We start from the raw sequence: 125,710 nt of genomic DNA, 5'->3' as shown, positions 1-125,710 counted from the left end.
TGTCTTGCCCTTACAGAGCTGGTCCTCATGAAGGAAATAATCTATTTACACTTTTTATTCAGTGTCATAGACAGAACCCCAGCAGCCTTCTGCTGCATGCCCAGCTTGCTGGCCGAGGATTGTTTTTGCACTGGGCTGGGCACAGTGCAGCAGAGATGTTAATAAAGAAGATTCCCTTTTGCCTGTACTGGACAAGAGTGAAGGCTGCATCTGCATTTGCCACAGCAGTTCTCTCCAGAGCTATGAGCTGAAACTTTCTTAGTCCTTTATGTTCTTGCAGTCCTTATTTTCACTCTGGGGTTTCATGTTCCAGGTTGGTTCAGATCAGGCAAGTGTATACTGTGTTTTGGCAGGTGTGCAGAGCCCCCTGCACAATTCTCCGGGATGGAGAAGGGATCACAGAGGATGTCATATGGTGAAGGCTTCTCCAGGGCTGCAGGGCTTATGGAATGGCCTATCCTCTGGTGGGGCTGCCAAGAGAAGGTTAACAGCCCACCCACATGAGACGATGCCCTGTGCTGGTGTTTTGGGAGGGTGAAAACCCCCATTGCTTTCTTCTCCTGCTTGCTTTTGGGTACAGTGGGGAACAGACTCACCCACTGTGTTGTTTTTGTGCTTCAGACTTTTACTATGGCTATACAGGAGTGTTTAAAACTCTTCTACACAGCAAAATTAAGTTGGAAAATTAAAGCCATTGGAAGAAAGCTGAGCTGTGATGCTTAGAAGGCAGTCATGCTTGGGAATCAAGTGAAAAGCTGACTGCATGCCTTAAACACTTTATAAAAATTATACTGCATTTGTGCCAAGTACTGAGCTGCTGTAACTTGGAAAATGACACAGTGCTAGCTTAGTTACCTTGACTGGGGCTCTGTAGCATCTAAATCAATTTTTTTTCTGTGCCCTTGTGACAGAGGGCACTTGATGATCTACTGCGTAAGATGAACTGTTAGGATCAGAAAAAAAAGGTGAAAAAATGGACTCCAAGGATCAGACCAGGAGAAGAGGCCAGCCAGACACTCTGTGGGTGCCACCAAGGCCATGACTCCATTGGCTAACTCAGTGCAAAACTATGTGGTGATGGAGGCAGGTTGCCCCCATGCCTCCTGAAGCATTTTTTTGCATTATCCAGTGCAGAGTTTTGGGCCAGTCCCTTTTCTCACTCCTCTGCTGTATCTTCAAGTTCAGGTCAGTGCCTAAAGCCACTGTGTGGAAGGGCTGTGATCAAGTGGGATAGATCCCATGAGTTATGTCTTGTGTCCCTTTATCTGAGATCTGAGACAAACAATAGCATCCTGAATAAAGTCTTCTAGGATTCAGGACAGGAATATCTCTGTTTTGGGACTATGCGAGTTACTCTGAGACAATTAGCCCATTGACTGAATCAGCTGGCTATGCTTCTCAAGTCTCAGAAGATAAGTGCAGCTCATTCAACCTTGTGCCTTGTCTTCATGACCCAGAAACAGATACTGCATTCTGTGCTATGGAATACTTCTTCAGCCTTGGGATATAATAATTTATACTTACCTGGTACTTTCAGCCCACAGATCTGAAACAGGGTAAGTTCTGCTATCTCCACACTGCTGCAGAGTGCTGAAGTGGACTGGTGTGCCTCTGTGTACCTGTGAGAGAGAGTGAGCTGTAACAGAGAACAGAAGCCTACAGCAAGCACTTGATCTGTGTGCCTGCCAGTATGGCTACAGCCCTCCCAATCCAAATGCTGAATTCCCATCTAAATGTGCTTCTCTAGAGGGTGACTGGTCACTGCTGTGTGAAACAGCATCACCATGTCCTTTCTGCATCACTCTGTGCTGAAATTACTGTGCTGTAGTTGATGCTGCCTTATATCATCTGTAATTTCTACCTGTTTTGTTCATGAAGACTAATCTTCCTGGCTATCATACTTAAAAAATGTAGTTTTCTTCTCCATGCTTTGAATTCACTTAGTTGTTTAAAACAGAGGAAACAGGTAAATTACCATCTTATCTCCCCCTTATTGTTGAAGTCACTATTTAAGCACTGAGCAGTCATTTAACTTGAATTTTGGTATGAAGTGAAATTTTGGGCCAGGTGATATTTATTGGTCCACAGTAAAAACTCAGCAAGATGAGTTTTCACTGGGAAGTATATCTTGCTATAAGTGGATTAGAGACAAACACTTACGCTTTGCAGATGACCTAAGCAGCTACCCCATTTCTTGCTATCTAACCTCCCATGACTGCTGCAGAGCTATAAAGTGACTCTTTTGGCTTTATTTTTTCCTATATTCTTCTTAATTGGCATCATTGATTAAAACAGTTAATTGATTTTCAATAATATTTTCTCTGGGAAAATACACTGTCCTCTGCTAGCTGAATTCTAAGCCAGGGCCTTCCTTGTCTGTGTAAAAGCAAGATAATTCTTGGAGTCTCCACCATACTCCTGCATCCTGATCCTTCATCTCTCCCAGCTAAAAGCTTTATCACCTGATAAAGAACTGTGGGATGCTCAAAACTGATTCATTTCACAGGAGTGGGAGCACTCCACAGTATCCAAATTACCTGCAACATCTGGCAGGGTCACGAGACAAAACAATTAGGAACGTGTTTAAGTAAAAACATTAAAAAACCCCAACCATAAAACCACAACAGTTACAATATTTGACTATGTGAATGCACAAAAGAACCACAGAGAGAAAACAGTGATAGATTTTGTCTGTTTTTGGTCTGCATTTAAATTTTACTTCTATCTGACTGGTCAGTTTGCTTGCTGAACAAATAAGGTAAACAAACTCATGAATGACAAGCAGTAAATATTTCATATGCATAATTTATTTTTAAAGTTTATTACATCACATTATACAAGCATTAAACATGGCTTTATGTTGATGATTTTTTAACCTGTGAAAACTTGACATTCTTCTCCATAGAATTTTTCTATTTACAAATAAACAATCTCTCTATATACTTTATATATATATATATATAATATATATGGTCAATAATGTAACTCCCTTCAGAAAGATTTAAAATAAAAAAGAACTGATTTGTAAACATGTTTTCTGTTGTAGTATTTGGTGGCTTGAATGTAGATGATGTTCTATTCCTAGATTTTTCTTTTGTCAGAGTATCCAGGTTGTTAATTTACATTTTTTATTCTAAGATCTGTAAAACCAGCATGGGACAGAATGCAAAAAACTTAGCAAACGGGCTGAAAAACAGTCCCAATATACATTTTTTCCTTGGTTTTAAAAACTGGCGTGTAACTGCTCATGAAGTACATGCTGCTGTCAAGAATGGCCTATGGAGAACAATCCTATGCTGACTGCAAAATGATTTCACAGTAAATCCTCTGATGTGTGCTGTCCTGCTTGCTATGTAAAATGTCTGTGCCATGCATTGAGGTTGCAGTTTTTTCTCATTCCCTTGAAGGTAGTGCTCTTGTGGAGCTGGAATAAGTAAACAACATACAGGACTGTCACACGGAGATTTAAACAAAACCCATCATCAGATCAAGAAGAGAATGGCATAAATTAGTTCTCTAGAGACTATGAAAATTCCATTTATTATTATACTATTATTTGTATTTTATTTTTCTAGTAAATAAAAAGGGGACATCTTTCCTGAGTGTTCTGCTATGTAGCTCTGAAGGACTCCAGGGAAATCTGTTCATCAGACCAGCAGCAGAGAAACCTCGATGGGTTGGCTGGTCAAACTGAAGTGACAGAGATGTACTCAGGGTCTACCAAGGAGGTCAGAGCCCCTTGCAGCATCATACTCAGCACAAGCTTGGCAAACAGCCAACCTATGGTCTCATTTAGAGCAGAGCGAGACACATCTTCTAGCAAAGTGTTGTCAGGAAAATTCATCATAATGCAGCTATCTTGAAAACTACTCTCAAAAGCAATTATTATCTATTGCATTTCTGCTGCACATTATTTGTTTTGGCACATTTTATTGCAGTGGTTTCTCTGGAGTGGAAGTCAGTTTATATTCTACTGTGTTTCAGTTCAGTTCTCAAAGTTACTGAGATCTAAATTGACAAAGCTGCATCTTATTGCAGGGATTTGCAAAGGTCCATTCTGCTCATCTGGGTGACACTGATTTTATGCATGGCTCATGTCTCACTTTACTACTTAGTAAAGAGTTTCTAAGCTCTGGTCATCTGTTGGTTTAGACATTAAACAGAGGGTATCCGAAATAATCCAATGATTAATGAGAATTTGGTCTGAATATGATTTTGCACAGCGATCCTGCCCCAAAGTTCCCAGGCTGCAACTGTAGGTGGTGGATGGTAAATACTAACCCATCTGGCATGTGTGTATTGGAGGTCAACACTGCCTGATCCCCACCCCCTATTTACAGAGACAGAAATACTCCTATTTCCTCACTGTCCTGTGGGCTGTGTCCACAGCTGCTGTGAGCAGAAGCAAAGATGAATAAATTCACTTCCCCATTAGTCAGGAATTTACCCCACAATCACTAGTTGTGCTCCCCACTCAGTTTGGCACAGAGCCAACACAGAACAGACTAATCCTGAAATTCCTTCAGTGTTTATGTTGTCTCATGGGACTTTCAGGCTTGGGCCAGGAGCAGCTGATAAAAAGGAGCTGCTATGTCATTTATCCTCTTCAGGTTGGATGGTGAATTGCTACTGGGGGAGGTTCCTTGCTTTTTTGTGTAGGCAGGCAGTGGCTATAGAGAGGAGGGTGCTCACATTTTCTTTCATCCCTCTTCTTCCTCAAGTCATATTGCCTTTCATCAAAGCTCCCCCATCTCATGCAAATAGCACAGTTCTCCTTTGTAGTGGAAAAAAAGTTAATAGATCTAATTTGGTGATATTTGTCTTGGTGGAAATGGTTCTGTTGTCATGTGGAGCTTGAGGTATCCATCCATAGGATCTTGCATTGTGTGGTCTGTCCAGAAGGGCAAACTCTACTCCTTCTATCAAATTACTTCTAGAATAACTTTTAGAAACCGATTGAAGAGCTTTCAAAACACTCAGTACTTTGATTCATGTTGCTCCATCCAACACTTAGGATGTCTTCAAAGCTATAAGTCCACTCTTTTTGGGTTAATAGTCTGGAAATTTTTTATTTCTTAATTAAATCAGAAATTTTAAATTTCTCAATACTAAGGAATTTTCTAAAGGATATTGACAGTGGCTTATTTTGCCCAAGTCTAATTTGCAGCCTGTGTAGATTTGCTCTGCATTAAGGATTTCAAGCTGCTTCATACTATAGTCTGCTATTTTGTTTTTTCCCTCCACCCCTTCATAGATAACGGAATGATGAATACAGAAAGTGCTACATGTGTAGATATTCTGGATGACTGTGTTTTATTCTGCTGACCTTCTTCATCTGTCTTTTTTTGTTTGTTTGTTTTACTTAAGCAGATAGGTCTTTAAGACACTGACATCTGTTACATGTGTAAGTACACCCTAATTCCTGCCTAGGCAACACAAATACATGGGCAGTTCTGGGCAAGATGCCCTAACCTGATTTGATTCCTTCAGACACCAGACAGTCCTATAGCTGAAAAGGCACTGTTCAAAACTTTAACATGTATTACCAACTTTTCACAGTGTAATTTCCAAATAAATGACCCTACAGCTAGATACCTCTGGCCACATTTAGATGCTTGGCTATCTGTCTGCACTTCTGATGCCTACATTTTTCAGCATTGTTTGACCAGCCAATCAGACTCATGATCATGCATCTCCTTCTAGATAATACTTCAGTATTGTTGAGCAATGGAAATGATCCACCTACGTGACCTTAACTGGTGGCAAATGCAAACTGACGCAGTTGGGTCCACTGTGGAAGAGAGCAACGCTGCCATGCACGTGCTGCAGGTGGTGCACACACACACAGACAAACACTGCCATGTTGCCAAGGTGCAGTCGCTGTTTATGAAGTAGCAACTTCATGAGAATGAGCCATAAGATCACCAAGTTCTGTAAAGCACTGGAAATTTTGCAACTGCTTTGAAGTTCAGGGCCTAAAATTTTAGTCAGGGCCTGGGAGCTTCCTGGCAAGAGTGCAGAGACTTAGTATTGATCTGATGTGCTCATGTTGACATCAGCTCTAGAGAAGACTAAGCCTTGGAAACACCTCTCATTTCAAAAGGCTTACGACAAAATCCACCCTGTTGAAGAGGGGCACACGTGCTAAATGCACACAACATCACTGACTATTCTTTTCAATGCACTCTCTGCTGTCGAAAACCAGGAATTTTATTATAAACAAGAGTTCTTATCTTCTTTTAAGCAAATGGTCTTCTTTTAAGCAGTTTCTTCCTCATCCTGTCATGGCCACTCATTGTGATAAGATTTTCCATTCTTTTTCCTTTCCTTCCGCTCTTTTTGCAGACGTTCTAGCTCAGCTTCATACATCATTTCCTGAATCAGGTACTTTTCTCTCCTCATTCGATCTCTCAGATCTTTTGGAAGATCTGGAATTAAGTAGGAGATCAGATGCTTTATGCAAAAGACAAGGTGCTGTGAACACAAAAAAAAAAAGGAAAGAAAAATGTAAAACCTCAGGAAGAAAACAAGTACTTTTTGTATCTTCTGAAAACCATCTCTTTCCGATATGCAGAGAGATGCTGTGTTTAAACTAAATCCATTACTAAATTTTAAGAAAAAAAAAAAGAAGTTTTTTTCCCCCCAAGAACTCCAGCCAAAGACAGTGGAGTGTGGGTCACAGCAGAAATTATGAGCAGGTGGGTTGAAATAAAGCCTCAAAACTGTTCTATGACCTGTGTGTTCAATGACTCAGAGGTCATGATTTGTTGTAAGGTTGTTTGGACAGAGCCTGGTATTAGTACTGTTATTAGTTTCTGCTCTGCAGGAAGAGGAGGTTTAAATGATGTAACACTTTCCTGTTGCCATAAACACATCAAAATTTGAAGTAGTGTATCTATACAAAAGCAGTAATGTATCTATACAAAACAAAACCTAAACATTTTTTCTTACACTGTGTCTCTTATCAAAAGACATATTCCCATTTAGCAAACAGCACAATTAAATACAAGTTGACTGATCCTTTGTCCCTCCTATTTTAGGCATGACCCAGCAAAACTTGAGTTTGATGCCCGAGGATTGCAGGAGCATCCTTTTCTGTTTGATCAAAAATGCTGCTTGTAGATTTATTCACTTCACTTAAGAGGAGGAACAGATAAACAGCAGAATCCTCCATCTCAGAAAGGACACATATTCTAGATTGGAGAAATAAAGGTATTTCTTCTTCTTCTCTAAGCAGAACCCTTCTTTTGAAAGCTACTGAAAAGAGGATGTAAAATGTTTTCTCATGTATTCTTCCCTCACGATAAATAAATTCACAATACTCTAATTGCTGGGGTTCTTTTTGCCAAACCTAAAAAGAGGAAAAAAAAAAGCTTCTTCTGTCAGTTTAGCCTGGACAAAGAATTCCTTTTGAAGTGATAGGAAATACTTTTTTGTTTTCAAAGGAGGTTAAGTTATCCAAAGAAAACCACACTCAGAGTGCCAAAAAGGGGCCTGAGCCTAGGCAGTTACTTAATTTATGAAAAAACCTACCTTGAATCCCCCATCTCTTTGTGCAATCTTTATTGTAAGCACTGCAGCAATCACAATACAACCATTTTATTTTCAAATAAAAAGGTTGTGGTTTCTGCTGCAATTACCTTTTTGATTTCATATATATAGTTAAGTTATAGTTATAATTTTACAGTTATAGTTTGCAGGGTCCATAAGCAGAGTGGCTCATGTTGAGGGAGGCAGATATGAGCCAGTCTATGGCTTTGGTTGAGACAAAGAAAAATCAACTCAGATGTGCCTGGTGATAGGCAGACACTAAATGTTATTCCACAGTTGGTCACAAATTTGGTTAGACACTGAGACTTGAACAGGGCTTGTTGCGCTATGACACAAAATAACTCATGCATTCACTCAAGATGTAAAAGAAGGAAAAGAGAAAGTTTTATTTCTGACTTTGCAATATATAGAATTCTAAAAGTGACAGTGGATTGGAGAGTGAAATTGCCACCCCTCCAACCACACTGGTTAAACCAACAGTCCATTAATTCTCTCTTCTTACAAAGAAGAATGCAAAATAATCACTATTTACATCAACAACGTGTGAGAACTCTAGTAGAAATATGTAAACATCAGAAGGCATAGAAAACTTTTAAAAGAACTTTAAAACTTTTAAAAGAACAGGGCGACAAGGGCTCATTTTTCTTGCCTCACTTCTCTTTGTGCCTACGCTGGGCTGTCTTTATGTCAAGTGTGTATCAAGAGGCCAGACTCTCTTCAGTCTTCAAAATTCTTAGCCTGACCTGACAAGATCATTCTTGTAGTCTTTTTTGGACTTGCATACCCTGACTTTCAGTACTGACTGCTCATGAAACTAGAAGAGACTAAGCCCAGCCAGCCTCTATCAAATCTTTCTCTCTTTCTTTCCCTTAATATTTCCCTGTGTGTGGAACAGATGATGGAAGAAATTATCTCCTTGGAAACCAACTGCTAATAAGTTACCCAGTATAAAGGAAGAAGTGAGCCCAACCTGCAGTGCCATACTCCTTCACCGGGGAAGGTCTGAAAATTGCAGTCATGGGGAATTTGCTGAAGTCCTTGGGCTTCTGCTGAGCCACAAAGAATAGAAATAATAATCTAGAAAATGCTTCTTCTCCACCGTTGCTCTAACGTAAATGCTTCTGTTGCGTTACCCAAAGAGGTGTGTTGAAAGCTCAGTTCAGAATGAATTTACACTCTTCTGTGAGCCAGAATGCAATATGTGCTCATGAACATTACACCATATGCCAGTATGGTGACTACAGTTTCCATATCTGTGTTGAATGCCCTGTTGCTATGATTTCAGAGCAGAGGATTAAGTAAAGAGTTTTTTAAAATCATATGCTCCTTCTTTGGCTTCTTCACAGTGTAAAAGGAATTTCAAACTTCTTGTGCTGGAGAGATGTTGGATTCTGGTGGGGATATTCAGGCACTTGAAATTATGCCTTAAGAGCTGTATTTTTTTTTGGTAAATCATCTCATCCTATTTTTCTACCCTTCTGGCTCTCTTTTTCAAAATCAGCATGGGAATACCAGTCATGTGAAGTTGGTATTATCTCCTTTGGTTTGCCTTAAAGACATCTGAGATACTGACAGTAAATACTAATATTATGAACATAGACAAAGATATTGAATCCTTTTCATTGTATTCTTTTTGGTTTTGTTCTGCCACCTGAATGGTCACTGACCTCAAACACAATAATGAAGGCCAAGCGTGCTGCTAAGACGTGCCAGAACTGCAGCGTGTAACCGTAGGGCACTGGGGAGTGCGGAGGGTCTCGGTAGTCCCTGTACCTGAAAGACAAGCACAGTATGGGAGATGGCAAGCTCTGCACTGCTGCCTGGGCAAAGGCAAAACCAAAACTTATCTTCTCTTGATCATTACATTCTCTGCACCAAAAATGAGCTCAGTCCGAACTGCACAGGTTACCCTAATGCTGCTTGCTTCTAAAGCTGGGCCTGTGCCAGTGTTTGATTTCAGGTCAGGTGTCTGCTTTTGAAGCAAGCGTGCTGATCACCTCCACTCACCACGCTTTTCTTCATGAAAATGGACTTACTTTCAGCTGAAACCTACCAGTAAGATGCATTCCAGAAGTTCTAATGGAAATTGGGTACAAAGCACCCAAACCAGTGTCTGTCTGAAGAAAACAAATACACAGGATGGGAGGTGCTTTGACCCTACAGCATCTCCCTTGGCAGCATGACATGTACCTTTCAGGCAACTCCTCAGAACTTGGAGAAGGGTGGCATGCTCTGCTCTTTTAAGGGACACTTTATTCCCTTTATTCAAGGACATTTTAAACCCATAAATGTCCCCAGGTTTGTCAGTCTGATAGTTCTCCCAAAATCCATATAAAAATGCCCCATGGACTCCACCTGGCCCTTGATCAATTAGTTGGCCACCCCTGGTGTAAAACATGACTCATCCTGACTTCAGAAGAGCCAGCACTGCACCTCTTGGTATATCAAGAGGTGAGGACCATGTGAGAAAGTGATGTAGTGTCATTTCTCACAGTGTTAATTGGAAGACTTTAAGTTTCTAAAATTTAATTGTAGCTATCTATTGGGAAAGTTGGATCCAAGATTGTATTTACAAACCATGAATCTGTTTAAGTCACACATTCTGGAGTCCATTTTTACTAGCAGTTTGTTAATTCTAAAGTAGAACTGTGAAAACCTTATTTAAAAGCAGTGTAAAAATTGTTCACTTCTTCATCTGTTTCCTAGATGGGACAGAAAACCCACTGCAAAAAAAATATTGAAAATACCATAGTAAATAATACAGGTTGATCACTAAGTTAGTTTTAAGAAACTAATGAAAATGCAGATGAATAAAAGAAATAAACATTATTTAATCTCTATGATAATCTGTATTTCTCCATGAAGCTTCACCTTCTTAGGTTGCAGAGGATACTATACAAACTGAAATAAACTGTCTTACATTTTAGTCAGCATCAAATCTCTCAGAAACTGCGGTATTTCTAAAATAAGTTCTAAAAACTGAGAATATCTTTCCTTGTGCAAGTAGCATTCTGACTTCATAGTTTAGGATGTTTTATCCTAAGCATCCCAAAAAGAGAAATCCTTGGACCAAGTCCCACTAGAGTATATATTTTCTTTTTTTTTGCTCGCTAGGAATCCATTGTTATACATGAAAAAATGGGGAAACCTTTTATAAACAACCAGAATAGCACAACACTATCTGTGTTCCAGGCCACCAGAAGTTAACTGGGACTTTTTTTTCAAACAAACTGCCTTCCTGGAAAAATGCCTACACTATTACACAGTAGAACGTAATATTTCCTTACCTGCCTATCAATATTTGCCTTGAAGTGCAATTAAAATGACTGATGCTTTAGCAGAATGCAGTTTGGTAAGAAGCTGATAAACTCAGATAAAGAATGTTAATTTTCTTTCAAGGGTAGATATACATAACAACATAACAATTCAGTGTCTCCCAAAAGGACAGCTATATCTTTTGGAGATTTATTACACCAAATTTAATAGTGTTCTGTTTAGGCGATATTGAGCAGACAATTTTTTTTTCTATTGTGGGATTTCCGTCATCAAATTTAAGGGGCAGCAACTTCATGCTAGAAGCTGGGGAAGAAAAGAATTGAAGGGGGGGAAGAGAATGGTCAGAATGACAAAAAATTATTAAATAATGCTATAGAAAATAATGTGGAATGGAATATTCTCACTGTGGTTCTGCTCCACAAGTGAATTCAGCACTGGAATACTCTTTCTGCCAAAGAAGTTGCAATAGTCTTAAATATCAGCTAATTAAATGGAAGAATAGATGCCACTCCCTCCCCCCATTTATTATGCTATACCACTCAAAATTCTTCCTATTCATAAAAACATCCCAATATTGCAAGTATCACTGACTTTTGCTCTACCACAGACCTTTGTGGTATCACAGAGTATCTTTTGATCTTTAGGCACTCATAAAAGGATATTTTAATTCTTCACAGTGAAAAATATTTGGACTAAATATCTGCTAAAAGGCTACCAGGTCTCATGCTTGTAATGTAACATTGCAATTAAAAAATGGTAGCTGTATTTGTTTGGTATTTTTGGTTGGGACACTATTTAAGACCTTTTATATAGACCCTTGAGGTTTTTGGCCATTAAATTCGCTCAGGTGCAAATCTGCCATTACAGGCTTTTCTCAGACTGCAATTTCTCCAATCTTTTGTTGAGGACAAAGACGTGCAGATAATTAACTGCTCATCTTCCTTTGATTCAAACCACAAATATATGGTTATTACTAATAATTACACCAGTAAGCAATGACATAAACATATTAACAATTCAACAATTCGGAAATGCTGGATTTGAAGTTTCGTAAAGACAGCTTACGACAGAGCCTTTTTATGTCTGTCAGACCTATGAAATCTCTCAGTGTGGCCTCTCCCGTGCAATCTTGACTTCCTGAGCATGTCCTGTGATATCATCTTATCACAATTGGGTCTCACTGGTACCTAAGTAGTCAGGCACCTATTACTGGCCCTTTGATACCATATTTATCCATGATGATTGTGTCTGAGTCAAGCGATGACACCATAAAAATCCTGCAATAGGACACCCTCCAGATACCAGCTTTTTGGCTAATCTTTTATCTGAGGAAGGAATCATGCAGGTAACAACCAAACAGTACCAGGAAGAGCATGATCCTGAACAGCACAGTTAAAACTTTCCATTTTTAACTTCTAAAAATTAGTTTTAACTCCAGGTTTATTATGATGCTTCTCCATTTCAATGTCCTAAAGCAGAGAAGTATGTTGACCAGAAACTTACCTGCAATATTTTAATGGTGACCCAGAGAATTCACTTCCATTTGATGTTGGCTCTGAACGGTTTTCAAAGTCAGACACCAGAAATACTGATAAACTGGCATTAACGTAGCCAACCATACACCTAGAGGGGACAAAATGCTGTCAGCAGGACACAGCAAGGTTTTTCCATTAACTGTTGCACCCAGGAGGATGTCCTTTGGGTTTCATAAAATCCAAAAGTACCATTTTGATGCTTATTAATATTTGAAAGGGATGTTGAGGCAATATAAAAGAAGTGCTAAAGTAGGTCAGATGAACAATAAAAGTGAAGCAATGGTAGATTTATATGGGAGAAGGAATGGTGAAGATTGGGACTGGTTACTTTTGAAAAGTCACGTAAATGGTGAACAATAGGGGCAGAGAAAATAATGAGGAGTGTTAGGAAGATAATCAAAATATGCCCACTGTTACACTCATGGTACTTGCACAAAGGGAGACTAAATCAGATGGAAAGATAATACACTTAAAACAGCTTTTTCGAAAATGTCCAGTTAATCAGAGGAACTCCATTCTAGAAGATCCCAGGGTGACTGAATACTGTGAGGCAAAATTTAGAGAACACTGAGTAGGAGAAGTTATGTCCCCTGTTGAAGGGCTGTGGATGTCAATAGAAGGCTCAAGTTTGGTGTTAGTAGAGCTGAAGAGATCTGGCCAAAATGTGTTGTGCTGTTCATGCTGCACTAACTGCATGCAAACACAGGTAAGTATTGGCACACAACTCATCTTGGTGCAGAGTATAATGCACCGTAAGGGTTCGGGGGTTTTGGTTTTGGGTTGGGTTTTTCTAAATATGGACTTTACAGTCTTTGAGAAATTATATTCAAACACCATCTGGCTTTGTCTCCATACGGATTACATTTGGAACTTAATTTAATTACAGTGTTTTTCTAGTATCATTGTGTGTCATGTGGATCTAATACGTACAGACATTTTTTGAAAGAAAAGAGTACCTCTCTCTTTTAACTATTCAATAACAGATGGTCTTCACACCTTAATTTGAGAAAACTCACTATTCCTGTGGATTTTTGAATACTTTCCTGCTTTTGTAACAGTACTTACTAATAACATTATTTAGAATGCTGACATAAACAGTTTAAATATAGGTTAGCTCCTTCAAAATATTACTATCTGATGGCTTCATCTAGAAATTCACTCAAAAAAGCAGCAGAAGTGTGAAAACATTGTACTAGAGGTTTGTGAAAAGAAGATAAGAGCCAAACAGTGAGCCAAACTACTTCCCCTGTGCAGACCTAGTTTCAAAGCCACTGAGTCATATTTGAGTCTTAAGAGAAATATTTCTAAAGGTGTTGTTTTTTCATCCACAGTGGTCCTGAGGAAAATCCTTCCTCATGCTTTCCTTAGCAATGAGTTGCTTAAAGTGCCACAATATCCTGTAGATCTTTATAATGGCACAGAGCAGAGGCACATGCTCAGGAACAACAGGCACCAGACCACTTTGCCCCTGAAGGCATTTTAACTCTTCATGAAAGTAAACAGAACATCCTCCCTAGCCCCAGCTAAAACACCCAAATCCTTGCAGGACAGAAGTTACCAGATCTGCTAATTGGGAGCTGCTGCACCAGATGCCCTTCTTCCCTCAGTATGATTAAATGTATCGACAGGCAAAAGATGTCAAAAAGGCAGCAACAGATGAACTCACTTTCTGCATCAGGGAATAAAAAAATCAATCTGCCATATGTCCAATAGCAGAATGCAAGCTCTCTGTCACTGTCTACTGTTTAGCCTGGGTTTCTTTGAACAGCAGGGCTCCTTGCTAATGGCACTGCTAGAGTATTTGCAAACTGTGTCTGTGTTTGGCTGGATTCAGTGACCTTCCCGGAGACCAGCAGCTGAGATTTCACAAGCGACCGGGCCGTAACTATCTCATGCTTGCTGGTAGTGTGCACATACTAATATAATCTCAGTGTTTAGCAACACTGAAAGCAAATCCACTTAGGCAGCAGGGATTCAGATCACCAATGTCTCCTGGAAGATTTAATCTAAGAACTCTTGTTTTAGAAGAAAAAGGAATTGCTTTTCTCTGTAAGTATATATTGATGTATTAGTTGGAAATTTCTTCCTCTTGCTAGACACTACTTTTTAAAGTAATACATGCTTAATATTACATCAGGAAAAAAACCCAGTGTACAAGTTTAAGATGCTCAACAAATTCTTTACTGATTCATATCAGCATTGCTTCAGAAAAAAAACAGGATTATATCCATGTACTACCAGCTGGGAAGTACAGCTTGGGCAGCATCCTGTCACACACACAAAATCTCTGAAATAGCTCTGCCATGTTTGCCTTGAAGTAACCTCACAGTCACTCAGCAACCCGTTCTGTGAATATGCAGAGCATCAGTACCTATGGCTGGTATCTGTTGCCTAAACACAAACAATACATTTGGTTTAGTGGAATCAGAACATACACAGACAATAATATTGTATCTATTCAAGTAGTAAGTGATTTTCATGCATATCTGTTCCCCCCATCCCCTCCCCCCCCAAAAAAAAGAGCCTTACTTTTGTCCTGCTTCTCCTTGGCCAGCACAAGGTCCATATTTGTAAGCATAAACGAGGCGAGGGATGAAATCTGATGTCACTGCTATAACAAATGCATTTGTGATAACTGAAAGAATTCCAATGCCTTCCAGGATCCCATACCAGATGCCTGTTCAACAAAGACAGTATGTTTGCTCCAGGAAAAACAAGAACCAAAGTGCCTGAAATACTGCATGATCTGAAGTAGTTTTCCCCACTGCATAAGGGGTTTTAATGTAGTTTTTATCCAAGAGTCACCAGTAAAAATTTTTACTGATGACTCTTGGATAAATAAAATAAGTAAAAATAAAGTAAAAGTAAAAATAAATTTTCTTATTGAACAGCTCATCACTGTTCCCATCACTGTGAATCACACCAAAGGAAGGTTAGACATACCCACTGATTTAATGAGGCATTGAATTGACCCTGAAACTTTGCTAGAATGCAATTTATTTTGAGAAATCACATCTGAATCAACATGAAAAAAAAGTTTTCTTCTGTGCTTCTATTTATTACATTATAGAACTGCTTTTTTTACAAATTTTGTCTGTAGTGTATACCATGTACGGCTGTTGTCCAGGCTTATGCCAGAACCCACAGATTCACACTGTTCTTATTCAAAGCTTTAATCAGACACGGACTTTAGGCACATGGTAGAACGTTCTAAGAGCACAAAGCCTGATCTTCTGCTATTTCTTGGTGTGGGCTAGGGATTTTTGCAATGCAGTTGGTTAGTGTGATTTCCTATTTACCCCTCTGAAAACACCAGAGATTCAGCATTGGCCAGATGAATTTGTTTTCGAGTTCTTCCTAAAGGTGTTGTGCTTTTGCATACTGCAAGGACTGAAGAGATTCGTAGTCAAAATAAGTTCAGATATCCTTTGCAATAGTGTGTGGCTGGATGACCTCGGAGTTATGTGGACCTTGTGTTTAGCAATGCAGATGTGACTCACTGAGAGAGAGCAAGTTGTCTGCTGGGATCCAGACCCACCCTGTCTGACCCACCAGGGACCCGGTGGGCACGGCCCCTGAGTCACAGGGCAGCTGGGTTTTGGCCAGGTAAATATGAAACATACAGGTTCCTTACAGGATGGTGGCCACTTTAACTTGACTTTCATGTTTCATCTGATCTGTCTGGTTATTATATTCAAGTTGAGCAACAGCATGTGTTTGCACAGTGTATCTGCCACAACAAAGCACCTGCAGAGAACACTGATCATTTTACACCTTGGCTGTTAAGTCCCCCAGAAAATCATTAAAAGATTATAGACTATTAATTGCATAAGTAGATTGGCATCAGATACTTGAAGTTTTTTGAAAAGTCAAGGGGTGAAAATGATTGAAAATACCTTAATCTGCTCTTGCTTGAAGTGGTCAAAGCTTTGACAACTAACACATATATATAACAAACACCACACAAAGAGCTCACCTATATCTTTGGCTCTTGAAGCTAAAGGTCTTCTCCACTGAGTAACAAATTTGTAAGCATCAAGCCGAATTTCAATAATATTGTTTAGTAAGGCCAGAAGTGGTGCCAGTGGAAAAGCTGCCACAAAAATGGTTGTGAACCCAAACTGAAGAACTGGGAAAAAAAAGGAAATATCACAGAATAACTGTTAGGATCCAACCCCAGTGTCTAAGATACCAAACAGTGTATGCAAATAAGCAGAATGTACAAAGTATACAGACACTCATTATTATGTCATACTGTATAATAGTCTAGTGGCAGTTGTACAGCAAATCCTTTTCAAAAGTTAGAAGAAAGAATGAAAAGACCCTGGAATGGTGGACAGCACCATCTAAATTTTTAAATTTGGAATGAAGTTCTGAAGTGAACAAACTGTGCTTTTAGAAATGGACATTTGTATTCCAGCATCAACTAGGATCTCTCAATACTTGCAAAGATTAAGGATGAATACATTCCTTTTAATAATTCAGATGGGAAGCAGTTTGAAATTCTTTTTAAGTTTCTAGAGGTAGGTTTTCAGAGTATCAGATTTCCCATTAATTTGAAAAGAATTGTGTGAGGGAGAAAAGGAAAAAAGCCAATCATGACATATGCAGTTCAGTCACATAGGGCAAAAGTTCATGTTTTTTTAATATATTTTTTTGAGCAGTTATTCTCCTCTCTCCTCTGGATAGAGCAGTGCCTTTTGGCAGTAAGTAACTTCGTAAATGTGAGGTAGTAAATGAGGGAGGATTTTAAACATAAACAAGCATGCTGGTCTGTACCATGCACTTCAAAGTAAAAACACAAGACAACTTTCTTTAGAAAATAACAGCAAAGTTCTTCAGAAATGTATGCAGATAAAGAACTAGGCTCTGGTTTGGAAAACAAATCCAGAATGGGAAGTGTTTCATAGATGGGAGGTTAGCAAACCATCAGCAGTGTGCTTAACTACATTGGTTTGGTTCTTAAAAACTTACTCCCATTCCTCACCTGATCTGTGAGAATGAAAACCTTTTTGCAGTCTCCTTAGCTTCATATAGTGACAATTAAAAGAATTCACCAGCCCACATCAACAAAAAACCAACAACATTAAAATATAGTGAAAGAGAGGGAACGAAGGTTAGAGCCATACTCATTTCTAGGTATTCATCAAAGAGTCCATAAGCATTCATGGGCTGCAGATTGTAGTCCTTTTCCCACTGTGGGAAGCTTGTTTTTCCCTGTGTGCCGTATTCTTGCCGTAGTTTTCTCCTGGTCCACCAGTTTTGAATTAGCCTACATTTTAAATTAAATAAAAGAAACAAAGTAAAGAATATGAATGGCTATTTATCACAAAATTGGAAGAGGTTAAGTGGGCACAACATATCCTGCAAAATTCATTTCCCAATGTACAGGAAAATAGAGCATTAGTAATACATGTGGCTGATGACACAGCATAATAGGTATGAAAACAGATACAGCTGATGAGCTGTAATCCCAGCCTATATGTTGTTAAAATGGTGAAAGGATTTTAAACTATTTTTATTATTTATTTACTTCTTTTTCTCTGCACAGAATGCCAAATCACTTCAGGGTTTGTTTATGTGGCAGAATGCAATGCTGCGTGGAGATACTGAGCTCAGTAAATAAGAGTGCTAATGCCGCTTGATTCTTTCCTCGTGTATCACCTGGCATCTCTGCATGGCTCTACAGTGTGCAGGATAACAGTCTCTGGGCAAGTCTGGAAGGAAAAGGCAGCCCTGAATGGAGTTTGCAGCCAAACATTCAGAGGAGAAAGAAGCAGAAAGAAATGTCTGAACTACAGACAACACATGGTGGCTGAGAGATGGATGGCTGACATAGGAGCTACCTCCACCTCAGCAAATGGGGGACCTGTACTGGACATCAGGGGGAAGATACTGTTCCCAAAGAAATGCATGTGTAAGACCACTGTGAAAGGCAATGAGCCAAAAGTGAAATGAATTCTCACACCTTTTCAGGGAGTTGCACTGGTTTGGCCAACAAAGGACACTAGTTAAGAGTTAGTACAGAGAGCAAAAAAAACCCCAAACCGCAATGACAGAGATTTTCTCTGAAGATGTAATTGGCCACTTTGTCTCAGTGAGAAAAAACATGATAGATCACCCAAATAATTCAGTCCTTTTCCTGACAATGCTTCACTTCTTGCCCTCACAGTGGCCTGGTCTGGTCTGTGAGTGGTGCAAAGTGACTGCAAATAGTCATTGGATTTGGAAAAAGGTTTGGACAACTTCTTGTTTTCTTGAATCTCAGAGATTATTTTTCCATTTACGTAATTTATCAGAAAGATTACAGCTTTTCCTATCTTCCTTAAAGAAGTGTAGGTGAGATTGAGTGCAGTTCAACTGAATTCAGGTACAGATGGCAGGGTTGCCTCCAAGCCCTCTGGCCATCCACATTGTGTTGGCTGCCATCAAGCTCTTAGCAGAAAGGTGTTTTTCACACAAAAAGAAAGCACTTGCTTGCAGCATTTCAAGGCTAGAAGGTGAACTGAAGGGTCTGGAGAGCAAACACATCTCTCATCAGAATAAGTTGAAGCATTTCACAGTGTTGTGACTGTGTCTTTTATGTTGTGGTTTTCCTTGTGACTCTGAAGTGAAGATCCATTTCTCCTGAAGCAGTTTATTCCTATTAAATCACTTGTTCCTAAACAATCTCCTCCTATCTCTATCAATCACCTTCTTTTATTTCTCTTTGTGCTCTTTGTTAAGTTTCAAAATCTGTATTAATAGAAAACAGAGAGTTCTAATGAAAACTGGCAAAAGTGGTAGGGAATGGAAATCACAGGATCAGTACTGCTGCTACTGTTCCCTCCTGCTTATCCCAGCTAATCCCTGCAGCCCTAACAGCTGCAAAATACTGGCAAGCAGTGCTAGGCCCAGGAAAGATGGAGAAATAGCAAATCCCTCTGAACTTTGCAAGGACAAACTTTCTGACAATGTCAGCTCTCTCTTAGATTTTCACACTTGCTAATTTCCCTTGATGACCATCCACACTCTCTTGCACCAACTACACTGATCATATTAAATCTATATTAATCATATAAAATATGCTCATTAAATGCTAATCAATACGGAATAAACCAATAGGAAATGAGTAATTGCCAACCTCTTAGCTAGGGCACAGCTTCATGTTACCTTGAAGATCACAAGGGGACTTGTCTACCTACCAGTCAGTACATTTCTCGATCTTTCAGAGTGCATGTGCCAGCAGTGCATTTTTTCCAGCTCGTACCTGCTCTTTCAGGCATCTTTTATCACCCAACAAAAATAGAATTTAGAACTTACTAGTATAGCTAAGAAATGATACATATATTTTTCATGTAAGAAACATAGTGGTCACACAGTTATTTTTAAGGAGTTTTAGAACACAGAATACAATTTAATAAAATCAAGTACTTCCCATGTAGGACTTATTTGTTAATATTTATATTACACTTTCACTTTTGCAAACTGTGTCCAATGTGGATAAAAGCCCCAAACATCATCTATATATCTGGAGTTCTGTACCCTTGGGGGGATTTTCTGCTGTAATGACTACTGCATCTTGCTTTTATTAACTGGTGATAAGGAAAACATAAACTTAGTATTCTGTGACCTACAGAGGTATAGGATTTATATTTACTTACGGGTATCCCAATTCCATGAAATTATTCCATGTCTGCTTTAACACCATTATAATACCCATTTGCATACAGAGATCAATAAGGCATCCACTAGGGTGGCACTACAGAAAAAAAAAAAAAAAAGAAACAAAATGTTAAATGGGAATTATACTGAGTTTTAAAGCATTTCTTAAAGGCTATAAATGATAGTTGATCATTTACTAAAATGAAATTAAATGCATTCTCCTTATTTTTTAAAGAATTGTAAACTCATGGGAACAGATGACACTGTATCATACTGTCAGCATTTAAAGCTTATCACCTAATTCTCTGCAGAGGTCAGAGTCAACTGAAACCAATGCAGTTTTTGAAGCAGTGCTTCTAACGTGCTGAGCAACTGTAGGCAGGGCAGAGGCAAAGGCCACCAAGTTTCTCCACTGATTTAAATTGTTTCTGGGGAGGGTGACTGTGCATCAAGTCAAAGAATGGAGAGAAAATTCCTCCTGGCTGCACATAAACCAAACAGCTGATGCCTAGAGGATAGACCTAGAATTATTAATTGAGTACTATTTAACATCTGCGACTGAGTAGACCATGTAAAGCTGTTCTCTTCTCGAAGAACTAAAAAGTTCTCTCTGCTCAGCAACAATTCTTACTGTTTCTTGCTGAGTGCTTGCTTGCTTTAGCAGTGGCTCCAGACACTGAAGCTGTGGTGCTGCTTTTGGGAGAGATCTTCAGATAGTACAAATGTAGGTAGTTTTTTTATCTGGTATTGGAACAAACAGAAAGGGATCAAAAGTTTTCTACCCTCAAACAGCATTTTGTGCAATTGGCTTTGCAGATCCAAACAGTGTAGTTCAAACTGTATTTTAAAATCTTGGGTATTACAGATAAGTCAAACAAATCACTGTCACAGAACTGGAATTATTTCTCTCTAACTCTTAGGGAGAAAAATTGGTTATGACCTGGAATAAAATTAGATATTAATTTCTTATACATACTTCATTTTCCAGCTCTCAGAACTTGGATCACTGCTGAGGTTTCTGCTGACCTAATTTAGCATCTCTTTAGATTAACAGGTTGACAGGATTGGTTTTTTTTTTGTTGTTGTTTCTGGTTTTTTTTTTTGTTTTTTTTTTTTTTTGTTGTTTTTTTTTTTTTTAATTTTTTTACTTCTCTGTCATTATTATTAAATCATCTTCCTTTTGTTTTTTAGGATTTGGTCACGAGTGAATATACCCTGAGAGAGGTGGGTGCAGTGTTAATGAAGTAGCAGCAATGTTACAACCATAACATCAGTAATATGTAAACTAAGCATGTCCATGGACACTGGACTAGTGTTACTAAATGTCTTAGACTTGGCAAAATTCAGGTGAAGAGAGGGGTATTGGAGGGATATCTGGACATGGTATTCTGAAGCAGGTTAGTTCTAATAAGACCTAGCAGAGGTCAACAAATTAAGACTTTTTTATTATTAGACTCCTTTTTTATTATTATTAGACTGTTTTTTTCTCTGAGAAAAGCTAAACAGGAACTACTAAGAGTAGCTTTCACCAGCAACTGACCCAACCTGTAACACCTTATTGTTGCACTTTCCTCACAAACCTGGTTCTCTTTTCCTTCTATCTCTTCTCCTACAGGAAGATGAATTTTTTTTCTGTGTTCTCTGATCCCTCTGTGAAATTAATCAGCCCACTGAATCAGCAGAAGACTAATTCAGCCAGAAAAAGGAAGCTTACTGCTGATACAAGGCTCCTCACAGGGCTGGACAAGTGAGAGCCAGTGCAGAGGAGGATGAAGGAGCAAGCATCAGGGGCAGGACTCAAAGGAAGACCAGAACTCTTTTCCTTTGACAGCAGCAAGTTTTTAGGTCAGCTCAGCCCCAGCCAAATTTTGGAGGGATGTTAAGCAAAATTCTGTCTGCCCATTTATCAAGTCTTCTTTCCTGGAAGGAACAGAATTCTCTACAAAATTAAGATGGTTTTATTCAAATTCAAATAATTTTGTTTGTTTTGCGAATATTTGAATGGCCTTTATTAACCAAAATATTTATGTATCCAGATGTGTTTGAAAATTCAAGCTGGCAGGCATTTTCCACTTACCATTTGTCATTTATCTGCAAATTTGTTTCAATTATTCATCTGTGAAGCAGGAAAGAAACCACGGGATTTCAGTGTGCACATAGCAGCACTGGAAAGTAAATGACTGGTCCAGAAACTGCTGCTGTTCATCTCCTATAACTGTCAAATGGGCTTTGAATTCTGAATATATTTATTTAAAAAAATAAACAAAATTGAATTGGTCCTTGAGTAACTTGCAAAGCCAAGCTCTCATCGCTTTTCATATTAATTTGATTTTATAGACATGAGACATTATGCCAGTAGCTTATTTGGGAAGTTAGTTTAGTTGTTTTGGTCAAATTTCACATACATTTTATGTGTCTGGATTTTTAATTCATTACTTTATTATTTTCGCTCTCTGGTCTGCAAGGCTAGAAAAGCTGAGAAGAAAGGATTTTTTTATAGAAGCAAAAAGTTATCAGATTCATATTTGATTTTGATTCATTCCAAGGATAAAATATTTCCAATGTGAGCAATCTTTAAACCATCTGATACCACTGTTCGTGATGCAAACACTAGAACTGCTAGCACTGAAAAGGGAATACTTATATATATATATATATATATATATATATATATAAAAATGTGTATAGATGCTTTTGTAGCAGATGATAGTGTCAATGGTGTGGACTTAGACACACCATTGACACTACCAATAAAACCCAATACCACACTCAAAAATGCCTAGGCAGATTTACATGTCTGCCTCTGCTTGCATTCATGGCAACAGTGGGCAGCAGATAAATCAGCGTGCAGTTATCGAGCACTCACCTCTTCCAGCCTCCATCGGTTTATCAGCCTTAAGTAGGCACCAGGGTGTCCTGTAAATCTTTAAAACAGGAATATATATCAACTATGTGTTGTAAGCAGTCTGTTCACAGTAGTACAAGAACGCTCACACTCTTATTTTAATCTGGTGTTATCTTAATGTGACTGGTATAAGTATAAAAGATATGCTGTAAAAAGTTTTATGGGTATTCTTGGAATAATCCTCATGAAGGACTACAGATATTTTTATTTCAGTTTTATTTCAATACCAACACTCTGCTGTTGGATATTCAACATAGGCAGAGCAGAGGGAAAATCTGACTGCAACTGCTCATGTCAGTTTGGAAAATAGCTTTCAACTGCCAGTCCATTTCCTTACAATATAAAATGCTCTGTGATGTCTGCCTTCCTGTGAAATCAGTGAAAATTTTAGTTTTCAGTAAAAACCATAATTTTCTAACTATTCTCCTGTGTTTTCCCCAAAAGTTTTTCCTATATGTAAATAATCCATACTCAAACCTTCTCTACTGAAAAGGTCTTTTTTTAGGAGACTGACAGAAAGAGATATACAAATAATATATATTTAGATAGATACAGAAATACACAAAAATACATGGATATAAAATATAAAATAAAAATATAATAGATATAATAAATATATATGTGGGAAAAGTCCCCAAATGATAGCTCATAACTCACTCTTAACAGTTCAGATCATGTAATCGGAGCACTTCCCTTCCAAGTGAAGTATCCTATCCTATCCTATCCTATCCTATCCTATCCTATCCTGTCCTGTCCTTTCCTTTATTTATCTGTACAAATAACACACATAAAAACAGAGTGAAATGACCTGCATGTATAATATTGTGAGATGCATCTGTTTCCAATAGTGAAATTGTTAAGTTAATATTGAGACCATGTGGTGATAGGAAATGAAAACTGCATCTGTTTCTGGGCTTTTGAAAGGAGTATAAAACTGCAATCTGTTCTGCTTTGCTAGTATGGAATTTGCATTTTGATATGTATGATAATATGGTCCATTTTGTTTCATTACAAACAATTTTATTTATTCTCTCTACTTCATTTTGCACATATGAGTGTGCAGACATCAATCCTACCTTCCAAGGAAGAATGCTATATAAAAGGTAGAGCTGTTCAGATTGACAAACTGAAAAAGAAACATTTTCAGAGTGAAGCTGTTCTCCCACTCCGATTCCGTACGAGGCTGCTCTGTGAAGAAAATTATCAGAGTTTCAGAGGCGTATTCAGAATATCAATTTCCCTTGGCACAAAGGCTGCACACACCTGTAAGAGCTGGCAATATATTTTAAAATTAGCCTGCTGTTTTCAAAATATAACCTAACAGAGGAAATTGTATCCAGAAGCAGCACTCAGCAAGTGAGCTTGTTGAGACTTAGAAATCTATTCTGGTGTCTGCATATATGTATGAGACTGCAAAAAAGTGGTTGAGGTAATGTGTATATTAAACATCCCACCTGTATTTAAGTGGTCTTCACAGGCTCAGGCTCTTTTCTTGTTTCCTTTTCTGTATCCTACCACAATGACATTGCCACTCCACCAAAGCTATTTATATGCCTTTTTGTTAGAGATGCCCCACTGAACTGAAGAAAATCCTCCTGTTTCATGGATTTGCTCACATATATCAGTGGAGTGCCACTGCATGACTCCCCTTCCTTGTCCCAGGGAGCTCATCACAAAAACCCAAGAAAAAATATTTTTCAGTGGATGGGCTAAGGCAAACAGGAAAGGGGAAGACTTTGGGTATTGTTCCCTTATTCTCCATCTCAAGAAATATCAAGACAGAAGTTAACAAAACAATGTCCATGCCAACACACCAGTTCCATATTCTGGAACTACTTTCCAGCTGGCAGGAGCTTGTTGTTAGCTGACCATTGCTGTGAACAGGAGTAATCAGAGAAGTGGAGTTACTAATGGTGATTCTGAGTATCATAATGATAGTAATCATATACTGCTTCCAAAGCAGCCTCCAGTAAAGTACTAGAAGTACAGAAAAAGCAATAAACTTGATTCTCTTTACATAGAGCTGCTCTTTCATTAGATACCAGTCTGCAGGAAGGCCAAGTTTGACTATAACAAGGCTGCTGCAGCTGAAGCTTTGCCCACATGCCCATCAGAGACAATGGTGATGCTCTGAAGGAGGACATATGTGAGTTCTGAAAAAGGTCATGTAAAAGCTGAAGAAGGACATCCTCAATGTCCTCAATGTACTTTTGCTGACAGTTCTTCTTTGAGTTTATTACACTGATAAAGGTAATTCAGATCAAATCAGTTCCTTAGGCCACCAGAGTAAAAATCACAAAACTGTCTGAACAGGATCTAAAAAAAAACTTGACCTGCTGAATTTTCATACAAGTGCTTTCTGCAAAAAGCAGACCTACCTTGATGACAGCCTAACAGAAAGTAATCAAGCTTCAAGGTCTCTAGAATATATCTTACTGTCTGTCCCCAGGCTGTCAGGCCATAGTTTGTACAATTCTCAAACTTGAAAGTTGTCATATTTCTCAACTGTCATTAGCAGATATCTTCTCCACGGATACAGGATAGCAAAAATATTTTAAAACTACTGCATACAAATGAGGACTCTCAGTTTACTAAGAAACAAAAGAATAAAATTCTATTGTACACAGATATGTTTTGAACACATTACCAATGACTTCTGGGATGTAGAAAAGCCCTGCAACTAGCTAAAATCAGTTGTTTCCTTTGAGCATCAAAGCATCAAAATCTGTCCATCTGGTCCAAAATAATTTACTGAGCATCATCAATGTACACAGGTTTCCAGGAGCTCAAAATAACCTCCTCAAACCTCAAAATGGTATACGTGCAATAATATGGTTTGCTTAATAGGCCTTCAGCCAGAGTCTCATTTCAGGCTTCTTGACGCTAAGGAGCCCTTGCCAATTGCCACCAGCTACTGCAATCTTCCAAATGTATCAGGATCTCCACAGATCCTGTCTGAGCCATGGATATATGAATGACAGCTTGTTGTTACCCCATTGACAGTGGATCTCTCCTTAGAAAACAGGTTTCCTTGCTCTAGCATAAAGACTGCCTTTGCAAGTGAGCTGAAAGGACCCCTGAAGTTTAGAACATCATGTAGTTTAGGTGTAGGTAGAGCTGATGATTCACCTAGTCATTTTCCCTCCTTACTGTCCTTCTTAAAGACAAATGTTTGATAGCCAGTCAGCACCTTAGTTTCAAGCTAAGAATTTGTTTTCCAGAAGTGACTCCCCTTTTCCATGTTTACAAACCCTGGAGGTTGTGAATGCTAAGTCTGTCTGAAAACTCATGCCTTCTTCTCCAAGGTAAAAATTTTACATGTACTTATAGTAAACAATTTGTTTACATTCTTAGATGGTAGAGGGTTGAAACAAGAACAAAGGTGGATGATTGTTGTCACCACTTGTTGAATGGCACAGTACTTTAGTTTATATACTTTCTTATTAGAAACTTAAGAAAAACATTAATTCCTATAGATTTCAAATTAGTTATGATTTTTCATATTTATGCAGACATTTTGAATTTTATCATGGTGTATGGACCAATAAATCAGTATATCACAATATCACAATATTATTCAATTTTATATTTAACATTACTTACCTAAATTTGTCAGGAAAAGAGCAACTTTTTCATACAGCTGTAACAGAGAAGAAACAGCTTCTTAGTTACATGGCTGGCTCAAAAATGTAGAAATGCTTTCTAGGGAGAGAACATATTAAATCTGACATGCAGATGATTTCTGTGATGTTCTGATAATGAAAAGAAAACTACATAATAATACAGCAATGATATAATCAAACAAGGAAAAGTAAAGTTTTTATATCTAATGCTCATCCATAATATATGGAGAAGAAATGCTGTCACTGTCCCTATTTTATATACATAGTGAAAAAGGGTGAGAGAACTTTTCCAAAAAGAAAAGTGAGGTTTTTGTTTTAGTTACTTATGCAACATTCAACTCACAAGAAAAAAAAATTACCCTAGAAGAGCATGCTATGGAGTGTTGGATATGTTGGTTATTTGGGGCTTTTTGGTTTTGTTTGGCACTTTGATGCTGAGAGGAAAGACACAGGGGGAACAGGGTTACTTAAGAGAAAATCTTTAGTAATCCCCACCACCAGACACATTTCTTACTCTGAGCCAGTGTCATTTTTTAAAATATTAAGTGGTACTTTCTGCACTTACAGGTACCATGCTCTCAAACTCTCTGGGAGATTCCAAACTTCATTAAGATTTCAAAACTAACTTGGAGGGTTTTCACAATCAGTATTTGCAAAGGAGTTTTGAACCTATTAACTACATCACCAACACCATCAGTATTAGAGTAAATTAATACAATGATTTTCATTTGCTTTAAATGAGTCTGGAGCCTGTTCTTACAAATTGCTAAATGTCCTTAACTCTCACTGATGCCTGCAGGAATACAAAGCTTCTCATATTTCAGGCTGAAGTATTTACTTACTCCTACAGTGCATATCAGCAATGTTTCTTTTTATTTGCAGTTATCCTTAGAATCTCTTGCTTAAATTGAGTTATGTATTGTTTACAGATCAAACTGCCTGCTTAAGACCTGAAGTCATCCTGAAATCTCTCATCCATGTTAACAACCACTTCATGCTTAGAATAATTTTCCACTGCCTTTGGAGTAAATGGTTTTGTTTCAAGTAATGAAAAAGGTAGTTTCTTCTGGGTTTAAAAGCATCTCTTAAGGGCAACTGTAAATGTGCTAAATGTCTGGGTCATTTATATCCTGATCCCAGCAGGGAGTGTGTTTTTTTAACAAACGTTCACTGCTCTACAGAAGGGTTTATTAAAACTTCAGTTTGTTGCTATTCCATCTGGAACAGTAAGACTGTGTTAGAGATTCTGTTAACAACGTTTGGATCTAATTATCTGCTACTGTCCTTTATCACTACTACCCTCAAGGGGCCCTGTTTGGGATCATATTCTGTTCTCTGTTCATATTTTCCACGGGCAATATTACTGGAATTAACAGTTTTACATAGCCTAGGTAAAGTTAGTGATTGTTTTCAGGTCAGGCTGCAAGATTATCTGGGAGACATTATGCTTGAGGGTCATTTTGTTTTGTTGTGATGGATGTGTCAGAATAGGTACCTAGTGCTCAAAACGTCTGGTCTGGAATTTACTTGTGGTCTAGACCTTTCCCCTGATGCTTTGAGAGGCTGTCAACTTGTATCAAAATCACTGCTGGTTTTCAAGGCTTCTAGCAGTGAATTCTCTACTGCTATGCACATCTTGGTCTGTTCTGGGTTTATTACTGTATCTTCTCTTGCTCTTCTGACACTTTTCTTGAGTCAAGGTTCCTGCAGGATTCTGCTACCTGAATTGCTCCTGGGGATTTTTCTTCTCTCAAAAGAAATCCCACAATTGCCCTTCAATAAACTAATCCATCATGGGAAGCAAGGGATTATGCTCCTAAAACCTTCCTTTGAAAAACATCTGCAGTTTCATATTTTGTGGATCTTTTTCTTCCATGAGCTATATCCAGATCTAAGGTTGTGGTTTTTATTGAATGGTGATGAGTACGAGGCTAGAAAAATCCATCTTTGCAGTGCTCCACTTAGTTGATTATTTTAGGAAATAAAACAAAGTTTCTCAAAAGGTACTTTCAAGCAATCTTCCCTTATTTAAAAGAAAAATCTCAGAGCTGTAAAACTCTTTGGAAATGAAAAAATTTTGTTTGTGCAATGTTTCTTTGTTGCTGCTTCACTGCATATACAATGACTTACACTGAGAACTTGAAAATGGATGTTGCACTGGCATAGATATATATATATATAGTATTCATTTTTTTTCTTTCATGCTTATTGTGTGCTCTAGATGGAGTAAAGAAAATCCCCCAAAGCTGGAGACAAAACTCAAAAATAACATAAAAGAAGAGAGCCCTCAGTACAATCTCAGACAGAAAACCAGTTTTCTCCTTTCTGCCCTTTCTCACCCTATAGTCCCACCTAAGGGAAAACACAGGAAAAACAACAGTTCTAGATAGACTGTCTTAATCACTAATCCAGTCTTGCCTATGCCAAAAGAAGAAGCAAAGTCCTGCAGCAAAGAATCTTGGAATTTCCTGCCATATGAAAAAGGACCCGACAAAAATAATTTTTAGATTATGGAAATGCTTGGATATTGCATAGGAAGGAAAGAAGTTTTCAAGCCAGCCTTGGAAATGAGCAGACTTGAAATAACATCTCATCTTTTCCCTAGGAAGTAAATCAGCATATCTCCTGGAGTGAAGCCTAACAAGCTGTTTGCAGAAGATGCTTGCTATTGAGTAGGCAGAGACACTCCACCCTGGCTCTAGTACCCATCTGGTTTGTGGAGGCTGAACCCTCCTTCCCCTAAAAGGCATTCTTATAATGTCAGTTGACAAAACCTGATAGTGAAAGGCCATACATGTCATGCCAAGAGCAACAAAGAGCAGACACATTGCTATCAGAGCAATAAAACGGGGTATCAGCATCTCAGTGGAAGGAGGGAACTCATTCCCCATCTAATCTATGCACTACTCACTTACTGGAACTATTGCCACATAGAAATTCCATTTTTGTCTTTGTCCCAAGTCTGGTTCCAAACCAGCCCACAACGACTTGCCATCAGCCAGTCCCACTGCAGTGCACCCAGGCCATGTCTCTGGTGCACGCTGGCAAAGGCTATGGGCAGCTCTGGAACAAATCACATCTGCTCAAGCCTTGTGAAGCTTTCAGCTCAAGAGAGTTCTGCTTATTGACATTGTGTCTCTATATGCATATCCTCACTGGAAAACTACAATGACAGCTGAAATTGGAATTACTGAAAATAGTGTAAATAAGAACTTAGCTTTGTCACTATATTGAAAAAAAAAACCATCAAAACAGAATTAAAAAGAATATTAATGAAGTGGACAGAAAACTACGTACATATAAAAGGGAAAGAAGTGACAGGGGATAAAGTGGGGGTATGATCATGTCTTCCTAAAATATTTTCAGAATTTCAAACATACTTTACGTAATATTTTGGGTTTAGAATGCACTTTATACAAATAGTGAATGATGTCCATAAACAATAATTCCATGTCTGGCTTAGCAAGACACTCCACTCCTGCTGAAAAAGGAAGTGAAAGCATTTGGTTGTCTGCTGACTGAGATATCTACTGCTCTGGTGGCTTATGTATACCTTTGGATATGTTAATTTTACTCACCACATTCAGTAGCATGATGATGCAAAAGTTGATGCACACTGCAGTCCCTGTAGTTGCAACCTGAGAGTTATTCCTGATTAAAGCCCACTTAAAGGCAGCAAAAGTGCTGACAGTCACAACACGGTAAATAACAATGCCAAAAACAGCAGCAATCACCACACAGATCTAAAGGAAGAAAAAATCAGAAAGAAGAACCTGAAAACTTCCAGTGGAACAGGAGTTACTTTCTCCCTGAAACTTTCAAAATAAAATGAAATGGAAGACTTTAAAAGTGCATTCCTTTTGATTCCAGGGGAAGATTTCAACATGATGATTTTTCTTCTTGTTATGTTCTTTTTATTTCTCATAATGAAAAATATAGTTGAAATAATATCAAAATAATTTTTAATTTTAAAAATTTTCTGGAAAATGTTCCTCTTCCTTAGCATTAATGTGGGAAACAGTATTGCCAGCTCTGGGCATTAGAAATTTTCCTTATCTTCACATGATGTGCAAAGGCTAGTTTCAAGCTACTGTTGCAGCTTGATGGTATCATACTTGGGATGGATTTTGTGATTTGATGGACTTCACACTTCACACAAATGTCTCCATTTGTAATCACTGCCTCAAAAAAAAACCCTGCCAAGCCAGCCTAGCTAGCTGTTTCTTCCTACAGTTCTGGAAAGTTTCTATCTAGAGAAGGTAACCAGTTCAATTGCCCTTGTGATTTCTTCTCTGATAAAACTTTCAGGAAATGTGACAGTTAGAATGAGAAAGCCACAGCTGAGCCAGGCTGCTTAGTCACTTAATGTTCCTTTTGCAACAGTTGAGTTGTATTATTTACTACACTGTGAGAGTCTATGCTGAGAAATTTTGAGAACTGCTCTAACTTGAAGTTTGGTAAGTGTATATCTCCTGTTATAGGTGTAATTAAAAAAAAATTCTTATCTAAATGGTTAAAAAAAGTGTCATTTTCTAACTTGCTGGAAGCCCATGCTATGCCAACAATAAAAATAACTTGAGTGAAAATAATTTTTGTCCTGTTTTAAGGGCTGCTATGGGGACAATAATTTGTGGTGCATGCAGTTTAGAGCAAGGCTACGCTCTCTGACACTTTGACAAAGATCCATCACTAGTCTAAGATTAATGACTGAGATTGCACAAGGTAAAATACTGCCATCCTTCAAGAAAAAAAAAACATGGGCAAAATACACAAAATATCAGAGTTTTAGTATCAATTCTTAGCAGAGACTGCAGTCCTGAGTACGTGTCCTCAAGGGCTGAGTCAGCGTGTCCATCCACCTGACGTACCAGAGCACAGTTCATCTCAAGAATGCTTTTGCCTTTCTTGACCTAGATTATTTTGGACAACTTTGGAGCCATCAGTTTCTTACTGTCCTCTGCCCTGTTGCTGGGTTAGCTCACCTACCTGGCTCTCCACAGCTCCTGAGGCTGTACACATCTACCATTTTCTTGTCTTCTGGAAAAGCCCCAGTAAATTCCGTGGCAGTCTATTGATTCCAGACCAGCACTGTGTTTTCAAGACCAGCACTACCACGCCTGTTGTCATGTGAATAACAGCCCACATCTGCTTCACTGAAATTAGAGGATGGGGGCGTTTCTATAGAAGTGCATGCAGCTCTCTGTTAGGAGATTTTACTGCTCCTTTTAGTTTTGCATAACTAAAGGGATAAATGCATCATTTTAGTTAAGGAACATTGGTTTCTCCATTTTGACTGCACTTGGAATATGAAGTCTCTTTCCTCATCTCCTCAATACACTGAGAAGCTAGGTTGTATTAACATCATTAAGCACTCTAGGCATCTTATTTAGGTTCTCTGGGAAGTTTACAAAGAACAACTGCTTCTCCTATGGCAACTTTCCCTGTCACTGTGCACTGTCTACACAGGGAAGGCTACCGGTGAGCTAATTCAGCCAACTGAAGCTGGTGCCCGAATGTGATAGTGTCACTATTCTGGCATATGTCACTACATACAGTGTCACAGGTGTAGCCTGGAAGAAGGGATTAGCTATCTGTGAGACTCAGTGAAGAATGAACCAGTGTAGGACTTGACAGAAACTCAAGTGATTTGCTATGTAGATTTTCAACATGCATAGAGTTTATTCCACTTTCAAGCAGTCATATCCAATATTTACCTACTCTACTAGCATTATCTCTGCTCTACTAGCAGAGATAATGATATTTTGTTCAACTGGTAAATAAATAAAAGTTCTCAAACCATAAAAAATATTCCAGATGCAGAAACGATGAGTCTGCTGCATTTATCTGCAAATGCTTGATAAGGCTCTGGCTTCCCAGATATGGGGTTCATTCGTTCTTTCTTGGAGTATTTGGCTTCAAACTGCGGACGTATTTCCTCCTAAAGAGCAGACAGATAATGTTCACATACAGCATAGCTAGGAAAAACTTTGTAGGAAACTTCAGATCATTTATCAGATCACTGTTCTGGGGAATTACGTCTTTGAATTCAGCAGCTGGCACAGCTACTATAAAAGCTGAGCTGGGAAATCAGGTCTCCTTCATGAGAACTAGAATAAATCACTGTACCCATAAAAGTAAGTACTGAAAGTATTTAGTAAAATCCCCAATTAGCTATTCCTCTAAATAATGCTCTTTCAAAACTATGTGGCTGCAACACAAATAGTTTTAAGATTGATACCACAGAATTTTTCAGTCTGACATTATCCTATTGATACTTGAAATTTACAACTAAGGAAAAAAAACCCAAAAACCAAACCTTCTTTTTCCAAGCCTAATTGCTGATAGGCATTTGGTGATGCTTCCATTACCAGCAAAAGCTTCTCAGCATTTGAAGAAGGATCCATGCCATCTAACGCTGCTCAATTACTTCTTAACTTGGACAGTGTTATTAGCAGGAACAACTTTCAGCAGCAGAAATGTCAAAGCCTGCTTTGCCATTAAAAACCCTCTTGTGAAATGAAACCTGGGGATTACTTGGGGAGGGATTTGGTTACATCTGTTTACAGCATTGCCAGAAGACAGGATCACCCCTGGTGCAGGTGACACCTGCAGTAGTGCTACCCCTCTGCCCTAACGTCACCAAGAGCCACGTGTCCTGTGCCACCTCGTTCCAGTCTGGCATCCAGGACGCTGTCAGAGGTGAGATAAAGCACCAGGCTGGGAGGATGGACTTTCACAAGTGCTAGCAGATATTAGAGCACTGTTTGTAGCACTCTACTGTATACTGGAGAGCTGCTTCATGGTACAGCTGGCTACAAGGTAGCAGACAAGAACCAGCTTACAAATTTCAGTCGCTTCCAGCCCTTCAACTGCATTCAACTGAACTCTGACTGACTGAAGCTGGAAATGCCCAGACCTTAAATGACTGTACTGAAACAGGTGAATGTTAACTGCTCATACAAGTCTTCAGAATGTGAATAAAGGTGAGATATACTAAAACCCTCCATCCTTTTTAAAAAATTCCCCAAAGAGGAAGGGGGAAGAAGTCATGTCTCATTCTCCTCATTCCAAGTCTTGAAGATGCTTTCTCAACACAGTTCATTTCCAAATTCATGCAGCAACCTAGTAACAAGTTAGAAAAAACAAATGAAGAGGCATGCATGCTTAGCTGCAATGCCTCTGTAACTAATTGTGTGCTTGAGGAACCAGCTGTACCTCAGCTATACAAAAAGGCTAAGCATGTTTCTTTGGAGGCAGAGTAATACCTTGTTATTCTGTTTTGCTCAAGCTGTTCCTGCCATATCAGGGCTGAAGGAAGCTAAGCAGACCGTAATCTGGCAAAAGGAACAATGTAAGTAGTATTCCTTTTGTGCCCAGGGGCATGAAAAAGGACAGAGTGTGATAGCTGTGAAGCAGAGTTCCTGAGAATTTTACCCTGTAGAGTGTACAAGGGCTCTGCCAGCTGGCTTGTCATAGACAAGAAAACTTAACTTCTCTGCACCTCTCTCTGAGCCAAGGTTTGATTATCTTTTACAATCTGCAGTGCAGGGAAGTTCTTATCATATCCACATGTCCTATAATCTCCAGCTGATGCAAGTAAAGCAAATGCTATTTTTAGACATTCTCAAAAAAAAAAAAAAATTGGAAATCTGGCATGACACTTTGTACCTGTTTAATGATACTCAGCAATGCTTGGGCAAGTAAACAGTACTGTGTCTGGCTGAGGTTAATGATACAAAGAAGGTGACACTGAAGAAACAGAAAAAATATGCTACAAATAACAACAGAAACCAAATTTCATCTGGAAGTGCCAGGAACTGCATGCAGTTGGTTTCTTGTGGTGTGCCCACCCGAGACACCGTTGCTCTCCATGTCTCCCACCTTGCACCTGGTTTTCAAGAACAGGAAATCCAGATATGTAGGGTTGAAAGAGCCAGGACACTCTCAGCTCACATCCCCAGACTGAGAGGCCTGAACTTTGCAGGGGTTGCTGTATGCCTTTCTTGGGTGAGAATCTAAAGTGGTGAGGAATTCACAAGCTTACATATCTGAATAAGTGCAATTCTCCTTTCCATCATCTTCATTGTTTCATTTATTTGAATCTTCATTTAGACCAGGAAGGCGATAACAAAGAGGTAGGAAGCCTTATAAATTGTGTTTTTTCAGTGTATTGTTGCTAGGAATTAATAAATTTCCCTTTGTAAGAAAACCTTATTTTTCAATTTGACAATGGAAATTAAAGCAACCAAAGGCTAGACATATATTGTTAATAAAATAACAATTTTCATTATCAAAAGCTTGAGATTTAAAATGGTAATTAGAACTCTTTAATCGATGTCTTTGAAACAACTAATAAAAGCAATCAGCTGATTTTGTCTAATGATAACTGAATGGAAACCAGAGAGGAAATTTAATTAGCAGTGATTTTATTAGGAAGTAGCACTTTTAGGAGAAAAATTTTCACCTTCTGGAGTCGAAATTCTCATTGATTTCTCACTGACATACAACTTCCTAATGAAACTCCACAGGATGAATCTTTTCCAATCTACATAAAACTGACTTTTCTCCTTCCTTCCCATTTCTCACACATGGATAAATCCAATTTTTTTTCATAAGAGAAACCCTATTGATTTCTGGAATATGAAATACGAAGTAATGTGAATTGCCTTAGACCAGATATTTGTGTTCTAGAAGAGCTACTCTAAATTTCTTTGTGAAATACCACCTTTTCTATCCAAGAATTTTCTAATCCTTCAACGGGTAAATTATCGAAATAGTCCCATCCTTCCTAATCCAAGCATATTGTCCTCTATAGCCCAGATGCAGAAAAAAAATTTGTAGATTGAAAATTTGAATCTTGATCACAGATACAAGTATAGCATCCCCAGAAATAAGTTTCCAAGCAAAACCTGTGGTTTGCAGGTGAAGACAATGGCAAAGTGAAGAGGTGGGCTTTGAACCACAGAGTAGGGAAATGATCCCCACACTTTCTTCTGGAGCACCCACTTCCAAACTGTCTTTCTCAGGGGGAGAGTGCAGTTCCAATGGAAAAGTGCAGCATTAGATACTCAAGCAGAGGAGGCAGTGCCCATTGGGCTGACCCCGAGGCTGGGACACGCTTAGCTGTGCCGTAGGTGTGGGCACTGAGGGCTGCAACATCTTCAAAAAAGATACCTCTGGGTGGCAATCAGCTCCTACTGTTTGGATGCCACTGCATGCTGAACAAAGGAGGAACTGGTGCCTCAAATGCCAATGAGATACTGATATTCTAATTACTGGACACGCAAATCTTTGAGAAGCAGTTCCTATGAGTTCCTATGAGCATCTTTAATCTCTAATTTGAGAAAGGTACAATCTGGCACACTGCTTCTGAAAAAACTTCTACCTCCTGCTGTAGAGACTTATAAGATTCCCTCTAGAACTGTAAGGAGGTGCACTGAATAGCTCTGGAACAGGTACAATCACCACTATTCCTGACAGAGGTTTTGTTAACACAACTTACTGGAAAAATTCTGGTGTGAGAAAGACCAGCTGACATCAACAGGGAGCAAGTATCGTCTGAAAATTACCAACATGCAAATATCATCCTGCAGGCCAAACTGAAATAATCTGCCAGGGGAATATAAATATATCTTATTAAAAAAGAAAAAAAAAAGGAAAAAAAAAAAAAAAGGGGGAAAAGAAAAAAAAAAATCAAAGTGTCATTTAAGGACAACCTTACCAGGAAATTCAATATTTGTAAATGAACTGATCATAGAAGATTCAGGTGGCTGGCTTTATAAATCAGCATAATCCCAAATCCAAGTAGGTTAAATGGTGAAAGATGAAGATATATAACATCCCAAACTATAAACATCTGGAAGACCAGGCTTCCTGGGAAAAACATAAAGAGGTTCTTATCCTGTACTTACTTTTGTATTTTGTTTGTTTAAAGGCTCCTTCTCATTCCAGGGACACTGAGGAAGCTATAATTGTCACTTGGAAATTGCAATTTGGTACAGCTTTTTCATAGCTGTCAGCATCGGCAGCAGTGGCTTTTTTTGCAACTAGCCATGAGAAGACATGATCCCTGCAAGCCAGTCCTGAGCACTATATGAACCTCAGGCAGGACTGTCTCAATCCCTTTGTGACTTGCCAGCTTTGGCAAGAGCAGTCTGCTAATCTCACAAGAGTTGAATCAGTATTAGAGTATTTCCTATAAATAGGAAGATAGTCCTGGGGTATCACCCAGAACTGACCACACATGTGCGGGGATAACAACATTCCTGTTGTTATAAAGAAATCAATTTCCAGTTGTGTAAGTTGTTTCATGTTATGTTCTTGGGTTATTTTCTTAGTAATTAAGCATTTAAAAGAAAATCCTACCAGCAATTCCACCATTTCATGGCCTCATTGAGCTACTTTGCCTCATACAGACAAAAATCCCATAACTCAGAAGTCTGTTTCTGTGCCGGCAAGATTGATAAAAAAGAAAATCTTCCACCAAGCAGCAATGTAGAGGTTCAACTTCACTGAGACCACTTAAGAGACCAGCAGTCTCTTACCATCACTCCAAGAGCTTCTGTAGAGTAAGGAGAGCAGACTTGTAGACACCTATATGTCCAAATCCCACTGGAGGAGCACTTTTTCTTCAACACTCACTGAATCTTGCTTTTCTCCTGCACGATAAAACCTTCTAGTTCTATTTGGACCTGAGTTCTCAGTCCCAAGAGCATGTGGTTAATTTCTGGTGACGACCAGTGGAAAAGATTAAGGCTATTTTCTGAATTTTAGTGTTTTCCCTAAGGGGATTTCTTGTACCAACACCGAATGAATTAAGTCCTTTCTCTCTCTCTCTCTCTTTCTCTCTCTCTCTCTCTCAGATAACCAGCACCTGAAGGTTCAGAAGCTGGTACAAGCCTCAAAAGGCTTTCCTTCCATCAACACTCTCAGTGACAAACTAAAAGAATAGAAAAAAGCTCATTTGCCAAAATTCAAGGTCCCCTGGGCTGTCAAAAATTTCCAGCTTTCAAAATAAAAATGCATTTCTCCCATAGTGCATTTCTTCCCTGAAATCTCTCAAATTAATTGAGATTTACAAAAGTGTGAAAAAAGAGGACAGTTTGGCCTGGAGAAAGTTTCTTTACATTTCAGAGGAAACATCTGAGGAGAAAAATCCTTATTTCATAGTTTATAAAGATTTAAAGAATGAACTGAAAATAAATGCAAAATAAAACCATACATTTTCAACCAAATAATTTTGTATTAATGATTAAGGAGTACATGTTTTTATACAAACCTCTTCTTCTTCCCAGTCTATCAAGTCCCAATCATAAGCAATTACTGCTCGCCTTCTTTTCCAAAACTCCAGAAAAACAGTGGCTAGAGTAAGCAGGGAAAAAGATGCAAAATTGTTTTTAAGTCAAGAAAATGTTAATGACTATCACAGGACTGTTGAATGAAGCTGTTACATTATTTTAATTTCTTTGCATAAATGAGTTCCTTTGAACAGTAAATCATGCTGATGATCAAAACTGCTTTCAAAAAACATTGCTTTCTAAGGATTGGTTTGCTTGCTTCAAGTATGATTGAGGCTTTAGAGACTTCATTTAGTGCTAAATGAGAATGTTTAATTTCTAACCAACCAAGGGAGTACTCTCAAAGAATAAAATTGTTTCTGTGAGTCATCACTGCTAGATAAAGCAGATTTCTGATGAAGCTAAGGGGTTTCTTGGGGCCATTGCACATAAAGGAGTAACTTTCTTTATTTGAAGATCATTTACATTACACAGAAACCAGAACCCAGAAGAAGCACAGTCCAGTGCATTTGAAAATGTGTAGAGTACTACTGGGAAAATGGGAACTTCTGGTTTACACCTTTTTAATTCAACCCCCTTTTTTTTTTTACAGTATGTGAGTTCGTATATGGGGTGTGGTGTTTATGTCTGATAGATAAACATTGTGTAGTACAGCCCTTATTGATAGAGTTCAAGATGGAATAACAGGCCTGCACATGACTGCTACAGGAAGATGACTGGGAGTAAAATTAGACAAAGCTGGGAGGTTATATTCACGTTCTGAACAGAAGTTAGAACAGTACAGAAATTATAGGGTTAAATACAGTTGCTGCTCCCTGGATGGAATGCGGGTGGCATGCCCGAAACCTATTCCACCATGACTTCCCATATACCTAATCTGCAAATTTAAGCACGTGCTCAGGGGAATGGAATGGAGGGTGGAGCAGAAAGGAGACACAGAGGTCAGGCTCTGATGTAATCCTTGCCGGGAGGGGAACTCAATGGTCCTTTGCAGCTGATAAACGGCCCAGCACCCATCAGCTGGGGAGATAGGAGAAGGTGTCTTGTTGCTGAGCCAGCAACTGTGGTGAAATCGTTGTCCCTGGATGAACTGGGTTAATTAAAACCTAACTGTAATATTAACACTCACCTCCATCCCAAAGTTACCTGCCTTCAAGGTACGACCTCTCCTCACTGGGCATGCACTTTATATTTCATTGACTATATCTTTAAGAGAGAAGTGAGAGAATTTTACACCTATCAATAACAAAGGTGTGTATCACTAGAGCCACTCAAGCTCCAGCTAAATGTAAACAAATAGTATAAAAGTAAGTTAAGAATGGGGATAATTAGAGAAGATTCCATCATAACTTCTGGGATCAGGGGACGGGCTGAACCTGTCTCCTCCTCCAAATAAATGTCTATTGGGTAATCATTGTATTCTATGCTTGCTGAGTGATCATCTTGAGCTAGGTTTGATTGATGATTAGAGCTTGTCTGGATATTGCTTTGAATACATTTTTGCAGTCTGCTACTGTCACTGTCAATCTTAGAACTTTAACCTGCCACAATTTTCCACTCACATTGTGTGTATTAATAAAGAGTGTTGTCCACTAAACTGTTGGTATGAGTCTTTCAAGGGCTCTGGCAGTTGCCAGCAATGGGCAACATGAATTAAAGTGTGAAGACCTGGGAGGGGGTCTCTCTTCTGCTGTTGGTGTGTGTCCCTGAACAAGTCAGTCAAACCATCCTCTGACCCAGTGGACAGCTCATTGGTGAGTCACCATAACAGGGCATTGACAGAGTGATCAGACACAAAGGTATTGGCTTTCCTGGAGCACTGACAGACCAACCAAATACAAAGGATTTGAGGAAATTCCCGCTTTGATATGACAACTGTGCTCTCATTTTGTGATGGAAAGAAAAATCAAGGAAACAGTAATAGCAAAATATGTTCATAATCCAAAGATTAATACTCAGCCTGCTTAAAGATACAGTGGTGTTAAACATTTATTTTGTGTAAAGGATCTAGAAACTACTTAAAGCTAACACAAATCAATGGGCAGGCTTCCTCTCCCACTGTGAAGTGGAGAGGAAGGCTGCCCTTTATTGCTCACTGAGAAGCAGCAGATTGATAACCAGAGAACATAAACTTCTTTGTTCATGAGCTAGCACAGTATCAGCTGTAACAATGTCACAATAGTCTGGCAATATAATTCACATCCAGTCATAAAAGAGTCTCCTTAATGGGCTGTTTGCCCTTCTGCAGCATATTGATAAAAATGGGACCTGATACTAAGCCCTGGCATCTGTTTGGCAAAAGTTAATTTTTAGATGGTAAGATTTATGTTTTATTGTACTAGCCAGTGCAGTGAAAGTGTGCTTAGGAAATAAACACTGCAAGCAGACAAGGTAAGGTATCAAAAGCATGTGTAAGGAAACAGATATTTGGTTTGAGGGCATTTTCATATATCAGGTAATTATTTTTCTGCAAGTTGGAATTATGTTACACCAAGTAACAACCACTTTGATTTTAGTCTAATAGAGAGTCATGAGCCTAATGCTTCTATAAATGTTTGTAATAGTTGCAATATGATTGGTTGTGATCAGCAAAATCAGTAAGTGCTAATGAGGCTCCACTGCTACTGAACCACAACATGGTTCATTCCTTGATTTTTTTCCTGGTAGAACTGCTTCTCTCATATCAGCTGATATTGAATTATTTTGTTCAGGCTAAACAAGTAGTCCTGTACTGTTTGGAAACCTAAGAGGAAGAAGCCTGATTGATTTCTGCCACTTTGTTTCCATTCCAGAAAGCTGCTGGTAGCAGAACTCCAGTAGGTATTTGAGTCCCAGCCCTGAAGGTCTCAGATACATATTTGTTGAACAATACTTCTTTTCTTTCTTGTTTTTCCCACACCTGGAGTGAGGAATTTATGCCTATTATGTTTAGCACATTAAGCACCTGTCAGAGTAAGTATGTGAAGTTCCTGAAGCTTCTTTAGAAAATTATTTTCTAATTGTTAAGTAGCAAATATGATGTTCTGTACAGTGCTGTTTTAGCTTTCACTGTGTTACACTTTTCTCCCTTTATCCAGGTCAGTATGCAGCTTTTCCTTGCTAGATATTTTAAAATGTGCTATAAATAACTATCTTTGATTGATTCACTGTGCTACTGAGGTTTTCTAAAAGCACTGAATTTTCAAATTTTTCTGCTTATTCTCTAATTTGTGCAAATACCCTATACAAACTTCAGCATTCTTTTCTGACTTTGACATTCAATAGGACACAGTTGTATTTTCTCATTTGTGTAAACCAGATCCTGAGTTTTCTCAAAAATTCCTGCTTGGAATTTTGCATTTCTTCTTGGCCTTAGCTCCCAGATCTTTTACTAGCTTTTCCTATACTACGTTTGTCCTACTTCAGAACTCAACCTTGCAGCTGGGTCCTCATTATGCACTTGTACAAGCAGCTGTCTTAACATCATTTCCTCAGATGCTTTTGTAATAAGTTGTGATCTTATCTTGAAATGCAAATAGCCTCTTGTAGAAAATAGCTTTACCCTGACCTTCTCTCAGAAATCCTCTCTCTATTGTATTTCAGAGCACCATTTCATATATCCATCCTGATTCCTAGAAAATATTATACACACAAGGAGTATTGCTGAAGAACATCCTTAAATTCTATCTTCTTGGAGAGCAGATTAATGTCAATGTTTTATGCTAGAGGCAAGATTTGTATGAAAGTAATATCTTTTATTAGACCAAGAGATACATATGGAAAATTGTTTTATGTTGGCATTTCTTATTGCTTGAAAAAAGTGTTAAATTCTTCATGCCAATCCTCTTTTTCCCCTTCCAGTTTTGCCTTTCAGAGAGTGTTCTAAAGCTACATCCTTTATCAAAGGAAACATGCTACACAGGAAAGAATTTCAAAAAGGATTTTTCTTGCATCCCTTAGTTCCCCAAAAATGTGCGCAGAGAGAGAAACTACCACCAGCCTACTCTGTCTCCAGCATGGCTTTAGAAATGATAAATTGCTGGACTTTCCTTTTGAACAGTTACAGAATTTTGCTCTAGAGTTTCAGGAAACATCTAGGCAGTAACAGCTTTACAATAGATTTCCCCAGAACCTCAACTGGAAAAGCAAAATCTACAATTCCATTTGGCTTGACTGAAACATGCTGGAGTCAACTGAGTATCAAATTTACCTAGATTTTTTAAATGAGAATTACTTTTTCATTCACTTTAAATGTCAACATTTTTTTAAATTAACATCTTTCTCTCATTTTTCTGTCTTTGGTAAGAATCTAATTTAGGCAGTAAAAGGAGAGGAACTTTTCCTAGATATGGCAGCTGCTTTATTGTCGAGCCAAACATTTCTCAAGGCATACATCAAGAACAAAGCAGAGGTGTTTCTCCCTAGCACAGAAACACAAAATATGATATTGCTTCCCTATTTTTGAAAGCTCTGAACATCTGGAAAATGTCATTAAAATTATGTTCCAGCTTCTGAAATGATCATATCTCAGTGAGCATCAATGGCAATCTGCTCACCAATGAAAAGAAATTTTAAAAATGTTAACGATTACAGGGACTCACTTTTTCCCTATAAACCACAAAGATTAATAGCTTCAATCTGTTTGAAAGGGTATTTCCTTCAAGAGAAACTTATACAAACGGATAATGAATTTCTTAAGTGCACTGAAGGGAGACTACCTTTGTCATTTGATAAATCAGTTAAAAGTGAAAGTTTCCTTAAATCATATGGCCACACCTGGTTTTGAAACTCCCAAGCAAATGGCTGAGGCTTCTCTCTCAAGATGGGAGCTTACTAATGGATCTAAAGACAGTGAAGAAAATACTTTAGATAATAAAAGAGTAAACTCTGGCTAAAGAGGTAACACAGTTCTAGCTGCCTTTTCTTTTTGCTTTCATTCTCTTCTTATGAAAGCACTGCCTTAATTATTTAATATGTCAGTGTCTGTCAAACTGGATGATCTGGAAGCCTGAACTTTTCACAGACAATATTTTATGAGCTTGCCAGTTGTTTCATGCTGACAGAAAAAACATTTCCGCAATCAAACTGCTATCATTGATTCTTCTCTTCCTCTATGATTTACTGCCATGATGGCAATGCCTGCAGCTGCCAGTAGGCCTACTGCAGACTGAAAACCCATTTAACACAGGCAGTAAGCCAGCTCCTAAATACAGTACCAGAAAATCCCTGAAGTGTGTGACTTCCCTTATTCAAATGTTGCTTTAGCCCTATCTGCATGGAAAATATCTCCACAATCTCACTGTTTTCTCTGCAAACTCTTCTTTAAGGAAGTGTGGTTTGTGTGGAGCCAGAGGGTTGCCCCATTCCCCAGACCATACCCTACACTCACAGCTCCTGCTGGTGCTGCTCCTCCCTCCATCTTGGCAGCCAGCTCCCAAGCACAGTTTAAGCCAACATAAGTGCTGGGGAAAGCTCTCACCTCAGCTGCTGTCCTATAGTCTCTTCTCCACTAGCCAAATTATCTGGGGGCAGCTTCTGTTGTATGTTTTTCTTATCTCACTGTGGACTTAAGTGCTGTAGATGCAGGGGTGGGCAGTGCATTGCTCAGCCCTGGCGGGCTGGTGTGGAGATTCCTGGAGGGAATCGGGTCTGGGAGTCTGACAGTGATGCTGAAGGAGGGGGAGAAAGGAGAGGCTAACCAGAGAGAGATGTGGTTCCTGTAAACTAAAGAGAGGACAGAGAGAGGGCCTACAACATTTTGTAGGCAGGCATGCTCAGCCTCCTCAGGCTTTGTTCACTGCTCAAAGGCAGTGACCACAAGGCAGCACCGGGCTTGGTGACCTCTGTGGGGGACTACCCTTACCTAGAGCTACTTTTCCTATAGCCCTGGATCTGGGGACTGCTAAGACACAGAAACCATGCTGTGAGCACAGCTGTTTTCTGAGCACTGTTATTGTTAAGGAGAAACAAAAGCACTGGTGAAAAAATCTGCACTCTAAAGAAATGCTCACCAGCAGTTAGGAACACTGCCATAAAGGTTCAGCAATGTTGACCCATCAGTTTTCCTAGCTAGAGATGTCCCTGCTTGTACATTGTCTTGGAAATTCTCAATGTCTGTGAACACATGGAGAAAGAGTTTGGAAAAGCTGAGTAAGCATGTAAAAGAAATCTTTAAGGCTTAGAAATTTTTGGTGATTCTTAGCTCTATGTAGCTCTAAAACAAAGATGAAATATCAAGCAGAAACATAAAGACTGCATGATCTCTGGATTTTGCTTAAATGTGATTTGTCATATTTGAATATTTTCAGTATTATATGAAATGGCTTAAATAGGCTTGATTGGTAAATGACCTAATTTAATTGGAGGAAGGAACTAAGAGACAGGTAAGCTAATCTGTTCTAGTGGCTCTCATGTTGCCTCCTGGATATTTCTTGTGGTTCAGTAAAAAGATTTGCAGTTTTAAATTAAGATTATAAGAATTACTTGGACACCTTTCCAAAGCAGTTGGAGATGTGTGAGTAAGAACAGAGAACAATGACTAAATCCAGATAGCGCAAGGACTCGGATGCTGTTTTGAGTCACCTCGTTGAGCCATTTTCTACAGTTGTTAACCTTCTCTCACAATGGATTTGTAGCAGCTAAGAGCCTGGGCATGTTCAGGGATTGTTTGAAATAATTTTTTTGCTGCCAGAAATTACTGGTTCCTCTTGCCTTCAATTCTGCCTACATGACATAGTAGGAAAAATAGTTGAGCCAAAAATAGAACATTTCTATGGGCAAAATTCAGCCTCCATGGCAACAGTTAGACCACACTCAGATCAATTTTCCATTCAATGAAATCTTTGATTTATTTCATTGGAAGTTTACTTTAACTGCAACCAGCTTACATGGATTTAAGTTTTTCTGCCTTTCTGCAAGGTGGGGAAAAAATATTACTCCATTTTAATACTGACACTAAAGTGAGCTGCCCTAAGCTAGGAGAAGCCCTGAGCAGTAATAGAGAGAGGGCCTTAGTAACAATGAATTTAAAAATGGTTAGAAATTCCCACAGAATTATATATATATAAACTACATAGACACTATATAACTGCATTCATGTTTTTGTTTTAATTAAAATAATTATCAAGTAAAAACTTGATCAAACCAATTGCATCTTCCTTTTGCAGAAACAGAAAAATCTCTAGCCTATATTCTTGTTTTCAGTGTCAGATAAAAAGTGTGCTGGAAAACAAAAAGGCCTATGCTGCAACATATTCTTTAAGAAAAATATGTTTTGATGTACTTAATATCAAAATGAAAACTTACCCCACACTGCCATGAAAACAGCAAAAAAGACAGTAGCTCCATTGTCAAAAAGGTGGGTTACCTGAGAGATATATTAATAATATGATCAATTTTTGTGATAATGGGCCTTTATTTTCAATTTTCATCTACTAAAATTAATGTGATCATGAATTTAGCTGGCCTGACAATCCTGAGGATCCTTCCCTTGACATGTGAAATCCACCTGTGAATTGACAGGACTATTTGCCAGCCTGGCCTGGGACTGTCCCCTGCCAACACCAGTTGTGAGCATCCTTTCAGACCCAAAGCATTAATTTTATGGAGCCACATGGAGAGGATGGATGAGAAGATAAAGGCTGATGTCAAGGACACCGTAACCCATAGCTCTGTAACACGACCTCTGACACTGCTGAATCTCTAAGTGCAAATTGCATTCAAATATTTTACAACCCAAATTAAACATTGGTGAAAGACAATGTTAATGTTGGCTGAACTTGATCTGTCCCTTCAAGATTTCATCTATCCATGCTCGCTAAAGACAAATGCAAAAGGCAAAACTCATGCTTTTACCAGGAAGTATCTCTATTTGCATAACATAAAACATACCTTGGCATAAATGCAGCTGTCTGACAACCTCATGAAGGGGCAGTATTTGTCACATATGGGACACATTATGATATCTGTAGCTTGGCAGACTTCTTTACTGGAAAAATAGAAAAGACAAAAGTTAATAGCTTGATTACTACAACAATTAGCACAACAATCTGTCTGGATTGATAGGCTTTGCTAATATTCAGTTACTTATTGAACAAAACTGGTCTGTAACTGAAGCCAACATGTTCATAACTGCATGTGTATAATTAATATTTGCTGATTGTCTAAGACTACAGAGTTTACAGTCTCTGCAGAGTGCAGTTCTCCAGGGACAACCTAGCAGTATCTCTTTGCCATTTCCAGCTTCTCCTTGTGTCAGAGTGACCTTTGGTAGGAGGAGGTGAGGATAACTTCAGACAAAGTTATTCTTGTGACTTAAGTGCACAAAAACTTAGAGATGCAGCACTCAGCAGAAGGTGCAGGGATTTCTTCATCCGGGGAATGCCTCTCTGTGGTGGATCTTGGGGAAAGGCCTTATAGAGAGTGAAAATTCCCCACTCTTGTGCTGGCCTCTTAAAGAGTAATGAAGGAGTCTACTTTTTCCCTACTTTGTTCTGACTTGTCAGCACCATTAGCAACTGGAACTGGGCAAGAAGCATTTCCTTTAATCCCAATTCAGGAGCCTAAAACATGGGAAGTTTCATACTGGGTACCTTATAACAACTAAGCAGTCTTTTCTTGATTATTCATTCAATAGTTCAAAATGAAATAAGTAACAGCTTGTGGGAAGATCTCTCAAATTATCCATAATAACCCACAGTTGCAATTTCTTTATAAAAGTTCCCACGTTACCTGACTTGGCAGTGGTTCAAAGTGGTGACTCCATACAAAAAGACAAACAATCCAATGAAGGCAGCTGGGAAGAGCATCCCTGTGTACCAGCCTAACCAGGCAAAGTACAGCCCAATTTTCTCACCAAAATACCGTCTGTTTTAAAACAAAACACAGCAAAGTTACCTGCTAATTAGAATAATCTACTTAATCTTGCTCATTAGTAGAAAAAATATTTCTATCATATCTGAAAAGTAGATTAAAGAGGAGAAAAAGCCTTCAACTAAGCTTCTAAATACACACTGAGGTACCTGCCTCAGTAATGAACTTAAAACATTAATTTAAAAATCCAATGACCACAGTTTACAGTTAGCTAAGTGGTGACCTCATGAAGGAAACACTGAGTTACTTCTAGAAAGCTAGTTCTTTGTATTTCGGAAATTGATGGTGTGCTTTGATTTTGGCTGTTTGACTTTACTGCCTGAATAATTACATTGAAATAAATTTTATCCCTAAAGCTCGTATAACAACAAAAATTATTTCAGCTCAAATTAGTTCTAAGAAATCAATTAACCAGAGTTCATTCTCCAATACAGTTTATTTTCATTTGATTATTTATTTTCTTAGCTCAGTTCCTGGAAAACTAATTTTTTATTATTCTACTGCAGTGGAAAGTGAAGTGCAAGTAAGGTCCATCATCTTGCAATGGTTTGAGGAAAGCAGTCTGAATTGATCCTAATTTATTAGATATATTGCTCAAAAACTAACATCAAAGTAGCCAGGAAGTTCCATCTTTCTACATACATATTCATTAGCAATTTTCCTCCTCCCAGACAACCAAACTTTTATTTATGTGCTGGAGAATACATCAAGCACACAAAAAACTGTGGAACTCATCAGCAGAGGAGCAGGCTCATGTTTTGTCCTATTCCTTTGTGCACAGTAGATTTTAGGGGATTATTTGCAAGATTGGTTTTAAAGAATGATGCAAGATGATATGCTTGTGTTTCAGAGATTTTGTAGACAACTTAAACTTGCATATCCACTCAATTTGAAAATAGCTGCCTCTGGAAACTCACCCTAATGATGCAACTTCTGATGTATCCAGAGAATAAGTGCAGTGAGCCAGCACTGCTGGTTCCTCTACGCTACCAGAAAAAATCATTGGCCAAACTTTCTCAGTGAGAATGGAAAGACCTAGGACTGCCTCCAGCACTGGGTGCAGTGGAGGACACTTGGTCTGGACTGCACAAAATTAGCAGTTTTCAAGTTGTTATTAAAAATTTCCAGTGTGGGAAATCTGAGCTCATGCTCTGATGGAAGATACTGATCTTCAGTGACTATTTTCATTTGAGTTTACCAGCTCTGTGTAAGAAGCCAAGTACTGTCATTTTGTTTTTATTCTTCTGTCATTCAACAGAGACTCAAATTCACAGCCTAAAGAGATGGTAAGCTAATGCTAACATGCTCAGTTCTGACAAAGGCAACAGGTCTGATTGTAAAAAGACACACGGCAAACTGCTTTTTAAGACCTGACTTAAGAGTGTAAATGAAACCTTTGGCCTGATTATTTTCCTGACACCTAGGATGTCAGTTTGTGCCTGCACCTCCAAAAATGCAAACTCACATTTGAGCTTACTTTCACTAAAAATGGATGACCTGTTTTTTCTCCATGTACATAGTTCAAAGTAGCGAAGGTTCCCTAACCTTCATCAAGCTTTATTTTTTACTTCATTCCCTACACTTAAGGATGAATGCTTCCTCGTTTCAATCCTCTAGCTGACAAGCATCAATGGCAAAAATAATCTCCTATCCTGTTAAGCCCTTCAGTCTAACAGTGTAAATCATGTATCCTGTTTGATCTAGAAATCAAACACCTTCATCCTAGATGAAGACCCAAGCAAAGTTCAGTGTGTGCGTAAAGAAGACTGTCCATGATGGGGAGCAACCCATCTCTGAAAAGTAAGGAAAAGGCATCTGAGCCAGGTTTTAAAAATACATGAAGAATGTTGACATTACTTTGATACATATTGGTTTAAATATGGATAAACAGCCTCAATATTCTATTATTGCTCTTTGCAACACAACTGATATTCTACAGGCACAGGCTGTACTACTGTAAATTGCATCAGGATCAACTTAATGTATCAAGTCTTCTGGCCCCAGAGTTTACGTATTTCTCCTTGTAGTCTCTGCTCAGATACCACTCAGTTAAATGCTATGGAAACAAACTATGCCAGTGAGAAGGTCTTTGGAGGCCTTCCTAGATGCCATATTCAGAGCAGTTCCACATTTATTCCAATATGTAATTCAGCTAGTCTGGACCATCATGACCCTCAGGAAATGAAAAACGTGTAGATGCCATTGTCACTCCCTTCAATTTGCCCCAAATATTTGTTTGAAGAACAAATTTGTTCCTCCTCTTCTGTCACTATGTAAAGAACAGAAATTTCATATAGCTTGCTTCAGTGATGGTAGTTCTCTCTGAGCCAGGGCTGAGCAATGTACACAAAGAATTCCAGAGGCTTTTTTCCAGAATGCATCACTGTGCATGACTTATACCTAAATTTCACCTGTTATCATTCTACTCATTTCAAGGCCTCTTTGAAATTTTCCAGTGTTGATAACATCTTTGTGTTCTTGTTAACTTTGCTGATTTATTACTACCCATTTTTACAGATTATTAATATGGACAGAAAAAAATTGTTTGAGTCTTTCATGATTCTCCCACGGAAAATTTTCTCCACAACTAACCTAAAAAGCAAGACATAGAAAAACCCCAAGCACCTAATAGAATAATCCATCTCTCCTATCCTTATATGTGCTGTACCATCAAAATAATAGTAAAAATGTAATTTCAGCTTCTCAGTTGTGAGCTAGCCTGTATACTAGCCCTTCAATACCAGTTACCTTAATGGTGAACTGTATATCCCCTCAATCCATTCCAGTGGTAGAGCTATGACTTAATTGGGTCAAGATTTCAATATCAATATTTATCAATAAGGCACATTTTTTGAAAGTATTAAACTACAAAGTCTAATTTCCAACCTATGAAACTGATATTGAACTATCCTATGTTTAATGACCCTCATTACAGAATATTTTGCTTTCAACATGCCTAGAAGGAAGCCATGGATCTAGACTATAGACATATCAGGGCTCAAACCAAGAACATTTCATTAACTCTTTTGCAGGTAAGAAAGAAATCCTGTACAGAACTTTCTACTCCACAGAAACTAGAGCTTTCCAGTAGGTGTTTTGGACATATGAAGCTCTCATGTCAGAAGCAATGGGGTGGTAAGGAAGGCTTGACAGGAGACTGAAAGGGACTAGTCAGCTTGCAGTCAAGACATTTAACGGAAAGATGGAGCAAAATGCAGCTTTTGCAGTTTTAGGCATCAGTTTTTGCTTTCAAGTTCATTTAGATACCTTTACAATCACTTAAGAACCAGTTAACTCCCTGCATTTTTGTCCTGTCAATTACATGCACAAGCAGCAGCAGGGGCATTTTGTGCACAATCAAGAGGGAAGCAACAATGCACAGCAGCGTGAAGGAGGTGATCCAAAGTCCCCTCAGTCACTGCAACTGTGTCTGTTGATTTACATGGTCCCAGAGCACATAAATATACTGAGACCTGTTTCTATCCGATTGTAATCAATTCAAAGGGTCAAAATTATTATTGTAAAGTATCTATGGACACTAAATTCCAAGAGATGTATCATTAAAGTCATGGTACCACAGCTGTTGACTAATAGGAGTGGCTTTGTAAATTATACCAACTCTGTGCCATCGTATTGCCTCATGTTTCAAAGCAGGGTGAAGCAGAATCATACAATTTCCCTCAAATGACTTTTTCTCATTTATTTTTAGTGACTAGTATCTCCATAACAGCCAGCTGATGAGATTAAATGAAATCTGGAGTTGCCAAATTGGCAGCACAGGAGATGGAAACCTCATTTTAACATCTAAGGAAAAAATAAACCAGCACTGGAGTATGAACATTTTCACTTACCATTGTGGTAACTTGACTTTAAGATAGAAATAGCATATGTATTGATGACATAAATGTACTATCTACATCTAATTTATTTCTTAGCCTTACTAAAGCATAGTGCCAACTAGCAGCATAAGTTCTGGCCAGATGTCTGTGGAAGAATCAACATCCAGCCACTCCTTTTGTACAGATGACCACACTACACCCTTCAAACACAATCCCACATAACTTATTATTGGGGGGGGCGGGGGCGAAGATTTTCCTGCTGTATAACTGGCACTGAAAAAAGCTTCTTTTTGAAGTGTGCCCACTGAGACGCTTCCAAGTGAAATGAACAGCAGGTCTTGCTGGTGTCATCAGTTCTTCAAGGAAAAGTCTCCAGCTCAATAGACATGTGAACTGCTGAGAGTGGCTGTAGGCGTGGAAGATTCATTCATGTATGCTGGATTACTCACATTTCCTTAGCTCCTCCCAAATCTTCAAATCCTCTGAAAACTCAGCAGGAGCTGAGGAAATGTGAGTAATCCAGCATCTGTGAAGTGAGAAGGAAAAGGCATTCCCTTCTCTTTGTTGTCACCCTCCTTCAGTGAATTCATCACAGCTGTGGATGTGTTGCAGGCAGCACATAGCAGGCTGGGCTGGGCCTGCAGCTTTGGACCTGCTGAGTTTGGTGGCTTGTAATTTAGGCTGCTGCCAATGCTCAGGGAATCTCACAGCTCCCCCTGCCCCTCTCCTCGTTGGGTAAACACCTACTCTCAACAACAGCAGGACATTCCTGACTTCAGCTAGGGGGTCTATAGCAATTGCCTTTTTTTTTTTTTAATATATATTTTGAAAAATCTGTCTGGTGAAAACATAAACTTTCTTTAAAAATCTTTAATTTTAAACCCAGGCTATACAAGAAGGCTGCTATGAAGGTCGAGAATAATCATGTCTCTAACATTGCTTATTCTGTTACCATTTATTCTCATACTTCAAAAAACCCTTCAGATGCCTGATCATCAAATTGACCCAAACACCAGATACTGCCTCAAGAGCACTTTCACAAACAGGAAGTGATGAAGAACAGTAGCCTTGACCACTGTTGGAAAAATATTTATAGAATATTGGAAAAATTGTATAAAATGGAAAAATTATTATAAAACACTATAGAGATATACAGTTTATACTGTAATAATAATATTTTTTGTACTGGGAAATGAAAAGCAAAAAACCCCTTCAGTTTAACTGTTGGCTCCTCCATAAATCAGCAATTTCTATTGTGCAATTTGACAAAAAATTCCAAATTTGGATCCAGTGTATTAAAAAAAGAAATAAAAAGCTTTTGGGATTAAATTATGATATTTAATAAATTATTTTGTAAAGCATTAAAAAATTACATGACTCAGTAAAACTTTTTATTGTATTTCCTGGTTAGCTTTTTATCCATAGAAATGAAACTCTCTGTTTTATGAAATTGATAGGTTTTATATGGCCTTAATCAGTAACACTGTCTGTCTCCAGGGCTATCCTCTACAAATCTTTCATCTGGAAACAATTTTGAGAACAAATAAGAGCAAAGATTTCTATTAGTTACAGGGCTTATGAAAGAGGCAATTAATAAACTGGAGCAATTGCATGTTGTGGATGACCCTTCCTGATGGTCAATGTATCTTCAGTGATCCCGATACATCTGAAGACTTTGTTAATAGACTCTTGTAGCTCCATATTCCTCTCTTCAAGTAGAAAAAGCCCATTACTGTCCAATCATAGTTCTGCCATCACGATCAGTAAAGGCTCTGGCTCTCTCTGTATGAGTTAAGAAATATGTAATCCTCTTTTAGTGCACACAAGGCTATTTGAAAACATTATTTTAAAGGACTGTAAGAACCTGGAATCACATCTCAGCTTTCTCAGTGTTTTTTTTTTTTTTTTTTTCTTTGCAGACTACTTCCAAGATGAATAAAAATCTGGACAGTGGTGATGTGGCTGGTCTGAGTTAAAGGGTAGTGGTACAGAGGAGACTTCTACCACTAGTGTTGCTGAACACAGTACACACTCAGAAACTGTAGGCTCTGCTCTGTGCCATTGGTAAGCATCATGAAACTTCATCCAGAACTCATTCTGTGGTTGCTTTTTGGAAAAAGCAGATCTGGTTGGTGAAAGCCTATCTTTCACCAAAGCCATGCTCCAAGGAGGAAGAACTCCTGTGGACAGATGTCTAATCAAGTATATCCAGCCTCCACAGATTCTTCTCTTCCTTTTTTTCTCTTAAATATCCTGTAAACACTTCATTACAAATTACAGTGTCAGGAAACTCTGGAAGAAAACATCTTTCGCTTTCATGTCCTTCTACAAACTCCTCTATAAATATTTCTTTGGATGTAGTGTCACTGTGAACTAAATAGTTTCCCATGACTTCAGGATCAGTTTTTTAAAACCACATGAATTAAATACGCTTTTCATGGTTTTGTCAGAAGTGAAACAACCTGTGCTCAAAGCATCTATAATGTGACATAGGATCTTACCTTACAAGATCCAGTGGCTGGTATTTATACCACACTCCCCAGGAAGCCCAGCACTCATAGAGCAGGTGTCTGTGGTTTTCTGCTCCATGGGTTTTTATTGAATTCTTACTTCTGTAACTTCCCTAAAATACAAATCTGGACATTAATGAATAACAGCCACAAAAAATAATATTTAAGAAATCTCTCTTACTAGCAGCATGGATAACACAATTTATGTGAACTACATACTTGTGCTCCAAAAGCTAAATATGGCATTAAAAAAATCAACTGATGTCACTAAGATTTGAGAATATTCTTCCTAAGATATTTATAATAAATTATATTCAAGTCATAGCCTATAAATGCAAAGAAAATCTTTGGAGACTCTCAAAAAGTCCCCCAGAGTGTGATGTTTTTCCTCTCTGAAAACATACTGATATAACAAACAGTTCTTACAGAACAGATCCAGAACAACTTTCTTTACTCATCTCTTTTTGCAAGAAATACCCCTAATTTTTCCCCAAAGAAAAAAGCATTGCTAAATAGAAGCATGTCAGAGGCAGACATTAATAAGATTAAGGATAAATAATTACACAATAAAATAAAAGGATAAATAATTACAGAATTAATTTTGTGGGAAATGTCTGTTCAAAAAGGAAAAAGAAAGAGCAAAATACCTCATGAAGAGGAAATGCAGCTTCATAGGAGCCATTACTGAGCAATCGATTCAGACCTAAGAATCAAAAGTATTCAATTATTTACCAACAGGAGCAGAAAAATGGCTAAATAAAAAACAAAACATATATTCATAAACTGGCTAAATTAAGATTGAAGCCAACTGACAGTACACGATACATGTAGAAAAATTAATCTTCTATCAGTTTTGATAACTAAGAAATAATACAGAGAAAGACTTGTTCAGATATACTTATTCATATCATTCCTTATGCTAGAGGCTTAAAGATTCATTTGCCAAATCCATCTTTAGTGTAACTTCAGTGAAATTGGAGACTTCACACCAGGTTTAAAGTTTGACCTTATAAAACATGGTTTAACAAAGCTATTTAGATGGAAGGCTGCATATCTTGGGAGCTAAAAACTTCAGGGTAGGTCTTGACATTTTTGAATTGCAGACCACTAAAGCAAAAGAAACTCATAATTTCCATATGATAACAACTTTTAAAAATGTGTTCAGCTTGTGTCTTATGAAAGATGCTGAACAGACAGAAAGGAACAAGATAACAAGACAAGCTGCAGCATTACAAGACCAGAAAATAAAATCAATCCTATGTGGCACAAAAAAGTAACCATACAACCCACTCACTCAGGCCATGTCCCTCTTTAATGAGAGCCTGGAGAAATTATGTTTGCTTAGATGTTGGTGCTTTTCACTTGGAAAATCACCAAAATATGATTGTAGTGTTACCAGGCAATGCAAAACAAAATATCCACACTAAGAACCTGAAAGTATTTGAACTCTATTGACCAAGAGGCATAGAGTCTTGATTCCTTTCCTAATTCACAGGGAACAGACAGCAGCAAGAACACAGCAATGAGGAGTAATAAGTCAACATGAATAACACTTTCAGTGGGTAGCATCAGTATCTGCCTGGCAAAATATGTTTTCTTCCAATGTCTCTGTCAGAAAAGTAAAAGTTGTATAGCTGAGCTGGGCTTTGCTCTGCCCAGTGATCAATGCAAGGTTGTGTCCACTACAGGTACAGCACAAGTTGACATGTGAGGGAGATTGAGATCTTGAGGTAGGCAGGGACTGCAGGTGTTTGGGCTAGGTGCAACATCAGCTCTGCTCAGGGCTATTGCTGCCCTCACCCCAGCAGCTGAGAAAGAAAGAAGTGAAGTTCTGGGATAATTCTCTTCCTCTTCAGGAAAGGTGATGTTTAAACAGCAGGGAAATGAAATAGACTGCAGAGTTTTATGGAGATTGTCTCTACATTTGTCTCTGTGTGGTACTCAAGCTGTATGACTTGGCAAAAGGTGGCCACTATTTCATGTTCTATCCCTTCTCTGTCACTGCCTGCTCTCCTAGACCTGTGCCACTCCAAATTTCCACTCCACTCACTAATTGAAAATGAAGCCACAGTTATGCATAGCATTCTTTGCACTGAGGACATGAATGGTGAACTCCCTTTTGACTTACAGCAACACCAGGGATACAGGGTCCTCCATCTCCCATAGGGATGGATAGGTATCCAGGGAAAAGCCCTGCAGCCTGAGATGTAGAGCAGCACAAATCTTGCCATCCTTCCAAGCACATTTTAATGAAAGAATAAAGGTTTTCCTGCATGAGTCTCCCTGCTTCTCCACTGCTTGTAATCTGTTAATATTTCATGTTTAAATCAGCCTCTTCCCTTGCAGAGGTGATAAATTCCATGTGGTGACGTGCCTGTGAAAGCTGACTGATTTTACAGGGAGAGGATCACATCTTCCAGGCAAAGCCCCTACCACAGCAGTGGGTAAGATGCAAACAGTCAAAAACAAGGTGGTTAAAGAGGAAGGAAAAGAGTCTGTTATGAAGCCAGGCAGACTTTCTTTTTTTAAAGACCCATTTAAAAGCACATTTCTCAGTACTTACCAATTTTGTTTTTCCCTTCTTCATATTTCACTCTTTGTAAGATATGGTGTACAATTCTACTTCTTGTAGCATTATTGAAGAAAGTATCTTTGTTGTGTATTATGAAGCTACATGAAAATAAAAACCAAGGGCATTTCAGAAATATGTAATAGCACATTTAAGGCAAATATTTAGTTCCATTACTTTCTGTAGCACTCTAAAAATGTATGTCAGCAAGTGCAAGGAGGATTAAAGACACTTGATTAAGAGATGATTAGGCAGGTGAGATACTGTCAGTAACAGTATTCATTCTCTTACAAAGAATTACATAGAGAAGTCTGGAGAAAGATAGAAGATATTTAAGTATTCATTATGATATGCATCACTTTTAGATAATTCACTGAAAACTACAAAATTCTTGCACAAAAAATTGCAAAAGCATATCTTTGTAAGTGCAGCAGTAGAATTTCACGTCTGTTCCAGGCTTTTTTGTTATGCTTTACCATTAAGAGTCAGTTGGAAATATCTACTTTGTAAAGCATTCTTACTGAAAACTATTACTGAATACAATGTTGGAAATTGAAAGTATCATATACTCCTACATTTGGTCCTGGAAGCTAAAATACAATAGAAAATTAGCTCTCAGAGGCCATTTATTAAGTATGAATGCAGGTTCTATGTTCGATAGGTTAGATGGAATTGTGGTGAGTCCGAATAATTTTTCAAAAACCCAACAAACCCTGTGGATAGGAGCCAATATTGGTTTCCTCATCTGTGTTTTTGAAGAGCTGCAGAATTGAATAAACTGATAAATAAAATGTTAAGGTCACAGAGGTGTCATAGAGAGATGAATCTGTAGGAGAGCACACTAGACAAATACGATCTTAAATGAGATCATCTTAATCAGGAGCTTGGCGTGGATTCACTTCACCTTCTCTTTTGCACAGTGTGAGATTCACTGCTCAGCTTTCCCCTCAGGTAATTTTACTCAAATGAAATTTTTTTTTTCAGAATCAATCTTTACACATGGGAAATAATATACAGCTTTGCACCTCCACAGTAATTTTGAAAAAAGAGGAGTCCAACTTCTGGACTTTCAGAACTTCATGTGCTCCCTCTTTATTATCAAAATTCTCAGCTGAATTTTCAATACAATACAATGTGTACATAAGTTCCTTATGTTCTGCTTCAAAGGCTGACAGTAAAAAAAAATCCTAAAGTAAAGGTATGTAAGACAAATTGCTCCAAGAGCACCAGAAGTAATAAAACCTGGTTTTCTAGAGATTACTATCTCATGTCTCCTTTGCCAGTTCACCCCAGATACTCACAGGTAATTTCTGTGTCTACAATCTACTCACTACTGTACTCACTACTTCTGGCTTCCTCCCATTTCCCTGCTATTCCCAAAGTCCTACTCATGCCCTACAGTACCTACCAAAATAACTAGATTTATGCATATTGGCTGACTATACAACCTGGGTGCTGATTTACCAGTGGGCTGGTACCAAACAGCAAATGCAATTGGTGTCTACTGCCTTTTCTGTGTAGGAACAGTTTTGGGCCACTATTCCATTTCAAGCTATTACTCAAAAGGTATGTAAGACTGAGCTTATCTTTCAGATACAGAAAGATATGTGAATATAAAGACGCATCTTTACTGCTACACCTGTATCAAATTCAGTTGAAAGTAATCAGTTTGTAAAATAATAACTATTAAAAGTATTTTGAGAAAAAGGAAATACCGTATTCATGTAAATCCTAATGCTGATAGAAATTACATTTTAAAAAATCTAAACTCTGAAGCAGGTAGAACAGTGTTGTTTTCAGCTGAAGCTGGAACTCTATATTAGGCTGTTTTCTTAGCAGCAGAAACAAATTAAAAGGCTGGCGTAAAACAGAAACGAACAATTAGGGATTTTTGCTTTTTATTTAATTTTCTTTTACTGCCTGACTATTCAAGACCTCACCTCCCAGACAGCACTAAATGTTAAAGAACTGTGAAGATAATTTCACAGATATCAAAACAGCACAGTAATTCTCATTCTGAGTTAGCTTGAATCATCATTCTGATGAGTTCTTGTAGGATTCAATTGCAAATTGGATCACCTTATCTGGGAATCCTGCAACATGGAACCAGATAACACCTTAATCTATTTTCCATGTAATACAAGATTATTTTGCTCATCTGTTTTCACAGCTGTCTCATAATGCAACTAGAGGTAGCCATTTCAACATCTTTTTTGAAGATTTAATAGTTTTGTTTGTATTTAAGAATTTCTATTTTCATGAGTCATGAATGCAAAAAAGCAAAAATCAAGGATTATGTGAACTCTAAAAAACAAAGAAATAATCACTTGTTTAAAAAAACACTTTAGTAATTTGCATTCATTTGCAAACTTAGTAATTGTGTTATTATAGCTTTTGATCTCACATGGGCAAGAAGAAATAACAAGACATGTCTGTAAAGCAGATGTAAACATCTCAGTATAATAACTGCCATGAAGAACTCTGCCTATTCCAGAATAGCTGAAGCAGTCCTAAAACACTTGTGAGAATATGAACTGCAGAGGTTCTGCCTTGCCCAGTCTTGTGCCAGTAAGGGCAGGAGGGGGAGAGAAGAGGAAGGACTCACCATGATCAGAGTGGGTCAAAAACATGCCCTTGAGTGTTTTCCAAAGTTATTCATGAAGACATGGATAAAGAACAGATGCTAGAGTTCAGCAAACGTGAAAAAGTAGTGCCAAAAATGAGTCCTCTGGATGTCCTGGATCATCCCTAACAATATCATTATTTTGGGATAGAATTGTATGTGGTAACATTTAAAAAATAATCCTCACTTCTTTGAACATAAAAGTCATAGGGTTTTAAAAATCTGCTTAATTCAAATACTCATTTTTTATTCTGTGAAATTGTCTGTAGAGTAGATCCAGAAAGAGCAGCATCACCATGATCAATGGGGCAGGGACCTCTGGCACAGGATACAAAAAGAGGCAGACATGAGTGGAAGGCCTTGAAAGGTTGAGAATACCTCAGGTAGTTGTATCTGTGTTACAACATCCCAGTTAGACATTGACATAAATTAGGACAATGTCAGGGAGGTTTCAATTTATCTCAAAAGTCACAGGAGTTGCTCTTGACAGGTGATAATCAGGCGGCTCAGTGTAGGACTCAGCCCTTTCAACCACCTTCCCTTCTTCCCATGCTTCATGGACACTTCTTCCCCCCCCAAATTTTTGTGCTTCATTTTGTCTTATTTCTGAATGTGGGTGGTAAATCCATATTCACAGAATAACCATCAAAGCTATCCCATGTTCTACAGCATCCAATGAAGAATTCAGAGGAGAAAGATTTTCTCAGTCTGTGAAGAATCTCACACTTCAAATTTCAGTTCACAGGGGCCAGAGCTGAAGACAATTTCAAACTAGGTACACGTAAACATTTATCAGATATTACTGAGCTATGAACTGTATAAAGCAGAGGCTTTCTAGTGAGTTTTTTAACACTTGTTGCTTTTAGGTGGAAGAATTTCCTCAGCTGTTCTGTTTCTGCTGCCCTTGTTAGATTTTCAACATGCACAAGGATTTGAATATTCATAAGAGCAATACAGCTTGTTTTCAGGCTCAGTAAGGGTTTAGACTTTATTTATGAAACTCTTCACTGATGGTTTTCATCATTATGTCGCCTCATTTGTAAGACAAAAAGTAAGTAAGGATTAATACATTATAATATTTTTACCTGTGAAGTTAATGTATAGGTAGATAAAGCCAGTGATTTGTTCCACAACAGCAATAATCATTAACTTGGTCCTGTAAGTCTTATTTATGTGAGCTGTCCTTACTCAAAGGGAAAATCCCAATGAAGATAATGAGAATACTTTTGGAAGGAAAGCTTCCAGAGTTGATCCTTAATTAAAGTCCCTTTCAAAAATGTCATTCTGAAAATACTGCTCTTACATTTAATGCTGTAAGAGACATGAAGAGTCAGTGAAGGTTAATTGCTTTGAAGCTATATTTGCAGCCTTTTTAATTAAATTGTGAAGTGGAAATTTCAAACTATCTTTCCATGAATAGCAAAGCACAGCAAAGCTAACTGTTGTCTAAAGAAAGACCTCAAATTAGTGCAAATTCAACCAAGAAAAAATTACCAATGAATTCCTATTCCTACATTGTCTTTGGTAATTTTGCAGGTTGCACAAACCCTTAAAGGGTAAATTTAGCTCTTGAATCTTTGAACACACATTTGAAAAATAGTGGGTTTACTTTTCTTGCTTTATTTTATTTTTTATATTTTGGGAAAGCAAAAGGCAGGAAAAAGCTGTTTTCTGCTTTAGTGGCAAGATAAACAAGCTGAAATCTGAACACCTGTGGTCTGGTGACAAAGGTACAAAGGGAGGATGGATGCATGCACAGATCCGTGCATATCTTTGCACTGTGGGATCCACAGACACTGAAACATTTGATGTCTGACACTCACTGTATCTAAAATTGCCTTCTCCTGGAAGCAGTACAAACTAAGAGCACAGATGTTTTTTGGAAGTAGTGATCTCTATGTGAGTAGTGTATTCCTCAGCACAGGAAAAATGCCCAACCTTCTGTACTCCCAGGTAAATCACTGAGCCAAAGCAAACCTGTTGTTGGCTGAGGTAATAGCAGGTTTTTAGCTCATTTAACGTAGAGAAAGTAAATCACCAGCTGTAGTAGCAGCAACAACGTGAGTCTGCAGTATTCCCCTGAGAATAATACCACACATTTCTCTACTTTATTTGTATGAAAATGGCTATGTTATTAGAAATTGCTGATTTTCATTTTGCTTGACTTTTAAGAGTGCAGCTAAATGTCTTGCTTAAGGGCATTTTTATGAATGGTTAGTAGGAGGTTTTCATATCATATGCCTAAAACAGGGTCATTTTGGGATGAAGAATGTTGTAGTGGCTCTCTCTGTTTCCAGTTTGGCACCACAGCCTCAAAACTGCCGAAGTAAAATAGAAAGTCATGAAAGAGCTGAATCTCTCCTCTGCCTTCCTCTACCTTTGCCCCAGATCAGTCTTCTCCCCAGATCACTTCTTAATTTAAATTAGTTCACTTAGAAATATTCACCTGAGATAGAAGGAGGGAGCCTTTTGTATTTTTCAGGGATGCCGTGCTTCCTTCTATTTTTCATGCAATTAAAACTTCCAGAATCAGAGGGAATTAAAAACAAACAAACAAACAAACAAACAAAAAAAACAAACAAACAAAAAAAAAACCAACCCCCCCAAAAAAAAACCAAACAAAAAAAAATTGCAGCGCATGTCCAAGTTTGGCAGCACAAAGATTTGTCTGAAAGCAGGATTTACCAAACTGTGATTCCCCATTTATAAAAAGCCATTTAAAATTTATAATTATTATACTGTAGATGTATTTAAACGCCAGAATGACCATCCTTGTTCAAAACAAGTAAGTGTCCATGCAGCCCTGTGCATGTCTCCAGTTGCAGCAGCTCCCTGATCTATCCATGATTTTGGGGTGAGGGGGCTCAAGGGAACATGGGCACAGATCATCTTGGTAGAGATGGGGTTTGTTAAGATAAGTTTGAACATCAGAAAAAGCTTGAAAAGACAAGCTGTCTTTGACAGACACATGTCTTGGAAATCTAGAAAAAATACAAGACTAATGTACCACAAAGGGACATAATACAAATGAGAAGACCTCCATTCTCTGGTATGCAGGACAATTTTTTGCTTAATTTCAAGTTACTATCCTAGTCCTCCTAATTGAGTAAATTTTGTATCTTATTTTCACTAAGTAATAAATATTTGTTTAAGTGGTTATTCAATTATATATTAGATTAATATTTAATCAGAGAGAGTTTATTGCCTTTGAAAGAAAAAAACAAAGGGGAGATAGCTCCTGATACAGAGTTCGAAATCTCTAAACAGCAATTAACATATTTTCCTAGCTAGTATACAGTTATCTCAGAAATTGCAGCTAATTGCTGCTGTTACTATTCCCAAGTGACTAGCAACTGACTACACAAAATTACTAAGATGTAGTAGAAGAACATCTAAGAGTGTCTAATGGTAAACATTTTTCATATCTTGTGCATTCTTGTAAGGGATAATTTTCAGAAGAAATATTTTGGTATAAGCATGGCCTTTTCCAAGCTGTGGCTGCAGAAAAGAGACACTACTCAGAAGTCTATCTTGAAAATAAGAATTTTGTATTCCATACAATTAAAAAAAAAAAAAAAAAAGGGCCTGGCAGAACTTTTTTCCTCCAAAAAGAGGTTTTCTATTACTTAAAAAATAGATGGATTTTGGTCTTCTCTTGTACTGACAATTTTGTAAAATACCCCATGAAGTATGCCATAATGCCTTTAAAAGAAAACCTGAAGCTGTGCTGCAAAAGTTATAGGCACATCTCACAAATATCATTCTTGTGTTTTCTTCTTTGCCAGTTTTGGAGGAAAGGCAGATGGCTAGCTGTGCCTCTTAAAACAAACTTAATTTTTTTTTGTAAAGCTGAATTTCTCCACATCTGTTTTTTTTTTTTCTCCATCTGAATGGGAAAGAAAAATGCAAGAAAGAAAAATCTATTGATATGATCTACTAAAGTTACACACACTTACTGTACATCAATATTTTTAAAATACTATTTCATATGGAAATAAGGTCTGATCAGGTTTTTTCTTAATTATTTTCCATCCCAAAGACCAAACTGTTAAGTATTGTCAGTTATTTGTCTTTCCATGCTTTTAAAAGAAACTATCACAAATGAAGTCTCCACTCCGGTCATGTTATAAGATCTGTATCAGACTGGAGCCCTCTATGTGGAGACTGTGGCTAGATCACAAAAGATAAACTGCCTGTTCTTTGATGACATGAAAGACATCTGAAGAAAGGAAGAAATAAGGACTTTTAGACCCAAATTGCAATATTTCAAATGCAGCCAAGCTCATATGAATATTTAAGGCATAATATTTTAGAAAATGAAAAGCCCATAAAACCAAGAAAAAAGGAAGAATTTGGCAGCCTCCAGGTAGGGTATGTGTCAAAATCTACTGTGAGGCCATGGAGCTCTTGTCTGAAGACTAAGGGTATGGAGTTTTATGCTTTCAAGATCGTTGTAATTGTGAGTGATTTACTTCATGGTCTTAATTAAGCATGTCTTGGATAAACAGTAATTTATGGCAACACAGAAATCCGAAATATTTTCAACTGCCAAAAGTGCATATCTTGCTCTCCGGAAATACTTGTACAATAGCCAGAAAAATCCTCATTAGTGTAATTAAAATAATGATTATATATTTTAGGCTCCTGAAAGAACAGTTGAATGTACTTCCCACTCATCTCTTCTTCTCACTTAGGATTCTAGATTTCCAGGAAAATTTTATGGCTTCTACTATAAAATTAAAAGTCAAAATCTATACATAAGTTCTGACAAAAGCAGACACTAGTGGCATTTTTCAGCTACCACCTTAATACAGTGCAAAAGGACTAAAAAACTTGCATTTATTGTGCATTCTCTGAGGAGTTCAAGAACAGAATGAGTTACAAACATTTACTTTGCTCAAAAAAATGGTCATATGTTCAATGAAAAGTCTTAAACAACAGTGAGGTCAGCCAGCTGAGCACTGGTGTGGTATTGGGACCCCTCCTCTCCTGTATCTGTTCTCTCTGAATCAGTTTTGGCACAACTGTGTGTGATGGAAGAGAAGGCAGAGTCACAGCTAAAGGCCCAAGAGTAGGAAAGAGATTGTCACTGTTCTTCTAGGCTATAGGATGATGTGCTTGTGGAACATTGAACTCCACAAGTAACTACCCATGCCAATTTCGTAGCCTCCAGTATAATTACATTGTATTGGTAATATGGTGAGAGCACTCTAGCCAAACCTTAACTGTCCCAAATATCAAAATGTATGGACTTTTCTTACCACTGACAAAACGCAAGCTAAATTATTGTAACATTACTGTGGATGGCAATTCTTCTTTTCAGCATCTCATTCATTTCAGTGATTATTTATCTTCACATTCCTAAAACAATATTGTGGGTCTCTGGGTTAAAAAATTTAAATACCTGCATGCAGCTCAGTAGAAAAATATTGAACAAGTCATTGCATTTCAAAATTCTAGTGAAACAAAACAAGCCAAACACAGGAAACAGGCTGAAGCACGATAGGAACACCACTGCTGTCAGAGCCAGCATCTTTTGGGAGAAGGAGGCCAGCTCAGCCAACATTTTATAAGCCCCCACACAAAAGGATAGGAAGATTACACACAGAAAGCTAAGCTAAAAATGTCAGGTCTGCCAGGGAATAAAGTTTCCAAGTCTGCAATGACGTAGAAGAAGCGCCAAACAACAGCAGGAGTGTTAATGAAACTAACACTACCTAATAAACTCTCCTGCCAGTTTACCAACATGAGCATGAGCAAGGCAGAAGAATGAAAAAAAATTCTAGCTCATATATGTCAATTCTCCTTTCAGCTACAAAAAAATCTCTCAGAACAAACCACCAACCCCTTTCCTATGTGCAGTAATTTAAGGGAAGTTAGCAGTTAATATTAATGGTAATAAAAACATTAATGCTGACATACCAATTTATTAGTTTTTTTGAGTATCACTGGTCTATTCTCAAACTAATTTGCACCTACTTTTCCTCTTGCAGGGTACAATAACTGACCCATCTCTGTATCAAACAGACGTCTGTTGAAATTTCCCTGGAGTTTTGCACCTGTTCTTGTTTTTCTGCTGTATTTGGAAAGATGCCATTTGTGGCAGAGGTTTATTTTACTCACTTTTATTGCAGCTAGTAAATTAAATCCATGACAAATTATTCATTCAAAATGAGGTATTTCAGAGGTTTATCAACCTGGATTCTCCCTGAAACCATATATTTCAGAATTTTGAGTGACTTACAATTCGTTCTGTGTCTTCTTTTAGTACCCTCAACAGTGCTGCCTAATCTTTGCAGTTTTGCTGTCAGTCAATGACTGTTTCCCATATCACAAACACTGTAACTACCCATAAGACATAAAAAATTTTACATCCCTTAAATTCCATATGAGTTCTGAAAGTTATGTGGAGCTTTTTCTGTTCTGCATTTTGCAAGGGAATAAAGGCTTCTTGTAGCCAAGTGATTTCTCTGACATTTGTCCAACACTGGTGCTATTGGTAGAAAAGTGTTGCTGCTAGGTCTCAACAGTCTGAACACTGCCATTTTGCAAGCAGTTTTGCTTCCATGAAATTGAAAGAGAAATGCAATCAAATTGGCATTGTCTGTTTTCTTTAGAGTTTTGTTTGTTCTACAGTCATAACTAGGAATGAAATGCAAGTATCAGTATTACAACCATCAGTGATGAAGAACTACTTTTGATTATGCTAAAGACATAAGGAATGCTGAGAAAAGTTTTAATCACATCTTTAAGTGAAAAAGAACAGCTGCAATTCTGACCTGAGAGAAAATAGCCATTTGATCCCTTTAAAGACATAATTGAAATTCCAGTGAATTAAAAGGAACTTTCCCATTTATTTCCTCAGCTTTGAGCTGGACCTTTAACTAACAGAAATGTAGACTAGCTATCTCTCCCTTTTTTTTGAAAAAAGACTAATATGAAGGCACTAGTCCTTAAGACATGAACAAAGAAATAATTTTTTCCAAGGTGAATCCAGAAAGAAAAGTTTTCTCCTTGCAACTGAGATATGATAGAATACTCACTGGTGGATCCTTTGTTGGCTGAATGGAGCAGTATAGCAGTCATTCTCCTCCAGATCTGGCAGTGTTTCCTTGTCCAGTTTCATTGGCTTTCTGGGCAACCATCCGCGGAACCTGCTTATCTGTTTCTCGATCCTGCAGCACATGATAAGTATGAGCATTTGTGATAATAGGTTTTTTCACTACATTATGAAGAACTATCTATCCTGGTTGTCAAACTAGGATACTGAATATTTACAACTAGGAAAGGTGCAATGCCTTCTGACTTTTGTTGAGGCAGACCAAATTACATATGCTGAACTCGATTACTCATAACCAGCTTCCTGCAGAGGAGCATTTATTTTGTCTCATCAGAAAAGCAATGCTGATAGTACATGCTGCCATAAATCTTATTAAGCCCAGTGAGTGTTTGGCATTCCTCTAAATCTTTATTTCTCAGATTTTCAGTTAGTTTAAAATTCAGGCTTAACCAACATTAGATTTTGGCTGTTCTAAACATTAGAACAGTGATCTGTTCTGATCTGTTCTGGACAAAGATTTTTGGCAGCTAAACAAGTTCCATCCCATTACTGCTCTCTGTATGGATTCTTACCTTGCAATTGATGCTATTAAAAATAGACTACTTTGTTCATTTCATTCAGCTGTGGTTTCTTGCAACACTACAACCTCCATGACACCAGAACTCTGGGTGTATAGGCTAACAGGTGACTGCTATGCAGATTCTTACATTTGGAAGGTGAAAACAAACAGCAACTGAGCTGGAGAAAGGGCAGATTTAACTACAGGTGCACTCATGCAAAGATACACAGTGAAATGAAGGGAAGAATCAGAGTTCATTGGAGAAGACAAACTAAACTAAATTCAAATCCATACTAGAATGTTATAATGAAAAGCACCTAACAAAGCTATGTTTAGCACAGTGAGCCCTACTGCAAATCCTAACCACTGATTTCTGCAAAAATCATGGACTACAAATTACGGAGTGTGCCCATACTTCAGTCACTGGATGAATGTTTCCAGAAGTGGAGCTAAAGGACAAAAATTTACTTCCTTTGAATTTAAAACTCAGTTATGAGAGAAGCTCAAGGACTGGAAATATGATTGAGGGGGGTTTGTTTGTCATGTTTGTTTTGTGGGTTTTTTTTGTAGGTTTTGTTTGTTTGTTTGTTTTAACAGCCAACACAAGAACTCTTAAGACCAGCAAATGCTAGTACCTCTGCACAGTCAGTTTGAAGGAGGACAACCCATATCCAGGCAGCTGAATATATGGGGAAGTGATGTGAAAATGTTACATATTTTCATTTAAAATTCATATAGTTTTTCCTGGAATATTCAGCCTTCTTCCACCAGGTTTTATCTTGGATAAGGAAGCTAATGCTCAGTTTTAAAAATGGGCACATTTCAAAATTGTAAATAAATCAGCTGTACCTGTTTTAGTCTCATTTCTGCACTTCCAATTTGGAATAGCATGATGGGGCGACGGGTGTCAGGTGTTGCATATGTATGCAAATTCATCATCAGGTCTGTTTGGGAAAACTGGAATCTGTCTGTAAACTTAATATAAGATTTAATTACTTAATTAATCATAACCTCTCCCTGGCTAGTGTTTGCACTGACCCAGCAGTTTGAGCACAGGAAGAGGTCATTTGCAAAAGTCTGTGCTGAATGCAGGTGAGATGGCAGATCCCAGGGCTCTAAGGGGTCTGATCCATCGTAACTCTCCAGCTGCAGCATCCTGACAGCATTGAGCTAGTCTGTGTAGGCAGATAGATAAAAATGCCAAGGGAAAGCAAGTTCTCTAAGGGGGAAATCCCTGTCTTTTGGCCTTTGGTTTTTGCCCTGTAAATTCAGTAAGCCCTGTGTTACTGTATATTCAACAGGCTTAGTGTGTCTGGGTATGGAAAAAGGAGGAGGAATTAGGAGGAGGGTTTTTCTAAATATCCTCTTCCATTTCTGTTAATTAAACTCGTTTGAATTCTCTAAGCTATTAACACCCCTGCCCATCTGCAATCCTTTCCCATTCATGCTGCAAGTCAATGTGCACATTTGAGATACTGACTACTGCAGGTTTATCACACCACACAAGCACAGCACAAAGGGACTGAGTGCTTTCCCCACTTAACAGCAATGCATTATTCATGCTGGCTTCTCACTGAGTGTACCCAGAATTTGAGTGGTTTGCCATTCCCAAGACTCAGATTACTTGGCATGCTCAGTCAGCCTGCTGGCAAACGGGTCTGAGAAGGTTGCAAAACCTTACTGCAAAGCACAGAACATGCAGTACAGCCTTCTGCAAGGAAAGCAAACCCCCCTAGTTATCTTCTTGGAAAAGAAAAATGACCAAGTCTTAAAATTTCCTCCAGCTCATTCCAACAGTGACGTCAGTCAGCAGTGCAGGTTTTGTACTCTACAGGATCATCTCCCAAAAGGAAAGAGCTGAAAGAATGGTGTTGGTACTAACAAATACAAACACACAGTGTTAAAAAATCTATTTTTTTTTAATCATTTCTTCAAGGCTAATCTATGCCTCATTTTCCCCACACGCACCTGAATAGGGGAATGATGTTTGGAAAGCAGTGTGACCTACCCAGGAATAGGGTGATGGAGTGATAGAGAGGTAGCTGCTTCACACAGTGCCTCAAAGGCAGAGTGTCTCCCACTTCAATCCTGCCTCTGCTCTACAAGTTTAGTCTTTACTCAGCACCCTCTTTCTAAAGATACATATTGTGTTTAACTCACACAAAGATTTTCTCAAATAATTTAAAAGAAACTTTTCTCATCATAAAGTAGGGTAGGGATAGAAAAGTTTTTCAAAGGAAAGTTAGGAAAATAAAAAAAAAGGTTTTGCATTGAGACTGATTTTTATGAGCGGGTCAGCTTTCATTGAACTTTATGCATACTGTAGTGCTAGCTATTTTATTAGTTTAGTTTTAAACCATGATGCAGGTACTATAAGGTGTCTGATACCCCTCCTTTCCTTTAAAATAGGGAAGTTTTGTAATTTGAAGTGTTGAGATCATTAGAATTTTTCAGAGAAAAAATTCAAGTCAGGTTCACAAGTTGCAAGAGACCTCTCTGGGCTTTGCCTTGTGATGAAAATTCTCTCTAAAATAAATTTTGCCCAAATGTCAACATAATGTTTGTATTAACTCAAAAAATGAAAGGCTTTGGGTACTTGTAATCTACACTGAACTGAGTAGAGGAAATAGATACTTTTACTGAAGCCATATATCTAAGTTTCACATAAATGAAAATAAAGCTGAATATTTTTTATTTTTCCCCTCTGGGGCCATTCAGTTACAGCTTTTCTTCCTCAAGTAGCTATTTATAGACCTGAACATAAAAACTGAATTTAGTGTTCTCATCACTTAGGAATTGAATACCAGAAAAAGATCATACCTCTTCCCATACTGATTTCAAATTGCATCCTGACTCATAAGAAAATGAATGTGAAGCAAAACTTCATATAACACATATAAATGATGGACCCTTCACCTTCTCCTTCCTATCTATTGCCTTAGTCAAAGCAGCCGTGTCTTCCCTAAAGTCAAGACCAATTCCAAAGCTAACAGCCACTATAGTATCTATTGTAAGGTGGGAATGGAAAGTGGGGCAGAATCAAAAAGCTTTAGAAGATTTGTGTGCATTTATTACTGTGTGCCAAAGAGGGGTAAAATGTCTCAACTCCACAAAGGGCTCATACGAAAAGGCAAATTCCATAATGTGATATCAGTGCTGGTGCTGTCAAGTTACCAGTACACCGTGACATAACTTAATATCCAAAACACTTTTTAATATGCTCATACTGCAGAGTGATCATCCCATGGATGTAAATGTATCGACATTATGTGCAAAACGGTATGGCGGTTTACTCCAAAATGCAGATTTTTCAATTTTAATTTTTCTCTCTTAGAGGTTCTTGGGAATATTTTCACTGACCTCAGTAAAAGAATAGATTAAGGACTAGACCATGGAAAACTGCATCAAGAGTACCATGGCATTAAATGCCACATACAGTGAGAGAGGTAATTGAGAGAGATAATTGTAGATATATAAATGATCTGGTTTTTGTCAAGTCTGTATAGTTTTTAGGCATTTTGGAGATATTTTCATTTAATTTTCCAAGGTATCAAAAAGAAAATGCAAACTGCTTCAGGAAAAGAGTGTCATTGCTTGAAGTCAGACATAACCTGGGCATCAAGCATAACCTTAAAGATATTTAATAATTGAGTGAAAGCACTTCAAAGATTCTTGGAAAATACACATCTCTCAAGCTTGGTTCATTGGCTTCCTATCTACCAAAAAAGTACTAAGCATCCCCACAGAGGAAGCAATAAATAAATAATGCCATCATATTACAAGTAAGCAGGGTTCATAGAAATGGAAAAACCCCTGTAACTGTGGTACTCTAACCCCAAGAAACTCCCTAATGAGCTACATGGAAATAAGGGGATACAGCATTTGCACTAACATACTTCTAGTTCTTTGAAGACTCCATCAATTGAAAAATATGTTCTTATTCCTAAAAAAGCAAAACTGACAAAATTAATTGCTTCTTTCACAATGCAGATGCCTTAAAAATGCAATTTCTGTTTGGATTTTTTTTGCAGATGTCCTAGTGTGTAATCACTCCCTTCATCATTTCTACAAACGCAGCCAATAAACTTTTCCTTCCAGGTTGACTTTAACCATTATTTTTGTTATTGAGTCCAAATGAGCATAAACTGGCATGAGAACTGTACTCACCTATTCATGAACTTGTATCGGCGATGCAGGTAATAGATTTTTCTCCTGGAAGAACAGCAAAAATGAAGCCAGTCGAGAAGAAAACCCATCGTCAGTTACAGTATGAACTAGCAAGGAAGGAAAGGAGATTGAAGACAGAAGCCTGTAAGAGGTGGAGGAAGAGACTAAAAGAGAGATTAACAGAACCTCACAGGAAGCCACACAGACACTGGTGGCATTTGAATTGCCAAAAGGTCATAATTTTCCCATTGTCTCCTCCTTTTCTGCTATTTGTCATGTGTGGAAGATGGGGATCCAAAGATGTTTCTATTTCAGAGTTCATAAACTGTTGCAGGAATTCCATAGGACTGACACAATTATGGATAAGTTATATGATGTCTACTAGTGAGTTATTAAAGCTGCATTTGGTGAAACATAAGGGGGAATCACTTAGAAAAGCCAGGAAAGCTGTACCTTATGCTGCAATATGCTGTAACACATGCAGTACCAAGCGGGGTCTGTGATTCCTGTTGGGATAACATCCCTTGAAACAGAATATAGGCTACACAAGCAAATGCACATGTGCACAGCACGCTGCCAAGCGTGCAGCCACTCCCTGTGCCCCTCATTCAGGCTGGTTTCTGTTGTCAGTGCAATAAGCTGTGTGTGAGAGCAAACGATGAGCAAGTGAGCAGACAAGGGAACACGAGCAGATACATGCTGAACCCACTCCCAACCTGCCTCCTGACCAGCCCTGCGGTGCAGAGCAGCCCCTATCCACCATGTGTAGATCCAGGACAGGGAGTCCACGTCCTGTGCCACTCCCCTGCTGGCTGCTCTTGTTCTTCTCATAGATGCCTGTCATACCAGAGCTGTCAGGATCTGACACCTTGCCTTCAGCACAGAGATCATATCTTCACGGGAGTTAAGAAAATCTGAGGGTTCTTGACTGTGGATTTGGAGTCATACTCTTTACTGGAAGATTTGGGTGCCTGACCAAACTCTGATTTCCTCCTCCAGAGGCTGACTTTGTCATCCACTGAAGGTAACTGCTAAATCAAGGTGGTTTCTGTGTATTCTGAGAGGTTCCATTGTGTAATGCAGAACTGTACCACTTCTAGAAAATGAAGGCTTATACCACACATGTTCTAAATATTATAGTAGATGTAGTGTAGGAATGCTGTTAGTGCCTTGGAAGCAAGTCCTCTAAAATAAGACAACATTAATGCTTTATAAATGATTAAAAAATTTGGTTAGCATTCCAGGTTAATTTTCAGAACTTTTGAACATTTTTATTATTAGAGTCCATATCGTGCTGGTGAAGTAAAATTTTTTAAACTATTTAATGTTGGCCAGCCTTCTTTGGATAGTGTTATTTATCTTGCTCTACTCAATATACTCAATATCTTGCTCTGCTCGACCTTTCTCAGCAGAGAAAGGTCAAGGCTAAGTGTTTCTGAAGATGCCATCTACTTCTTAGTTTTGCTTCCAATATTCAGAGGTATCCACCACTTTTTCCCTCTTGCTTTGAAACAACAAAGATTTCATTCAATGATGCATGGACCTTGCACAATTCCACCCTGAATAATCAGGTGCAATAAGCAATCAGCAGCTCTTAAAACAAAGTCTCAGACAAAGGCATCTGGGAACAAGCCATCTAGACTTGTGGACACTTTCTAAGATTTTTTGAATTGGTAAACTGTACTGTTGTTTTTTAGAAAAAATTAAAGAGCCTGCCCAGCAGTCACTAGTGAATTACCATGATTTCCTCTTAACAATGCTGCAGTAATTCTCTCTCTATGGATGTGGAAAGAATGAAGCCATGATCCTCAGTATTTTCAAAGCTTTCTATATAATCTGTATGACACCTACTTTGCTATCTGCTTAGTGATCAGGAAAGAACAAGCTGCTCCATGACTAAATTCAGAGTTCCTGGTGAATTTCTGAATCATGAGACCTCACTCCACTGCTGGAGTGGGTCCATCTCAAGGAATGCCACAGAAATCAAAGAAGACACACTTCTGACCTAATCCAAACTTTAAGAAATTAATTTTATTATCCTGCAATGACTTGTGATTACTTTTAGAATTTTCTCTTTAGCAATAAAAGCATAAGGAAGAACAGTTGAAGATTTGCTGTGAAAATGAAAACAAAATAAATACAAAATTATCCTGCAAGTTTGTCCTTTATACATATCCATTTTTCCAGAGTTCTCTACTGCTACAGGGTGTCTCATACCAGAGGCATTTTTCATACTTAGGTAAGAAAAAACAGAAGGAATCCTACAAAGGCACCAGATCACTAGTTGCATATATTCTGGGTGTGATTCTTTTCTTGTTCAGGAGTAATTCCATTAAAATCAATGGAGCTTTATATTGCAAACCCTGCTAATTGAAAGAAGAGTCAAGGCCTCAGAGTTCATGGGTTGTGGTCAGTTCCAGTGGAAGTCTTTATGATACTTTAAAAGTTCTGATAACCAGCAGAGTAAAAGCAATATTTTACATAGGAAATTTCATAGCCCAACATGCAAATAATATTTAATCAATTATAAAAATAACCTGAATTTCAATGTGGAATTAATCTAGTTATCAGTAGCATTTAATATAAGTTCTCTATTTTCTCCACAGTAAAAAGCATTCATAGCCTAAATTGTTTTCCTATTAGAAGAGATACTTATTTATACTTATTTATGGGATACTAACTACATACTATACAAGCAATTTACAGGTGCATACCAGATACGTCAAACAGACATGCACTTTCTGTGCTGCCTTACGTACCTGGATCTTCTTGACCTCCCATTGATTTCAATGAAATGTCCATTTAAAAAACAGCAGCGCACAAGTATGCAGGGGGCTCCAGCATTGAAGGGGTTAAAGGGCCTAAGGACAGAATACCCCATGAAAACAGCTGCACTGCTACAGCCCATCTTAATCTCAAACCAGTGTTGTACTGAAATTATAGGCTTTAACAAGAAATAGCATGTGGTATCTAAGGAACTCCGTTTATATTTCCTAAAGGTGTGTAGTATCTTATAGAAAATCTTTTCTACAGGCATTTTGGTGTTATTATCACATTAACTTTACAGTATAGTGTGGCTTTGGAGGTTGAGACAAAATACAACTACACCTACCTGAAAGGCATTCTTACATTCATTAGTTCAGCATATTTGCCCAGGACCTCCCAAGGGGCATGCAGTTTCACAAACATGATGTCACTGTTTGTTAGGGATGACTGCAAAAGAGAAACAAAACAGCCACCAGAGCTTAATTTTTCAATTAAAAAGCAAAGAAACCGTAGTCAGTGGTCGGTGTGATGTGTCACCCTTCCCAATTCCTTATTCTTCTTGAAATGTTTTATCTGTATTTTGTCAACTCTTTTTTTTTTTTCTGCTGTCCTGAAAGCCATGCTGTGACTCCCTTCTGGCCTTCCTGTGTGCCTCCTTTACATGGAAAAGAAGACATGGAGGGCAGATAGATGCATCTATGGGTTAGCTGAGTGTATGTAGCATAAAGAGAACTTTATGCAGGGTGTGCACATCAGCATGGCTGCTACCTAACAGAAAGCTGTCAGGCAAAGACCAGAGGATGTGCAGCAAAGAGGAGAAAAGGAGGAATTTTGCTCTGTTTGCACTCAGGAGGAGCCACAGTGCTCTACAAGAAAGCTACAGCAGGTTTGGCTGAAGCTGATGTGAGAACACAGAGAGCCACATGATAATACTGGAAGATTAAATGTTCAATTTCTAATGAATATTAATTAAATTTTCATGAAGATACATACAATACAATTTTAGACAATCAAGTGGATGGCATTCCAAGAAATAGGTGAAGATGTACTTAGTATGAGACAAGGAAAATATGATGACAGAAAACCAGGCAAGAAAATTATTAGCTTTGGGGATGATTTCCTAGTTTTTTAGACGTTGTCCTATATTCAATGTTTCTCACTTAAATTCTTGGTTAGCACAACTTGCTAGGAGTTCTTAAATCTAGTATTGTTTATCTGATTATTGTTTATCTGACTATATGGGTGGGAGGCTGACATTTATACCTCTTACATTCTCCCTCCGCCATCCTGATAGATGCTGAAATTATTGAATTTGCATGTCCATGTCCTTAGAGTGGCTAAAATTCTATTACTACTTTGTGACATGATAGGAATGAAAACTCCAGCAGTTAAGATACATATATATGATTTTATTAGGCACACAAAAAACTCCAAAAAACAAATAAACAAACAAAAAATCCAAAACAAAAACAAAGGAAAAAAACCCACCCAACCCAATCACTATAGAGTTAACATTTTATAAACAACTACAGTATTGGACTATAATGGACATAGATATTTGCACTCAAAATATTACTGGGGTGCAAATATGGATTTAACATATAAAGGAATGAGTGACTTTATGGTGCTAAAAACTGCAGGAAAAAAAAAAATCTGTCTTCTTTGCTGATGAATTCTTGAAAAATATTTCAATACAAAATGACAACAGCAACAAAATGCCCCCAAGAGATTTGCTTCCGAGACAATTAATTCACTTGCACTCTTTCCCTGACTTTTATGGATTTTAAATCAGGCTTTGATTATGTTTTTCTTTATAGGTACATTTCACAAATTAGCTTTTCTTTTCCCATGAGAAATTTAGTAAGGAAATACCACAAAACCAAAACTAAATTCTGCCACTTTAAAAATCTCCTGCAAACTGCTTTCTCAAAGATGAGGTTAAGTCAGCAGTAGATTGGCAATTTTGTCCTAAATAACTTGGATTAAAAAACAAAACAAAACAGAACAAAATCCACCAAATCTCAAAAGAACTATCTAAAAAGCCCAAAATACAGAAAGAAACTACAGTACTGACACACAAATAAAAACTGAGAAATGGGGGAAATTTGTTAAAAACAGCTTCTAAACATAGTGATGGCTGTTAAGCAAAAAGTTTATAGGTATTTTCCAACATATTGTAGGTTGAGCCTTACTAAATATGGGAGCCAAACATGACTTGTGAAGATACTGTTTCAGAAGTGAACACTATCTAAATTTGGTATCTTATGTGTTACATGTTTTCATGCAGAAACATGAAAGACTTCCGAATGGTTATCACAGTACAGATGTTTAAAGAATATTTTTCTACTCTGTATCTTGCAATGTTGGCACATCAAAATGTTTGCAAAATGACAATCAGCTTTGCCAACAAAAGACCTAACCAACAGAAAATCAAATCAAAATACATTTGGCAGGTTCAGTCACATTCAGAAAAAAAAAAAAAAGAAATAATAATGCTAAATTATTAATATAAAAATGTATTTCTCTTGGGTATGCTCATGTTAAGTGTTCATAAAGGAAAGCACTAAGCAAGGCTGAGAAAAGCAAGGCTGGAAAAAACAAGACTGGAAAGAGAATAACAAATCCAGATGGAGGACGAATTGAATGAGATGTCACACTCACCTAATCTAAGGAGTAAATAGCTAACCAAAATATCTAGAAAAACAATAGCATGAAGACCATCTTCATTACAAAAATTTAGTGAATGGAATCTCCTAAACTGTCTTGGTTAGATTAGTATTTAGACTCAGTATCCTTCATCTTATAAATGTTCCAACTGAGAATAGAGGAACATTCTTCTGTCGTAATTGACTTTCAAGGGTTGGCTCGTTAAATGATTTGGAGAAGTAAACTCAATTTCACATTAAGGGAACATGCAAACCAAAATCAATGTAACATTACACCCCTTGGAAACTTAAATAAGACAGCTATTGACATGAACAATCTGCTATAAAAGTGATGTCCAGATGATGAAGAAAGAAAAACAGAGGAATTAAAGGGGCAGATCAATGAGATAAAGCACTTAGCAAACACAGAAATGGAATAAATGTTTGGAATTGACCTGTAGCACCAGTGGATATAGTTATCACAATGCAATAATTTTCAGGCCACCAATGTTCAAATAAATTGGTTGTTTTGAACTGATTTATTGAGTAGGAATAAATCAATAAATCCGTAAAAAAACGGATTTTCTTCTGGTCACTAACAAACATTCTCAGTGGTCTTCAGAACAGCGTAAAGCCAGGGTGACAAGAGACTTTCCAGAATCAGACAACTGTAGACTCATCTAGGGTGGAAGGGACCTCCAGGGTTCATCTGGGCTGAGCCTCTGGCTAAAGCAGGGCTAACTTAGATCAGCCTGCTCAGACAGGAGCTTGTCCCATTGAGTACTGCATATCTCTACAGGCAGAGATTTCACAGCCTTTGGGCAATCCACTGACTGAAACTGGCTGGGGAAAATAATATTTTCTGTGGAAGAACTGCCCTCTTTTATAGAGAATGCTGGCTTAAAACTACCACTTTCTAGATTTGTTTTCCTCTACAAACACCCTTATTTATTACAAGAACTGTATTTAATAGTTATTCTCATTGAGAAGTGGTAGCAAGGTATATTTAGTTTAATTGGCCTGATCTTCAAAATAGGTTTGTATGACAGAATTCAGATCACCAGAGTCTGGATTACAATAGTCAATATACATTTTGGCTTCACTGACAAGCATCATTAGTACCGTATCATTTCTGCCAGTCCTACAATACAGGCAGTACTATAGGTCCACATATTATAGACTTGCCCTTCTGGCAAGGCTACCTTTCTATTTTACCATTAAGTTTATAAAGACATTGCTATTTCCCAAAGAAATCCAATCAACTTCCAACTCATTTAAAAACAAAGCCACATTTTCTTCTCCAGTATCACTATGTAAGGAGTGAAAGAGACTAAAGCAATGAGCCATTTATGTAACTCCAAAAGCAGAAACACCTGCTGTCGTGAGTTACAGTCATCAGCTAGGTCAAGGAAAACTTGTAAAAGGTCAGGTTGTCGTTCTTCTAAAGGAGGCACAGAGCGGTGCTAACTGCTGGTTAAGTCGTGGCTACTAAACTCCCATGTATTCCTGCAAGCATTCTAATGTCTTTTGATGACAGGATTTAAATATATATGTATTTGTTATTGACCTGACACTGCTCATTCTGCACTTATCATTGCTAGTCTGAATGGAAGTAGAGTTATGCTGACATGGAATATCTCTTGAAAAGCCCATATTTTGCTGTATTTGCAGGCTTCCTTCCAGGGTCAAGGCTAAAGATTAGTATCTTTTGTCAAATATCCTCTTGAATGTTCTCCTCCTCCTTCCTAATTTTAGTTCGTTATCAATAATATTGTCGAGTCATTTTGAAACAAAAGCTGTAGGTACTCACCTTGATATAAGCATTTATTGAGTCTAAAAGTTAAGAAAGTTGAGAAAACCTATTCACAGCATATAACCTTGCACAAGGTTAAAATTACAGTGGCTCCATTTGAATGCTGCTATTGTTTATTTGCCTCGAGGCTATTAGGCAGGTTTTCATTCATGTATGCAAAACAATAGGGTGAAAAAGAAACTCAGGATTTACCATTAAGGTGTTTCCTCTGTCATCATTTAAGAGAAAAATTCTCATGGTTGAGTCTCTCTTCACCTTTAAAAGCCTTCCCCATAAAAGTAAAATGAGATAAGTAAGATTTTGAAACAGATTTAACAACCAGAATTAATGTCATCTATTTTAGTAAGATCCTACAAGGCAAATTAAAAAGCCTGAACAGAAAGAGTTCTTTACATTTTGGCAAATCTAGCTAATTTCTGGTAAGACCATAATGCAGGGAAAAACAGAAAAGGAGACAAAATCAACATACTTCTTCCAGTAATAATTCTCTCTGTAATCTAGCTCTGTATGATGTCTGAGTGCAGAGTAGTAAATAGTCACTACTACATGTTCCACTGTTTTTGAGAATTACTTAACAGCACAGATTGATTTGCCATGTGGAGTGAATTAAGTGAAAAACAAAACCCAGCAAATTTTAGTTGGTTAAACTGTTCTTCCTCTGCAAAACCAAAGTAAATGTAAATTCACACGGGCAATTCCAAGGAGCTGGAAAAACAGAAAGTATATTCTGCCAATACTTTTCCAGTGCATACATTCCTACTGGCCAATTGTTTAGATACTGGCAATATATGTCTGGTTTCAGGGAAAATATTGCATACTCACAAACATTAGCCTCCACGTTCATGCTTCTGAGGAACCTAATGAATAACAGTGCCAATATTTTTCACACATGTACCTTCAACAAAGGCATGGGTTTAGTGAAAAAAGGGGAATATATTGTTCACATTTTAATGTGGATATTAAGAAGCCTTTGACTTGCAAGAAACTGTAGTTTCTTGCAAGTCAAGTAAGGATGAAAATAAGAATAAAAAAGATAGTCCTATGTTAAAATAGGAAGCCGTTGATAAAAGCAATTTTGATTTGAGGGCACTGACATGTGAAATGTAGAATAACTTGATCTAAGGAGACAGAGGCACATGATTACAATTTAGAATGATTTTTATGTGAAATCTCATGACAAAATATGATGAAGTAAAGCTTTTTTTTTTTTTTTTACTTTGCAAAGTACTTGCAGAGGTTCTGCTCCAGTGGAGTTAGTAATGCAGGCAGGTGGCTGCTTCCTGCCAGCACTCAGGCAATGTGTCATCTAATCCAGCTCAGAGCAGGTGTCATTGTTACAGTGCTTAATTTCTGGCAGCATATGACAGGATCTCAATTGTGGAACAGAACAAGGGGAAATGCTTGCAATGTCCTTCTATGTAGGCAAAAATATGTGAGTGGGAGGACAGCTTCAAGAACAGGGTAGGTTACTTGAGTAGAAGTAAAATGCAAATACTATCTCACTGCTCAAATTTACTGTGCAATGATGAGCTCACAATCTGCAGTAGAGAAATACAAATTCCTCTAAGATAAGAAGCAACATCAGAAGGAAGTCTTTAATTCCAACAAATGTCATCTAAATCTGCGGAATGGGTCTTATAGTAAGGTAACTTAGATGTACTAAATCAACCATGGAAACAATATCCTCTGACTTGGACTGCACTTCCGAGGGAAAAGAATTAGAACTATCTGCAGCATGACCATCTTAATGGAAAAGGTTGTTTTATCATTACTGTGAGGTAATGATAAAACATTTCTTGATAATTCCATCAGCAAATACTGAATGAATACAGGTTAGACCCATCTGGGTAAGATCTCTGTGACAAAATAGCTAATAATATGGATTTTACCTGACAAATATCCTTTAATTCCTTCAGACTGGAAAATTACTATAAACTTGTGAAATCATTATTTGCAGATTTAAAATGCAGATAGCTAAAATCTCTGGGCAGAATAGTGCTCTTTTACTTATGGAAACGGTATTTGACATTGTCTCTTTACTTGAAACATCACTTATGGGCTCAAATTATAGATTAAAAAAGTTAGTACTTTATACAGTAGTAGTTGACATCATCAAATCTTTTTGACTGTTTATGGGCCAAAGAAAGGCCTCTTAAGTACATCATTTTTCTTTTGACATCACAGGCCATTAAAAATTCATCACACAATTGAACTACATTATATAAGGCAACTTTCTTTGTGATTTATCCCAAGTGTAAAATATAAAGTCAATATTTTTCCAATATGGATTTCTTTTTCATTAATAATTTTTTGAAGTAGAAAATACTTACATTTAATGAATTGTCCATAAAATATTCATGTTTGCTTTTAGAGGCTTATTGGAAAAACATTGCTTTGGTAAAGAAAAAGTTTATTTTTTTTGTCCAAAAGTTAAATTCACAAACATGATAATTAATAAAACACACAAAAAATGCAGGCAGGCTTATGATAGTTTTTTCATACACATAACCTAGAGAAAACTGAATAAGCTGCTTATTGCATCATAGAATAATACAGGCCATCTAGTCAAATCTCCTGCTCTAATCAGGGACAACTAGAGTGGTTTGTGGAGTCTTGAATATCTCTGTGGCTAGAGACCTTGCAACCTCTCTGGGCACCAGAGTATCTCTGGACAGAAAGGTCACAGCTGAATTTCCATGTGGATTCAGAAGCGTTGGCAGCAGCCCTGGTTCTGAGCACCTACCCATGCTCCAGTAGTGTGAAGCTCTTTGGTTGTTCAACTCCCTCTGCAGTCTTGTTTCTCAGCTCATACAATCAAGGAAGACAAGAAATACATACATGATTATCAATCTGGACTCCAAAGTCCTTTCAGCACCCACACTTTCCAGGATGCAGTGAACTGCCCTGCAGCTCTCTGGACACCTGTGTATTTGACGGTGCAACTCAAAATTCCTTCTAAAAGGAGATACACATGAGCTCATCCAGAGGAAGAGACTACTCTTAAGGTCACTGTCAGTTCAGTTCAGTTCACATGACACAAGCCCCAAGTTCTTCAATCCAGCTACACATCCTCTACATGAGTAACTACAGGCAGAGGTGTTAGCCCATGCCATAGGGGAAGCAATGGGGTAATGCATACGCTTGTTAGCACAGCTTATTATCTTGGGTGCTGTCCCATGCTGGTATGAGTAGGATAACTACTTGGTCTGGCAACACCTGGGTGGGTTTCTGCACCATTCCTGGCTGTGCAGGACACACATGTGCCTCTGCTCTGCAGGAAAGTCACAGGAGTGCACTCTCACTGCTCCTTCTCAGACATACAGCTTCTCATTTTCCAGGGAAGAAATAGCACCAAAGAAAAACCAAGATCCAGTTAAATGAAGGGGAAAGATGCATGAGAAGAATGTGAATCACTCACAACTCTACCAGTTACAGTTACCCATAAACTCTGCTAGTCTGAGTGACTCAAATGCTTGTTAACTCAACCAACAGTTGAGTTAACAAGCTAACTAACTCACAGTTTTCTGTGCCTTACTTACCTTACTGTGATGACTATTAGAACTGGAAAGAGTTTAAGGAGCCATCTTCTAATAATTCATTTCACATTGTTCCAATCATTGCTGCAAAACTTTCCTGCCTTCCTCATTTAAAGGCAGAGACATGAGCAAGATATTTTCCCTTTCTTCTTCCACTTTATACAAACTGTTATACAGTTGTTATATTTCTTTAATGAAATGGACAAAGTGAATTTCTGAGCAACTGCATTTTGTAGTCTTACTAAGGCACTCAAGAGATCTGATACACTAAAAGGATGCAAACAAAATTTTACAAGGAAAGCAGTCTTCTAAATATGCCAAAGCATATAGTAGAGCAGCCATCTCTTCAGATATACCACTATTAATACAAGAAAGGGAAGTTCTTTCCAAAGCAAAATGTGATGTTGAGAATAGGCTTGATTACCAATATTCAGTTCACAATTCATATTAAAAAATTAGATAGATTGACCTTTTAAATCCCAAACCATTCTCAAACTGTATAAGACTTCCCACAAAATTTAAATACAAACCGCCAAGAGATAAAGGCAAATCCATCTTAATGTGTTGTCTTCAGCAAACCACAATTTCATGTTGATCATAAAAAGAAATCTCATAGTCTAGTGCAGAGTGGAAATTTCTAAAAATTGATGAGGTACACGATTGTACATTTATGACCTGTCTGCTCAGCTAAGCTCAAAGTAATTCAACCTCTATGTAACTAGACCATTTGATGTTAAAAACCCACACATCAGAAACAGAAGAAAACCCCCACTTTCTTAAGCAAAGATAGAGTAATTAGAATCTAACTGGAGACAAGGTGAAAGTGAAATACATAATGTCTCTAAACTAAGAAGGCAAAACTCTGGCTCCTTTGTGCATCCGTGAACAAATCCCTTCATTTGTTAGACATGCTTTAAATGAAACAAGGCTGAGGTATGACAAGGGCAAATTAGGAATTTGCTTCAGAATGTTCTAATTTATTGTGATAAAGCAATGCCCATAGATGGAACAATGAATTGTCAAGGCAGACTCCTAAACATGAGCTCTGCTATTGATCAATTATTGCTGCTCCCAGTGTGCCTACTGACATAAGGTGCCGGATGAAAACACCTCCTGTATGACACAGAAGAGCAAAGCAGCACCAGATGGAGCTCAGCATCTTAATGGTTCAGATAAATGTGATCGAGCACAGAGAGGATTTCCTCTTGGAGTTCAGAGCTCTGACATGCAGATTTAATGAGAGGAGTTGCAGAGAACAAACCAGTCCTCTTTTTCTTGAAAGACAGCGTCACTATCACATGAGATAATGTTAGTTTTGGTCTGATGGCATATGTTGCAAAGAGGTGGTATTAACCCTGAAATTGTTTGCAGAAAAATTTTGGGTTTTGAGATGCCTATGATGCATGAAATGAAGGCCATAAGTAACACATACATTGGCAAAGAATCCCCCTTTCCAAATTCACTTGTACCATGGAAACTGCTGAAATGAAGATTCTTTACTGAATAGACCATACTGTTCTTCTCTAGGGATAAAAAAAATATTGCTATCTTTAAGAAGCCTCCAGCTTACAAAAGGCAGCTTGTTCAGCTTAGGAAAGTACAAATGAATTTTTTATCTATTGAGCGATAAATATTTCTAGATTTTTTTTTTTAAGTGTTTTGCACATCTTTTATAAGGGCTGCGCCTCTCAGAGCTGCAGCAGAGAATTCACAGCCCATAAGTGAAACAGAAGTTACAAAAGAGGTTTTGGCTCTGTGGTACTATTCAGATCCTTTTATTCAGTGCAAAATTTTGGAGTAGAATTGAAATTCTCATCTATTGTACCTCTGGAATGCGTATGCTTACAGCAAGCTCTTTTGTTCTCTTCTACAGCGGAGCAGAGAAATGTAACATGGAAATAAAATTAATATCTCACTTCACTTAATAATCCCAGTTTTTCAAGCTCTGTATGGGTGTACTGTGATAGACATTTTCTTCTATTACAGAGATTTCCTGATAGGAAAATTATAATTCCAATAGATAATTTTTGAAATAAGTCAATATGGTTCATACATCAATGGCTCTATAGAGAATAATCATTTTTTGAAAGGAATTTTCTTAAAAACATGGCATTTGGGGCCCAATGAATATTATAAAAGATATTTTAATATTGGAGGGAAGTTCTCTTAGTGTTGCATCACTAGACAACAGGGAAAATTTTGCAAATTGCAGAACATTATCTCAACAAACAACCTCTTAGAGTATTATAATTTCACATACACTGCAGGCTGTTGTTCCTGTCAAATATTTAAAATATAACGTCCAGCGTGTCAGAGAAATGTAGTGTAGGAATGTGCTTTGCATCATTTGATGCAACTTTGCAGAGTCACTATAATTACTTGTGCAGTACAAACACACATACACTGTCATGCATAACCTCTTTTGAATGTGAGAGCAGAGTGGTGAATTGGTTAGGGAAGAAATGATATTAAAATTGTATAGCACATACCTCTCCTAGTTCTTGGTACTAGGGACTGAAAGCTTTGAACCGAATTGTTATCATCACAGTAGCACAGCTGGTGAATTTCTTTTCTAAAATAATGTTATTGCCCTACTGTTCACAATTGCCATATTGATCTTCAAAAAAGCAAAGATTGAAATATTACAAAAATTAACTAATTTCTTCAGCACAATATTTCAAAGCAACTCTCCCTCCCCCTTTCTGTGTCTTACACATATCCAGAAACACAAGTGAAAAATACTTCTCTCAGTGTTTGTTTCCTTCTCATATTTGTCTCCTCCCCCAGAATCCTATCTGCATCTTGCTTGCTTATCTCCCGATCAGCCAAAGCCACATTTCTCTTGCCAGGTTCCCCTCACCACCACAGAGGGCAGCTAGTCCTGCCCATCATTCTGGCTGCGTGTGATGTATGATGGAGGCAGCTCCAGTGTCAGATCTCTGCAACAGCAGCCTCTGGAGCACAACAAATTACAGAGCTCTATTTTTTAAAACTTCAGTTTGAAAAAGTAGCAGGAAGTCATCTTAACTTTTGAACTGGAGGAACCTCATATAAAATACAAATATACTAAATTTCCCTAACTACCAATGGATTCTTACTTTGTCCAGATGGTATTTAAGCACAACATGGGAGAAAACTGAAAGCTTAAAAATATTTTTTTTCTGTCAGATTTTAAGTGAAGACCTCATCTAACAGAGATACCATCTCCCCTTTAAAACATGAAAGGTTAACAGGAAAATATCAAAATACTAATAAGGAAAGAGCTCTGGGTAACAACTGAGCAATCATCACCACTGTACATCGTTGGTGGAAAGTGCAGTGGAAGCAACACTGACAAGAAAATAGAAAGTCTAATGTTGGAAATGTCACCAAGTGCCTAAAGTGATGCACTTATCTAACATATGAATATTTTTAATGTATAATGAAGAGCAAAGGAAAATGGGGCAGGGGAAACCATGCTCTGTTCTTTAGGTAAATGACTTCTCATGTTACAGTCTAGTGTCTGACAAACACATTCTTGTAGCACAGAAGATAGAGAGGTGGCGGAGAATTAAATGCAGAAAAGATGAACACACAAAATATCACTGTTAGAATCAAGAATAGATGGCAGAAACAGAAACCAGAATAGGGTAATGTGCATGAAGATTATGAAAAAAAAAATCAAATTAAGAGCATACAGGACTCAAATTCACTAGTCCTTTATTTTGTATAGCTATTCAGCAGGGTGCAAAGTACAGGCTGAGTAAGAAATAGATGGATTAATTAAGAAAGAGCAGGACAATAAGAATGATAAAGAGATTTGGGAAACTTGACCTAGGGGAAAAAGATTGTTCAAAACACAGATGGAATTCAAAACACCAAAGAAAATGCTAAGCAGAGACCACAGTAACATTCTAAAAATAAGTAACAAATAGTTATGAATAAGAAGAGAATGAACTGCACTCAAATTTTCTTCTCAATCAGGAATTAATAAATGGATTAAATTGTAGAAAAGGAGGTTTAGGTCTATCCTATCTAACACCAAACAAGAATTTCTAGGACTTGGCATGTGGGGCTGTAAGGAATATGTGAGTGGCTGAGGGATTCAGCCTGGGATAAAAGGAGAAGCCCTATATTATGCTATCATGTGGATATTACTGTAATAAACCATGTCAAGAAAGCAGAAATGGTTCTATACTTAAACTCTTTGTCCACATCCACACACACATATTTTGCTTTCACCATACTAAAATCAATAAAGAGCTATTTGATAAAAATCACAGAGGACTCAGGCAAAAGTGGTATTAAAAGTATATGTTTCTTCAAGTACATCTGATATCCTTCAGAGTTCCAACAGTATCTGTGTGCTGCACTTACTATGGAATATGTTATTATTTTACTTAAAATTGCTTTCTGAGATCTTCAGTCTTATAGGCGTCAAGATCAAAATTTAGCTGTTAAGGCCACCAGAAACATATCTTCCCTTTCTTAGAAGCATACACTTAACTCAAAATACAAGAGGTGAGGAGCTCGAGAGTAACACAATGAAAAAGATCAGTGCTTTTGGATATTGGTAAGAGTTTGTTGACACTGCTCCAGGACTTTGCCGTAGTGTCCCCATTTTTGTTGCAGGAACTGACTGTGATAGTCTCGGAACACAGGATAAGGAATGTAAGTGCAAATAATCCATTCATGTCCAAGTACATCCTGAGGAGATCTGAAGCAAATTGTGGCCCAGCACTATTTCCCAGGCTGTTGATCTAATTTTACTTTTCTGTAATCACATGAAATAAAATTCTGGTCCAGAGACCCTGATTGCAAAGGCTTATGTTAGATCGTTCTTGCATCAAGAATCTAGTCATGAGTTTAGGAAATGAGGTTTTCTTTTATGGGACATATTGTCTAATGGAAAATATCCTTTCATGCTCTACAAGTAATCTATGAAATGAATTAAGAAGATAGCATATAAAAGCTTTGCTAGCGAGGCATGGTTAGTCCTGTATGGACATTCCAGTGATCAGCTGTGATGCCATTTAAGAGAGAAAAATATTTTGCTGCAACACCAAATGGAATAAATTTTATGAAAATAGAGCAAATTGGACAAGGTATCCAAAAATTTGTCAGGAAACAGGTGAAAATTTTCACATTGATTTAGTTTAAAAAACTGTTGATACAAAATATCATGTTTTGGTATTTCACTGGATTATATCTCTTTTGTAAAGATAGCATTTTTAACAACTAGTACAGTCTTTTAATCTGAGGTATTTAATCCTGAATCTGTTTAAATGAAATATTTTCACATATTCAAAATGTTTTGCTTTCCTCAGCTAAAACTCTTTGCTGAGTCTAATCCATACTAGTGATTATTAATTGCTTGCCTTTCTCCTTTGCTGCATTCTATTAAGACCTTCTCCATAAATACAAGACAATTGTTTCAAGATGTTAAGGGCTTGTGTTGTATTTCCAAAGTGATTTCATAGTCACATTTTTATAGTGGGAACTATACAATGAGAAGGGGGCTTTTCTTACATATCTGCCATGACTTAATGTGGATATGCCTCCACATTCTGATTGTAGTGTCCTTTTATGCTTTCTCACCATCATTCCAAATTCCCCCCTTTCCCAAAACTCTGAAGCGCTCACCTTTCCCAAATAACTTTTATGTTGTGCCTTTTGGCTGGAATAATACATTAGTAGGAGACATGAATTTTTTTTTTTCATAAGACAGACGAAAATCCAGCCCAAGATGGAAATGTAAATCAGCTTGGCAAGCAGTCACCAATTGCCAGTCAAAACATCAAAGAACAAAAAATGTCAAATAATGGAAAAACTGCAGAAACATTAATCCATTCCATAGCTTGGGGGTTTTAGAATGGAAATTTTCACTTGACACACAATTCCATTAGTTGCATAATTTACATTATACCAGTATTGGGGATGATCTTGCAATCCACAGATCTATTAATATAAATCTATAGATAACACCTGGACAGAGGGCAAACAAAAAAGCTTATTTTGAGTAGTTTATAGATATGATGTGTGACAGGTATATGACCCAGTTTTCCCTGCTGGATACTGGCAGGCCGCTATATTTGCATTAAAACATTGGCACTATCATGTCTCTGAGCCCACTGATCCTGAGAAGTTCCCTGAAGGCTTACTCCCAAGGATAAGACACCACAGGTGTGATTCAGGGCAACTAAGTTTAGATGTCTGCAATCAGACAGGAGAGGAACAGGCACCTTCAAGGTGTAATTTATTTGTTCTATTTTCCTCAGAATTAGATGAACTGATGCATATTAAGGGCTTGTTCCTACCTAGTCAGATGATGTACATTGTCGACAGCTACAGTCAATATGTTGGTTTTTTTTTTTTTCCTCTTGGGGCTTTGCAGTAAAACCATCTTATTTTTCCTGGACTCCTGTTCCTCAGCACCCACATCAACTTCTGCAGTAGCAGAGACACGTTACTGCCTACAACTGCACCTTCATGGGTTCCTCTAGTGCTCTGCTCAGCTGTCTGGGACACATCACAGCAGCAGCATTTGATTCGGAACATTGTACAAGGCCTTGGCTGCCATCCATTTCCCCCATCCCACACTACTCATTCTTCCCACAGAGAAGACATTGGCAAATGCAGATCTTTAAATAACAAAGCCTCCCATCAGTGTCCTCTGTACTTTAAAAGGCCTCTTGAATTTGGTCAGTACTTTCTGTATTTCATTACTTGAATTCTTCTCTCCTGTGAATTTCTGAAGCTAATGATGATAAAATCCATAAATTTGCACAAGAACATTGACCTGGAATGTTCTAAAAATCACAGCTTCTATTCTCTCAACTGCTGTTTCAGGACATTTGTTTAATCCAATCTTGTCTCAGAAAGTCACTGTTTCCAATAGCAAGAGCATTCACAGCACAACTTCAAGAACTCTAGTGATGAAGGGCCAGGCTGTTATCTATAGAAAACCTATAGAATTCTATAGAAAAAAGCCATGGCCATCCTGATCGAGCATTGGTGACAGCTCTGCTTCACCAAGTTGACCTTCAGACCTGCCTTCCCACCAGCACTCTGGAACTTCTCCAGATTCCCCAGAAAATGAGGTCACAGAATAGATTATTAACTTTTAAGGCACAAAAAGATGCAGAAGTCCAAATATGAAAAGACAAATTTCTTGAGGAGAAGAACATGAATTTTGCATGTTGCAAGACAAAGTATCATGGTTTCCAGGTGTATATATTTCCATTTTGTTCTCCTATCTATTTTCACTGTGGAGGCTTTATTCTTTCTGAAAAAAATTGAAGTTTAAAAAAGTGTAAGAGATGGCTTTTAAACAAAAAAAGTAAGCACAAAGTTCTTATATTTTAAGAAAGGAGAGTCAATCTTGTTATAAATGGAAAGGTCTATTTGACTCTATTAACAAAAACAAGACAAGTAGTAAGTACAGTACCATGAAGAGCTCCAAGAAGTAACAAAAGGGCTTTCGCTGTTTTGTCTAAAATGCACTTTTACACATTCTTTCAAGAGGTTTCAGATAACAAAATAAAAGATAATTTATGCACAGAAGAGAGTTTTGTAAACCAGATAAGACTTTAAACAGGAGGACATGACTAACTGGCTGACAGAAGTTTCAGCTAGTGTGGCTGTCTCAGAAGCATTTTTCCCTCAGGTCAGGCTTTTTAAAACTTCATTTACAATACCACTTCATTACCACTCAAGCAGCAAGAAACAAATATGTAAATATGCATGGATAATTCTGCATTTCATTTGGGCCCAGAGACCCATAAATTGAAAGGTCTTTTTCAAGGAAGTTAAGCCCTGATGTAATTAGTTCTATTTTGTTCTGTCCCCACAACTGAGATACAGTTAATTCAAGGCACAGAGCACCAATGCTCCACTTGCTCCATCACTGACTTAACTCTGTATAACAAAGAAAATCAGACAATGAGAGGGCCTGGAGTCCTTGTGCCAAGAGCAGTGACAAAGGGAACTGTCCTTCCCAGGTTCATGCTTCCCTCTTGGCACTACTTTCAGAGGAGCAGCCCCACACCACCTAAGGCTTTAGGGGAAGATGTAAATGTCCCTGAGACCAATCAGTACTATTTGTCTTAGATGCATAATGCTGCAAATACCGTGCTGTCTTCTCAAGACAAGTTCAACACCAAAATCATTAACATAAAATGAGAACACAAAGCCTACTGATGGGTTTATATATTCTCTGTCTTTCTGTTCCCTAGAGACAACTTTAGATTTTTGCTTATTAAGCCATTACTGTAAGGGAGTGTTGCAGCAAACCAGTCATGTCACCTTTGGACAATGAAAACTCTTACTGTGTATTAAGTGATTGTAGCCTTATGCATTATGCTTATTCCTGATGTTGCTGGCAGGTGAAACAGTACCTCAAAAATAATTCCTGTTTAAGACCGGTTCTGGTAAAGGTGATTTTTGATATAGAGGGGATATCTCATATATAACTGTGATATTTTTTTCTTAATCTATTGCCTGTCTGTTTTTTTTCCTTCAAAAGATTTTTGGTGTTCTGATTTGTGGACGTTGATGACAGTAAACTCTTTGACAAGAAATTTTACCTGTTCCTGAAAGAAGTATGTCAGTGGCTTTTAAATTCCTATTCAGTTACCTATGTATTTTCTGTATTACCTCCCTATTCCTTGAAAAAGCCATATTTTTTTTTGAAAAGTGGATCACGTTTTCAGCAACATTTGCTTAGTGTACTAGTTTTACAAAGCCCTGTTAAAGGCTGGCACTTGTCAACTCAGAAACATATTAATTTATGGTCTTCCTCAGATAATCAAGACATTTAAGAACTGCATTCTGAAATTTGAATTCAGACCCTATCTATCCAGACTTTCATTTACCTCCTCAATTTTTTTTTCTAATTTGCCATTGTGCTGTACAGTGGACATAGCATTCAAAATCTAAAACTTTTCCCTGAGAAGTTCAAGCAGCTGGAAACTTCTCTACTGTTTAGTGACCATGTTGGGTTTCTTTGTTGTTGTTGTTTTTTTTTTTTTTTTTTTTTTTTTACAGAACACTCCCTCGGAAAGGACATTGCTCTGCTTGTACCAACACATTTTTCTGTAAAATATTGCTGACTCCTTTTGCTATGTGTATTATATAATAAGACCAGTCTGATTTCCACTTGCTCTGGCTGAATTGGGATGAAATTAATAGCCCAATGTTTAAAATTAAATAGCTGGAAGCACTTCCATTTATATTGCTTGTGGTAAGGTTTGCATTTCAGTCTGGTTCCCTTTTTGCAGGCACAGTTTATGTCATGTTGATGTCCCTGTCCCTGATTTGTGGCTACAACCAGCCACAGTGCTTAAAACATTAAATAACAAACTGCACCTGCTAATAATTATAGTTATGCTGCTTATGAAAATACAGAGCCTGCAGGCTGCATAATTAGTACTGTAAGTTCATTAGCTGTAGATATTTACATATTGAATAATGGGATCAGAAAAGTGAGACACTGAAACAACTTACAAGAGTCTATGAAAGCTATGAATTTTTGATACTGGTCACAGTAGTGGGGTAACATTGAATTACACCTGTGGTGGGTTGACCCTGGCTGCATGCCAGATACACACTAAAGGCACTTCATCACTCCCTTTTTCATCAGGACATGGGAGAAAATCAAAGAGAAAGCTCACGGGTCTAGATAAGGAAAAAGAGAAATCACCCACCTGCTACCATCATGGGCCAAACAGACTTGTCTTGGAGAAATTAGTTTAATTTATTATCAATCAAATTAGAATAGGATAATGAGAAATAAAACCAAACCTTAAAACACCTTCCCCCAACCCTTCTGTTTTCCAGGCTCAGTTTCACTCCAGCTTTTCTCTACTTCCTCCTACCCAGTGTATGACCTGCTGTCAGGTCATTACGTGTTTCTCTGCTGCTCCTTCCTCCTCAGGAGGAGGACTCCTCACACTCTTCCCTTGATCCAGTGTGGGGTCCCTTCCACAGGAGACAGTGTTCCACGAACTTTTTGAACTTAGGTCCTTCCCACAAGCTGCAGTTCTTCACAAACTTCTCCAGCATGTGTTTGTTTCATGGGATGCAGTCTGTCAGGAACAGATTGTTCCAGTGTGGGTCTCTTGCATGAGTCAGAAGTCCTACCAACAAATCTGCTCCAGCATAGGATCTTCTCTCCAGGAGGTCATAGGTCCTGCCAGGAGCCTGCTCCAGTGTGGACTTCGCACAGGCTCACAGCCTCCTTTTGGGCATCCACCTGCTCCAGTGTGGGGTTCTCAATTGGTTACAGGTGGATATCTGCTCTCCTGTGGACCTCCATGGGCTGCAGGGACACAACTGCCTCACCACGGTCTGCACCATGAGCTGCAGATGAATCTCAGCTCCAGCAGCTAGAGCACCTCCTCCTCTTCCTTTTTCACCAACCTTGGTGTCTGCAGAGTTGTTCTTCTCACATATTTTCATTCCTCTCTTTTGGCTGCTGTTCTTTTTCCTCTTTATAAATACTTTATCACAGAGGTGCTACCATTGTTGTTGACAGGCTCAGCCTTGGCCAAAAGCAGGTTCATCTTGGATCTGTGTGGCACTGGCTCTGACAGATGTCAGGAAAACTTCTAACAGCTTCTCACAGAAGGCATCCCTGTAGCCCCACTTACCACCAAAATCTTGCCATGCAAACCCAATACAAGGTCTCATCTTCTCCAAAGATCAAGAAAGCCTAGTTTTGTCCAAATGGCAGTTTGGTCTAAAGGAAATCTGTTAGCCATAGGTGACATCCTGCGTGTTGCTTGACCTACCATGCATGCACAGAAGGGATAATCACCACTCTCACCATTATCCCAGTGCTTCCTAGTACATATCTCACATAGGCATGCTCATAGCTATCTTTCTCTCTGTCAAAAAGCTCAGAGGACAGCTGATATAATTTCAGAGGTGGAAGCTTTCCCTAGCCACCCTTTTCTATAGTGGATGGGTGCTTTTGATACGTGCAGAGTAAGCTCAACATGACAGGGAAAGGATATGAGCACCAAATAAAAACTATCAGTCAGGAAAAGATTTTCCAGCTGACCTGCAGCTTGCTCCTGGCTACCACACAAACTCTCCTGGCAAGCTGTAAAAAGTCAGTTGACTATAGACTAAGGACTCTGGTTTAAAATGTATGCCTGGTTGATTGAATTACATCTATAGGAGCAATAAAATACAAAAAAAGTTATTGTTCTTTCAATAACTGGATAAGCTGAAGTCATAACTGAAAAACAAACTTGGAAGCAGCTATAAAGGCACTGAGATTTTATTGTGTGCAGCTCACAGAACCAAATTACATAAGCTACATTTATAAAACACCTTTTCTAAGATCTGCAAGCACCACTTGGGGTCTGGAAGTCAGCTCAATTCTTTTCTCCCCATGAATCACAATCAGAAAAAAAAAGGTTTATGTAACAGGAATCTCATGAACAATTGCACTGATGACGCACAAACCAGAAAAAAGCAGATCAGTCTCTCATAACTGTTTTGCTTCTGCAGTACTAACAACAACAACAAAAAAGAGTAGGTGTCATTTTTTTTCCAGAAAGTTGATAGTATTTAATTAAGTTCAGAAGCAATAGCTGTTGATTATAATGTCTCTTTCACATCATCACTTTCTGAACACAGTTAGTGCTCAGAAGTTTCAGTCTTTGAAGTTCTTAGCTTTTTCCTTGTTCTTTATTTCTAAATTTTACCTCACTTTGACATGGTCATAGGTCTATTTTCCTTTTACACTCAGGGATGTGCTAAAAGTCACGGAGATACTCTGCGTGCTCTTTCTGTCATCTGTAATATCTCTCAACATTCATCATCTTGAAAGCAGACTCCAACTTGCTGCTAAATATAAGTATCTTACTGAATACACGTTTCTAGCTTCTTATGTCCTGCCCCATTAGCATGAAGTTACAGCTACATTAAAAGAAACTGCTTTACACAGCTATTACTGGCTCTTCAGAAACCTAGCTACATCTGCTTGCAAACTTGAAAAGTCATGAAATAATAGTGTTCTGTGATCATATTTCATCAACTACTGAAAAATATTTCAAAATATAACTTCTAGGGTCATGTTAACATAACTTGAGACTCAGAGTATACCCACTAATAGATATTTTTTCTTACAACACAACTAAAGCTTATACTGTGCTTTTCTTTCTTGTCCTTTTGGGTTTTCCCCAAAGAACACCTATTATGTATTTCTACTGCCTATTGTATAGACCAGCTGTGTTTTTGCTGCCAGATGTTGCACCAGAAATGTCAGCTGCTGCTTGAGGCACGGAGCAAATGCAATTAGAGGTGCCCTGGTGACAGCTTGACACTTATGGTGGCAAAGTTTAAATTTCTAATCAGGCATGTTACACAAAAACCCACAACTTGGATTCTTCCAAAAGCTGGAGCAGCACTACACTGACATCATTTATCAGGGAGATGCAAAGATCAATGTGCCAGCAGAAGTCCAAATGGATTGGCTGTTACTTGTAAAATATCTGAAGCTAGTTTCTGAAGCACATTCTGCATGCAGCAGCTGTGAGGAGTCCAGCTTTGCCGGGCAGTAAGGAATGCTATTGGTTTAAAATAGTTAATTGCTTTTATACTGAGACATTTGTTACCATAAATATACAAAATAAATAAAATAAAAGGCAGGCCTGAATGCTATTTTCACTACTCATGTGGATAGTTCCCATTTACTACACTTCTATCACTCTCTACTTGTCTGTCAATTGCTTTTTCAAGTAAACTGCAGGAAATCAACTTATAATCTATAAATTAAAACTTTGAACACAATCATTAAGCATAATGTATCAAGTCCATTTAATAATAGAAATACTCTGTATGACATAGTTTAGTGTAGTCATGAGAAATAGAAAAACAACAAAAAAATCATGTTATGTTCAAACTAAATGTAGTCTGTTCCTAAGGCTACATGATCAGATCCTAGCCCAACATCAGATTCATTTAGGATACACTGTTTTTAGTTAAATGAAAGATTACTTTCTTCTTTTTCTCTTATACAAATTACACATGCAAGTGTGGTCTGTGTTTGTTCATCCAGCATAAATTTCTCACCCCTATTCTGTATTTGCATTACTTTACAGCGCAGTTTAAAAAGTTTGCAAGTGAATGAGTAATACAAGTTAGCTGCTGCATGTTGGCTTCCTCCATGCATGACCTACTATCACGGTATAGTTTAAAGTATCTTACTGAAACATAGCTGCAATACTGTATCCGTGTACCAGAACTGCATAGACACTCTTGACAGCAACTGAGTCATTTAGGACAGGTAAACAGTAATCCATGCTGCAGGAATAGTTTGGGAAAAGGGTACTTCTCCAGATTTTGGCCAAGAGGTTAAATTTATAAAATAAATTTGTGAAAAATATCATGGGCTCTAAGTAATTCTGACTCTTCATTCTCTCTCAAAAAGACAGGTTTTCCAGAAATTGCTGGGCCACAGGGAGGAACATTTAATTTGGAATGACAGACACTATCCATATTTTCTCTTTACATAAAAGTGTTCACAAGTAATTCTCTTCTGCATGTCAGTGGGTCGATCTAAGTCTCAGGTTTATATTGTATTAAGATAAATTTGAAACATACCATCAGAATGTGGACAGTAGCACTCTGTTAACCTTTTGCCCACCAGTTCTGGAAGGGATGAGACTCATGTGATATTTACAGATGGTATCAGTGCCTACAAACTTACAGTGTGATTGGTACCTCATCTCCCATAAGAACATGCTCCACTTGGAGACTGTCCTCTCCATTTTCCCCACACATAAGTCTTTTTCAAAGAGTATTGAAAAATGAGAGCAGCAGCATCATCGAGGATCCCAGAGCCAGGATATCATAGTAACTTATCTCACTTGTGATACATTGGAAAAGAGAATAAATCAAGAGAGGATATGTTTCACCTGGCTGAAAAGAAAATGTGATCTATTTTCCAGGAATTACCCACATTTTTGATTACCTTATTTGAGCATCTCTGCATGTGATCACATGTGTTGGATGTGGTCTGGAAGTGTCTGGCTGTGACAGGGTCAATACACTCATCCTATCCAGAACCAATATACACAGAAAAGCAGGAGGAAGCATCATAAAATGTCTTGTGCCATACCACTCAATTAGCATTTACCCTTTGAGTGTTGCTTTCAATTAAAAATTTTTGCTATTTAATTTTATTTTTACTATTTTTAATTTTTTTCACTCTTTAAAAATGTTTCATTTTTTCTCTATTATTTAATTTTGTTTTGGTTAAAATTTTCATTATTTTAATTAACTGTTCCTTGGTCTAGGATCTCCTAATTCTTTATTACTGTATGTACTGAGCATCAAATCTGGCAGAACTTCCAAGGCAGAGTGGTGTGGTACAGTTGAAGACTGTGAGTGTGAATTTGTTGGGGAATATCTGCAAAACATTATCACCTTTTCTCAGAGTTAGAAACATATATCTGTTCAGACCTTTCTCAGTTACATGATCTTGACATTGTGCCTGAAGTTATCTCAGCTGTTGTGAATTTGTTTCAATTCACTTTCTCATTTCATACTGCTAAGTGAGCACTGCTCCCTGCATTCACCACTTCTTGGGAATTTCACTGTGCTGTACTTGTCAGTGAGCCACTGCAGTGCACTTCTCCCTCCCTACAGTGAGGCATATGGGTTTGAAATTGCAGTGTGGATAGCTCTGTAAGTTTTCCTCTCTGCCAATGGTTTCACGTTAAAAGGACAGGGCTAACACAATCGAATGCCAAGATATGAACAGCTGGGAGCCAAAGGAGAATGAACCAACAACCACAAAAAATTCACAGAAGGTAAAAAATTTCTTTCAGTCCAACAGTTACTACCTATTGCTTCTGAATATGTTCTGTGGCCAAAGCAATAGGCAGTTTTCTTGTTTTATCTGGGAGCAAAATTTTTTTTCAGTGGAAGCAGTATATTGCAAGTGAACAACTTGAAAAAAAAACCTGCAGTTAAATTTTTCCAGAATTAACACTCAAAATTATGTGTAGTCTCAAAAATGGGAGAAGTAAAAATAATGAGAAATAATCTAGACACTAGGTGATCACTCAGATTAGTTTAAAGCTAAGTGTTATGCAGCACTGTTCTTAATCTCTGGGGATGGGGGAGGGAGTGTACTAAGAATGTACATATTTCCTTCAGGATTCTAATTAAATTTAGAAACTAATGTGATCATAAAATGTACATGCTAGGGTTTAATTTTAGGTCAAAAAATACTGCTACCCTTGATTTTAAAAATATTAGCCCAAATCATGTAGCACAACCTCATTTTGATCATTCTCTGTTTAGAAAATGTACGATTACTGATGCTGGCAAGAAGTCACACCAAGGGCAAATGAGATTAGTAAGAAATAAAACTGCATGTCACTAGCAAAATAGAAACTGAAATGAATAATCAAATTGGCAGATCACTCATGCAGCCTAGGCAGCAAAGTCCAAATAAATGTTCTTGAAAGCCAAAAAAAAAACCTCTATAGCAAGCGCTTAAATCATCAGTTTGAAAAAGTTTTCAGCACAGAATGTTGCAATAAGTTTCATAATACTTAAAATACAAAGTGATTTCATAGCTTCCACTGCTGACCTTAGCACAGTAATAAATCTGCAAAAAACACACAGTAGGAAAAAATTTATTTGAAACCATTGGACATACGTATTAATAGGGAGGATTCCTTCCCCATTCATTTTCTACACTGCCCAAATTTTAGAGACTTTGTCAGCATCTCTCCTGGTGGAAGCAGGGCAGAGTTCTAGGATGTGAAGGTGAATAGCTGCAGCAACACTCCCATGTTCTTGAATGTTGGGTTACAACTCCTACAGCAGCATGTATACAGGAAATGTAATAATGAACAATCTCTGGCATTGAAAACATCTATCAAGTACTGCAGCACTGAAGATGATGTCTTCCAGCTTATTTCAAGGAATAGGTTAGGGTAACTTTTGGTGTAACCAGTAAAATGCTCTTAATACACTCACATACACAGTAATACAGTACATAGGCACATACAGTACTTATGTTCAATCAGAAACATTTAAAGAAAAGAAAAATTTTAATTTCTCTTAAAAGGCTTCCCTTTTTTCCTCCCCAGTGTTCTCCAAAGAAGTGTGCACGTCAAGAACACAGACAGAATATTTACACATGTACCGAGAATTCAGTGGAAAAAAGGGAGATAATGTGTAACACCTACATAATTGATCAAAGCCTATAACCTGAAAATTCCTCTTCTATTTCCATCACTGGCAGCATGACAATGCATATTAGCATGAGTGTGAGTCCACCAGGCACAAATAAAAGTAAACACTAAGCAATACCTATTCTGGATGGAAGCGAGGCTTAAGCCCAGGTTAAGCACATTATCAAAGTTTAAGGAAGATCATAGGCTTGGCAAAAGAGATATGATCTCTTTAAACCTTGCTTGCTACCTAACATACCAATAAATTTTAGAGACTTTGCATTAATTTCTACACTCTCGTCCATAAAGGGTCTACCGATTTAGGACATTATAGTGGAAATAACGTAGATAAAAATGGTTCATATGTACTGCCCAATTATTTCAATGCTTAGGGTTAAGACAGAAGGAGAAACTTTAAGCTTGTTTTCAAACAACTAAAATACTTCTCACGTCTCTTTGCCTAAGCTGACAGATAAAGGAAGCCAGGGATCTAGTTAGGTCTCTGGAAAGAGTACCAGGAGCCTCAGCAAATAGTGGAGCATATAGCTAGAAGAAAATGTGATGCAGAAATATGGATTGCACTCAGTAGAATTCAGGCCATTCAAACCCAGCACTTGTTTTTTAGTATTGCACAGCACACCAGATGAAATTCTGTGGCCTACTTGTGCATAAGATGGAAAAAGATGTCTGTAATGGCCTGTTTTGGCCTTCAATCCCTGTGTCTGATTTTCCTTTAGGCTACATTTTTGCACTGCTCTGGCCTATATTTAGGCAGGCTTAAAAGCATTTTTCTACTGCTACAACAGAGTGAAGGAGTTTCAGAGTAAGCAAATCATACCCCCAGATTCTATATAGCTTCAACGTGAAAGTTTTTTTAAGGAATATCTCTTACTTCTTTTTCCATTTGAAGTCCTTCTGCTCTGATATTTCTCTCAAATACTTCCCTCTTCTCTGTCTGTGGATTAGATTTTCTATACACAAGGATGTAGTCAATCCGACATTTCCCATCTCTAAAATATAGTCCATTGGTTTTGTTCTTATCAGGTACTTCCTGGAAAGAGAAAATCAAGCCATTCAGTAATGTTAATTTTCCTTGATAATTGCTGCGTTACTGTTTGAATCATTAGTTTTCAGTAATACTCAACAGGAAAGATAAGGAATCACAACAAACTGTTCAAGTTTTAGGCTCTTCACATACAGCGCTTCTGACTTCATCTGAGAGGAGCACAGACTTCCCTACTTAAGGGGATCTTAAGGGGCATCAGGAGGTCTTAGGAAAATGCTTGGACATATGGGGATGGGATAGGAAAGAATAGAAAACACAAACAAACTTCCCTCCCCCACCACTCTCCATAAAGTTAGGAATAATTTCTTACTAAAAAAATAGAGCAGAGAATAGTGTTACTGAAGCATAAATTTAAAATTAAGAACTTAGTATGGCTGAATGTCTTTGTACATGTGAAAAGAGTGAACATTAACATTATCATTATCATCTACTGCAGTAAGAAACACTCAAACCTGGCACGGAGATTTTCATTACTTTGTCCCATAGGACACAGACAGCAATATGAAGGTTCTGTACTGACCTCACCATACCTCATCAAACTAACTACTGAATATTCCTTGCTTAAGGAATAGCTGAGGATGGATTTGGAAAGAATTACTGGTATTAGGTGTAGCGGCACATAAAATCAATAAAAGCAATAAATACTGACTCTTTTCTTTAAAAAACATAATAAAAAGCCTGTTCAAATGTTTGGTCTGACAGAAAAACACAACTTGATTTCACTGTTAATAAGAGGATGAACAGGTCACTCTCCTGAGATATCAAAGACTAAACTACTGATCTTTTTCCAGTAAGTCAGGAGATTAAACTCTCTACAGATCCTCCTCACAATTTAACACTACTTCTACATTATACAAGTTCTGCCCAGAGTTTAAGCTTTCACTTTCAGACAAGTTGAAATTGCATGTCAGTTTGCAATGGTTGGAGTGTTTCATATAGGAAATGTACACTGAGAAGGAAACATGGGAACAAACAGCACTCCCTCTGAGCAGTATAAAGGGCAAGGACCTTCAGGAACCTCAAGATCAGTCCAGTTCTAAGCTGAAGGGAAGTTTAAGTTAATTTACCTCTGTTTTTCTGAAACTCACTCTGCTATTCCTGCTAGAAATAGCCCTGCCCTATAATATACAATCAAGTCTCTGAAAACAAACAAAAAAAAGAATATTTTGACTTTCACATCTGGGGGAAGGAGGGAATTTTCAAAATACTTTCTCCATAAGAGAATTGCTTTTGAATTTAAATCACAAAGTGAACATTATAATTGAAATTTTTTTCTTATAGGAAAACTCCCCCAAAACAATTTTCCCATTCAAAGAGTTTCATATAAGCTATCTTTCTGATTCTCAGTAGGCATTTTGATTAAATGGAAAAACCAATGAAAACATCCCAAATGTCCTATCCCCTTGGTACATCCAGTTCACTAAAGGAAGAAGGAAATTTTTCTAACATTCTTTCATTACAGTGCCTAACTCCTGACACAACTTAGGGCAGACTTGATACAGTGGAACAGTTCTTAGAGCCCAAAAAGAAGGCAAGAAAAAGGATCTAATCTCTAAGGAAAAAACAGTAGGAAACTATTTATATCTATACTTCATATCCTGCTGATAAATGATATTATCAAGATATGAGAAGTATTTTTCATAGAACATTAAATGTGAAAACAGCTCAGGAGGCACATTTTATCTTTTTCCATTAAAAATTTCTGTGGAGAAGACATAAAAAAAGCCCCAACAGCCTAAAGGGTATTTAAGGTTATTTAAATAAAGGAAGGGTGTAGTAGGAGATTTAGAGGCTGTGGGTCAGCTTGGTGGTGTGTTGTGATTTCTAACCCTCCTGGCAAACCTCTTGTTCAGTAGTCAGAGTCAACATGTATTTTTAGTGTACTAGGAAAGGAGTTGTAGAGCAAAACAATCCATGCTGAGGATCTGCTGTGTATGCTATGTAGGCTTAAGGGCTCACTTTGGGTCCACTGTAATCTGGACCAAAGGACTCATTGGATTTATATCCATAAGGAATACAGGTTTAAAATCCAGCACTGCTCTGGACCACAAAGAAATCATGGGTAGGGGCAATTGAGAGATCCACTTCAAATGTACACTCCTCATCTGAACTCCGACCCATCCTGAGAGCACCATAAGGAATGTGTCCTTCTCTGCATGCAGTAGTGACTCCACTGGAAAAATTGACTTGCCCCTTCCTATGTTTCTTCTTTCTCTGAGGAAAACTGGTTTGCCCTGCACTGACTCATCAGTGAATGCAGAACCTTATATTAAAGAGTACATATGAGATTCGGCCAAGGTATTTGGCTTGTCGGACTTTTTCCACTACAAATATGACTGCTGGGGACAATTACTTCTCTTGGACTTGTGAAACACTACCAACAACAGTATTGTAATTTTTCACTCAGAAAGGCAGCTTGGACACCCTTATCTGTACTTGAAGATCCTTTTCATTTTAGGAACACTGTATGTCAAACCCAGATGATAAACCCTATTAAACTGTTACGGCCTCTGGGAAGGAACCCTTTCTCTGGCCCTCTGTTACAGACTCCAAGGTAACTTTATAGACGGGGTCTGGACTTGCAAGAACTCTTGAGGATCTAACATGATACAGAGACAGTCAGGGCTGGTTCAGCAGTGTCAGCTGCAAGACTTCTGCATCATCTAAGTATTACAGGTTTATGCTATGCCAGACAGAAGTTTGTCCTACTTTTCTCCAGATATTGCGTCTCCCTTACCTGTGTTACAATATCAAAATTCAGTTTTTCTAAACTGATCAAGAAAAAATATATAGCACTAGATCTGACTGCTGGTTTTTGTGGAAAAAGTGGTGTAGTCATGTATGTCAAACCTCCATTGTTTCATCTAAACAGGATGCTGGAAGAAAGTAGAACAGTGAAGACTTCACTCTAACAAGAACCTCAGCATTTCTGTCTATCTTTATGACTGTACTGCAATACGTGTTGTATAATTTTCACTTGTTTTCCAAGGCATACAGTAGTATTTATATTCTCAGGTGCTCAGCTGGGAACCATCAGCATTCAGACATGGCTCATATACACGCTAGGAGAGCTTTAGGCCAAAGGGCTTACCAACACACATCCATACAAACCATATAACATTTGAACAATGTATCTTTTCCTTCTAGAGTTCAGCAGGGACCAAGTACTTTGAAACTTTTTTTGGTAGGCTACAGCATCACTTAAGTCCCATTAAGACTTTCAATTTTCATATTTTTTTCGCCCATCTTACACCTATATGTGGCCAATATTACTATTTTCCTCAGTAATGATTACAAAAAGACCCCTTAAATCTATTCATATTCCTCAAAGGTTTTTCCTTTCCCCTTAAAAAACAAAAAAAGAACACATCTAAGAGAAAAAAAAATTAGGTTTTGAGGTACTGTTTTTTCAATATTATTACATTAACAGGAGCATGTCCTTCTGATAATTTTCTATTATTTTTTCCTCTTTAACTTACAAAACTCATGTTTCACCTGTTCCTTTTTGCTAAAGACCATATGGTACATGGTCCCAAAATGCAACATGGGACTATTAGCCTATTAGATTAGCATATTATGGTGCAAGAAGGCAAAGACAGTCCTTTGTACATTGTATGGGAAGCTAAGGAAGAGCTATGATTAAAGAAGATGAAATTGTGAGCAAGGTCAAACATATTCAGGGTGCCCTGAATTTTGTTGCTTTAATTATCTGTCTAAACATTTGAGGAGTGCAGCTCTCTATGGGCAGAATTTCTAGAACAAAGAAAATCTCTGTCTCTCTCCTCAGCAGTGTTGCACAAAAGAATTTGCACCACAAAACCCTCTAGCTCCTGAAAAAGATAATCTCTAATTGCCTCTTCTAAACTCTGTCAAAACTAGTAAACAAAGAGGGTCAGGGCAGGGCCCTCAGCAATGTCTTGTGGTTTTCCATTCTTTTTTAATTACTAGCCTGGTCCCTGCCAGTTCTGATCTGTTCCAGTCAGCCCTCTGCCAAAAATTCCTCAGGCACAACTCACAGGTAACATCAGACCAGTCCAGTAAGTAGTCTAGATGTAGCTCCATTCCTGAGGTGGAAGAAAGGAGAGAAGTCCCTGGTCTCTTCACTTGCTGAGGAAACAACCCTAACATCCATGGGTGTCAGGGCAGTGGGAGGCAAAATTAAAGGGCATATTGTTCCTTTCTTCACAAAAGACACAGGAAGAAATTAAGACCCAAATTTTCATCGTGGGTCCATGACACTGCCTGCCTTGGGACTTTAGATTTTAAAAGGGACTATGTTCTGAATATTTCCTCCCTGGTGTGTTCTCTGAATCACCATTATGCAACATCAGATGACAATTCTTCATTGGAAGGGAATGTGTCTCATAAATGACACCCAATGCTTCTCATGGAGTTGTAGATAAATCCCTTCCACACTCTTAAAGGACGAATACAGGGAAAACTTTTCCAGCATTTTCAGAAGGATTGAAGTCTTAGCTTTGCATAGATGTTTCACTGAGGGTGCATGAAATCAAAACTTTTGAATTTGAGATATTTTATATTTCAGCATTATAATCTTAGAATGGGAAACCAGTTCTCATGGGAGAGATTAGACGCAATTTGATGGTACAGATGAAGATTTTAAATAAAATTACATTTATTACATCTTTATAATAGCATGAATAAATACTGTATTAATAATTCTGTGTGTCCTTACCTCTCCCACAACTTCCAGCCTGCTGGCATCATCAGAAGTACTGGTCAAGTTACCATGGTGAAGCAGGGAATCATCATCTTTGGAAGGGCTGTTCACACCTTCTAACTCATCAAAAAAAATGTTGACATCCTTAGCTACTAAAAACAAAAATAAAAAAATACATTCAAATCACCACTGAACCAAATGAAGACAGCAAGTATAACCCATCAATAATATCACTTTTTAGCTCTGATATAAGTATATGCCATTTAATTTTAAAATCTGATGAGCGTTGTTGGAATACTTTCTTCATCAATGAGCCATATAAAGATTTAAGCCATCACAACACCTCTCTGATGAAAAATAAACAATCTGCTGTCACAGTAAAACAGATATTATCTATCTTCTCAGCTTCTTTTGGGGCAAATGGCTTAAATGACTACCTTCTGGATTAGTATTGTCTCTGAAAGTTTCTTAGGAGGCAGAATTTTAACCTACTATACAAAGTGTGAAGTTCGAAGTTGTACACACCTGTGGGGCAGCCTAAGGCAGAAGGCCTTAAATAAATACTGTTTCTTGAAAGACATTGAGTAAACAAACCTGGGCAGATATTTCTCTTTTCACAGTTTGGCATGTTTTGATGCATATAAATCTGACACTTTCAGATCCACCTACTACACAGACCTCTTGCATGAAGCAATCGCTTACATCTACAGATTTAAGCTGTGGTAAACCAACCCTGATAAAAAATACAGATATTAAGCTCTGGAGTGACTGCCAGATGGGAGGAGCAGGGCAGGCAGGTTCACTCTGTGCTCCATGTACTACAGGTCTGGTGAAAAACTTGATGAAGAGATGTGTGCCAGGAGAAGAAAAATGCCTTAGCTGAGGATCACGCTTCAGCTGTGGATGGACTTCAGCTCTCCAATCTCATGCCTCATTGGCAAAATCCAAAATTATGAAGGTAAAATTATAATTGTTAGAAGGGACCCCCAAAGGTCCTAGGTACTGAGCCTCTTCCACTGACTACAGTGGGAACAAATATCTAAAAGTCTTGACAGAAATTAGTCTAACCCCCTATCCCTACTCACATTTCTTGCAAGCTTGATTGACTTTTGGAAACATTCTTCTTTTGTGCAATAAACTCCTGTTGCTTTTGCTTGTCCTCAGCTCCCCTAATTTAGTGACAGACAATTGTAATTCCTGTTGGTGAGAATCTATAGTAACAGCCAAAACGCTCTAATTGCTGGCAGCAACTTAATTCCATTTCTAACTACTGGCTGCAGGTGTAAAAATCCATTCCCCCACTGTGGAGAGACTGGATAGCTGCCAGAAATTAACAGCTACTAACTGTTCCCAGTGATCATGAGCATTTTGTGACCTCCTTTTCACTTTTCCCTTCTTCAGGGGTCATAGCCCAGTTTCAGAATCCTTTTAAAAAATCGCTGATGATACCAAATCCCCAGTCTCTGCAGGCGGCCTATTTTTCATGCTCAGAAGCAGGAGAGCCTTATCCATAATATTCATCCTTAAACAGACATATGTTGCAGTTTAAATATGCTACTCTTTCCCTGTCAATCATGAGCATGGGGAAAAGCTTCCTCCCTTTTTGTGCATGTCTTTTAGAGCATCTAAAGTCTATTATTACATCTGTAGGTAATAAAAAAGAAAACCCTATTAAAATATTCAAGAATCCTTCATCTTCATTTTCATACATAAAATATGGACAAGGTTACTGAAAGACTTTGTATTTTTAACTACAAGAGTTTTGTTTGGAAAATGACTGAAAGTTTCAGAAACAACAGAGAAGTTCTCATGTCCAGATTAATCCAGTCCAAATAATAGGCTAATGTACTAAGCTAAGCAGCAGAGTTTGTACGAGAGATTCTGAGTTTCTGGTGTTGTTTAGTTACATCTGTCGAGAGCCTGCAGCTCCTCAGTGTCACTGTGGCTGCCTCCAACTTGTCCTAGGGGAAACCACAGAGGCTTTAGGAGACTTAAATGGCAACAAAGAGATTCCAATTTGTAGCACATGCACCAGTAATATTACAATTTTTTTTCCCACCTTCATTCATTTAAATCACAAAAATCATACTAGAGATGCTTATAAAAGAGGTGAACTGCCACAACAAAGCACAGCACAGCTAACCCCATGTCTTTCACTGTCCCTACTCTTTCAAAAGTCACAACTAGAAACATTCCACCCCATCAGATAATAGTGTGGATGTAGATCATGACCAGATTTTGCACAGATGAGAGAAGACTAAATCTCAATATTCATCAGAAAGAACAACTGAAAACATTTTGAAATTACTTGAATTTCACTGAATTGAAACCCATCAGTGCCTCCATGACAGTGACACCTGAATCTGTACATGGTTAAAACCTCAGTATAATCTGAAAACAACTGTGGAAAAAACAAATAAATAATTAAATAGTGAAGCTTTCTGAAGATTATTCAAGGTACATTTATCTGTTGCAGACAGCGTCATTGAAAGCTGTAAAAATGAAAGTTTTCCCTGTTCACTATACACGAGGGAATTTAAACTATCTTTGTTCTGACTGCTTTGGTATAAAAGATGAGGCCTCAGGGATACTAGAATTGCTGCTTCTTGAAGTGCTGGTAATGCTTTGGGTTGCAAAATTCATAGTTTTTAAGTGGATGTTTTGAGATACAGAGTTTGGTGTGTGACAGTGAATGTGTCAGTAGCCTTGAAACGCAGAATTACAGAACTATCCTAAAGACTTGTGAGGAGCCAAAAAATCTTATTTTAAGATAATTTTAAAATATGATCCATCTCAGCAGTGAAGAAGCTGTGGAAGCAACTCTCATCTGGTGAGTGAAATTAGCTACCAGGACTTGTCCAGGTTGCCCGCAGTGGAAAATTGTTTATATCAGAGATACACAAATAATTGGCATGTTGGTTGATCACCACAGAAAATATGGGCCCCCAACATTTGCTGAGATAATTTTTCTACCCCAAGTCTCCTTATATTCTTAAAAATAAACTAATAAAATACTGTTCTACAAAATCAAATAGATAATTTATATAGCAGTTCCTATTTGCTTTACATTAGTAATGGTGATGCTACTTCCAACATAACTCTCCTGCTTCTTGTAGGTATCTCAGCCCTTCCACTCCAATGGACTGAACACCTACATGGCCAAATGTTGCTAAAATGATAATCAGGGCTCCATCTTTCTTGTCCCCTTCAGACCCTGACGTGCATGTACCCACAAATGCCCTTAACAGAATGATATATAATGGCTTTATTATATACACAAATGTTATTTGGGAGACAGACGGTGCTATTGTACAGTCATGTATTTTTAAGCAGTGAAATTTAACAGGAATACAGAGCAGCACATGCATTGCTACAGGAGATATTAAGAATTCTCCCTCTGGTTTTAGTTCAGCTTAAATATGCAAACTCTTTTCTCCCCCTCATGTTCTATTTTGCAGAAAAAAAAATCAAAATAACTTGATAATTCAGAATCCCTTGAAGAATAAAAGGGAAAAAAATAGTGAGTATACAAATATTTTAATCCCAAATATAGTAAAACTACATCTTCTGGAAACTGGATGCTGATAAATTCTGAGCAGGAGTCCACACACAGTCTCAGTGGGTCCACAAGTCACTTCTGATCAAGATGCTGATATAAGGTGGGACTCAAAAACAAGATAACTCCTTTAATTTTCTGAAGGTGGATGCTGAAAGTGAAGTGTCTAAAAATAAGAACTTTCATTAAAAAATGGGACCTGACTATGTTATTGTGTGAGAAGATGGAAACATGCTCAGAGATCATGCTTCTGTTCGTTGTCATTTTTTTAGCAGAAGTCCCACCAAGCCATACTCTCACTTTGGATAATGCTAGCTGAAGATCAATATTCCAAGCTTATCTTAGCAAGAAAAAAATTATTTGGTTTCTAAAAGCATCATTAGCCTGTTTCAAATTATCATTCAGTGTTAACAACTGGGAATAAAAGTAACATTGACTGTTCAGAGCAGCTATCCTAGAAGGAATATTTAAATATGTTTATCCCAATTAGATGATATTTGCAACAGACTGCAGGTGACAACACCCCCTGGACACACAGCAAACCTCTGCAAAATGGGTAGTTCAGAATTCCTTCTGTCTTTGATGAAGGAGATGTAGCTAAAGGACATAGAGGTTAACTTCCCAACAGCACCTGTGTTTGGTCTGGATAAAGCAGAAAACACTCTCTCCAAAGCTGTAAAAGCTGCATCCTTCTCAAATGGCTTGTGAATAATCCATAAATCAGAATGTAAATTCTTGAAACACTCCCAGATTAAATTGCTTATCCATGTTTAGCCATCTTGTCTATTCACTTCTGAAAGACCCTACAGTGCCTTTTCAGCCTCTCCAGTCTGCATCCTGACTGCCCCCAGGCCTATATCTGGGCTGTGCTGGTGTGGAGAAGGGAGAAGACAAAACCTCAGATTAAGATTTCTGATGAGAAAAGCTTTTTAAACCAGAAAACTTGGAATTCATCCTGAACCTGTAGCTTAAGTAGTAAGGTGATTCAATTTCAAATTATTACCCCCATTATTTAACCTGAGAATTTTCCTTCCACCCCCAAACTAGTACCACCACTAAACAGCCTGATTCTACCACTGTGTGGTTCCTTATTTATGTGGCAAAAAATCAGGCAGAGTCTGGGTTTTTACACATTCTTATTCATCCTTTATCACTCTAAAATGTAAGCTGCTGTTTCTCACTCTAGGAAATTGCTATACCAAACACCCAGTTTAAAATCAAACTAGAAAATAAGGAAGCCAGGAAGCCATGGCTTGCATTTTGACTCTCAGCCTGCATAAAAATTTCAAACTATTATGAAAAATTCTCACTGGAATTCCAGATTTTATTGGATTCCAGAATTACATCAGTTTTGGGTAGGGGGGGTGGTATCTTCCACTGTTATTAACAAGAGTAGCACTACTTGTAGCAAGAGTTGAGATCATTCTGCAGTTGGACTTAAGAAGGGTAAACCAATTAATCCTTACTTAGTCCATAACCCATTATATATAAAAAGAGATAATTTTGTGCAGTATCTAAGACACATGGACCTTCACTTGTTGTGACAACCTCATGACTCTCCCAAAAAATACAGGCTGCAAAAATGTGAATACAGCCCAAAACTTTTAGAAGAACTGGAACTTCAAATCCAGTCTTCAAACCCCACCTGCAGCATTTTAAGAATATTATTAGTTCACACAACTACTCAGGAGTGCAAAGCATTGAATAAACTATCAGGAATCTTACTATTTCTGGTTATGTCTGCATAGAAAATATATACTGCTGGAATCCTTTGGCACACGGCAATTCAAATCTTACTATGACTTCTCTGATAGCAAAAGATTCTTACTAGCCTTCAATAATCCATTGAACTTCCTGAGAGATTTTAATAATAGATACTTATCATTCAGTCCATCACTTTGTGTGTGCTTTCAGTTATAATTTCAATACATCTCAATTGAATCTTCTACTGTAAACACAATTTTGCATCCAAGGAAGAACTTACTTTCTTGTATTGCATTAAGAATTTCTGAAAAGTCCACATCTGTCTTCTGTATGTCTGGTTTTATCCATATTTGCGTTTCCAGCTGGTTAACCTGCAAATCCTCTCTTCCTTCTGAAGAAATTGAAGAGATTGATGGGGTTTGTGACAGTGCAGTAGAAAATCCAGCCAAGAGGCTTCAGGTGAGGAAACATACACATTGAATGAAGGTATTTCCATTTTTCCTCCTTAGCAGAACCCAATTTTCTTCAAACCAAGGAGCTTCAGATAGAACATGGGCTGATTTAAAGCTAACTAGAATGAAACAACAACATTCTCTGCTATCAGCAATGATGCAGAGTCACCACTGGCAAGTCCCTTGTTCAGGCGACCATATGCTGCCGTGCCATGAGTGTCACCTCACCATACTATCTACAAAACCAGCTCCCAAATGTGAAAACAAACAAGAGATGTTACAAATGACACAGGAACGAACAGACTAAAATAAAATACACACACACACACACAAAGTTGCAAGATAGAAAACAACCATTAGGACAAAACCAACATGGACAGAGTGTTTCAGATGCAGGGCACCGTAAGTTCTCATATGCCAACCTGATGGCTGACATAGTCTAGGAAGGAGTCCAGCACTGGAGTCCATTCCAAATGGATTCACATTGGTATGTAATGGTTGCGGTTTAAAAGCATTGCAGAATAAAAACTTATTCTGGCAGGTCACAGTTTCAAACCTATTTACACACAAAAACAGATACAAGATTTGCCCATTTCAATGCTCTTTCAACATGAGCAAAGAAAGCAGAAAGTTTTGAAAACAGAGAAAGGTGGCTGCATATTGAGAACAGATAGAAAATGGCCAAACAGGCACAAGATGCTGGCTACAGGGCATTTGGATAGAGACAGAGAGAAAGAGGGAACTACTGGGAATACCTCTGGTTTTTGAAGATTAGCAGGAAAACCTTTCACAAAGGCATCTGTTAGACATGATGCTCTTGAGTACCTAAAGCACAGAGTTAGCAGAAATCTTCAGTGGACAGAGAGATATCTGACAAAGGAGTTCATGACAAAAAAGGCCAAGGTAGAAGAACAAACCTTCAGGTCATTTAGATTACTGTACTTCACTAGAAGCACAGAAGCTATCACTCATGCTTCCGTAAGAAGCATTTTCCTTTCATCTACAGTGTGCCTATAGCAAGCTGCTCTTATTGTGAATTCTGGGCTAGCCCATTGTATTTTCCCCTTCTCCTTGCCAAATTACTATCTCCCTACTGCCTTGATGGGAGCAACAAACAATATTCCTAAGCACAAATTTACTCAAAAGTGTTTTAAAGGCCCATCTTCACTTTTTGGAAGTACAGATCTCAAAACGGGTACACTTTGACCAGCTCCATCTTTTATTATTTTTCAGTGTTAAAATATTATAAAGTAAAATTGTCTCGTGCTTGCTTCAGTGTATTCTTTTGTTCCACAGCAAAGATTCGCTGTTAACATCAGAGACAACTCCCCTTGTAGATTCCTGCAAAGTGATCTGTCATAGCAGCAGCAGGACTCAGCATTTAATGATGTAGAACAAAGAGAATTTCTTAAGTGAGACAACTGATTATTCATACAATAAATAGCAGCCTAAGGAAATCTGCAGATCGCCTCAGAGATGAGAGGCTAAGATTTACCCCAAAAGAGATTTCTAATGCCCAAGAAAAAATACTCCAACTGCTGAAAAATACATACAAACAATATGATGGAAATAGAAAAGTAATCAATCAAAAGCAGCTTTGCAAATTATATCATTCAGTTTCTTCTTAAACACTCAGCTACCACCTTTGACATATACCATTTCATATTTGCATCCTCACATCCAACAGCCTTTGTTCTGCATTTCAACCCTAGTTAGAGCAAATTAATGACAATATGGACAAATATAAAACACCCTTTGTTCCCTCAAGCCCTCCATCCTCGTTACATTTAAGTTGCTGTTCCTCAGAAGAGCTGAAGGTAGCAGATCCTGCAGCATCTCCAGCAGATCTGAACCAATTGGGCCAGGGAGAAAGAAAGTGGCAGGGAGCTATGGAGGTCCCAAAGTGCTGATATCTGATGGACTATCTAACCATAGACCTGTTAATAAAATTATACTCTTGGAGAATGTACATAGCTGACTTCAAAGCCCCTCTTTAAATAACAAAAACCAAAATGCCTAGGAAGTGGTCAGAAAATGACCATCCTAAATCTGACTGTATTTCAGACAAGTCAAGACAATTTTGCTGCATTTGAATTTCCTCTCCTATATTTGATCCTCTTGCAGTATAGGGACCTTTCAGCAATCCACAGAAATGACAGTGTTCTCTGCTTGTCTGATTCACAGTAGCCTTAATATCTGGCCTCATTGCACAAGTCCAGACTGATTTCAGTCAAAATTGTAGGGGTAATCTTCTACCAATCATTTGTGATAAAACACATAGCTAATTACAAACTTGCCTTCACCAACACAAGGGATAAAGTCTATCTACCAGCAACATAGCTTTTAAATGAGGGGTTGCAGGAATGCTTTCTTCTCCCATGACCTTAATGATGTCAATAAAGACTTGAATTAGGGCACTTGGGTTTCTATTCTCCTTCCTGTCAGCAACTACTTCTCCGGAGGGACTAGTGCATTTTTTTAGCTGAGAGAAACACCACCTATGTGATGGGCTGTGGACTGCCCAAATTAATGATTTCTGGCTTGTTTTCAGACAGAGGTTTTAAACTAGTAGCTCTTTGGAAAAAGCCACTGTGACCTCATCCATGTTCTAGAGATTTATTTTCTTTACCTTACCACAGGTCTCCAATACTACATGCAAAGTATTTGATGTTACTGTTCCTATTGATGGATCACTCTCTTGCCTTTAGCATTTCCTTCTTGCTTTAGCAGTTGCTGATTTATGCTTTATCAATGACATATCCCACTGAGTAAAATCTAAGCAGTATTGTCTGACAGAATGGTAAAGGCTCTCTTTCCACAGAAGTATGAGAAATAAACACATATAAAAGTGAAGTAAATATTAAATTTTAAAAAATTATTTTTTTTTTTTAACAATCATTCTCAAATTTTTCTCAGCTTACTGAGACTTCCTAGTTCAACTGAAATAATATTTTAAATTACCCCATGGCACTCCCTCTGATTTACTTATTGATGCATAAAGTCTTGCATTAAATAACATATTTTTTCCTTTATTTGTCTTAAAGGGTCCCAATAAATTAGGTTAGGAAAACAAATAAGATTTTTAAAAGACTTTTAATTTTTGGAGGCTAAATGAGATGGCTTGTTCTCAGTCAGAATTTTAACATACTTCTAAATATAAAAATGACCAAATGTATCAGAGAAGTGATTTGTGTACCAACGTAGTTAATATGGCATTGATGTTAAGCAAGGGCATTCCAACTTGTAGTGAAAGACATTTTGCCATGTGGGTGGATGCTGCTTTCACAGAGCCATCTACCTCTAAGAGGGTGATACTTAGCAAGAACAAATATAAGTCTAACATGATCAGGTTTGTTTTGCTACACTAAGTACTGTATGTAAGTTCTACAGAGAAGTTACTCCTTAACAGACCTCCTTCTTTAAAGCAAGCTGAAAGCTGCTGTGCATGGTGCCTTTTTCACTCTAGGCAAACCCATGCCAACAAGGGATAAAGAATCATCCCTTCAGGCACATTTTCTATTGGCCTCTTCCTGTGAGTTCTTGGCAGGTCATCTGCTCAAAAGCAGTTTCAAAGGGAAATTGCATTATGCATTTCCTATACATGTTAGTCAGGGGTCTGCATGTGTGTGTACAGCACAGCTTTACTGCTCTCAGTTCTGGCACTTCTCATCTCTGTGACAGGAGTGGAAACAAAATGCACAGCACAGCTGGCCTTCCCAGGATCTGCCCCACCACTGCATTGGACAATGCAACTGCAACTGATGAAAACCATTTTGGTTCAGTTATTGCTTCAGAAAAAACCACAAGCTGTTCCATGAGTCATAGAATGTATGCAAATATATATTAATATACAGGTCTTCCTAGCAAGATAAAGTTGGCCTGAAAGCAGTAGCTCAGAGACAATTATTTCACTACGTGGAAGGCTGATGTGTATCATATCAAGTCTTTCAGAGAGAGCTGCTTTTGCTACATTGGTCAGAAAGTGTTTTCTGTCAGAAATTCTACATCATGTTCTTTTTTGTTCCTCACCACCCAGTAAGTATTGCTATATTCTTTCTGCCTAGGCATTTTTCTTTCCTGCAGCATAAGGTGAATACTATACATATCAATTGTACTTCAGTGATTACATTAGATAGATTTTAATGTATCAAAAGTATTTAATTTTTTGTTACTGCCCTTAAATCTCTCATGTACAGTAGTGCAGAGTTTCACAACACAAAATTATCATTGCTAAGTGTGTGCTCATATCATCAAGGGAGAGGCATCTCTTAAGCAGGTGAGTTTGAACAGGACAACAACTGCAGGGAGCTGATAATCCACATCTGCCACATGGGCAGAACCCACATGGGCAAACTACAGGACTGCTCTGCAAAAGCCCACAGCCTCTTGCTTCATTTCCAATCTATGCTCAGAGGATGACTCAATGTTCTGATTATTGAAAGAACCTGAATGTTCACACAGAAGCCCCCAGCACAGAATGTCACACATCCCTGTGCCTAACATTTCCAATCACTTGGCTCTATTTGGCCATGGTTCAGATTCTTCAGCAATCAGTAGAGGAACAGAGTTGCACAACAAGCCTTTGGAATTACCTCCTAAAAGGACTTCAGTGATTACACAAAGGGCACCAAATTGTCCCTCCTATGGGGGACAAAGCTACCCTCTTCAAGTGTCACAATGCCTGAGATGGGTATTCACAAGATATACTCTGAAAATGGCACAAACCACAGAGTATAACTAAGCAAAGACATTTCTCCGCAGTTGTATATTGCAAATAAGGATCTTGAAAGAAATCTAAGATCTAAACACATTGAGGAATTCAGTCCATTTCCTACTACCCTTATTTCTATAAAAATAATAGTAAGAATTATTGTTAGCTTCTCCTCTTTCCTCTTACACTGTGAGCACACATATAAAAACACAACTATCAAAGTTCACTATCGCATGTGTTCAAACATTTATCCATGTTTGAAAAAATCAAACTACTTGTGAATGATAAATCCCTTTACCAATATCAGGAGTCATTACCAGGCCATTCATAAAGGGGAGGAAAGAAAAACCTTTGCTGAACAAACAGTTTATTGCAAAACCCTCACCCAGTTCTCAAATCAGTAGTTTATTGATGAGACAAACAGAAAATCTGGCTGCACAGGGAACAACCTAACAGAAAACTTCAGTGCACCGAAGATTTACTTTATTATAATGTGGGACATCAAGACAGCTTTAAAAAGATCCCAGGTGTCTCTTTCAGGTGTGTTTTAATGGAACAACCGGTTATACTCACATTGTACCACAGCACTGCCTTCACAGTCTAAACATAACCTGGTAATTAATTCTGGCAGAAAGTACCAGCAGCTAAACCATTTAAGGAATTTCAGCTGTCCTAAGACTGCTGAGGAATGAACATAACTTAGGATTGTGAAAATGGTTATCCTGAAGATAGGATAGCAGAACAGGGGTCTGTGCAGGGCAGGATCCTATTTCTGACAACAAATGCTTAGCCAAAGGGAGTAATAACAGTTCAAGTACATCCAGTCCATCCTCAGTCTGTCCCTTCCAGTTTGGAAATATTTAGAGATTTCTGGAGAGGAAGGTTTCATTTGCTACCAACATCCCTTTTCCCACAAATTTGTTCTTTCTATATTCTCTGTCACTTTTGAGCTAACAGGTCATCATCAAATTCCTCCCTCCCCTTTTAACTTACCTTGTTTCCAGTTTTCATGAGCTAGAGGACCTGCTCCTCAGTTACAGCATCATAGCCTTTCTCAGGCTAGGGTCATGAAGCCCAGAAATCCACTGTCATCATAAAGTCTTTCTTACCTTTGTCTCAGACAAGAGCTACCATGCAGATCCCATGAAATATATCTTCCTGTACAGAAACTAAATACAGATAAATAAATCCCAGCCTAGTCTGTTACAGAGAGAAGATATAGTTCTAACCTACCAACATGGGTATATGGAGACCTAATTAGGGAAAGGTTATGATAAATACAATAATTCAGTTACAAACTCAAGTGGAAGAATGGGACCAATATTTATAGAATATTTTGTAAAAATATTCTTTCTCAAGATTTCAATTTGTCTTTGAGAGAATCTTACAAACAGCAGGAATCATGTCCTTTATACAGGTGCAGTTGGCCTTTCTTAGATAGCCTTGCAACCTACTAAAATTACCAAAACCTGCAAAGGAGAAATAGAGCACTTTGACATTAAAATGCATGGAGTAGTATTGAGCTGTTCACAAAAGATGCCTACCCAAAAGAGATTATTTTCAGCAACTGGCACTAAGCGGAGTCTCCCACACAAGCAGTAGGAGAGTATTGGAATAGCAAGGGCCATAATTTTCAGGCATTCTGGCAACACAAAAGGTGCAATTGGAAAAATGTGCAGTTTTGATGACCCTTAAAAATCTTTAATCAGTGTAATAGGTCCTGAATTCCTTTTCTGTGTTTGGTGCATTCCTAAAACAAAGTCTAAATAAAGTACCAAACTCCAGTGCCATCTCTCTTTTTCTATTTTAACCACCCTGAATGTTACCAGTAATGAAGAAGACCTCAAAAAGTCAATTGCTTTCTGCTCTATTGGACCTCTAAAGCATAAAATAGTACAGAATTGCACTCCCAAGGACAGGAGCAGCAAATATTGTGCCTCTGTGAAGATCCCAACATGCAGAGGACACATTTGCTTTCCTGAGACATCCACCCATACATGGCACAGGAACAGTCAGTGGTCTGTATGACCCAAAGGAAGTTCTCAGAAACAAAGGACAGATTAGAGATGACATCACTTTCTTGCTTTGCTGCTGCCCTTATACCTGGTCTAAGTTGTAATGAGTTTTATGCACCTCTTTAGGGCTTTTAAGCTTTTTTGGCACCACATTACGTTGGCTGGAATCTCTAGTGGGTCTATTAGAACCCTAGAAGCACTTACCTGTAGAATGTCTACTCATCCAAGGAATAAGGCCCCCCACTACTGATTTGTTTTGTTTTGGTTTAGGTTGTAGGTTGGTTGAGTTTGGTTTGCTTTAGGATTATTGGATTTGGTGTTTGGTTTGGTTTGTTTTTTTGTGGTTTTTGTTTGTTTTTTTTTGTTTTGTTTTGTTTTGTTTTGTTTTGTTTTTTAATTATCAAGGAAAGTCTGGCTGAATTTTGAGATATCAGAATAAACCAGCAGACTTGGTCTTAGGAAAGAGGTCTTGCTATCTTTTGGAATGATACAAACCTTTTGTAGAAATTAGTAAAACTATGCAGCCCTATTTTAATCGAATCCCTTTTCTGACTTTAAAAGCATCTCTGCCAAAGTAGAAGCTAGTTTGTTCCATCTTTTGACAGTCTTCCTGCAAGAATCTTTCTTTGGAATATATGTAACATATTTAATATTAGAAATAGAGTCTTACATAACACTAAACCCCTTTAAGCAAGAACTATAGAGCTAAGAAAAAACCCCATTTTTCAGTCAAGCATTACAGGATCATAATAACTGATTGTTCAAAGTCTCTCTCACTGTTCCTTGAATTATAAGTTATTTTTTAGATTAAATGGGTCATTACTTTTTTACATTACAGAAACTTTGCAAAATTTTATATATTGCCTATTTTCTTCAGAATAGAATGGTCAAGTAATTTTAAGACAGCTATGTTACACTGGCCTCAGGACATTATAACCTTGCTTTAGGATCAGTGAGTTTAATCCTGAGCCTTTTCCTGTTTTTTCCCCTTAAATGGAAACTATCTGATGGTAGAACAATCAGGAACATCTACAGAGAGAGGCATTTTACAGCCTTTGTGAGGTGACTACATATTGTAAACTAACAGCCAGGAGAGCTGAAATCTTAGGGTGAATTGTACTGACTTTAAAGTAACCATGCGTTATTGATTGGAGGGCTGAATGAAAGATTGTTTTATAACAGCGAATAGGAGAGCGATCAAAGCAGGAAGGAAAATAAAAAGTATTTGAAAAGAATTAAGTTTTAAAACACCCTCAAAGAGAAGCAAAACACCCTCAAAGTCACCACTTAAAATTATTAATATTATTTTTGAAGCCCCTTATTGAGGGCATGCATAGGTCCCTCACTGATAGATTCAGTACTTGTGTGTGTCACATGCAGCAGAAATTGATACAGAGGGATGCAATTTCTGCCTACATCAAATACATTTAAATTAAGCAAGAGAGCATTGAAAAACAATGCTTTATGTGCTAGCATTTCTTTTTTGTTAGCATGCTATTGCAAAAGTGTTCTCCAAAGTGCTAGAATGAACATTCCAGGAGACTTGATACCTGAAGATCAGGAATTTTCAAAGAAGTTACTTTTGTCATAGAAAAGTAAAGGGCTGAATGAAATAGGCTGAATGACTAAGCAAAATGATAGAAGATTTCAAGCTCTGCATCATCTGCTAGCTAGTTCAGCTCTTAATTTCAAAGTACTGCGTAATCACCATGTGGTGTCCTGCCACTCAGTCTGGTGACAAAAGGTCCTCATGGTAATTGAGGCAAACTGTTCTTCTCGTTAGGAGCTTTGCTTTGCAGAGCACCCAGAGGCAGGAGAATGAACAGTCTGTGTTCAGCAAGGAGGTGCTCCTAGATCACGCTTGAAGTACCGACATGGGAGAAATTCTGCTCCATGCATTGAACTTACATTGCTTTGAACACAGGCTGTAGATAAAGGGAAAAGTTAAATATTCAGGCTGGTCTCTTTGACATTAATGTACAAATTAGTGTCTTCCTTGTGCATAGAATGATTCTTGTACACATGTGGGGGTTTTAATATGAAAATTAGCTTAATGAGGGGAATACTAAACTTTTTTGAAATTTGCTGCATTTTCTATGCTTCATTCCACATGAGAGAAAGTTCTATGTACACCCAGAAGAAGGCATATTGAAAAGGATTGTTCCCTTAATAATGCTAGACAAGTAAGATAACAGCATTACTGTCAGTGTGAATTCAAATTTCCAGATGAATCTACATCAGCCATCCCCATGCCATGCATGCATTTGTTGTCAAGAAGTACTTGCATGACAGAGCTTCCTGGGAGAATTATTTGCAGAGTTTTAGTCTTTTAATCTAGGAGCGATATATGCCACATGTCCTGCCAGTCAGCAAAGAAAAGAAAATGCGATTTAACCAGCAAGTCACACCTAACTAACACAGATCTTCTAAAGACCATTTACAATCAAATGTGAATACTAACTAGCATATTTTGTGATGAGAAAAGGATATATTTTGCACAGTAAATTATCATTGTTGAAGGCTTCAGTCCTAGATCTTTTGATAATTCAACGTTAATTATTTTGTGACTAAACTTATTAAACATGTTTCCTTTTTTCCTTTTTGCTAGTTTCAAGAAAAATGCCTTTTTACTCCCAAGCCTCCCAAGTCAGTTTTTCTGTTGGCCAAGCTTCCTAGTTCTTTCCTATTTACAAGCTCGGTAAGTCCAGTCATCAATAAAAATGCTACAGACTGATAAGCAATAAAAGAAGAGGACCCAATTGTAAAGAAAAACCTGTCCAAAGCAAATATACCTTCTTTTAAACTCCAAATTTACCAAATATTTCTTATCACAAAAAGCAAAAGAGTGCAAGAAAAGTTTCTCAGTGAAGTCCAATGACCCCAGTAGACTTTCACCATAATGCCAGAAACCAGTCCTTTCAGCACATAAAGTTCTTTCAAGTGTCATGGAGATGCCTCTATAACTTCAGGTAGCAAAGAATGTCCTTTCCAAAATGTACAGTTCTTTAGCTTTGAAAGAGATCTTTTTGAACAGTAAATTCTTGAAAGCAGAATTTTCTAGAATATTTTTGTGTGTTTCCTGGAGTAAAGAATCTTTACATGCTAACTAAATTTTGTAAATAAATTATTTCAAAGACAGCCCTTCCTTCTGCTTCTGTAGATTGCCTGCAGTACTGATTTGAATAACTGATATAAATTACAATCTATATTACTGTATATACACTAATATATCTAAACCTCAAAATGTGTTAAGGTTTTACCAGAAACACAGAGAGAGAAAATCTTGCCAGGGAACCTCTGAATTCCTGTTATTACAAAATGGGTAACAAGTGTTAGGAAATGTTGCAAGTAGAGAATAACTAAGAATATTCCAGAGTTTGTCACAATGAAAGAATTTACTTTACTGCTGCTTAGACACATTAAATAAGACATTTTTCAACAGCCAGCAAATTTAGAGATTCCCAGAAAAATGAGGTTTGACAAGTTCTGCAGAATCTGAAAACAAAGTAATTTGTCACCAAGAGAATGAGGCAATGTAACATTGTCCTGACTTGGAACAGATTAACAATGGAAAGAGCAGACAGAAGTCCAGAAACCAAAGTACTGCTTGTTGCACTGCAAAGGCTCAATGCCATCAGAAGGGAGGCGAGGTGTTTTTCTGTCCCCAGATTTGCCTAACCATGACATTGAGGGAACGGACTGGGATGACAGCTTAACCCCTCTAGGTTTGTTTCATGCTTCATTCTGTTGCTCTTACAGGGAGCTTAAATGGTGATACCGTTGCTTTCAAAATGAGCCTTCTGTGTGCAACACAGACAGGATTATTCTACACTGTCTTCAGGAGCGTTGTGCCAATTCACTGCAACCAAGAGTCTGCCCCAGTGGCTTTGAACTCTCAAATTCAGTAGCCTTTACCCCACTAGCCACAACACACCACAACTGCTCACATAGATGGAAGATGATAACTGAATGTTTCTCAAAACTAAAAACATGCTGTCCTTGACTTTGGAAAAAAATGCATATTTGCCTTAATGCCATTACATCTACATTTATCTTCTGATTGCTTATACTTATCTTTGCTTTCCTTCTTTCTAAGAGAAAGTTCCTTCATATGGGTGCACTTGCAAAGGTGTCAGGAGTCTTCCCTTCCCCTTAATAGCCTTTTTCTTTCACTTGTTTCTCCATTTTCCTTTGTTTTTTTTTTTTTTTTTGTTTCAGTTACTTCATACCTTTGTATCTGCTAAAAATCCAAGCGTGGAAGCTGTAGTTCTGCTCATGGCTGAGCAGTACCTCTTTGCAAGCTTGCACAAAAAAAGTTTTAATTTTTTTTTATTTTTAAATAAGGGACAGTACAGACAAACCACTGCTCCCTAGCCACTCTAACATCCAGATTAATAATAGAAGTCATGAGCCTCAGGGTCCTTAGTAGTTACAAATAAAACTGGCAGGGAAGCAACTGGAAAGGAATGCTGGAACAATGAACAGTATCTATTGTTTCTTGTCCTTAGCATACAGCTATGTATGAACTTCATTCAAAGGAAACTACTGTCAAATAAATAGAATTCATGATAGATAATAAAAGTTGTCATTCTTGAAAGAAGAAACAGTGCAAAGGGAAAAAAGGTGCTGTGGAGAAAACAGAAGTAGTGTGCTATCAAATAAGAAAAATACTCTCAACCTACACTTTATGAAGGATCTTTTCTTTCTATGGTACTAGTCTCTTTTACAGATAAGAACTGAAATGGCATTTTAAGTCCTAGAAATACCTTTATTATGCTAGATTGCCTTCATGTTTGGAGTATTAGCTAACTGGAAAAAGAAAATTTCAGAGTGAGTATAGCATACACTACTCCAGCAGTGAGAGCTATTTGATTGTGATAACGGCAGTCCAATAGAAGGAAAACCCAAATTATATGAACAATTTAAAATTAGATGGAACAAACCCCTACATACTTACTGTATACTGTAAGCTGCAGGATGACAGCTTAGAAAAGAATGCTGTAAGATCTGATATCTGAGTAATTCATATACATAAGAACATCATCTTTCTAAAATATCAAGCTGCTTATGATACCTGAGATATGCTACTGCCATTGGACAGCTGATGTCTTAATCTGATTATGAAGCTACACCTGTTCATTTGTGACTGACTTTGAGTAAAGAACATATGATTTTTTGTTTAAATTAGAATTTCCTCTTAGGAGTGGTATTCACTGCTGTTGCTGCCAACCATTAAATTTCTTAGATCTACTTGCATACAGCTCAAATGGTTGCAGTTTAGCCTGGACACAAACACAAATATAGTGGTCTCAGTTAGAATTGAAAAGGCAGACACAAATCATAGAAATGATTCTTCATTTAGATGAAAAAATGGGACTGTAAGTTAATCAAGAGAAGACTCCTGTCATCCAAAAGTGTTTTCCATAGGAGATAGATGCTCCTACTGTCCTAAGAGGAGAATATGACAGATAAAACTAATCTCATATACTGAAAGATAAAAATTAACCAAATGGTCACTAATGAGCTCCATTTTCGGAAACCTCTTGGGTCTACCTAAAAAGGGATCTTTTTCTCAATCAGAGTCTTGAATTTGCTGCATGAACATAGTTTAATATTAAAGCACAGGCCCTACTTATCAACAGATGAATGTTATTGTGCACATTCAAGATACTTTTTTTAAAAACTGTGATGCAGGACTTTTTTGTCAATCTCTTAACATGCTGTATACATCATTATATATCTTTAGCAACAGCACCATTTCAGTAGTAGCAATTTCTCTACTTCAACGAAAAAGACAGAATCTGAATAAACAGGACAAACAAGTGAACAGAAGAACTAAAATAAACAAAGCATATGGTTATGAGTCACTGTAAATTCTTTAATCTGTGTTGAAAAAGATTATGGTGACTAAATACTATGAGTGCATGAAACTCATGGCATTAGACCTGTATAGCAACTTACAATAGATAATCTAAAATTTAAACTTCTATAAAAATTAAGCCATTTACTGGACCTGCATGTTAAGGGGGGTGCACTAAGAGTTTGCAGGCAGAACTGTCTGTCTCGCACAGACAGACTCTGCCTCCCAGCACCCAAGTAGCTGCATACATCACATATCATGCTCTTTTCTGGGCAGCAACACTGGAAGATAATTGAGACCCTCCAATAAATATGCTACAAAATTGACTTCATGGGCAGCTTTAATTTACTCTGCTCAGGAAAGAAATTTGGAGTTTAATTTTCACTGTGAAGGATGACTGAGCATGGCCAGTACAAATGTACTCCCCTGCTGTAAGAAAAGATATTTCTAAAATAGCACTGGCAATTATCATAACAAGGAATGAATTCATGATGCCAATTAGAATTTGATGGTTCCCTGGAGATTTTGACTTTCTTTTGAAAAGTTTCATTTTGTTAACCAGTTAATCTATGTTGCAAGATCTCATGCAGATCCACAGGTTTTGTTAGTGTTATAGCAAGAAAGAGCTTGATCTACACCCTGGATTGTGTATTTGGTCAAAACCAATTTTAATGTCAATTATTGAATTGCACGGGGGATGGCTGTAGCCTCTAGAGCAATTAGCTCAAGGCTTATAAAATTAAATATATATAAGGGAAGCAGTATTAAAAAGCAGTATACCAAATCTCTCTGCATTAACATTTTCGATACCACTACACATCGTAGGGGCTTTTATGATTAAACTTATATTTTTATTTCCCACTTTCAGCTGTCCCAACTGCTGTTACTCCCTATAATCTATAATTGACAAAAACATCAAATGTGAACAAAACATCAGTTGGTAATTCTGACAATCAATAGATTGATCTCCACACAAGCATGACCTCGTGCTATTAACACTAACTTCACCATGTCATGGCACATCACATGTGAAATGGGACTGGAAAAGGTGTCAAGGCAAATCTGTTACCTGGCTGATGGGTTTTTGCTTTTCCACCAGTGACTGATGAAATCGTAGATCCAGAAGATGAGGCTTCCATTTTTATTGACCCTCTGGCTTGTGGGATCGAGGGATGCCCATCCACAGGGGGATGCTGTGACACTGGGTAGCTTGCTGCAGTTCTCTGACAGATTTGCACACGCTTTTCAGCCCCATGAATAGACAAATTTATACCTGATAGGAATAAGAATTATACTGTTAGATACAAGAGATTAATATGAAATACTGAAAATATAAATTGTCAAGATTTAAAATGGAGCTGCAAGAACCTTCATAAAGGAAAAAAAAAAAAAAAAGAAAAGCAAAAAGAGAACTCTAAAATATTAATTTTCTTGGAAAATTAAAAATGTGAACATCTTTTCTGCTGTATTGTAGGCATCAGATTTAGCCACAGTAATAGATATTTAAATTAATACACAGTCATGGTTTAACAATTTACTGGTCTGCAGGAGGAAATATCTTCCTTTCCTTCAAACTATCCACACAGGTCACAAAGGACAATATTAATGAGGTAGCTACCACAGAGTTTATTAAATGACAGTTTTCTGATTGATGGATTAGCATTTGTCAGAAATTATTTATTTTCTTCTGAGACTTTACCAATACTAGGAAGTCTAATCATATGGAAAAGATGCTACAAGTGAGGTATTAACTAGCTTATAAGGAAAAAATAAAGGTCTGCTTTGAGGAAAGCAGTAAGGCTGCAAATGACAATAGTAAGACCTTAAGCTTGGAAAAAATTCCACTTTCTCCTGTCTTGTGAAACCTTATCATCAGTACTGGAAATTGTTTTTCACACCAAAATTCTCAAATTTGTCACATTTTTTACACTGAAATTGTGATTTAAAAACAGCTTTTTTTTTTTTTTTTCAAAGAGAAAAGCAAAGTTGAAATTTCCTATGTGGCTAATGCACAGTCTTAGAAAGAAATGCGATCTTACAGTAAATTGCTGTTTCTGACTTCTTCCTCTTCACATTGATGCAATTGCTCCAACCCCACTTGAATTTCTTTCAGAATACTCTGGTTTGAAAACCTTCAGACAATCTCTTTTGAACAAGAAGGCTGAAAGATAGTTCTACACTACTGTTTTACACTTAATTTATTTCTGACTCTTATTGCTTCTGTCAGCAACCTGTCTTTGTTTTTAAAGAAACCAAATGAAACAGATATAAATAAGCAAACTAAAAAGCAGATGGAAAAGCAGACCCTAAAAACTGAAAATGTGGATATTGTAGGCACATTGTAAAGTGCTGGCACTCAAAATCAGTAGATATTATCGATTAGATTGCTCAGTTTTGTGAACTTAAATGTCCAAGAATGCATTAATGACTCTGCTCTTCTAGCTCCCCTGGACGTCAATTATATGAACCTCCAAGTCATAGAGGAGGTTTTGAATCTCTGAAATATTAATACACTTTGATCCATAATATACTAGCAAGAGGAAGAGAGCTACCACTTCCGTAGGCAATTTGTGAAAACAATGGGCTTGCACACAGGAGCAAAGGCTGTGCAAACTGCTTTCTTTTATGATGCCTTTGTGCATTCAGAATCGAAGCTGCGCACTCAATACTTGCCTTTGCTTCTTGACTCCAAAGCTGATCTCCTGCTGGAAATGTGAAGGCATGAGGAGTTTCCTGCAGCAGCTGCTCACCTACTTCCTGGTTTTAGGGCTAATGTAACTGCCAGCTTCTAAAGACTTGAAATCACATCCTTAGGATACACAGCAAATCCCAGTCACCTTATTCTTGTGAAAGGCAGCATATCAACCCATGTGAGCAGAATGACAATGAGCTTGCCTGGACAACATGTTTCTTTGACCATGCAAGCTGTAATGGGCTTCAAAGGGTGAGAAGCTAAGCCCCAGCTGTAAAATGAGCTCTTTGCTTCTCTTGCAGTCACTAGAACATTGTGATGTTCAAAATATTGAGCAATTATCCCTAAGGTATTACAAAATTAACTACAACCATTTTCTTTAAGCATCACTACAGGTTGTTGCATCATTTAAAACAATCATCCCTCTCAAGCTTATGGTGGAGTCAGCCAATGTTCAGCACTAAACTTGAGCCTGTCATCAACACATGCTTTCTAGCTGGATCTCAGTAAGGCTGTGCTTTCATTTGGTTATGAAAATTGAGATCTATTTTAGGAACTGGTTCCAAACATAAACTGGCTGCTACATTACTCAGAGATTCAAGTTAAGTTGGTTCTTCACATTCTGAAAATAGTCTATAAACTATTGTGCAGCTGTTACTGAACTTCCTAAACTATTTCTGCAGCATGTTTTTTTTTTTTTTCAGACATCAAAATAAAGGATACTGCTGCCAGATTGCTGTTCCTAAGAACCGCAAAATTTGCAGATTGATCACATCCAAAATTAGGTTCCATCAACAACTTGCTACTGGTTGTATACAACCTTTTGCTTCTTCCACTAAAAAAAGATGATAAATCATACCTCCAAACTACATGAGGAAGAATGTTCCAGCATCACTGAAAACTTTACATTTTCAAATGTCTTTAGACATATTTAAAATTTAAAAGTGCCCAAAACCAACCACACAAAGAGTGTCACAAATGTATTCCGTATATTTGGAAGTTTTTCACTGCAATCTCATTGGTACTGCAGTTATTTTTTATATCCTTTTATTAGGAGAATTAATTTCCATTATTTTCCTGAGAATGAGATACAGGACAAAGATGCAAGTGTCCTTATTTAATTACAATTTCAGGTTTTTCAAGAGAAAGATCAGGTCTTTCTTTTCTATGTGTGTTTCTTTTGTTAAACTACAAGTCTAAAAAGATGTAAGACAGTAATTCTGCCACAAGCTGCAGCATTACCTTGTTTTCATGTGGGCAAAAGTTCTTTTAAAAGAGATATTGGCAGTCAAAAATACATCCCCAGATAACATGCAGAAAAGCACAGACAGGAAGGGGGAATCAAAAGTAAAAAAGAGTTTGGGAACAATGCATATAGCTTATGGCAGATGAAAACCTGGTGAACTATTGGCACTAAGCAGACTCTAGAGAAAACTCTCCCTAATCTTCCTGCAAATAACCAACACTGCTGATGAATCCTGGGGTCTGTGGAACAGAGATGTGAGAAAACAGCAGAGAGATCTCTGAAGAGTAGATGTTAAATTTGACATCAATTACTTTGTTGCAGCGTGACAATACCCACACATGACATCTAGAAAGAAAGAGAAGCACACTGCAGCACACTCCAGCAGCACACTGCAGTCTGGGTCTTCAACTAACTGTATTTGGTGGAGTTTTTCTCCTGCCTTTAGGCTCAGCCATATAGCTGCTGACACCAAAATCTCCTTACCATTGCATGCCTGGCTGTGTGGCCTTTGGTTGTACCTGTCCCTGCAGCAAGGTGATTTTTAAGTGAGCTTTGCATTCATGCTCAGTAGCTGGGTACAGTCACACTGGCATGCTCTGACAGGTAGCATAGATGTTAAAAAGATCAGGGGTTTCTCCTGCCTTGCCATCAGGCTCAATGTAATGGCTCACAAGCACCACTTTGGGCCAGGGCTTCAGTGCAAATGCAAGTGAAAGATTTAAATACTGACACAGCTGAGTTTGCAATTTGGAGGACTGGCTTCTGGACAGGGCTCAGC

General features: G+C 37.8%; 1 protein-coding gene across 1 annotated transcript; it reads right to left on the bottom strand.

Moving 5' to 3' along the window:
* Positions 1-6,037: 6,037 nt before the first annotated feature.
* On the bottom strand, positions 6,038-122,133 carry ANO4 (anoctamin 4). The gene is made up of 27 exons (XM_053942483.1): positions 122,064-122,133; positions 108,237-108,347; positions 102,712-102,848; positions 97,842-98,000; positions 73,121-73,221; positions 72,768-72,869; positions 70,009-70,053; positions 65,266-65,397; positions 55,594-55,700; positions 53,678-53,733; positions 53,022-53,143; positions 46,541-46,675; positions 45,701-45,797; positions 45,116-45,176; positions 37,813-37,895; positions 32,332-32,472; positions 30,113-30,277; positions 26,515-26,551; positions 23,988-24,099; positions 22,873-22,930; positions 20,006-20,103; positions 17,492-17,634; positions 16,339-16,491; positions 14,892-15,039; positions 12,331-12,450; positions 9,219-9,324; positions 6,038-6,474 (listed from the first exon to the last, which is right to left on the bottom strand). The coding sequence occupies exons 1-27, from the start codon at positions 122,131-122,133 to the stop codon at positions 6,283-6,285; spliced, it is 2,991 nt and encodes a 996-aa protein (XP_053798458.1). The 3' UTR covers positions 6,038-6,282.
* Between the last annotated feature and the right edge of the window lie 3,577 nt (positions 122,134-125,710).

Source organism: Vidua chalybeata, chromosome 5 (genome assembly GCF_026979565.1).
Source record: "Vidua chalybeata isolate OUT-0048 chromosome 5, bVidCha1 merged haplotype, whole genome shotgun sequence".
Classification (NCBI taxonomy): Eukaryota; Metazoa; Chordata; class Aves; order Passeriformes; family Viduidae; genus Vidua; species Vidua chalybeata.
The sequence above is the reverse complement of the archived record's forward strand: the minus strand, read 5'-3'. Positions and strand labels throughout refer to the sequence as shown.

Excerpts from the sequence above, each read along its gene's own strand:
- ANO4 (XM_053942483.1), bottom strand. The coding sequence starts at position 122,133 with ATGGAAGCCTCATCTTCTGGATCTACGATTTCATCAGTCACTGGTGGA. Across the intron at positions 26,552-30,112 it reads TCATCATGCTACTGAATGTG|CTGTATGAAAAAGTTGCTCT; the intron begins GTGAGTAAAATT and ends TCTCTGTTACAG. Across the intron at positions 12,451-14,891 it reads CAAGGAGAAGCAGGACAAAA|GTGTATGGTTGGCTACGTTA; the intron begins GTAAGGCTCTTT and ends TGTCCCCTCTAG.